Source organism: Perna viridis, chromosome 10, assembly GCF_037379345.1.
Source record: "Perna viridis isolate PV_CMFRI_1.1 ecotype Kerala chromosome 10, ASM3737934v1, whole genome shotgun sequence".
Taxonomy (NCBI): Eukaryota; Metazoa; Mollusca; class Bivalvia; order Mytilida; family Mytilidae; genus Perna; species Perna viridis.
In genome coordinates this window covers 22,234,443-22,339,049 of record NC_142454.1, presented here as the reverse complement: position 1 = coordinate 22,339,049, position 104,607 = coordinate 22,234,443, and the positions used below count along the sequence as shown (strand labels likewise).

The following is a 104,607-nucleotide window of genomic DNA, read 5'->3' as shown; positions in this document are numbered from 1 at the left end:
TGAAAAAAATAATGCATCTTGTTCAAGCATTAACAATAATGCCACAAACTATTTCGCATTCCGTCGTCACCATATTGGCATCTTGTAAATATAACTTGTCTTAATCATATCAGTACCAAGTCAAAATGAGATTTAAACAAGAGTAAATAATTTAAATAAGGATCAGTTTTATAAAAAAAAGTCAGACAGGAGGTGATTCATGCATGTCAAAACCCCACCAATTTCACTTTTATTTCTTATTCAGAATTAGTTACAGACCACATAACCAGCCTTTGTTTTTCATTTGGATATTTTTCTATTGAGATAAAATTTATATAGATTGTACTTGTAATTAATACTTTGAAAGAGTTATCTTTCTTGTTTTCTTCAGCTGTTTTTAGTATGAAATGACTGCGTGCTTTTCTCAAAAGTACAGATTCGAATACAGAAAAAGTTTATTGTAACATGAATAAAATACAATCGGAAGACCGGAAAACATTGTTTATTTGGTGAGTTTTGTAGACCATGAATCACTTCTACCATGAACATTGTCTGAATTTTATATGGACTGGTACTTAAAAGTGTTTGTGATTTGATGTCATTAATGTTTGTACAAAGGAGATTTATGCAGTGTTAAATGAATAGTTTTATGGTATGCAAGTCTTTAACTTTGTACCTTGTTTGTGATATTGTTTTCAAAATAATTTGTAATATCATTTCTTGTTTGATGTTAGATTTAGTTTTTACGTGTATTATAGCATTGTGTTAATGTAAATTTATCACCATGCATTTGTTAGTATGTATTCAATCCGAAGTTGAAATCAAATAATTTGTCGTCAACGCAATACATAGATAAGTAGAATACATTATTTGTATGGACAATTTTACAATTCACCTGCAAATGAACCAACTGCGACATTTAAATGTGTTAAAAAGCTCATGACAAAGATTGGTTGGTGATCGCGTGAATTTATTTTTTATTTAAGCAAAATCGAAAAACAAAAAACAATACCAAAAAAAAAAAAAAAACAATACAAAAGCTTAACAAAGGAATGGTATTCATTTTTTTTTCGTTTTCAGTCCTTTTTTTTTTTATATTAGAGTGAAATCCATTATAAGAATATATATAAGCCCAGCGAAGACAATATGTCCTTCTTAAATGTCACTTGTGTGTTTTTATCAAAACCTTGCTGCAATGTAAATATGCTTTCTAGTTAAGTTAATGTTCCTAAATCATTCAAGGTACATCAATTCTATCCCTAGTAGTAGTCGTATATTTTTTCTTGTTGTATGTGTATAATACTGAGTCCAGAGACGTTCCGAATAGCGTATATTTTAGCAGTGCTTTGCAATTGCTATTTTTTTCACAAAAATTTCCATCAATGACTAAACTTAAACGGTAATTGCGTTAATATATAAAACCTATTTTCTTGAAAAATAGATTTATTTTTGCCAATTTTGCAAGCAAAACAAAAGCCAAGAAAATAAATTGCCGTGAATAAGTTTTTATTTTAGAAAAGAATACATTTAAGAGACAGTGTTTGACTCGAATAAGATAACCGCTTAATTTGATTGACAGCTTATATCGCGACAATCTGCAAAATAGAAAGATTGGTTTTCAATATCCTCTACTTAATTATGTTGTCCCAATTGTCCCTTGCATCACGTTCTGCAACGAAACAAAACTCGACCATTAAGATAAGCAGAGGTCGTATAAGGGAGTGTAAAATTAATGTGAACTGAAATTATACAAGAGGCACAAAAAAAAAGTTTTCTATAGTACAGAAAATTTCAAAGTAATTTGACGCGTCTTCAGGATTGAATCGTTTAAATGGTATATTTACATTTGTTTATTTCTTTTGATAAGATTAAATTTAAATACTTTATATAAAGTAAACAACAAGTCAAGAAAACTAGTCAAATTCTTGTCAGACCATATCATACAACTAGACTGTTCAAAATGGTAAAAATATCATTTGGAAAGGACGGTACGTAGAATTAAATGCTATTCTATTAGCATGCCCTCTTGCAACATAGTCTTTATGTTTTTTATTGTAAACCAAGATACTACCATTGAACCTGCCTGAGCAGAACTGATTAAAGCTGTACACCTTTATTGGCTGTAGATTAAAAATGACAGAGAAAACTGTATCAGCATCATTATTCGTAATTGTTCATTCTTGTTTCCAGTTTTATTTAGAACTGGGTTATAGAGGTGTTTCCAAGTAGCATAAACTATTGTTCTTATTGTACGTCGTCGACCTCCTGGCATTTTGTATACTACCATTTTATTTTATTTTTAAAGTACACGTCTCATGTTTCAATGATTGTGGGATTTTCACACATAAAATATGCGCATTATATTGTGCAGTGAATCGACTATGAATAATTTTGTGTGATTTGTATCGAATCAAGCAATCATACACCACTCATTATAGACAGATTGTGCCTTATTCAATTATTTAAACTATAAGCCAACTAATAAATTCTTCATGCAAGGTTGGTTGTTTGTTATACTTTTTTATTCTCACAACAGTACAATTGTTGCCCAAAAAAGTCATTTTAGGTGGTATAAATGTTTCATTCTGTAATTAAAAAGAACGAAGTATCACTTATTTTGACAGCAAACAATAAAAAATATCCAAAACTATTCAAGAAATTCCAAAAAGCATATATATATATATATATATATAGGTCTGAAAAATTCCTAACGATGTTAGAACTGTCAAATTTGCGATGCACATTTTCGGTCGTTCCCTCCGCGGGATTCGAACACGTACTGCTGTGACATCACCGCCTGCACTAAATCCAGCGCCCTAGACCACTCGGCCAGCTAGGCTATATATAAATATAGCTTTCGCTGGCCAGTTCATTCCTCTTCGTAGGATTAATCTAGGGCTGTAACTTAGTACACGATGTATGGTAGTACGGGACAGTTCATTTTGATGTTATTATGTAGGATAGAGGATCAAATTAATGATGCATGTCACAACAAATCAATATTATACAAACGTCTCAGAATGTTACCACTCTATTCGCTAAACTGCTCCATTGGATCAAATTGATACAGGAAAGATATGTAAACGTATAGAAAGGTCTGAAAAATTGCCAAAGATGTTAGAACTGGCAAATTTGCGATGCAAATGTTTGGTCGTTCCCTCCGCGGGACTCGAACTCGTACCGCTGTGACATCTATGGCAACACCGCCTGCACTAAGTCCAGCACACTAGACCACTCGGCCAGCTAGGCTATATATAAATATAGCTTTCGCTGGCCTGGTCATTCCTCTTCGTAGGATTAATGCAGGCGTTGTTGCCATAGATGTCACAGCGGTACGAGTTCGAGTCTCGCGGATGGAACGACCAAAAATTTGCATTGCAAATTTGACAGTTCTAATATCGTTTGGAATATAAATTTTGTATACAAACCGTAAAAATACATCACACGTACTAATCAGCAGCATACAACAAAACTAACAATCAAATCTATGAATAGGAGTAAAACCTTCCCTTGAAACAAAGTTCAATGATTTTTTTTAAAGATATATGACATCGTTAGTATGCTAAATAGATGCTTATCTTGTCGGTACACCTGATCCTTGTCATTCTGTCGTTTCAAGCTATTTGCTATACATGTAGTAAAAATTGCTTTTCTTGAACAATTTTCTTTTAAAACTCTATGGTGTCTGACAATATTAGCCAGTTATTATATATGTACTTGGTTCATCTCCATCACTTGAGTATTCCAACAGCCTCTCTCATCAGACAACAATTAAGTGTTAAGTTATGTCTGATAAGACATCTTTTATCATTAGTTCTAATTTCCATGACTAGTTTATTTGGTAATACTTAGTCGTAAGCTTTTTTGTCTTGCAGAGTATTTGCTTCACTGGAAATCTTAACCGAATGCCGTGCTGGCATTTAACACGAGCTGAAAAATAGACTAAAATTAAGAACTATGATCACATTAAACATTAATTGTACATTTATAAGAAATAGCGTGAATGACACATATATTACATCTCCCTTTTATAATGTTTTCATGACTTTTTATGAGCAACTCGGCGGGTGTTTCTAGAAAAGCAGAGAACGCTTACCCTACCGGTGCACCTGGTCCATGCTCCCAGGTTTTAGTGGAGTCCGAGTTGCTCATTTGCTTTTGTTGCTTTGTATATATGACTTTAGTTACTTCATGTTCTTTGTTGTGTATGTCTGTTTTCCATGTCGGGTCTTTGTCTCTGGATTACATTCTTTTATTACCGCTATAACCTTGGTTCCCTTGATTACTCTTACAATCATGACTTTTAATAGCAAAACTACACTTTACACAATATCAAGCACATTAACTTTTACGTTAAAGTTTTTTTACCAACAGAAATGCATTTTACCTGCCTTCATATCAAAACACTTTTTTTCGAGAATCGGTTTTCATCCGTTGAGACGATACTCTGGTTATTATGATATAAAAAAGGTAATTGTGATACCAAAATTTAATCAACTATAACATGTGTATATATATTGAATCGGATCATGTGTGTTAATGGTTTAATCACATGGTCTAGAGTATAAGATATCCATCTGATTCACACTTATACACTAAGGAACTGGAAGTTAAAATTTGTAACTACATTTAATCATTGCATCACATAGCTACATGCAAATCACTTTTTTAATGCTTTTAGTGACGCCAACTCCTCAAGGCTTCGGATCAGGTGTGCCAATCTTCCACTCTGGACATTTCTTTTATCGATATTTGAGGACAGAATCAGCGATTTGATTAATCATGTTGTGTCGTGTCTTGACAATTATCCTTCAAGCCGTATTGAGATGTATTTGATGCAAATATGTCTACAAGAATATACAGAGCGTGAGAAAGAAAAGTTGAAAACAAGTTTCTGGTCAACCAACGTTTGTTTCAAAATGTAAAGACAACCATGGTGAATTTGGGCGAAAGTCGGTCGGCATAGAGAATGTTAAATGTGTTTTCATTACATAGATGACAATCATTTGCCTTTTTTTTTTTAGAGAAAAAGCATCAACATTTACATAATATAATGAAAAGCTCATATGTTATAACAAAATTTTGCAAGTAATAAATTCAAGCCAAATAGACAAAAATGTTTAACAAAGAGTTTGACATGGTAAAACATAACATTATTACTATAAAATAGATGTTTAATCGATTTTACCTCCAAAGGGTGCATTTGACTAATTTGTTCAATTAAAAAATCAACGGTTTTAGAAATAAAATAGAGATGAGGGTTGTATATAATCATAAAGCTTGAAAAGAATAAATCGTTGCAATTTGTTTTAGTGAACTGATAAATTCTAGGCAATAGGTAAATGGAAAATTAAAAAAAAATGAAATCATTATAACAAATGACAATATCAAGGGACAATTGGAAAGTCTGAAACCACCACAATGTTGCATACTTCGTTAAATCGGGAATGGTGGGTTAAACTAGGTATTCCTTTATTTTATCAAAATAATATAAAAATGATCGCATAAAAAATTTATTATTAGATCAATGCTAGATCTGAAATTACTACTTAAATAAAAAAAAACCTTTGAAATTGTGCAATAATTTCGTTTTTTTATGCTATTTTTATTCATATTATTAGGTGCCTATTGGTTTGTCAGGTTATTAAGTACAACATGCATTGGCTCTATGACGTCACTCACATCAATTTTGCCAAACAATACTATTTAAATAATTGGTACTGTACATGTATTACAATGAAAGCCACAGATACATGTAGAACCCCTACTATATAATAAAATGAGGATATATATGTTCATAACTTCAAAAATCATGTTGAGACGAACAAAATCAGAAATGAATCATTTGAAAGCTTAGGAGTTATAGTTTATGTAAGAACCCAATCTGCTTCTAAAGCATATATATTACATTTGCTTATATACCTAGTTTTTGTAATGAAAACGGGGTTTTAGGATTACAAGTTGTATATCAGTTTTAGGAGCTTTAAAAAAAAACTACTAGTCCAATTTTTGATACTTCAAATGGACTAACAATAAAGACTTTTTTGAATTATTTTCCACATATCAGATTTAAAACATTCTTAGCATTTACATAGTAATGGCTGACGTTGTTTTCTTCTGGACTCTGGATACATAGTTGTCTTAAAACAAAGTTTGTAAAAGAATGATGTTATCTACCGTGTACAATAATGCAGGTGATTTAAATTGTGTTATACAATATATTTTTTGAAATGTTTAGGTAATGTATAAATACCAGGAACTTCTTTAATTGAAAATAATGCATGAAAAAAATATGTATGTCAAATATGGAAATGGCCGCTGAAGATTGCAAAGTGAAGTAATATTATTAACAGATTTTCAGGAGCAAATCGCCCATAGCATGGTTTTACCACATATTATACCAGTACGTTTTATATAAAGACAATTTTCAATTAAGTATAGAGAATGTAGCTTGGATATATTTCTCTTTAAGTATATATGTCACACCTTATTTAGTCGAGACGTCTGAATTATTGTTTTAAACCGGAAATCGAGTTGTCGCGACTAGGAAACTGAACAAACAAGATTCAATTATTCTGTTTCCATTTATTTGCATCAAACTGTTCCATTTATTTTCCATAAAACAGCGACAGAAACTCAATTAAGAACTTTTTTCAACTATTTTTTGTTGATGTTATGCTCAGAGCAAAAATACACGTCTTTGATTTGATAATTTATTAAATACTGCTGTCAGACAGCTACTGTTAAACAAATCTATATCGCTGTTTATGAATTTGTTTTAATTCATTGCAGTTGACAAATAATGATGGCTAAGAGTCACATGACAAAGTCCTACAGATCCTGTAGAATGTTAGCTACTATCAGTGTCAGGTTTCTTAAGTGACAGGTATTTTAAAATATAAAATATCGGGATTAAGATGTTTTGTTCAGGCTACAAAATTGAAGGTTAAACATGTCAAATAAAAGTGTTTTAGCATTGGCTGAGCGTCTCGATATTATGTATTTTGTTAACTTAAGAAAAATGTGTAAAATATTTTACCCTTCAGAACAATTCAGAACAAGAAAATATTCTACAAAGAAAAAAAAAATATTGAAGAGTCTATGTTGTTTTTATACTTTGATATAATCCCAACGACTACGTCTTTAATTCTTTTATACTTTGCTTGTCTTGATCTTAAAGAACGTCAATATTTCACTGAGGCAGACTTGAGTTTCATCAAGTCCTAATGAACAAAGAAAAAGAGCAATAATTATTATCCAGGAATCAAATTAAGTTGGCATCAAACTGACACCGGTTAATGACCAGTCTGTTTTATATTGGAACCAGGTTGATTGGTTGAATTCGATGTTATAAAATATGGAAAATAAAATTAAACAATACTCAAAGAATGTGCTATTTATTCAAATCAGTTTTTACTTTGAGCAACTTACTTTGTTGTGTGTATTTATTTGAAACGTATCCAAATCATATTAACCAAGAAGCTTTTTTTGCGAATGATGTCACAATTTGTACATGTGAAAATTTTCACAATAATGAGTACCGGTTTTTTTCAGTATACTTCAGTATTGCATGAATAAGCTTTTTCAAATTATATAAAGTCGAATTCTAAAATGATGCTGAAAGTATTTAACCTCATTTGTACAAAACAGTTAAATAACAATTTGTTACGACTTTGGTTGTCATGGAGTTTAACACTTAGTATGATTGTGTCGAGTTCATGAGTTCGATTCCAGACCGACTTCCAACGCTTCACAGCTTATTCGCTTAGCTTGGCGCTTTTAGGAGATAGAGTGATTGTTGGTTGGCATAAAGTCAAAATGATATGTCCAAGGTGGGTAACATGCCTACCTTCGGGCAAGCTCCATGCAGCGACAAAAGTTCGTTTCCTGTCATACTAACCGCTGTAGACAAGCCTTCCGAAATTCTATGACGTAACTCAAATCATAACGTCGGGAAAAATTGAATGATTGATGAGGTTTTTGTATTTTTTGAGATTTCTGCTGCTGCATGCAAAGCGAGTTATGAACGGCAGACGCTGTTCGGAGTTTGATCTGCGGGCTGACTCTTGTAAGATCTACTACATTAATGATCCGATTAAGTGCGTTGGACTAGTACAAAACAGGGTTTGTTCGATTGTCAAATCGTATCGTTTCGAAATGCATAAAACATTTGTCGTATTAAGTTAACCCACAATAAATCAATCAATAAAATAACCAATCAATCATCAATCTATGATAAATGTGATGTCCTAAATGCCCAAAATAAAGCCTATGATGCATTTCCAAATATGCATGACTTCTTTTCTTTCAATAACAATAATGAACACAATCATTACCGTAATATGTGATATATGCTCATCAAGTAAAGATCAAGCTCCATTGCTGTTTTATAATTACTTCATTTCATAATGTTGACTTCTCTTATAACAAACTGTTTTTGTAAGTTAAGTCATTAATATGATACGTTCGTATGGTTACCCTTTACAAGATGTCTGTATTTCCTTTAAAATCCTGAAATATTGATCTAATAAGGAAACCTTAAGTAATCAAGTTAAGTTTTAAGGGGCAAAGACAAAAATGAACTTGTTTCATCCGAAGAAGGCATTTTATATCAAACAAGCATAAATAGAAAATTACATTGTAGAAATAAAAAAAATCTTTATATTAATTGCGAGCTGTTTTAAAAGCATCATCAAATATCAAAGCAAGTAACTTTCAAAATGAGTCAGTAATGTCCTCTGTTTCCTAGGTAACAGTGATACATTTTATAAACAAACGCAATATGAATCATGGGTTACATATTTTCTCTATAGAAGAGCTTACACTAATGATATCGTTTGTGTAAACTAAAGTAATTCTCTAAGCAAATGTTTCCTACATGCATTTAATAATGTTACATGCAAAATTTTCCTTCACAAAAAATGACGACCTGAATGAAAAAAAAAAGAATTTCTTTTCATTTGAGGAATAGAAATTATATATTAACTGATGAAGGGCGTGGCTAAAATTGAAAAAAAATAATATTCATTTTAAGATTGAATTTATATACCAATTCATAAAAGACGTGGCTAAAAATAACAGAGTTGATCTATTGAATGTATCGAATGTTAACAACTGAAATGAAGTTTAATAACTGCAATGTGTGAATTCGTGGTGAAACTAATATGTCGAAATGTTATAGTGTGACTATTGTACACTAAAGCTGATGCTTACAAACCTGATCGGTTAATTTTGCCTCTTTCTTACGGGGAATTTTCTTAAGACAGGAGTGTCTTTTCAGATGATATAACTAGATTTTCCTTTAATCTTCTGAGAGTATCTCTATCATTCTAAATACAATTACAAGAGTTCTATTTGTCGGAGGAAGTTTGAAATTACCCATTTCATTTATAAAATAAACGTGTCGTTTTAAAGTACGCGATGATACAAATTCAATACAAGAACATTAAGCGGTAAAATAAATTCGTTCAAATTATATTCTGATAGGGTTAAAAATGGGGAAAGAGTTCTAAAATATTGTAAATTAAGATTTCGAAATTTATCACTTGTACGTGAATACAAGTACTGTTAATTCAAAAATTCTTATATACATTAAGTAGCACCCCAGCTAAGAATCATGCAAAATGTGATACACGGTTGGAAAGCCTACATATTTTTATTTTTGATATCTTGCTTAAAATGCTTTAGTAAACAGAAATTAAAATTTGGTTTCAAATTCAAAAGTAAGGGAGATGACTCTGTAAATGATACAAAGTACAATAGAAACTGTTGGATTTTCAATGTTGATTATTTTTCTAAGAGCAGGCAGATTTGAATGAATAGTTACACATTTAATAATATATACCCATAAAACAACTTAATTACAGAAATAAAAATATGTAGCCTTTTTTTTTCGGTGCATCACATTTTTTGATGTTTTGCATGATTCTTTCAAAGACAGCTACTTAACTACTAGTACTGCAAATTGGTAATTTTAGATGAAATTGCTTCCTTAACATTATACACAGATATAGGGAAATAACCCTGTACACTTCAGCAACAAGAAAACCGAAAGTGAGATCGAGACAAGGGATACAGAGGGAAGAAATGAACTGTTAACATCTATAGCGCAAAAACTGCACACGTTTTAATTATGCAATTTAAGGAGGTAGACCTAGAGAGTAAGGGACACAACTCTTAGAAATCATTGTAACGTTTGTATTTCAGGTTTTTACATCAATCTCATGTAGCAATCAAAGTAACTTGGACTGATTTCATTCTGTTTCAATTGAAAGCTTGATAGGCTTTGGTGAAATTAATATGTTACAAACGTATCACTGATTTCTAGAGTTATGTCCCTTACCCTAGGTCTACTTCCTTAAGTTTTGCTGCATTAGTTGCTTAATCGAACGGCAAAGAAAACATCAGAGACACTGCTGCAACAGGCGACAAAAGAATAGTATTCACAGGTAAATAGAAAATAACCTCGTATACTTCAGCAACATTAAGTAAAATGAAAGCGAAAACGAAACAAGATATACAGAGGCCAGAAGTCCTTAAGATGGGACATACGCAAAAATTTATATCTATTTATATACACTATTTTGATATTGTTGTTTAATTCCAGAGCTTTCCGACTTGACTACCTTACAAATTGAAAACAATAATATCAGAGACTGATCTTTAACATGAATATCACATAAAATATAAAAATCTTCCCCCGGAAAAAAATACATCGACTTAGAGCATAAATTAATCATTGCCCTATAGACTCTTTATATATAAATACAATTATTTAAAATTATTGCGAATTATCATAAAAAAAAACCAAAATCGTTGTATTCAAAATAACAGACATGGACTTCATTCTGTTCAGGGGTCAAAGCCATTAGTTTCTATTCATCCATTCATGAAAAAAAAAAAACGTTAATAATTTAATGGGTTCCATTCGTTAGATCCTCTCATGCGTTCCTGATTTAAACAAGGTTCAACTGCAGCATTTATAGGACTAAAAAAGTAAATATGTTTTTGTCATTATAACATTAACCTCCCATTTTTTTTCTTATTGGAACATAAAAAATCACTAGATGCAAAAATGTCATCTGACACAAAGCATTATGTACATAATTTAATCATCAATTGATTGAATGGCAAAATATCTGAGATAAATTCTATTACTTTAATCTTAACGGATTATTATGAATTAATCCAATCTTTGTCAAATTGTATTATCTAAGCTTAAACCTTCAACATATATATATATATGAATCTTTCTTTGATTCATGATAAATTTGGTCGAAAATCTGTATGAGATACATATGTTCTATTAACATTGATATATAATAAGAATTATGAGTATACACTTCTTTACATCAATGGATGTTTTATGTCATAACTGGAAGTCGCATAAAGAAGCCCAGATATTGCTCAACCGTAGTTTCCTGAAAAGTAGAAATGAGTAAATTACTTCTCGTACTATGAGTCGAAGTGTTTCATCCTCTGTTAAACAACAACTTAGTCTTTATCTATTCATACAGACATGGTCACATCGGATATTGATATGAAATGCAAAAATACCAATCATATAACCAGTAAATCGTGAAAGTTTTTGGGGCAGTTTCATTTTTGCTATTTTTGCGCAATAATACCGATAACGGGAAAATAAAACTCGTAAATTTTTTTTCGAAAACAATCATACTATAATATGGGGAAAGATCGTGAATTTAAACTGCGCTAAAGTAGATTGTTCACAGAAACCGGGAAAAAAATGAGACGACACGTATATTAGCCGGGTTAAAGTATTGCAAATTTCGATATGCTCTACACGTGTTCCAATAAGTAACCTTTAATCAGCAGCATTGAAATCAAATGCATATGAAGATCTCAATCCCCTTCAAAACAACACCGTTTAAAAGAAGTAATTCAGACCGAAATTATCGAAATAGGAAGCCTAATCACTGAGACGTTTAACCATGTTCAAAACAAGATATGAGACCGCGGTGTTATAGGTATTCTGAAATTTGAAATACTGCAAAGTTCGATAAAAAGGATGAATAAAATCTGTTATAATTCGGGGTCAGACAATATCTTTGAGAACATTAGGTCTACTAGCAGTGGCATCGACCTAGTGGTAATAAAATATAAAACAAAAATATCAATTACATAAATTGCAAATTTTGATATGCGCTAAACGGAATAAAATAACCTTTCATGAATAAAACAGATACTCTAGAGCAACTCTGGCTTTTAAAGTGAAGTGTAGCGAAATGTTTTACTTTCTTTTACCATTTGATATGAATTATTAGCGTGTGTTCTAACTGTTCTAACTTCTACTTATATATCCTTAAAACACAACATTAATATGCAGAATCTATGAAAAATAGAAACGGAAGTTATTTATTCCTACTAGATAGGGAAATGAACTGATTTTCGTCAAACTCAAATTAGGCGTTACAATGTAAAATGTAACTGACGGTTATTCGAAAGTGAACATAAGTTTCATTTTTTGTACAAGTTGCACAGCCAGTTCGTGCCTTTTGTCGAAACATTAAGTGAGCAATTCCTGAATGTTAAATGATATGTTTTGTTCCATCAGGTATAAGCTGTAATACAAGTATTTATACTGTTGACTATACACTGACGCAAGCAAACCATGGAATATCTGGAACCAAAACATCTCCTTAGATTTTTCACTTACATAGATGCTTTTTAGATAAACGAATACCTGCCTTATTCTATTAAATATTCAGAGGATTGAGTGGGTGTTTCAGTTTAATAAATCCTGCTTCTTAACGCTGTCATTCTACTTGTGTAAGAGATAAGTCAAATTTCTATTTTTGACCGAAAATCATTTAAAGGTCGTGTTAATTATATTTATGTTATTATAACCGATTAATGTGTCAACGAAAAATACTAAGTGTCATAACTTCAAAAAGATGAAATCTCTAAGCCTGTTATTGTTCAAAAGATGCAAAGTTGATATTGTCAAAATGATGAGAAACAGATGCGCATTATTAAATCAGATTGCAGCTCCGTTCCTTTTTTGACACAAGGAAAAACAGCTTTGTTAATACATTATCAACACTTTTTTTCAGTTAGTATCAAATTTATGTAAGCTTCTATTATCGTTGATGTAGACCATTGAGTTTTCGACATTGATGTTTACATCGCTACAAAGATGCAGTATTCTGACAAGAAACATGCTGGAGAAAGTTGTAGTTCATGAAGTTCAAAGGAAATCTTATTGCGTGATTGCCTTCGTTAAATCATCGCCATACCGGTATCAATTTTGCAACATGCTTTTTTTTGACGAACGATTAGACATACATCAAAAATTGAATTTATAAATATAATGTACAGTTACATTACGTTCCGTGCTCGTTTTGCATAAAACAACACTAAAGTGCAGTTATAAAGTAGTCTAGATAAAGTTTGAAATATATTAACTATTATGATTTAAGTGATAAATGAAAGGATAAAAACATCAGCTTCTTTATACAAGCAGATTTAAATATAAATACAAAGTAAATAAAGCTGAATTATCTTCCTAATCAATTCAACGATTACGCCATTTCTAAAAGGGTTATAAACAATTAACCAGGTATTTTTTACCATTATATATAAGAGTTAGGTACATGTACATGTACCAGACTAACCTCTGAAAATATTACTTTCTTATAATTTTCCATTAAAGAACAGTATTGCTGAGATAGTTTTCTCAAAACACCAAATTGAAATCTGGAACAATCTTACTAATAATTACCATTATTCGTACATTTTATTCCCATCCTGAGTTGTTACTGATAAATTCAGAGAACAAGTACATAGTTCACATAGTTCTTAAGCTCTATTATCCTTAATATAATGTCTTAATATCAATTCTCTGTAATTATCAAACAATGACAGTACTGGCTGGCTACACTACATCTCTAAATGTCTCAAAACATTTTGTAGATAGTTATGCCATAGTGTCATACAACTATCTGGCAAAAAAAAAAAAAAAAAAAAATCAGGATTGATGTTGCCAATGTAATGGCCACGTCTTTATTTCAGGTTGTGCATCCAATAAAAAGAGCTAAAAATGTCATTTTTATTAGTGCAGCAAATACCATTTTATTTAATATTTACCGTTGAATGCTTTTTTTCCTTAAAAAATTCATATTTTCAGGTTAAATTTAGTGAAGTCTAAGGTTGCTAATTTGCTTGTATTACTTTGTATGTATGATTTTAGTTACTTTGTGTTCTTTGTTGTGTATGTCTGTTTTCCATGTTTAGTCTTTGTCCCTGGATTACATTCTTTTGATTGCCGCTATAACCTTGGTTTCCTTGGTTACATGTTGGTTACCGCTATAACCTTGGTTCCCTTGGTTACAGTTTGGTTACCGCTATAACCTTGGTTCCCTTGGTTACTCTTTGATTACCGCTATAACCTTGGTTCCCTTGGTTACTCTTTGATTACCGCTATAACCTTGGTTCCCTTGGTTACATTTTTGATATTGGACATAGACCTTTGATATTTGCTATGTCGGAAGATAACATGAACGCAATTTTTCAAATAATATATTAGATGACCTCCGATCTTGACCTTTGACCTCAAGGTCAAATACTTGATTTCACACAGCCATTTTCAAGTCCAGTCCAGAACTTTTTTACCTTTTGATCTAGGCTTTTGAAATTTTGCATGTGGGTAGAATATATGAAAGTGATGTGTAGCATACCATATATGGAGATATTTGACATTGGCCGTTGACCTCAAGGTCAAATAATAAATTTTATAAAGTAAATTTTTATGTCCAGGTTAAAACTTATAAGGCTTTTCACATTGGGATTTTAAAAGAATCAATCAGTAAGTCATACTTTAATGTAATGTCACCGATTTTTTTTAATGCAAATTAGGGTAACAATGAATTATGATTGCAAAAAGACAATACAAGTTAAATAATCCAATCAATTATGTACAGAGTTGCGTGCATTAAAAAAAAGAAAAGAAAAGAAATTATGTCAATTCAATATCAATAAAAGAAAAGCATGAATTTGATTCGAAAATCAATTTATTGTTTTATCTGATTTTATAGTTGAGAACTGCGTGTTGTTTGGGTATAAATCGCAAAAGTTTTGACCAATGAATATAACCGACATTGCAATCAAAAATCGACTTTTTACTTAATTGAGTGCAGATATACCTCAACTCAAACCAATCAGTATGTTTTTCTTTATTAATACAAAATACACCAAGCCGAAGAACAAATCAAAATTTCAATATTCTAGAAAAAAAACTTTGTCATTTCGCATTACGATTCGACAAAAAGATCTTTTCAGCATCATATGGTTATCTTGCTCTATTATCTTGTATTAAGTGACATTAAATAATTTCCTAAATGTATTAACCAATACGTAACAACGAGTTTATTTGTAATATGACAGCAATTTTCAATTGGTCTCACGAGAATCCTGAATATCAGAATGGTTATCGTCAAATACATCTCATTGGAAAAGGTTCAACTTGATTTGTGAATGAAAGCCATGGATAAAAAGTGAATTAGGTAAAATATTTGTTTTAATTATTCAAATGTCTTTGTGCACGTAAGGTTCAAATAATAATACAATTTTTTCTTAGCATTCCTTGGTATTTCGTTTCCTGTTTTTCACAGGGTAGAATTAGAGATCCGTTGACATATATAAATCACTGTGTGAAAATCACCATCACGTACTTTAAGATTTCAAATAATCTTTAATTTTTTTTTTCAAATCAATGAAAGTTAAGAAAATACCGGATTGTTGAAGACGGTGTTGAGAATTTTAGTCCTGGTTAAGGTTGGTTTGTTTTATTGGCTTTGTTTTTTTTCATTATAGAACATTTACAATGCCCTATGGTGTATTGCCTTTCTTACATTTGGTACTTGCGTGTTGCCATTAGTGTCCATATATTATTTTTTATGTATTTTCAAAGTGTTGTCTGCTAATTTTGTGTTTTTATGTGATAAGGATGTACAGCGCTTTTGAACTTTTTGTTTTTATATAATGAAAGCGCACTTTAACTTTAAATTTTCATTTTATTTATCTTGGAATATCTCAAAAAGTTTAAGAAGGGGTATTATTGTTATTAAATACTCTACTTCTGCAAAAGTGAATGGTTGTTTCGCTCACGGTAATTTATTCGGTTGCAAAGAACATGAGTATCTTAGATATCAATTTGTTATGTCTTTTAAAGTCATGTTTGGAATATCTCATTGTGAACACTTTTTTTTATTATTGCATTTTCCGTTGATAAATTGGCAATTAAGAGACTGGATTTTCTCATTGAACATTTGATGTCTTAATGCTCATCTAATGGAATATCCATGTATTCTTTGAATGTTGATCTAAATTGTTGGCCTTCATATGTCCCTTTGATTTATCAAACGATCCTTTAAAAGTTTGAAGTGTAGACATTCACAATCTAATTAATCATTAAAATCGATCTTTGGATTACGAAAATGTTGAGCAAGCTTTTACAACAGATCTATCACAATGCTACGCCAATATTGTCTCGTTTAAAATCTGAAGTATGGATGTTTCATACAATGCAACCACTTTAAACATTATATTAGTTGACATATAAAAAAACTGGTCTTATATCTTAGGTCATTGATTGATTGATTTTTATGGTTTGCGGTCAGGTTTTCCATATTATAGCCTGAAAACCCCAGCATGCAACGCCAGGTGTACCCCATTCGACCACTTAGGACACACAACCCAGTTGATCTATGGACATAGCGCCGTAGCCCCCCGGCTAGGGTTCTGAGCACTCTTTAGTCGCCTTTCACGACAAGCTTAGGGCTGCTGCAGGCCTATTCTTTTGACACCCAGACCTGCACAGGGCTTTTAGGTCTTGTTGATAAATTTGTTTATAAATGATACAGTTTGCAAGTGATCATAATGCTTCCTTTGATGATATCATTGTTACGTACCGTCAATTGTTCAAACCTGGAAAAAATCAACCTTAAGAGGTCAACAAAAAAAAAAAAAATTAAGAGGGATCTTAATCTTAAGGGCCTGGAGCCAAGATGTGTGATCTCAGGACAAAGAACCCAAGGTAAAATATCAGAAACGAACACATAAAACAAAAATATTTTTTATCATAAAACATAGACTACTGTTTTGTTTCTTCAATGAATAGAAATAGTTCCTAGAAAAGGGCAAAATAACAATGTATTAATGTTTAACACGTTCTTTTAGAATCCGTTGTATAGACACTATTCATAATTTGCTGGCTAAATTTAAAAAAAAAATATATTTTTGCGTGGAAAATATTAAAACAATATAGTATTTGTGAGTTGTGTTGCTCATTCTTGATTTTATATATTGTAAGACTGTCCAACATCTTTTTTTATGATGCATTCATGAGGGAGAGAAAAAAGGCTGGGCAGTAAATTGGATTTATTACACTTTCTTGGTTGAAACCTGTTTTATACAATTTTTTGTCCGAATCGAGTTGCTCATTTACTTTTGTTTTTTTGTATGTATTATTTGAGTTAATTCATATTATTTGTTGTGTTTGTCTGTTTTCCATGTCTGGTATTTGTCCCTGGATTGCATGCTGTTGATTTCCGCTAGAATCGTTGTTCCCCTGATTACTCATTTACTCATTATATTGTTACAATAGAAGCATCCTTTGATATTTCTTTGACACCAGGCAAAACTAACGTTGGAGCCCATTGTTAAAGAATAGTAAAACAACAGTCACTCTTTTGATTTTCTGAAAGCTCATAAGGGACAAACATAATATACGGAATTGAAAAAAAATCATTTAAATACATACAAACACTCCTAGACAATTAAATTTTACTAGAATATGAAGTCATGATTTAATCTATTTAAATTTTTTTTTTTCGATTTTTTATTGACAGATGCTTCAAAATATCTCATTTAGTTTGCTCAGCACGAAATTTTGAACAATAACGTCATCTCAATCTATTCATTTTATGCAATCAACTTCAAGAGAATAAATATTAGAAATGAAAATTGCAGCACGGAAACTTCTAATAAATCGATAGCGGTGGGTATATTCCATGTGCAGCATTGTTATTAAATATTTATTTATCTGAAATTGAATTTAAAGTTGATTTATGAGATATTTAAGGCTGAAAGTACGGAATGAATTGAATTGAGTAATCTTTGAAGGCTTCACACACAAAACTTCCGTTGTCTAAACGACATTTAAAACAGATGTTCGTGTTCTATAGCATTGAAGAACATGAATATTGTGTGTTATAGTCCATAATTTTGTTAGTTGTTACCAATAGAACGAGTTTCGTAGAAGAAAAGACAAATATATTTCAAATACACTAAGGATAGCGCTTAGAAATGAGCAAACTTTTATTATTGCAGTACAGTAAAAGTTATATTCAATTTCAGACTTGAAAGACTTCTAATGCCTTGTCTAAGAAGAAAGCATTGAAAGGAAATTATATACATGAAGCCTTATATTGGAAGTCAAAACGACGGAGCGTACTTACTAAAGCAGCATTACAAATGCCTTCAGTAAATAAGCTATTTTCAGCGTGTCATAGTTTTCCTTTCTTCTTTCGTCTACCCCGGACTTGACCTTTTTTTAGCAACTCGGCGGGTGTTTCTAGAAAAGCAGAGGACGCTAACCCAACCGGTGCACCTGGTCCATGCTCCCAGTTTTAGTGGAGTCCGAGTTGCTCATTTGCTTTTGTTACTCTGTGTCCAAGATTTTAGTAACTTTATGTTCTTCGTTGTATATGTCTGTTTTCCATGTCTGGTCTTTGTCCCTGCATTACAGTCTTTTGATTACCGCTATAACCTTGGTTCCCTTGATTACTTTTTCAATAATAACAGACAAACAATTAAATACAAAATGTCATTTAGAATGGTTTTTAAGTAAATCTTGAAAGAAAATACAGTCAATGAAAGTTGCAGAAATATATAAGCTTTTCGATATTATTGTTTTGTTTTTATCATTTACGAACACATATGACTTAAATGTAAAATCGCAATAATTGAACCTCACACTATGAAACTTTTCATGTGGGTCTTTTCCGAAATCTCAGAAATATGAATCGCATTACTGACTGTAATGGAAATATTGCAAACTCTATTGCATGCATTTCTTAATTTACTTTAGTTAATATATACAAGTATGCTAGTTTCGCGGATAAAATATAGACGAGATATAACGCAATTTGTGTATTGTAAAAGACAATAAGTTGCTTTTTTTACTTGTTCTATATTTCATTAATCTCTTGAAAGACCTATACACACCTGATTGTATCTAGTCATCAAGGGGCAAAGGGGAAATAAAGCTGAATATAAAAGTCGACACGTAATTACAGCCTAGAAGGTCTCTCATACCGTCACAATTGCGACAAATTAAATAATCGATCGGGGTTGATGTATTCTCCACCTTTTATATAACCCCTGGGTGATATTATTTCAAAATTGATCACATTTTGTTCTGTTTATCACGGAGAGTAAAGTTTAGTTGGTTTGTTTTCAGGTTAATGACATTTCTAGCAGTACAGAACAATATTTATAAGACGATTATTTGAATAATAAATTAGAAATTTCGATCGCTGAATACTAAGGTAATACATCATCTAATTAACTCATATTTGATGAAGGATTTAAGACATGCGACGGACAAATAGGTCTATAATCCGGAATGATATTTGTCTATTTGCAAAGGCATCTTTGCAGAAAGAATAATATCTATAATAAAATAGTGTTTTACATTTCCATTGCAAAGGTTGTATAAAAAATATTTCATTTTTCTTTGTATGTTTTACTACAGGTTTTTCACAAAAATGAAACAAAAATGTTAAGATACCCAAAATACTATAGCTTTGACTTGTATATATAATTTTGTTTAAAAAAAATAAAAAAAACAAACAATATTAATGCTAATAATAACAACAAAATAGTTAATTATGATAATAATAATAAAAAATATCATAATAACAATAGCAATAAATATAATAATAAAAAATACACAGAATAAAACCAAACAATACGAATGTTGAATTCCGAAGAAAATGCACCGATATGAGTATAACATTTTGTCTGTGAAGCTCGGAACAGCTTGTGATGTTCGAAATTCACTCCGGACGCTGAAGCCAGCCCTTTCATAAAAAGCAAGAATCTTGCGAAGTTGGAAAAAGGGAGTGATTTTACACCACGCTATCCAATTGTCAAACGACGTATGAAATGAATAACGCCCGATAACTTCAAAAGGCCTGTCAGCATCGGTTAGTAAGAGAGGAAACGAACATCTGTCGAAGCGTGGAGCTTGTTAGTCTGTCTCTAGTACAAACCATCTTTTAGAAATATTTTTTGAAAATATCATAATAATATGCAAGTCTCGCGTAGTTGCTAGTAGCATTGTTCTTTGTTCCCTTCTTTTTCAGATATTTATATCTTAGTTGGTATCTGTTTATTATGTAATGGAACTGAGAAATCTGTGTAAATTTTTAATAAGATGGAACACTATTCAGCTATACTCTAACTGGTTTATGTAGCAAGTATAAGATAAAAATAAAGTGCTCTGTTGTAATGACACCATTCTTATTAAGTTATGGAGATAAACATAAAACTATTTCAAAACAAAACACTCCATCGCTGTCAATGCACGATAAACTCTTCCTGAAATTCATTTCATCTGTTTGCATCTATAGCATAACCACTTCCCGGCGGAGATTGTAATTAGAATGGCGTAACTTTGTTTTCTTCGTGAAGTTTGACGTATCGATTGCGACTTCATTAAACGTTTGCTGCTCGATTTGTTAATTCCTTGGAATAACATCCCATAATTACCAGGATTAAGGATATTACTAGCAGTAATATTCTGTTAAGGAACCATCTGATGACAGCTCAATTCATGCAAAGACTTTTTCGATAATTTGCACTTAATACAGATGCAGCGTATGGTGACAAGATTATATTTTGAAAGAAAACATTTATAACAGGATAAAACAGAATCACGATCACTGAATGCAAATTAAGCATATAGCAATATAAAGTTGGAACATGGTCGCATGTTAACGCCATTGTAGTATTTCAGAATTGAAAACAAGCATAGGCCTCTATATTTGGTTTAGATAATAAATAATTCCCGTTTCCTCAAAATAGTCTTATTTCATTTTATGCTTTGAATACATCAATATCATACTTATTACAATTAATTTCGTGGATTTCAAAAGTGTTTTCCTCTTCGTTTGTGGTCGTTATTAACTGTCCGACAACATATGTATAAAACACTTTTTAAAGTGTTAGTTATCATAATTTGGACATTGACAATTTTGTAAAGTAAAACTGTGTACGCGACTACAGCATCTGATATATAATATAAGATACATATCTGATATTTAATATAACATACATATAAAAATGTATGCAAAATGCTCCCCCAACATCTTTGCGAGTGTGTCCTTCTCTCTGTGTTTTAGGCTCGACAACACACTTTAACAGAATGATTGTCATTTTATTGTGTAAGTTATCTAGGACTTCTAGAAATCAACCCTTATTTTTAGTATCGAACAACCAACTTCTGATTTATAGACCTATTTGTATAAATTATCTTGAAATGGAGAATGAAGATTTTTTACAAACTATCTAATGGTGGTATTGGTTTTGATTTAGCGAGTTATCAAGGTATGGATAATTGCAAAAGGTCTTGAAGCATGTTTTTGTTGTGCCAATGTAAATTAGTTTTAGACATGATGTAATTTCTCTAATTCGTTTCTTGGTTACATGTTTGTATCATCATTGTTGATAAAATCAAACCTTAATATTGTCTGACAAAGAACATGCACAAAATGGAACATTTTTATTTAAAAACGAACATTGACCTCAGAACACAAAGACGAACTAGTCGATGAACAGATCAAATTTAGCATTTTAAGTAACTCTGAATTTCCTTTCTTACATATTTACCTGATGTTATTCCTGTTTTTATTGGTGTTCATATTGCAGTTGCCTCAGTTTTCTATGTGGTGCCTTATTTTCCTTATCTACCATTTTTATGCCATGCAATTATTATATTCTCTTCACTTTGCATTTGGATTTTCTTATTTCCTGTTTGTTTTGTCTTAGCCATGATATCTATGATTTATCTATTTCGATGCTTCAGTATTTTGTTTTTTTTTAATATTTACCAAAGCATTAAAAGAGTCCTTACAAACAGACGTACATTATTGTGTGTGCAAAATGCACAACTTATCAACTTTCAAGAATTGTCAACCATTTATGTATAGCTCATCAAAAGTTACAGTGATAAAGCTTGCTCTACAAATAGCGTGAATAAATTGTGGATAATTAAGACTAGCAAAAAATCTAAAGTGTCTCTCGTTTTAAATGTGTTTTTACCTCTTTGATAGTATACAAACTTAAAGCGTGTATACTAAAAGATTTGTGGTGGTCATCATGCGGCGGATGTTACTAGAAAAGCAGAGGACGCTTACCTTACCGGTCCACCTGGTCCATGTTCCAAGTTTCTAATGTAGTCAGAGTTACTTTGTATGTATTATGTTTTTGTCATTACTGACAGATTATAAAAACTGAGTTGAAATGCAAAAAAAAATAAAAAAATAAAAATATATATATATATATACTATATTACAAAAAAAATTTTGAACGTTTAAATCTATCTTTGTTGCTAGAATCTATGTAGCACTGTAAAAATAAAGAAAAACACTTATGAATAAATAAATAAAAAATTAAAATGAATTAACTTAGTGAAAAAAAATCAAGTGGCTTTGATTTGTAAATATACATTGGAAACTGTCAGTAATCGTTTGCTTTGCAAGTAATTGAAGACAAGTTGAAAATCTTCGGTCTTTAAAACTTTTTCGTTTTTTTTTAAAGTTTATATCGGTTGTTGTTTTCTTGTGTTTACCTAAAATACTTGACCCCATTCAAAGTAACGAAATCAATGCAAATTACGGTGTATGTTTGATTAAATGTTTTTTTTTAATAGAGTTTAAATGGAATTAGTGCAAGAAAGCTGAAAATCAATCTGTCTGCTGAAAATCAGTGTTGCTTGTCATGAAATATAAAACCCTCACGCATCGCTCTCCAGTACCAAAAGAAAACTGTATTGAATTGCCTTAAACTATGACATATTCATCAAATCAAACAAAATTATCCTTAGAAATCCTATAGGCTAAATTGATGGTCGGATCTCGTGATCCATTGGTTTAGTGAAATGGGTATAGAAGTAATTTGCCGAGACCATTTACCTCATTCAATGTAGTAATCGATTACGCACTGAAAGAGTGCGAAAAGAGTTTCCGAGATAGGGTCCACAAAATTAAAGCCATAACCTGCAGAGATATTTGCTTTCAATATTTTACAAGCTCGAATTAGAAGATTAAAAATTGCGAATTATATCTTTGTACGCCCTTGCACAACGTGTTGGCGTTATGTGGTAATTACCTTAAAAATTAATATATTCAAATGTTGATAGAATACAACTATTATCTAAGTCAATTTGTTCTTCAAAAATGAAAGTTGAACCAATTGTGATTAATTTTGATTCCAATTGTAAGAATTATGATAGTAGTACCTGAATTAGTTTAGTTGTGTATGCAATTAAAGGGACGGGCTAATACTCTAGAGATGCATTATGGGTAGATAAGTCACATGTCGTAAGTTAGGTGTCTTTCTATGTTCTAGTAGACCTTTGCGACCTTTTAGTCTGGTATATTGGCAATCTGCATCATGAAATCGATTGTTTACTGTGTCATAGTTTTCATTCTGTCTATCTATAACCCAAATTTTTATGAGGATGCTTACCCTGCCGGTACACCTGGTCCATGCTCCCATATTTAAAATAAGAGTTCTAGTTGCTCATTTACTTTTGTTTCCTTGTACATGTTATTTTGGTTATTTCATATTATTTGTTGTGTATATACATTCTATCCCTGTCTTGCATTCATTTGCTTTCCGTTAGAATATTTGTTCCCTTGATTTTTTTCTGTGCAATATTTTCAGCTAAATTTTTTGCTCAATCGAACCCCTGTTGCCAATTTATTTTGTGTAACGGGATAGTCTGATATTTTTGAGGTTCGTGATATTAGTTTATTTTAAATATCAAATTGTGGAATTTCGTAAATTGTCATTGTACGGTTTAAATGTGTTGTGTTTCATCATATTCGTTCTTTTTTTCTGTTCAAACTGACAGCCCTGTATAAAGCCATAGACCATCTGTTGAAATGTCTGCAACCGAGTCATTACATCTGCAGCCATTTAAAAAAGGCGTTTGACAGATTGATTGAAAATAACACAAAAAACATAATCTGCATTTAAAAATCCATAATCAACAGATCTTTTAAAACAAAACGTAATCTGCATAAAAGTCAAACCATCTGTGGCATAACAATAAGCATCAAGACTAGCCACATGTTGTATTGTTTTATCACAAACAGTCAGTGATGTACAACTAGTTTAATCAAATATTGTATTACTTTCAAGTTGTGGATTCTGTATCGAGTACCGTATTGTATAATGTTTTCTCGATCAAGCATGTTTATTTTTGTTTGAAAAGTTTAACTGTATATCATTATAGTGTCCGAATAAAATGAATTTCTAAAGATGCTTACATTTTACAGTATATTAAAAATATTGTTTAAATGTAACGAATCTTGTTAATAATGCCAAAGACTGCTGTTATACAATTGACACAACATTAATATATAGACAAATATAACAAGCTGTGTGATAAAGTATTATGAAAATTATACAAAAGTATTAATTTTTTTTTAGAGAGAGAGAGAGAGAGAGAGAGAGAGAGAGAGAGAGAGAGAGCTGTCTATTGGTAAGGATAAACATGGCTTAAAATAAATTTATATTGTTTTCCTAGCCTTGTTACTCCTACCTTTTTTGTTTTAGCTGATTTTACTTCCACGTAGTTAAGTATTATACTTGAACTTTATAAAATCGTTTTATTTAAGTTAAACAAATAATAATGATAACTCTTAAAATCATTAAAATTATTCTCCAAAAAGTCACACACACACACACACACACACTAATAATTCCCGCTTCAGACAGTATGCACTGATTATTTTTAAAAAGAATAACAGATAAACATGGCCATTTTTGTTAATTATAAAATGCTCATTTTGCTTTGAAATCAACCCACGTAAAACCTAGCAGGGAAAAATTAAATGCAGAACTGATATTCGAACACAACATGTTACATCGCACCTTATTATATTAATTTCCGTCTGCAATTCATCTACGACTTCAAGTGTTTTTGATAAACTAATTTGTTTAAATGACTAATCTGATTTTTCTTTTTAACTTTTTGCAAGTCCCATGTGTTGTATTTAATATAATGGATACCATTGTACTGTGTAAAGTACAGTGCGTAGAAACAAAAGCTCTAAAACTAGATTTGCTGATTCATATATGCAAACAAATTGCTGAACCAAGTTGAAGCCAAAAACTTGAGAAAGCATTTAAATAGACAGTAAGTGGTTAACGGACCAAAATCAGTATAACTATTGAAGATCAAATACACATTTGATTCAACAACATCATATATACAATAACATGTCGTGTAGTTTCAAACTGACAAATTAAAAGACAAATTGTTTGTCATGTATAAAAACAATAACAACAAAAAGAAAAACGATAAAAAAACGAAAACAAAAACAAAAACAAAACCAAAACAAGGGAAAAACACACACACACACACAAACCCAAAAAGCAAGAAAACATGAGGACATCTAGGAGTAGTATTTATATGGGCATCAATTATCTGTTCAAACAATGTTATGAAAATTTTAAACTACATTTAGGACTTATTATTCAATGCAACATTTTTCAAAGTTAAACTTACAGCAACACAGTAAAATATGAATTTTTAGTTTTGTCATATTTTTGTTGAGAATTGTTATCCTAACATTGGTGATTTAAGGAGGTAGAACTAGGGTAAGGATACAACACTTACAAATCATTGGAACGTTTGTATTCACAATTTTACATCTAACTCATATAAGTATTAAAGTAACTTGGACTGATTTCATTCTGTTTCAAAGTAAAGCTTAAAAGGCTTTGGTGAAATTGAATATGATACAAACATATCATATATCAAGAAAGAGTTATGTCCCTTATCTTAAGTCTTAAAGTGTTACAGTATTTATACACTGTACTACCATAAGAAAAATGTGCTAAAAGGGATTTTGTCAAAACATCACTTAGGAGGTAATTTTATTTTATATAAAATTTCTGCAACACATTTTTTTCTAACAATTTCGACATCATTGCTTGTTTGAACTGTTTTAAAAATTCTACTATTTTATCTTATTCCGTTGAAGTGATTCATCAGAAATAATACAGAAAGTGTACCAACTACAAATAAAGTAGATTAATTCTTAAAAGAAGCATCTGCTTCATCTGAATCATTTTAAATAGATTAGTAGTAGTTGTTAATGCAAATCATGGATCAATCATTTCATTGAATTGATGGATGCACTGTTTTCCGTTAAATGAATGTAAAGAAACGCAAAACCATGAATCACTGAAAAACCTCAGGCATATTACAACCAATTTAACATGATAGCTTCAAACATCGACATGCCTGAAGAATAAGATACACTAATGAAACACAAGCATGTGGCATCGCACAAAGTATATGTATCATGTTCGAACTATCACGTATGTAGATAAGGGATAATTTATTAAATTTTCTTTTTTTAAGTCCAATGCAGCATGAATTAAGTGGGCGTCATCCTTGTTTTTTTTAATTATACAGATAAAACACATCGGGCGCATGAGTTATTTTTATCGCATGTTACTGATTTGTTTGTAAGCATTATATCATAGAAAATTGTAGACGTGATAAACATTTCCATTGCGAAAAAAAATTACTATATAAAAATAATATGTTTGCAATAGTCTTTTGCAAGGGTTAATAATTAATAAGAAATGCTCTACAAGAATTTCATAGGATTTTGTCTTGCTTTTTATGAAAAATTAAAGAAAAACTGATACAATTGCATGGCATCGAATGTTATAATACGAAGGCATGTCTTAGTGTTTTTTCACACATTTATAAAACTCAATATGGACATTTTTCGTTCCAGTAGTTCCAAATTTCCTCATTCCTAATGTATGATTTCCCTTCATATCGCGAATAACGGTTACGGAACATCTTTTCGTCAACTATTTTTCCCTCATGAGTATCGTTTTCCTTTTGATAAAACATGTACATTGTAATACATGTTATCAAATTTATGTGTTACTTCAGAGTAATCCATCTAAAGTCTGTTAAATTGTAATATTTACATGTATGATTGTATTTAATTTATGTATATGCACGACCTTCGTATGCACATGTTGAGATACAATGCATTTATTAACACATTTATATAATATTGAACAGATTCAATTTTCAAACTAGCGTTCATACGTGATTTTTTTCACATTTTGGGACTATCGGCATTCGTTATTTTGTGCTTACATTTGCAAGCATAAATATATAAAAACATAAATGCATATATAACACAATTGTTTTCGAATGAGAAATTTGTATTTTCGATAAGTAAGCATTTTATTAATATTTTAGAAAAAATATCAAAAAAAAAAAAAATAATAATAAAAAAATAAAAAAAATAAATAAAAAAAAGACTATTGCATTGACAGTTCGTTTGCTAAAGAGTGTTATAGATGCAGAAAAGACAGCTGAAAGTTACACTAGAATTATTGGAGAAAAGTGAGTTATATCTCTTGCATGATGAAATTGTAATGTATTCATATACATGTATACCCGAATGACTGACACTAAACAGAGAAATTGATGTCATTTCTGCATTTCATATATCATTTTGAAAACGATTAGTTTTGTATTTGTTCCTACCTGATGCATCTACTGCCTGATTCTCAAATAGAACAGTACTTAATTAATGGAATTTTTTATTGAAACATTTAAATTATGAGGATGTTTTTTTAACTGTTTTGGAAATAAAATCATTAAAAATATCTAAAGTTGATCAAATGCTTATCGCATTACTGCAATAGTAATATGATTTAATGGGTGAATAGTACTTTATCTGAAATATCTTGACATGACATATGAAATAAATAGAATTGAAACCATCTTTCTCCTCATTTGTCATCAATAAATGATATCTTACACCAGTTTAATGCATCTTGATGATTTTATTCAATTGAAGTGCAAAGGGCGTTTTTGTATTTCACACCATTTATTTAATTTCTCAATGTATAATATGCAAGGCTTTTGAGATGATGACGATCATAACTGCAGTAGAACATAATTGGTTATGAGTTTTCAGTATTTTATGCACTATCAGTAGACATAAACTTAATTGCTTTAGTATAAAGCAGACAGATGTAAAGATATAGGAGTCACCCGGGAGAACTGCTTTTTCCCTAAGTATTATCTAAAATATACAGAAGCATGGGAAGTCAAATGCACTGCACACAAACTAACTAGCATTATTTGTGAAAAATAGACAGGATGCTATTCATGCATGTAACAACCACACTGAATTTAATTCTTTATCTATTTCAAAACAGTTACTGACCCATACCAGTTTTAGTTTTTCATTGGGTTGTTGCAATGCCGAGATAAGAAATCTACAGATAGTGTATGAATAATGAAATTGACACTTTGCAACAGTAATCGTTCTTTATTTACGTTGATTTGGTAGATTTCAATCGGAGATGCATGAATGGTCTCCTAAAAATGAATATCTGAATACAGAAGGGACTAGCAGTGATTTAACAAATAACATATGTAGACCAGAAACATGTTTGTTTGTTGGGTTTTCTACACCACAAATGTCCTCTACCATTTGCAGTGTCGGATAATGACATGGACTGGTACTGTCGTCGAAGAAGACTTATCATATCAATATTGCAACTTTGAGTATGCTGTTCACGTTATCAATGGACAGCCTTTCATCATTAGTAGCATTATACCAAAATACAGACACTAAGGCACGATTAAAAGATGGACAAACTTTTGTTATATGGGGATGGGGGGACGTATACCGTTTCAAATACATAACTTCATAGAAACAATAGATAATTTTAAGATAAAAAAATTATGTAAACGCCTTACAAAACTGCACATATATTTTTTTTCAAACGGTTAATTCAATATATGATGATTAAATAACGACTTTTTTCTGACTAGTATGTACAGAAAAGCTTAAATGCAAGGCAATATCCGGTTTCATTTTTTAGAAGACGCAGTTAAGTTGAATGCATTAACATCCGTTCCATTTAACAAACAACCTATAACAAAAAATATAAAATGTGGTACAAAATAATTGTATTTTGTAGTTCTCTTAAAATCAGCTCAGCATGTAGTAGAAAATACCAAAATAAGAAGCAATATTGACCACTATCGAAGTTAGCTGATATCTTTCATTCCAAAATGTATATTCTTCGTCATGGAGACCATAATTGATGCTAATGATACTAGGTATAACCGTGGTGAATACTAAATTGTACTTCAATTTAGCTCTTAATGGGCTTGTAATAATTACCTTTTAATGCCTATGTGTTTATAGACTGAATGTGACGGTGTCTTAATTTTGTTTGTTTCTTATTGTCGAGGCTTTTATCAACCTAGCATAAAGGGATCCTTATTCATCTGGTATTTTAGCGGTAAATGACTCACTTTGCAACATAATTGCTTTTATTGAATATGTAGACAATTATTATAATGCAAAAGCAGAAAAAAATAACTTTTGTTTGAACCAAGAGGTCATAAATGCAAATATTGATTCATGTTTGTTTGTTGGGGTTTAACGTCCGAGCAGCAATATTTCAGCTATATTCAGACGAAAATATTAATATGAAATGGGTTAGAAAAGAAAAAAAAAGTATTTTCGTATTCAGCTGGTAAGGAGTATCACGTGACTGGCAATTTATTTTAATATATTTTGATTTAATCTAAATTTTTTAAGCATATGCTCACCTAAGAATTATGCAAAGTTGAAGATATTTATTATAAGTTTATAAATAAAATCACAGATTTCGAGCTAAATATGTTTTGTCTTTTTTTAAGGGTTCTTAAAGATGTAAAAATTAAATAAATGAGCAAGCCAACTACGAATGATCTTTTACAACAGAAAATCGCCATACAAACGGATTAATTTTCCCGTTACTAAGTTATCCAAAATAAGAAAGTGATCAGTACTTTGAAACATTATGCACAAAATATAAAAAGTAAATATACTTGTGATCTATGGACCAATAAATCATTCCTGCACAATTCTTGCATATGCAGCTTCTCAAAATATGATACACTATTTTCCCAGAAGGTAAATCTGAAAATAATATCGATATCTTACGACCAATAAAGTGTCTCTGTATGATTTTTAGGTGAACGGCTATTCAAAATATTTAATGCATTATGTTACTCCTATTCCCTAAAAGGTAAATCTAGATTAAAACTTCGGAAATCAATATTATACTAAATTTCTTAATATGACATAGCTTACTCTATCGCAATAAAATTCCCATCACGCAAAGCATCAGACGTCATATTTATTTTTAATCTCCTTGGCAAATATTAAAATCTCATTGAAAACAAACAGAAACTTTCATTGATAAAATGATATTTGTCAAAAGAGTTTGTCTGGGAGCTGCAATCGATGGAAATCAAATACTTGATATTTTTTTGAAAATCAAGCTTCAGGAAAAATCCCTGGTTTTGCATATCTCCATCTTACCGCAAAATCATTGCAATGTGTATAAAAAGACAAAAAGAAAGGCATTGAACCTGGAGAACATTGTGATAGGATCTACCGAACATAAAAAATAAAAAAATAATAAAACAAAAATAATAAAATGAAATAAAAAAAAAGAAATCAAGCAACAATAAAACGAAAACAAAAACAAAAATCATGACACTAATTTTTTGCAGTTTTGTTCACATTTTATTCTATTACCCGAGTATCTAAAACTAAAGTCAAATCATTGAATCGATTGTTTATAGGTCTATTAAAAACCGCATACAAGTGTAGATGAAATTTATGCAATTATAGAATCAAGTCTGAAATAAAATAAACAATTTCGAAGGAACACATTTAAAATCAAGCTTTTCTTAAACAAATAACAATAATGCAAAACAAATATACAACTGTTTCACAACAAAGATAATTTTCTCAGCGCAGATCATTCCAATTTCATTTTGGTTGCTATAGAAATATAGCAATAGCTTTGCATGTCACATTGCGTTAAATACACAAACCAAAACCAAATATATGAAGAGAAAGTCATCATAAATATACATACAACCGACAGTTGTAGATGTATACTATTAAGTGTTATTTTTCTAAACGGTGAATATAGATCGAGCTTTAAGTTCAGGTATGGATACCATTTCAGCCTATTTACTCTATAGACAGATAATCATAATGAACATTGCGCTTCATTAATATCATATCCATTGATCAGTTCATGGGAAATTGTTATCGGATAAGATAAACGATGTTTGTATTGAAATGAAGCAACATTTGGACAGAATATGAAATGTTTACTTCCTATGGATTTCCGTTAAGGCTACATAATTTATGATTAGGATAAGCAGGCCGGTTGTATTAGTCTATTCGTTAACTGGTTTGTTCTTATCAAAAAGGGTTCAGTACACGGATTTTTTTTTTTATAAAAATCTGGATGTCTGCATGAATACATGTAAACAAAGTGGAACAATGGACAACCGGGGTCAAAATCAAGGTTAAGGAAAAAATACGAAGAAAACTACACCAAACAACAGTTAGGAAAAATGTAAGTGATATGGTAGCCATTATTATGGCCACAGCTGGAAATTATACCGTGTGATACGGTTCAGTAGGCAACTATTGCTTTTTTCAACTTCCCATCGAATTGAATTTCTTTTTTCATGTCCAGTGATAAAAAGCATAATAATAGTAATGAGGGAAGTAAAATAATACTTACAAAGTTACAAAGGTAAATGAGCAACTCGGACACCACCAAAACTGGGACCATGGACCAGGTGCACCGGAAGTGTAAGCGTCCTCCACTTTTCTAGAAACACCCGTCGAAATGTGTGGGTACCCTACCTGCTTCGACACCATTAACTTTCTTGTCGCATTTATTCAATGACATTGTAAATATGAAACAAAGTTTATTAGCCCGGGTAAATATTCTTATTTTTGAAAATAACAGCAGAACAAATTAAAAATAAACACTTTCCGGTAATTATACATACATTTGCGATCACTTCTAACCTCTCTTCGATCCTGTCAGGATTCGCTGTCATAGAACAGTTCTAAACTGTCAGAAACTGTTCTGAACCGCGACACACGTTGTCAGGGTCTGTCAGGACCTTGGACAAGTTTTGTCGTGTGTCCTGACACCCTCCTTTTGTAGGTTGAACAGATACGTGGATTAGAAGAGTTCCTGACAAATTCTGACAGTCATCAGCTCGAGAATACTTCTCTGGCTGAATTACACTCAATAAAAGTACGTAACCGAAAAAGGTGATGCACCCGAATCCCTATTCGCACGACGGGAAGGAAGCCTTGCTATGTTTAAACTGGATTTTGTTTTCAATTCTTTACCCGACTTTTATGTATGGCATTCAGTACCAACAAAATTATTGCCTGCCGTACTTGTTACGCCCCTGGTTTTAAAAAAATTAGCCTGAATTCTTTTTGGTTGCATATATAAGCACCAGAGTACCTATATAGTTTATACAGAAATTTTAGACCTTTACGGAACTTTGAAGTGTTCATACAATTTGAAAGAATATGACATTTTGAAGAATTTTGACTTAAATATGTTAGTTGCAGTCACCCACATGGTAGTTACATCATAAAAATTGCAATTAAGTCAATAATTTTAGACTCATAGAAATCAAAAGTGATCGCACTCATACATTTTGCAAGAATATATGACATTTTAAAAGAATTTTGACTCAAGCAAATGTATCACAGCCACCCATATAATAGTTATATTAAAAAAAAAATATTCATGAATTTTAGACCTTTAAGCAAATTAAAAGTGTACGCACTTTTACATTTTGCCAAAATATGACTTTTATGACTAAAAACAAAACATGTCGTATCCACCACATGATTGTTATATTGAAATCTTTAGCATTTTAGTCATTAATTTTAGACCCTCATGGGAATTTAAAGTGTGCGCACTCATACATTGTGCAAAAATATGACATTTTTAAAGAATTTTGACCCAAAATAATATGTCGCAGCCACCACATGATAGTTATATTGAAAAATGTAGCATTTAGTCGTTAATTTTAGACCCCATTTAAATAAAAATGGTTCATACTCATACATTTTGCAAGAATATGACATTTTTAAATAATTTTTCAAAATAGTATATCGCAGTCACCAAATGATAGTTATATCGAAAATTTTAGCATCTTAGTAATTAAATTTAGACCCTCATGGAAATCAAAAGTGCTCGCACCCATACATTTTGCAAGAATATTTTTTTAAAGAATTTAGGCTCAAAATAATGTGTCAAAGCCACAACATAATAGTCATATTGAAAAAAATAGTATTTTAGTCATTAATTTTAGACCCTCATGGAAATTAAAAGTAGTCGCACTTAAATATTTGGCTAGAATATGACATTTTTGAAGGATTTTGACAGAAATATGTATGTCAGAGTCACCCACATGAAAAAAAAATAATCATTTTACTCAATAGTTTTAGAACCTTATTAAAATAAAAATGTTTGCACTCATACATTTTGCAAAAGTTTTACTGAAGCAAAGGTGTCACAGTCACTTATATGAAACTAACATTTTTAATTTCTACATTTTCTACATAAAATATCATGTATAGAAAGTGGAAGTGTTCACACTCATATTCGTGGCTAAAAGTGGCATTTTGAAGAATTTTGACCGAAAAATTTAGGTATAAGTAACCCATTTAATGCTAAAATTGTCAATTTTAACATTTTTTAGAATGATTTCTGACCCTTATCATGATATTTTTTGAACGATGATAGATCGGACTGTGATCGACGGACATTGGAACATGAACAACGATCGATTGATTTTGTGATGATGATCACGACGAGCTCTATATATATAACTGGAAATTCAATGTAAATTTTGAAATCAAGATTTGTTTTCTAATCGGGTTGGCTAATTTACATTAGTCACACAGTTTCATTTATTAATCGCGGACTTTCTGTTCGAAATTACGTCACGCAGAATAGAAAGATTTAGTATCAGGAACTGTCCAGGGGTATGACAGTATAGAACAGCTTTTCGTATTTTCTTTGTCACGACCCAGGACAGTTTCTGTCAGGATCTGTCAGGGAATAGGCAAAATGTGTCCTGATCCAGGACAGCTTCTGTTAGGATTCCTGTTCTATATGCTGCCTTAGAACAGAAATCCTGACAGATTCTGACATTATTTAAGAGAGGTTAGAAGTGATTGCAACTGTATTTAAATACTTACAGTGTTAATTGATTGAACATATATGTCTCATCATGACTTTTTTACATTTTAAAATGATAAAACAATTAACGAGAATTGATATGGTGAATACGTCAAAATAACACCACCCATCGGGATGAAAAGAGTAAGACTGTGTATGACCTTTAATAATGATACTTTGGAATACTAGAGAGTAATGTTTTACTTTCATTGCTCACTGTGTATTGCCTAATTACTATATAAACCTTAACTATTATAGTATAGTGATGTTGACCACTGGATTACATATTGTGGACATGAAGTACTTCATTGAAAGTTTGATATGGTCAACATTTTCACACACCAATAAAATATAAAAAAAATGTAACATTTAAACCTTAAGTAAAGCTCTGAACGTATGAATTAACTTTCACACAATCTAGTTATGAACTGTTGAGACTATTGATAAAACAATATCAAAATAGAAATTAAAGCATTCCTTTTTAAATCATATTTTCAATTGAACAAATGAATTGATTTTACAATCACAAAATGCAATAGACATATTGAAAGATATATAGAATCACTCGAGGATTATCTACATCATTGTAATTCCTAGTAGTTGATATCGTCCAGTACAACCGTACTTTATATATTCTTTTGTCAAAACTACTCGGCGAATACACAAACATAAAGTGCAGTAAGCATTTATTAAGCATTCAACTGCAGGAGTAATGAGAAAGTCGAATTACGTTGTGGAAAACATAATTGTTTTCAAGTCATTTTTTCAACATTGATGTATGTAATAGTCCATTGTCAATATCCTTCCGCGCAAGATAAGTGATAGTATTGACTGCGTATGTGTCTATAAGTATTTGATAAATGGTATTTAAAGGAACACTCTAAGATTGTATAATACGATATATCAACTGTCTTGTTCGTTTATTTTTCTAATTTCTTTCCTGCTCAGTTGACCGTCGTCTGGTTTTGATGGCTGCCATCACGGAATCGATATCCTTCTAGGATACTATGTAATTATCTGACCGGAAATGGGATTGCTATACATTTAAAAGTACACTGTTTGTTATCTGTTTTTAGCTTGATTACAAGACAAAATTCTCTTGGAGTGTTCTATTTAATTTTAGGTAAAATAATTCAAATTGAAATGAAGTATGTTTGTTTAAAACTTTACATTAGCAATAATATAAATCTATTAGAAATTGGTTAATTTAAATATGAAATACAAAGGTTCGCTTTCTGATAGAATTTCAAAACTAAATGAAATGAACCAATTTAACCTAAATTAGAATGAGAAAAAGAAAAGATGAAAGAAACAAATTCCAAATTTAAACAAACTATATAAAATCTTATAAATGAACGGCTTTAAGAAAAAAGATTCAAGAAATTGTCTTTATACATTTCGTTTTTTGTTTGAAAGATGTTCGTTTCTTTGCGAGATCTTTATTTTGAAAGGCTAGAAGTTCTATACCCTTGGGATTAGATAAAGTAACAAGAAAATTGAGCTCAATTGAAATTTTTTATTGATCCAAAGTTTCGTATTTTCATCAATTACTAACATGAATGCTACGATCTTATCACGTGATTAATGTTTATTGTCGAAGATTGTCAAGAAACGTCGGTTCATCTTACACGACTCGGATTAAAATTGAATTCTCGTTTGGGGAAATGAGATTGCGAATAACAATGAAAAGATTTCAAAAGTAAATAAAAAGTATAGCTCTGAAATGTTAACCAATATATATCTTTCCAAAATAATAATGATTATATCTTGAACGATTTTTCCTGGCGTTGTGTGTTGTATAAGACATCTGATAAGACAAAATGAAAAAGACGCTCGGAAGACAAACATAAAACTTCATAACTCACTGAAAAGAAAGAGTAATTAAGGAAAGCAAGATTCTAGCGGAAATCAGAAGAATGTAATAGACAAAAAAGACCAGATATGAAAAGCAAAAAAGAACATAAAATAACCAAAATAATACATGCAAAGTAACAAAAGTGAATGAGCAACTTGGACTCCACGTAAAAATGGGACGATGAACCATGTGCACCGGTAGCGTAAGCAACCTTTATTTTTCTAGGAACACCCGGCTAGTTGCTCATGAACAAGTCGTTTGGGGTAGACGAAAGAGGAAAGGAAAAATAAGACTCGTTGAACAAATCTGTTTTCATGGTGCAAATTGATACATCGTAATGATCCACGACCATAAAACTACTGTAGTGAAGACTTCAATCTTGTACCAAGCTTACTCTGTTACAGAAGCCTAATTATAAGAAGTCTAACGCGATACATTAAGTCTGCGTAGTCAAGGCAAGCTCTGGTACAACGTGTTAGTTTTGATATGAAAACTCCATAAATGCGTGACATTAGTGAGATTCTCGCAAATTGCCATCTTATTTTACGTTGCTTGTACTTAAACTCATTATAATATTAACTAAATTTTCGCTAAAAATCCAATTATAACATACATGACAAATTTATAAAATCAATCTAAGCGGAGAATTAGTCCATAGTTCAATCAAACATATACTATAAGCCACGTTCTAAATGGTTAAATGATAAAGAATCTTCAATGCTTATTTCCTCTATATTAAAACAGCTTTACTTGATGCATTATGCATGGAAGATGTTTCCATCATAACAACACCATATGTAACGATACGCATGTAAATAAATATTCGAGAACAATTATATTTTCCGCCTTATCAAAGGGATTAAACATACTGTCTTGTGGCTTTATCCCTTGTACTACACATAATAGAACCTTTTGGTGCTTTATTTTGCTTTCGGCTTCGATACATGTGTTTGTTTTGGATTTGGGTTCTTCTTTAAAAAAACATTTGGAATTTAGATTTTCCTTTAAATTTTATTTTTCGTGTTGCAGATAAAAAGTTACCCCTTGGAACTTCAAATAAAAAAATCCAATAATAAAATGATGGTAACGTCAGCAAATTTAACTTCTTTTCTCAATTTGTGTAAGAACTGATTGTTGGAATATTCACATCGTGTTTCTACTCGGAACATAATTTTTTTCCATTTCTTAATAACGCTTACCCTATCGGTGCACCTGGTCCAAGCTCCCAGTTTTTAGTGGAGTCCGAGTTGCTCATTTGCTTTTGTTACTTTGTATGTATGATTTTAGTTACTTTATGGTCTTTGTTGTGTATGTCTGTTTTCCATGTCTTTTCCCTGGATTGCATTCTTTTGATTACCGCTATAACCTTGGTTCCCTTGATTACTCTTAAAGAAATGAGACAGTTATATTCCGGCTATTGAGAGGACTTATTAAGCTTTTTTATATCCTATTGAAGAACAAAAATAATTTAAATGTCAACGATTACAAAATGACAGTAAAGGGATTTTCCTTGCAAATGTTGACTTTGATGTATATCAAAATATTGAATATAATAGTTTATACAAAGTACTGTCATTTTAGTGCAGCTCTGTCTAAAATCAGGCACACTTTAATGATCACTGATTCATGCATTTCTCAATCCCACACAGTTTTATCGGAAATTCTTCTGTAGGCCTCATTGAAACTATTCTGAAATACAAGCGCACATGAAGGTAGCCCTATGGAGATATTTGTTATTTATTAATATTATTTTTTATTATTGATTATGTCCTACTACAGATAAAGTACGGGAAAAAGTCCATCTATAATTTTTACAAAACAACCAGTCAAATAATATTTCAAGATATTTAGTAGATCTCATTTTTTTAAAATCCTTCTGTAGGATCCATAATAAAAAGATTCAAAATTAAAAGTACCAATAAAAGTTGTCGACTAGAGATGTTACCGGTTACAATTTGGTTATGTTCTACTGCAGAAGAAGTATGGAAAAATTCTCCCGCCAGAATTTCAACATTATAACCAGTCCAAAAACAATAGCTCACAATTTGTAGCAGATCGATCCAAGGACAGGAACATTAGAAAATTTGGTCTTAAGACCTAACAAGTGTTTTTAAACTGTGTAATTGATCACGTGGGATATAACCCTTGCCTGGGTTTTAGGCAGAACCATATATAATGAAAAATACGACAAAGCAAAGGAACAAACAAAACGTGTCAGTTAATTCCACAGTAAATACGTTTTGTTAAAAAAGCTCGTTATCAACCTGTTTTTGCATATAACATTAGTCCAGAAGTTACTTTGTCAAGTGTTTTGATAGCGTTCTTATAAAACTTATTAAAATGAAACCAATCATATTTTAAATTTTGACAATGTTCTAGAAGTAAAATAATGCAATGAAATGTTAGAAAGATTTGTAATTGGTTGAATTTCATATCGCTGTGACAAAAAATTATTGGTGGTATATAAGAAATAAAAGGCGTTTGCAAACCAACAAATCACAGTATTTCATTTTAAGCGCATGATCCGACCAGACTCTGCAACGCAAGCATTTTGCAAAACCAGAATAATACTCTGGAACACTTTTCATCTAAACTATTGATTTTAAATTAGTTCTGATACATGTATGCAAAGCTTTTTTTATCTTCTTTGCCAATAATTGCCATTCCAAACAATTGAGAACTTAAAAAGGCATATGACATTATTTAAGGTTACCTTTGTATAACATATCCTATAAAGTGCTGCGGGGGCGAAACATAACTTTAAGACTATTCTTTGAGAATTAAATAGCACACTAGATAAGAATCATGCAAACTGTAATTTATTGTTGGAAAGCATATATATTGTTATTTTGGATTTTTTGTTAAAAATGTTATGGTAAACAGAAATTATCATGTGGCTTTTCATGTAATCCTTGTTCTAAGGAGATAAACGTTATATAGTATAAAAGGTAGAACTCATATAGACCTATAAAGCAACTTACTTGCAAAAATCACATATTACAGAATTTGCATGACACTTACTAAGGCTTCTACTTAACATCCGATGACTAAGGGAAATAACAAGAATTTCTACTCTCTAACTAATATATTATTTCAATAATACACGATGAATATGTCATAGATAATGGCAATCAATCGTTGCATTATACATCTAACACGACAAAACTATAAATACACTTGAATATAAGTGACAACATTAAAATGATAATAACGAAATTCGATTTCAGATAGAGTTAAAACGTACAAACAACAATACAAGTCTACAAGTTTTTAAACTCATCAATTCGATAGACTGAGTCATCAATATCGCTGAAACAATGTTTTAATACCAACGTCAAGTGTAATTATATATTTTCTTCTTATGCTAAAGAAAGAGAAAAATAGATATCAGCTATTGAATATGCCGACAATTTAAAGTTTCTACTCAAAGAGAATTTCTATTATAGATCTATTGACGTCAAAAACCAACTCTCCTCAGCACCACAACTCAGATGACAACGGGACCACTACAAACAAGGTATTACGCAAATCATGCAATACAATATTTCATTAGCAGATAATGCAACAAAATGACTGATTCGTGTCTCAATTATAATCCTCTGAGGATATCTATTTCAGTCTATATTAGAAGGAAAAATGAGTTTTATTGGGAATAACTACCATCGCAGCAATCAACTACTGTCAAAGTTTTTAAACATTGATTAAATTGGGTTTCGTCCTAATTGCTTAATCCCAGGTTACTTAATGTATTTAAAAATATATTTTACGATTGGTCTTTCATTCTAATTCCTCAAATAAAGTTGATTATTATAATTTGAGCATTTAACAAGCCGACTTTATACCGGACTAATGTTATATCGACCAAGGATCGACCGTGTAACACGCCAGACTAAATTATTATCATCAAGCTTGTTTCACTGATTTCAGCGTGATAAAAACTTTGCAATTAAGAAATGAACATCCACGCGGCAAGGAATAAAAACAGTTAAAGTTGTGAATGACGAAATGTGATTGGTAATTACAACAAAGATGGAAGTCAAAGTATGTGTGTTAATCATAACTTTATGTCATTTTGTAACGACTGATAGTCAACAATTTAGATTAAATATAGGTAAGTAATATTTTTTATCTACGTTCAAGCGTTTGTTTCGTTTTATTCAATCTTTAACAATATTCAGCCTTATACGTTTTTGAAAATCTTAATAAATGACGGATTGTGTTGTTAATGTTGTTAAACACATTTTTAATGTTCGTTTTCTATCATAATATCATTGATATAAAATAACCTACAACTGTCCATACATTTCAAAAATACAGTAGTACACAAATATTTTTGTCGTATGCGAGTGTCACGTTCTTCAAAGTATTTCAAAATTACCGTACCATTGATTTCTCAAACATAAAAAAAAACGTTTTATTGAAAAATATCTTGAACGACTTGTTGATTTTCAAATAAGTTTACATTCTGATAGTAGAAATATGTATTTAGGAATATTTTAGAAGTTTTATTTACAAAGCGCAAGATTATCTCTAGTAAGAGCATAATCATAAAGAAATCCCCGGGGTGCTAATCTCTATATCATAATATTTTATTTGTCTGTTTTGAAAAGGAACGTGAAAATATGTGGTTTTCACATAAATATACAACAACAACTCATGAGTTCATCATATAATATTCGATTAAGAAAGGTATCTACCAAACATATATAAAGTATATCAGTACCAGATTGTCAGTCTGATTATTGTGTTTTGGCGATCCAATGGAAGAACTTTCAATGTATATGTTTAGATTTCGTGCTGTGTTTGTTTTTATTTGATAGGAAGTTTATATCAGTTTTAAAGGGAGATTATCAGGCATCAGTGTCATAAACATGTAATATTGTCTGGAATGATAATTTTAATCTTTATATGCATGTACAATGCAATACGGATTTGCACTTAATAACAGATGGCAATGAAAGGGATGTTTCTTTCTTTATTTTATTTTGTTTATATGGATTTTAAAAACTACTTCAAAAAGGAAATGATCTGGCTCATTGATCTTAACTCTTATTCATATTTTATCAGTGAGAATTTCTAAGTTTATTTATCAATGCTGTGAAGGCATGACATTGTAAAATTCCAAACGTCTTTCTGGTTAAATTACGTTGCAATGGAATTAAATGAGATTTAATTGATTTCCTAAACAAGGAAGGGAATCCAAAACTTAAAAAAAAATATCAAGTACAAGGGCTGGAATTATTTTGCAAAAATAAATTGTTATTCCAAAGTCAAACCAAAAATGTTTTTTCCGCGGCCTTAGTAAGAGAAAAAAGTTTTTTTTATAGTCCATTTGTTTTATATTTGTTTCATATTTGTTTCCAAGTAATGACTGTAATACATGTTAGTAATTTCATTGATATAAATATGAATTTAGTCAAAGAGTAATCAAGGGGGCCAAGGTTATACCGGTAATCAAAAGAATGCAATCCAGCGACAAAGACCAGACATGGAAAATAGACATACACAACGAAGAACATGAAGTAACTAAAATCAAACATACAAATTAACAAAAGCAAATTAGCAAATCAGACTCCACTAAAACATGGGAGCATGGACCAGGTGCTCCGGTAGGGTAAGCGTCCTTGAAAAGAACACAATATCTAATCAAATGGCTATACCATAATAGTTTATCATCAAACATACACATATTCATATTGATGTATATCTTGTTATACCTGTATTCATGCAACATAACATTTATTAATTTTGACTAGAATATATTTATTACACAAAAACTTTATCATATATCGGTCAGAGTGGCACTCAACATCAACTTATTATCAATAAGTTACATGTATGATATAACTTGTCAAAATATCAATATTCGAGTATATAATATGGATGCGTCTGGAGCCATTCTGGCAAATTAATTTTAGAGTAAAGATAAACTAATTGTATACGCTACGTCTGAAAATCGAGACGACGGACTGAAAATTCCTAAATAAGCCAATGGTTAGCATGCGTGGATGCATATGTTATAAGAATGTTTGTACATGTGTTGAAGTAAAACGCTTCAATTACAACATGTTTCATTATGATTTATGAGCACAGATATTTCAACAGAGCTTTTCTATACCATCTCAAGACATGTTCTTTCATACGATTTAATCTTTGTTTAAGTAATGCTTTTAAACACTGTCAGATGCACTATTAACTACGTTGGCACATTTTCTGTACAATCAACCAGTTTGAGTCTGAAATGTTACAGTGGGGTGGTTGCCTCTCTTCTCTGTCTTCCTTCTTGTGGTATGTCTTTGTCAGTTGGAAAATTTGTGAACGTTGCTCGTTTGTTCATAGAATTGTCTTCTTTCATATTTTTCATTTACATGATCAGTGCCTTATATATTTTCGATTGACTTTCCTTTCATACCGGATGTATCCCTCAACTTCTCTGTTTTGCCGGTAACATGTAGAAAAGAAAGATGGCACTTTTTGCTATACTGCTGACGATATTACACCCTAAAATCTTCATGTAAGTTAGCAGTAATTTCAATAGTGACCTTTTGTTGTATTTAGATAATACAAAAGTTATCTGTCATCATCAGAAACAAGTCTTGCCTAAAAAATTCAATGTTTGCATCACCTTTCATGTATGTTATCTTCATAGTTATCGTTAATGGTGTATATGCTTCAGATTTCGTGTGGTTTGTGTGTACTTCTGTTCTTCTTTCTAAACATGGTTGCTTTTAAATGGATTTCAATGCTTGATACTGTTTACTTTTTTCAGTGTAAGATTTTGTAAGAATAAGGTAAAAGTGCAAAAAATAGAAACATGCATTTCAATATCTCACCGATCCGACAATATAATTTCTCTCAAGTATGCTTCCTTATTTGCAAAGGCAGTTTTTCGATATCTGTATCACTGGATTTGCTGATTATCAGATGTTTCAATAGAATGTTAGAAAATCAGGTTTTTGAGAGAGTTATTTGACCTTGAAATTTTCATTTTAGTGCATTTTAATGTAATAATTACTCAATATACCAAAGTGATATGTAAAATTTGTACTTTTACCCTGATTCTGATGGTGCAAATAGTCAAATTTAACATTCACAATTTAGGGTTATTTCATACAATGTTTTACTCGCTGTTTTAATTCTCACAGGGACTGACACTAAAAAAACAAACACCCAGTGTAATTGCGCAGTCTTGTCTTTCAAGAATACCATGACATTTATATTTAACATGCTAATGAAATGTAAAGATAAACACAAGTAAGGTCAATGTGTCTTTGAACAATAAACAATGTACATCCAAGCTATTTTGAAAATATAGAATGCACATGAGTGTGTATATTCAAACGTTTCATGTTTTAAAGATTCGGGCACTAGCTTGAGTACGGAAATGTATAACTGTCACATTTTCATTAAAAGATGCACTTATTCCGGTCAAATTGTATGTACTGCTTAATAATGTTCAACGAATTAGCTGCGATTATTGAGAATATTTATGTAATTGGCTTTGAAAAAATCGTATCATGCTTTGAATTCAATTTTGGGCCAACCATATAAATTTGATAGTAAAGAATCTTTTAGGAAAATGTGCATATCTCTACTATTATTTGTATTAAATGTCCTATCAACCCTCGACCTTTATCAACCCACTAACAGGTGGACCTCGATGTTGAAATTGAAGTCTCAGATTGATACAACATGTGACGCAGATTGACATGATATGTTTAATTTTACCTATTGTTTCACTTTACTTCAAACGTGGGTAGGGGTGCCATTAAAAGGGGTATCTAAAGGTGTGATATTAGTTACGCGAAATAAGACTAGAATTGTTGTATAGGGTATGCAAAAATAGTTTAAATATAAAGGCTTTTAACAATCACTTTAATGCTAATATAAAACGTATATTTTTATCTAAATATATGATATATGTAAAAATTTAATCGTTTTATCTAATAGCCTACTGCCACTACTCGGTATAATTATTTATTTAAGACATCTATTCCCCTTTTGTTTTGTAGTTTGTCATGCTTAGTCTACATTATTTGGACTTGTGCCCTTTTTCTGTGTGTTGATAGATGTGTCTCCGAATGACCAATTTGTTTTAACATTGATACGACAAAATCCAGATAAAATACTTAAACTGTTAGACAGTAGCGACAAGTGGAAACGATTCTAGTACTAATGTATTCTCAGAAGAATGTCAAAAGATAGGACGTAAAGTTAATTTGTCCCATGGTACAAATATTATATTGATTTCCATTTGTTGACATCATTCATGAACATCATATGTACAAAAGTCAGACACGGGTCATATGGCCGACGTTTGATTACTGATCTGTTTGTCATTCATTAATCTCTCAAAGAAGATTTTTATTCTAAAAATGCTTGATTTGTAAAATTAAATGTTTTAGAGTCAAACATATATACTTAATGAAATTATGATTCCAGGTTTGATAAAGAAACACATGTTGTTCATTTAGTTGAATATTATTCTACAATTGATCGATTGACTGAAGTGTCTTCTCGATTTAAGTATTTTGGAAAATGTTTGCTGTAAAGGTGGATGCTCTGTGTTGCCAAATACTGTAAACTGGGAAATTTTCGTACAGTTTAAATTCGCGATCTTTCTCAAATTTATAGTATAATTTTCTGCGAAAAAATATCAACAAAAGTTTTATTTTCGGGTTACAAGCGCAAATAAAGCTACAGCGAAAATAGCACAGTTTACAGTTCAATATATCCTTCAAGACACACTAGCAGAAATGTTATGAAACGGGCATTCATTACAGGAATCTTAACTCTGAATCCATCGAAATACCATACAGCAGGTACTTTGTACGAGGTGCTTATTGTAGCGTATTTTTGAGGTCTGTATAGAAACGATAGAGTAAATTCCGCAAAACATTTACTCTGAGCTTAGGTACTTATAGGCTAACTTAGGATCTAAAGAAAAAAGGAAAAGAAAAAAGATGTTGACTATTGTAATCATTGTAGATCCTTAGTTGGCATACTGGTTTGCCTTGCAATCGTAAAAAAAATACATCCGCCAAAACAACCCTATATATAATATTGTTTTAAAAAAAAGAGTACGACTTTAAATTATGATTTATGAAATCTTATATTTTTGCCGAAGTCCTTTTTTCAATTTACGATTAATGAATAAAATCGACGATGTGTAAGTTGTGAAAGGTTATATTAGCGTTACAAATGTGGCATAAAGAGCGGTCACTGGAAAAGAACATTACCGAACAACGCAAAAAAATAACAAATATACAAAAAAACAAATAACAATAGTGAAATCTTTGTGTTACTTTATTTAAAGATGAATTTAACACCTAGACATTTATTTGTATTACATTGTAACTTGTCCTGGTGAAACAAAAATCAAAATAAATATTAATCCTGTGCATTTGACTTTTGAATGAACATATTCAGTATAAAGTAAAAGGTCCCAATGGTCTGTCGCAACAAAATGTTGTAATTGCAAACACACATATTAACAAAATCCCTTGATGTTTGCAACAATTTGATACTAAAACAACTATTATAGACTATATCGTGAAAATCCCATTATACTGGACACAATGGTCATTTACAACATCGATATTTACTTGTAAGATGTCCCTATGTGAGGTCTTTTGTAGGGATCAATTGATTATGATAAATTTGCTTTATATTGAAATTTTGAAACAATAATAAATAATAACTTAGAGAAGACTAAAGGAAAACAGAATAGCTGTTTTTTAGCTAAAAAAGGAAAAGAAAGAAAAAAAAACAACCCCAAGGAAAGAATTACGTTCAGAGAAAAATTTGGATGCAATTAGGAATTAAACTCATCATTATCAGGGGAACGAGGAAATGCGTCATAAAAGATCTCTTACCAAATTCTATTTTAGATATCAGTCCTTGGTTGAAAAGTACTCAGTTTCGTCAAAAACAATGATTAATGATTGTTTTCGTAAAATGTTCTTTGTGCTGATGTGACTGCTGATTTACGGATAATGACCACTGGTATAGTTACGCCGCAATGGAAGAGGAAGGTTTAACGCGCTGTAAAACCTAGATTTAACCCACCATTTCGTTTTAAGTGCCTGTACTAAGTCAAGAACATTGTGGAACCAGCTGCTCCGGTGGTGTAATATCTATTTTGCAAAATTTATTTTGGACCTGACTTCATTATAAATCGGATTAGTGTTCGGTAATTTTGTTGTTACCTTTATTTATACTATTGTAGCCTAGTTTGAAGCACAGAGGCAATATGTGCCATACAATTTATAATTGCCTAATAAATGTAAGCACTAGTGAAAGTCGATACTTAAAGACCTATGGAGATATCCCACGCACTTTGATTATGCATTATACTTCGCAATCAAATTTGATAAAATGATTGATATACTGAATGTCCTCCAGTATTATACAGTTACAAAACATAAAAAAGACAAAATGATAATCACCTGTATTCAAATTATGCAATATCTATTTACCTAACTTCATAATCACCAAACCTATAATTTTATATTTGAAAGAAATTTTTTGACCAAACATATGATATTTGAAAAGCATATGAAAAATCTTATGGAAATACGACGCCGTGTAAGGTAGCATTGAAACTTTAATTGATCAGCTACCATTTCCGATAATTGAGCTGCTTTGTTTCATTAGGAAATTATCCACAAGAGATGATATCAAACATTGACTAATTAAACGTCAAGATAATTTCAAATCCCAAGATTCTGCTAGCTGATTAGAATATTTCATTTATTAAATGCATGTAGAAGCAAATACCGTTGGTCTTATTTCTTTAATCTTTAAATTTAGTGTTTAAATTTACAATACACAAAAGATTTATTTCAAAGACACAATAACGAATAAGATTAAAGAGTAATCAAGGGAACCAAGGTTATAGCGGTAATCAAAAGAATGCAATCCAGGGACAAAGACCAGACATGGAAAACAGACATACATAACAAAGAACATAAAGTAACTAAAACTATACATACAAAGTAACAAAAGCAAATGAGCAACTCGGACTCCACTAAAGACTGGGAGCATGGACCAGGCGCACCGGTAGGGTGAGCGTCCTCTTCTTTTCTAGAAAAACCTGCTCATAAAAAGTCAAGTCCGGAGTAGACAAACGAGGAAAGGTAAAATATGACCAGTTGAATAAATCAGTTTTCATGGTGCAGATGGATACACCACAACGATCCACGAGTTCATGATGACGACTATAAAACTTCTGTAGTGATGAATTCAATCTTGTAGCAAAATAACCCTGTTCCATAAGCCTATTTAATAGAGTTCTAGCGCGATACAAAACGTCTGCGTAGTTTCGGCAAGCTCTGGCATAACGTATAAAATCTGTCGTTTACGCGTAGCAATTAACCAAACATATATTAAAATATTGCAGGATTCGTTTGCTGTACACGTGTTTCACGGAGACACCTTTCATCAGTAGTGTTAGAACAAAATAGATTCGAAAGTCGAAATCTCAAAATTTTAGATGTACACATGTACAAGGAATACTAGTACTGAAATAGACATCGACTGTCAACCTCGTGTAATGGTTATCTTAAACAGGATTTATTATTTTCATTAGAAAGATTTGTACAGTGATCAAACACATTTCTTGGAAGTAATAGATCATATCTTATTACCGAAAACAGCGGTAATAAACATAAAACGTCATTTGTTATCGTTGATATCTTTAGATTTGACCTAGCTGATGTATGGTGCACAGGAACTTGTTTTAATTGAATACACGACGTAGGCATTTTATTCGTTAAAGTGTTTTAAAGATGAACGAATCAGTGGCGAATCAAGGATAATAGGTTTGGATGTGTAAGGAGGAGCGGGTCCTCGCAATAAGAATAAAAGGTAATGTGATGAGTACTACTCATCTCCAAAATGTCTTAAACTTAATGTACAAAATGTGTGATAAGTTGGTTTTTTTCGCATTTGAAAGACGGTCAATCTTGAAAAACCCCAAAACTAGCCTTTACCTTTAAATTGTATACTGTATTTCTAAACCCCTGATTTTGAATATACAATATGAAATTATGACACGTAAAAAATATATAATGTAATATTGTTTGATATAAGTTGCAATATTTCATGTTTCCAAACCCTGTTACATATAAAAAATGCACGTCTTATCAATACTTAATATGAAAATAATTCCGGCTGATAATTCTTACCTTGCTGTTTGAATTATTCACGTGTAACTGAAAGTTGGGTGTCTACCATTGAATAATACGTACACAATTATGCAATATCACATTTATAGAATAAGTTTGACTTTTATGTAAATAATAAGATAGAAATAGAACAGGTGTTAGTTGCAGCTGTTAGTACAATTAGTAACATTTAAAAAAAAGCCGAAACAAGGCTAACATCGTAAATTCAGTTTACTATATACGTGTTTAAAAACAAAATGGAGGTAGTACTGAAGTCAAAACAGAAATATTACAGTAAATCCGATATGGCAAACTTGAAATGTTCTTTCAAAGCGCCCAAAACCTACGTTTTTCTGTGAATCGGCGATTTCACAGTCAGTTTCAAAAAATAGTGTCTTTTTGAAAATTGCCCATATTTTAGTAACGGATAGAGCCTGACATATAAAAAATACCTAGCAGTATGGACAATTAAAAAAACGAAGATTGATCGATAAATTTCATGACTGTAAACCATATGACATGAACATTATTTGTACTTGTTAATATTTAAGATTGAAAAGTAAAAATATTCGTGTTGTTTTGTTTTCAAAGAAGGTCTTTCTAGAAACAAAACTTCAACGTCAAGAAGTGACATCGAATCAATAACAACGGTTTTTTATTTATAACTTCAATTAATTTCACATAAAATGAGACGCCACGGCAGACAGGAAGCTATATTTTTGTCAGTATTTGATTTCACTTAGAGTAATTAAGTTTAGTCCAGTCATACAACTTTCGTTATCAAAATTTTTTTCTCTCCAGTCATTTGCTCATTATTTTGTCTGTGGAATATTGTATATCTGTCGCGCTCAGATCCTTTTTTCAATTAAATAATACTTGATACTGGACAACAAAGCAAAAAAAAAATCCACTTATAAGATCGAAAGTTTTGCTCTATACTTTTTTTGTAAAATTTGTAATTACGAAAACACTTATTATTTTACGTGTTATGTTCTGTAAGGATATATGTTTTAAAATATATATAACTATACATATAATATACAATGTCCTAACTCTTCGAAAAAGAAAATGAATATTCTTTCCGTAAAATCTAAACAACACCTTCTAGGTTTCATGACCAAGGGCCAAGTATCCCCTGGTGTCAGTTTCAGAAAAAGTCGTACGTGTAAAATGGATCGTAAGTTACAATGCTATTTTCTGTTATGACGTCATTACATACGATCAACTTTACACGTACGACTTTTCGTTAAATCGACGCCAGGATTCTGGTGTATCAAATGCGTCAAAACTATGCATTTTGTATATGAAAAAAAAAAACATTAGCCAAAGACCTCTTCATGATGATATATTTGATTATAAATCTGAGATGCCAAACATTAGTAGAATCAGATTATGGTCTTGCAACATAGAGATACTATTGGGAAGACATATTTCTATCCCAATCAATAATAGAAATTGCATTTCATGCGACTAAGATTGAATTGAGTTATATGAACATTCTTTTTCGAATGCGACAATTACATTTAAAAAACATTTACAAAGTTGTTTAAAATTGATAAATTGATATTGTTTTCACTTACATATGTATAAGTAATTTTTTATAGTAAAAAATGTAAAGGTATAGAATCTTTTTTCTCTAATTTTGCTTCAATTTACATATCGCTTGACCGGTGTGGACAAAAAATGTTCTCATCACTAGTGACTTTTTTGTTCTCAGAGTTCGATTGGCTTAGACATCGATTGTTCTGGACTCCATCTTGAATCGCCTCGATTGCCATTGTAGTTATATTTCAGTTAAATGAGATAAGTTTGGTGTTTTCTTACCTTAAATAAGAATTATGAAGGGACTCGGGTAGATTTAAAGTGATAAAACCTTTGAAATCGTCTGGTTTCTTTTGTTTGGAATGTTTGCGTTTGTGTGACGTCAACTTATTTCCTACGAATCGGAATCATAACCTTTCGCGCGCTTATTATTTTAGGTTATTTTGACGTTTTTAGGAGAATTAGAGAAACAGAATCTACACTCAAAGCTTGTTGATTATGAATTTCTCACATCTCGTGAAATAAACTTTATAGTTTGAATAGCTCAGCAAGCCTCGCGATCAAAACTATAAAATTTATTTCACTGATGTGAGAAATACCATAACCAACTCGTTGTCGTTGTAGTTTATCATAAACTGTTTTGCTATTGCATTCTCTTATTCAACTTTATGCTTGTTATAACATGTGTCATTAAGAGTATTAATTGTGTTTGTGTACGAGTTCGAGTCCCGCGGAGGAACGACCAAAAGTTTGCATCGCAAATTTGACAGTTCTAACATCGTTGGGAAATTTTCAGACCTTTCTATACGTTTACATATCTTCCCTGTATCAATTTGATCCGATGGAGCAGTGTAGTGAATAGAGTCGTCACATTCTGAGACGTTTGTAAAATATTGATTTGTTGTGACATGCATCATTAATTTGATCCTCTATCCTACATAATAATAACATCTAAATGAACTGTCCCGTACTACCATACATCGTGTACTAAGTTACAGCCCTAGATTAATCCTACGAGGAGGAATGACCCGGCCAGCGAAAGCTATATTTTTATATAGCCTAGCTGGCCGAGTGGTCTAGGGCGCTGGACTTTGTGCAGGCGGTGTTGCCATAGATGTCACAGGGGTACGAGTTTGAGTCCCCCGGAGCAAACGACCAAAAATTTTATCGCAAATTTGACAGTTCTAACATCGTTGGGAATTTTTCAGACCTTTCTATATATATATATATATATATATATATTCTCTATTTGTGTATTGTCTATAATACTGTGTTGTGTTTTTCGTTTGTACAAAATGTAAACAAATCCGTGATTGCTCCTTCGATTGTCCGTGTAAGCATCTATAACTATATATATTTAAAAAAAGTTTTTTTCGGCTATAGTTATAGTTCAATTATATATTTGGTGACTCAACCGCCGTCCAATTAATTTTAAACCGCTAGAATGTTTAAAATGTTTAGGTGACACCATTATATTGCTTTCAAAGACCGGTCCAAAACAAAATTATGCTATCATTTTATTTTTCAAAAGGAAATTTGTTACAATCTCATGCAAAGGAGACTAAAAATATCAATTCAAATTTAGGAAAAAAACCGCAATTTCCTTGTACTTTAACCAATCTAGCTAGTTAAAATGAGTGAAATATTAAAGGATTTGCTTCTCTCACGGTTATAATTAACCTTTACTTTTGTGATTCTTTAAAAATTAAGTGTTAGTCATGAAAAGCGCAATGCTTTAATAATTAACAGATAATTATGGAAAACCCAATCAACAATATATGAAGAACCCCAAAATAAATAGAACAAGCTTTAATTAAACACAATTCATATGCATTAATGCATTTAGTAGGAGTGTGCAGAGGCATAAATGAATGTTATACTCTCTATAACGCTTTATATTCAAGTACCATTCTGTTTAAGGATCAGGCATATAGTTTTTACCTCAAATATATACAATACATTGAGGAAAAATTCGAAAAGCTATTCAAAATAATCTTGACTTTTGGCTGCTTACAATTTTTCCACCATTTTTTCGGCTCCTGCGTATGGAGTGTTCATATCACAACTCATACGTTATGCTAGAGCTTGCCGAAACTACACAGACTTTTTGTATCGCGCTAGAACTCTAACAAATAGATTTCTGGAACAGGGTTATGTTGCTACAAGATTGAAGTCATCACGACAGAAGTTTTATGGTCGTCATCATGAACTCGTGGATCGTTATGGTGTATCCATCTGCACCATGAAAACTGATTTATTCAACGGGTCATAGTTTTCCTTTCCTCGTTTGTCTACCCCAGACTTGACTTTTTTTGAGCAACTTGGCGGGTGTTTCTAGAAAAGCAGAGGACGCTTACCCTACCGGTGCACCTGGTCCATGCTCCCAGTTTTAGTGGAGTCCGAGTTGCTCATGTACTTTTGTTACTTTGTATGTATGATCTTAGTTACTTTATGTTCTTTGTTGTGTATGTCTGTTTTCCATGTCTGGTCTTTGACCCTGGATTACATTCTTTTGATTACCGCTATAACCTTGGTTCCCTTGATTACTCTTAATATTGCATTTCAACGTAACTTAACGAATGAATATTTTACCCTACCGGTGCATCTGGTCCATGCTCTCAGTTTTTAGTGGAGTCTTAGTTGCTCCTTTACTTTTGTTACTTTGTATTTATTATTTTTGTTACTTTATATTCTTTGTTGTGTTTGTCTGTTTTCGCTAGAATCTTGGTTTTCTTGATTACTCTGTAGAGGCAAACTTTACACACACCTGTTTTTACTATTTCTGGACGTTATGGAGTGAAAATACTTGGATAATGCAATAAAACATCTGCCTTTCTTCTTTAATGCGCCAGACCTTATATACATTTTACTTGATTCTTAACAAGAAAAGTACTTAAAACTTGCATTCGTAACCCTAATTTAAGTTTTATAAGTATACATGTTTCCGAACAGAGGAATTTCAGTATGTATGTCAACCATATATTTTTTAAAGATATTTCTTTGTATAAAAAGTACACAATGATTGCAAAAATGTCCTTATTGTATAAAAAAAAACAGCGAACTCATTTTCAGAGCAGAATTTCCAACCTCATCTAGGTTGTGTTACATATATCATTTTTTTTTTGCTAAGATTAATACATGTATGTATTTGCTTTTGTTTTTTATTGTTGCACCATTTTATGCGTATCTACCTAGATTAAATATGTTTTCTTCATTTTTTTAATGAAATAAATTTGTAATGATTAATTGGGTCTGTACATTTAATAACATTTTGACAAACGTGATGGGTTTGACTTTTCGATAGTACACTCCCCTTTCAGTGGGAGTTTAAAATGTTTTACAATTGTACAGTTTGCATTTATTAGTATAGCGAGGATACTATCAAAATTGCTTTTAAAACTGGAGTTTGTTTCATCTTAATGAATAGCATCAAGAATGAAGAAAATTTGGCTTGATATTAAAGCGTTTAATTATATTTTCCGGAAAATTTGCACCACCTCTTCGCAGTATAGAAACAGCTTAAATGTTGCCTATCTTTAAGAAATGTTGCACTTTATCATGATGAACAAATTACTTATTCATGAGTAAGTATGGACTGTATTTTGGTAGGTCCCGGATTTGAATCAAGGCGGTGTCATATGAAAGATATTTGTTGTCTCTGCTTTGTCATCAAGCGTGTAATATATGGAAAAGAATGACGATTTGTTGTCTCCGAACGTTACAGTATAGCAATGGACTTAATGTCGTGAGCTAGTTCAAAGCTCAAACCCTTTCGACCTGAAATGAATTAAATATCCGACAAAAGACAAAAGCTACAATCAATAAATCGATTAATCCATCTGTACTTTTAAATTACTAGATTTTCTGATTTGTTCACGGTTAATTGTTTTTATGAAATGAGACCGTGGATTCAAAAAGTACTTAAAGTGCAAATATTTGTTTTCATTTTTTGATTGCTTTATTGAGTAATTTAGTACTAGAAATGTTCTACTTTGTAACCTTTATGATATAATACTCCCTTTTGTTCATCACAATGTGTTTTTGGTCAATAGAACAAATCATATATTTTTGTAATTGGAATAAAATACTAATTGTCAGTTCCGTGAACTGAAAATAATTATGCGCTCATCACATGTATGTAACTCATCATCATCTCTTAGTTATATGTAAATAAAAGTCGTTGCACGAATCATGCAAATTCTGTAATATGTTAAGAATGTAGACCTAGGGTAAGGGACATAACTCTTTAAATAAGTGATATGTTTATATCATAATAAATTTCACCTTTTTCAGCCTTTTAAGCTTTCCTTTTGAAACAGAATGAAATCAGTTCAAGTTACTTTGATGCTTACATGAGATTGTTGTAAAATGGTTAAAACAAACGTTCCAATGATTTGTTAGAGTCGTGTCCCATACCCTAGGTCTACCTCCTCGAATATACAACCAAAATTACAAAGAAGGACATGCATATATCTGGAATATATTAAAAATGGTGTTATAAATATTTAATAATTCTGAATAACACCTTTGATGAAATTCTAGCTCAGTAAAAATTTAAAACTTAAAAGCATACTTTGCAACAAAGAGAACACAGATTGTTTGTGTATTTGTAAATGAAGTAATTGGAGTCCAAGTTTAAGCTTGGTAGAGCATGAGTATACAGCCACGACGATTTAATGTCTATGCATTTGCATTTTAACGATCCGATTTCATTTAGAAATAAGACACCGAATTGTATTATTCATAACTTACAAATTGTTACTTTTATTATTACATGTTCCATTATTTTGCGTTTTATTCAATTAAAGAACAAAAAAAAAAAAACAAAAAACAAAATTTAAAATCAAGTATATCTAAAATGCTGTTGATTTTGTCATGAAAATTAGCCACGTTAGAATTTCATATAATCGCTTAAGCTTTGTTTCTATTGAATCGTTTTAAATGTCAAAAACAAAAGTTTTAGCGCAAATTTTCTTATTTGATATTAGCATCTGCAAATATCAAATCAGCCGAAAACTTTTGAATTACCTTTTTATAAAATGAAATCTTCTGGGAGTAATTTGTGGGAGCTTCTATATTGGAATGCATTCCATTTTAATTCTAATACTGCTGTTAACAATTTCAACAGAAATTCTTGAATGATTGCTTTTGTCTTTTTTTTTTTAATTTTTAATATTTTCAGTCATTATTCAATCGATCATGTTACTATCAGTAATGACTCTAAATGCCTCTGTTGCACGGTGAATATGTTAATAACCTTGAATACCTTGAATATACCTTTAATGTATTTGGTTGTATCGTTTTAAGTCAATGTAACTTGCAGGTCTTCTCAGTTTCAGTGTACTTGTTGTGTTGTATTTGAACTATATGATATGTAGTCTTTCAAGACTTACTGAATATGTAGGTAAATTATTCATGAAGTATTCTAATGAAAATGCCATATCATAATTGCTTGAAATTTATTGTTCGAATTCAAGTGAAGTCTTGTGTATTTTTTAAAAGTACACCTTTATAATGCCACATGTATAAACACCTTACTATTTAGTGATGAATGATTTAAACACCGGAATTATTTTCAATTGCTACTAAAGCATATTCTCCGACTGGACAAAGCTAAAAAAATCAAGATGTTAATGAAAAATCGTGAAAAATTTTCGACTAACATCAGTGAAAACTTTGGGTTTCATTTCACTCTTCTGCTTGAACGTAACTCTTTGGTTAAGTTATGCTCTTATTGTATCTGATTTAGTCAACGTACAAATCATTAGAATAAGAGAGTTTGTTAAACCCATTTTTAATTACGATTCGATGATTGATTACGCCGAAAATATTGTATAAATGATATAAAATTGAACTTTAATCATGACGTCACAATATATTTTATTTTATGATCGACTTACCGCTTACATTATTTTTTGTGAAATCAACCCAGGAATAGCATTATACATAACATTTGCAATTATTCTTAGTGTGGAAGGAACATCGGTTAGCTAGATCCTTAAATCTCAGTTTGCGCTTTATAGATGACGTCTTATCGTTAAAGAACCCTAGTTTCATAAATCACATCTACCCCATAGAACTTAGGTAAATGATACAACAAACACCGTAAAGTCAGCCTCATATCATGACTTACACTAAGAGATCGGTGGTAAAGGAAAACTATTGACCAAACTATACGACCAACGTGATGACTTCATTCAGAATTGTCAACTTTCCTTTCATCTGTGGAAACATCACTTCAGCACCTGCGTATGGTGTTTTCATATTACAACACATACGTTATACCAGAGCTTGCCGTAATTACCTTTAGTATCGCACTAGACTTCTTACAATTAAGCATCTGGAACAGGGTTATGCTGCTACAAGATTGAAGTCATCACCACAGAAGTTTTATGGTCGTCATCGCGAACTCGTGGACTGTTACTTTGTATCCATCTGTACCACGAACACTGAATGTCATAGTTTTCCTTTCCTATTTCGTCTACCCTGGACTTGCCTTTTTCCGACGCAGTCAGTATAGGTCGCTTTTTACCCTTTGACCTTAAAGACGCCCTTCCATGGAAACGCAAGTCACCTGATCGCAATTCTGTTTCCCGATTGGCGTTCGAAAAAAATGTATCGAAAATTGAAATTGCGTGCCATGTGTTATTTCCTTAATGAAATTGCGTCGGCTATCTTTTTTTTAAGATAGTATTTGTTTAAAACAGTGGAAGCTTACCGTACCGATGCACCTTGTTCATGCTTCCAATTTTAGCGGAGTCCGAGTTGATTATACTTTTGCTACTTTGTATGCATTATTTTGATTATTTTATATTATTTCTGTGTGTGCCTGTTTCTCATGTCTTGTCGTCGTCCCTTGATTATCTAGAACCTAGAATCTTGGTTCCCTTGATTACTCTTGAACATATAATGCCGACAATAAAGGAATAAAGCAGAAGGTGCCGTTTTACGGCAATATGTCTTGCTATAATTGCTGTGTTTGTTCATGATATGTACATGGAATTTACACTGTTTTGTAAAAAAACTGTCTTTGTCGAGGTCGTTAAAAGTGAAGAACATATTAAAAAAAAACATCAAAAAAGCCATATGCTAATTGGATCGGAATTATACTGACATAATGCCCGGATATGATATTATTGACTGCGTTAGAACGAAAATGGTTGTACATTATTAATGTACAGGTTTTGTTAATGTATCGTAAAACATTAAATTGGTTTACGATCCAGTATACTGTTTCGCTCGATTTAGGCTAGAAACCACTAATTCCACTTCTCATAGGCTTCTATGCTAATTTCACAATATTCAATGGCTTCTCTGGACTTTACCTTAACTTTAACTTACATATCAGCATGATTCTACATATGTCAGCTCACAATCCTCAGAATGGCATGTGGGGTTAGCAGACTTGCAGTGCAGTACTGGTCACTGGAAGTGAAGGGTCTATAAATAGAATGGGAAATCCCAGTGTTTTCACAAGATAGGGGTATATTTAGAAATCATTATGGAGATTAGGCTTTACATCACAAGAAGCAAAATGCACCTATAAAATGTACAGAAATGTTTTTCCTTTCAGAAACTGTATATTTTTTTTTACATAAGATGAGAACTTTTTTCACAGGACTATGAGGAACAGGGGTAATTTCTGCGTAGGACTATTTTTGCGTACGTTCCAAATGCTCATTGGTTGAATTGGTGGTCTGTAACCTTTACATATCTACATATATCGTATTTCATGGAATAAATTGCTGTTGGGTCTGTAGTATATGTGTTTTTGTTTAGTATCTACTCGATTTATTACATTTATGTAAAACAAATACAATCTTATGCTACATATATTGATATCTGGTAACCAATAAAAGAAAACAGCAATGTCTCTTCTAACATTTTCACCAGAACTGTCTAGCATGTTCTAGGATCTGCATTTAAAGAAGAATTGATATATTTTAACTCGTGGAAGGAAGAATGTTTCTAACTGACTATGAGTTTAAACACACTGGTTACAACTATTTGAAACGAAACGCGTCTTTTGCTTAGAAGCTTTCAATTGGTTCAGATTTGTTTCCTATTTGAGTAAGGTTCAGCGATGGACGACTTTGCAACGTTATGAGTCAATTTAGAAAAGAGCTCAGTCATAAGACACATATATAGATTGTGATGAATAAAGATATCACAAAAGTCCAATGAGATTTGATAACTACTCTTCTATAGATGTAGTCGGAATCAATGTCCTGAACAAATAACTATCACTGGTCCTATAATGTTGTTCACGTTGATTAACAGATAAAACAGCTTGATGTCACAAAGTATGTTTCCTAACAATTATTACCATATCGTTAGCTCATCAATATCGTTCAGTCTCTCATAAACCGCTACAACAAAGTTATCAAAGTTGTTTAGATACAAGCGATGAGTTTCATCGTTGACGTATGAGAAACAACGCATTGAAATGATAAACGTGAATAGCTATATTCTTTATACAAAATGTAAAGATACTTTTTTCAGATTTGATTTTAAAATTCGCGCTGTAAGGTTTTTTTTTTTTTCTTTTTCTTTTTTTTTGTATGTACTTATTTATTTTTTTCGTATAGTGTCGTTGTGGTGTTTCCGGCTTCGTATTGTTATTATTGTATTATCATCAATACTTAATAAAAAAATGTCTTTTATAATTGTATATAATTATTCATTTGCATTAGCGATATTACTGGATGATTGTGAACCCTCGAATGCGGAAGATCTCGCTGTTTTCTGTGAGCAAGTCATTCTGCAGTCTTTCCAAGTCATTCTCATACATGTAGTATAAAAGAGGGGCAGTTGCTTTATTCGGAGTCAGAATAATATATAAAAGCAGAAGGATATGGTTTCCCAAGGGTTGTTGATTCTATGAGCCAGCACATTAAAATGCCGGCTCATCTTGTCAGACTAGTTCAAAACAGTCTGTCATAGGAAGTTGAAGGCTACAATCAATTTATTGATAAAGAGTGTGCATATCTTATGTATTTCTCTTACTTTTCATACATATTTCTTCATTCCTTTTGTTTGAAGTTTTTGAATGGTGACTAGAATTAGAACGATTTCCTCATGATTTGTTCCCTATATATTAGTTGAAAGTATATTTCTGCAATGTAATAATTAATGCTTGTATATTTGCTAAAAGGGATAAAAATCGAAACATATATCAGAAAGGAATCATTAAGAAAATTGTTTTGTAGTCCATTTTATTAAATGCTTTATTGTTAAATATATAACTATTTTAATAGAAAAAAAACTACTCACTACTAACGTATGATTAATGAGTTTTGAGGACTTTTAGGCTTAATTTGTCATAAAGTTATTTGTGTGTGTTCCTAGCAGGAATGAATAAATTTATAAACAACACGAATTAATAATACATTTTAATTCCTCTCTTCTTTCTGAAAAGTCAATGGTATTACTTTTGTTTGTTCTTTTTTCTTCAGTCTTATTAGATTAATTTCACACATGGTCTGATCCAAAAGAAGGAATCGTTTAACCAGATCCTTTGACCTCTGTTTCCCCCATGTATATGACATTTTGTCTTCGAGCAATCCTAGATTTGGGATTAGGGGATATCATTCATCGCATCTTCCACAAAGAACATGAAGTCGGCCTCATATCGACTTAAACTAAAAGAAAAGGAAGACTTTTGACCGAACTATACTACACACGTGGTGATTTCTCTTTCCGTAAAGTCAACTTTTCTGCAGCAATATTCCGTTAGCACATGCGTATGGAGTTTTGATATCCTGAAACATACTATAATCACTAATCTAAAAGAGTAAGGCAGAAGTTATTAATGTTTTAATTAAGTGCGTGGAGCAGTTTCTTTTGTTTTTTGTTTTTTTTTGTTTTTTTTTGTGTTTTGTTTTTGTTTTTTGTTTTGCAAAGAAACATGATTGTGTGTGCCTATTTTTCCTGTCTAGTCTTTATCCTTGGAATATATTCTTTTGATTTCCCCTCCAATCTTAATTTCTCTTTGAAAAAACAGTTTTGAAATATCATATACTAGTTACCGGATATTTTTAAGGAAATAATATATCAAAGTATGGAGAGATTGCCAAAATTGAAATCGTGTACTATATTTTCCGTATATCTATACCTTAATTACCCACAGATTACTTTTTTTTTCAAATTCCACTAGATTATGCAAAAACAAAACATACTATACTTTTTGACACCACATCGACAGAATTTCGTTGCGGAAAAAACTTCTGCCTTATTCTTTTAGATTAGTGATTATAGAAAGTTTCAGGACTTTTTTAAAATGACACTTTCAGAGCATTTCAGTTACCACAGTAAATATAAAACCTTTTTACGTTATAATATAACTAAACTTTAAGATGCAAGTGATGAAATCCATCAATAGGACATTCACAGACCTAAATAGGGTTAAATCAGATTATTTTGCAGAAAACGATTGACAGTTATTGAAGGCGTGATTTCCGATGGCGTTTCTATCACCAAACATCAGTCTCATTGCTGATACAATTTACGTTGATGTAATTAGATTTTACTGCCTTTCTTATGATGCTGTAAAATCGGGTTTTTATTTCTAATGAAAATCAATGTCGTTGCATGCATAGACACTTCAACGGCTGGTACTTTATGGTGAATTTACACATTGATAATTTGTTGTAAAACTGTCGAATTAGTTTTTTCGTCCCATTGTTAAAATAAAACTTTCCCAAGGTGTTTCCTAAAATGAAAAGAAGATTGATTAATGTTCATGAATAATCTGATATAAAATAGCTAACTTTTCTAATGAATAGCAATTACAAAGTCTGTTAATTTCTGTGTTTGATATTTTTGTCTAATTGATAACTTTGCATATTTTCAAAGAAATGTACATAAAAAAGAAAGAAAAACAGACAAATACCAACAAGTATAGGATTTGTGACTCTCGTTCTAGTTTCATTTTCCTTTACTGAATTTTCGATGTAAAATGCATTGAAATCCGACGACCGATCTGCATTTTATTATTTACTTCCAGGTGCTCAAAACGCTGGAATACAATGCAAAATCTTCTCTTTTATGCTTTGCATAAGATTTTTATGATTTTTTTTAAACTGGATATTGTGTAATTTTTAATCAGTATTTTTATACAAAAAAATTTTAAATTTTGATACTGAACTAAACGCTCTGTTCATGGCCAATCTCCATGCATTTGAATGGTAGACTAAGACCAGATCTCGTGAAACAACGGAGTCACGTGACAAGACCTACATACCCTACAGGTGTGAACTATTCAAATGTTTGTTTTAGGTTTAAAGTCTTCTTTAAACATTACATTTGTGTAACTGCATATGACACTACTTGGGCATGTTTTATATATTTCACCATTAGTGTCCTTTACAAACAAAAGTGTTGAAGCAGACGATATCAGAAATACGGTTGATAAGAAATATTTCATAAATCAGATATTATATCAGATAAGGAAATTCAGCGTCTAATGCTGTAAAGTAATTGAACATTTCAAGGAAATATCTGTCAACATGTTTCAACTACAATGGGATTAATAAGTTTCTTTTCAATTAAAGCTCACAATTCCACTCTAAATTGACATTTGAAAAGGTTTAGTAATGATTAGTGTTTTGTATAATATTCATCTGGTTATACATTCAAATAGCAGTTAATTGAAATGGCGGGAAATGTTATATGAATATTTAGAAAATATGTTTTCTTTAGCTTGGCCAAATACAGAGTGATTGTGTATATTGCTTTCACTTTGTCAACAACATTAATGACATACATGGAACAAGAAGAAGCCTGTAAAATCTCAAAAATTTACAAAATTGCTTCATGCTGTGTATGAGAAGTTATTCGTATTAGCTCCTGCATGCAATTATTTTCAACATAATTATATTTCTTTTTCAAACGTTCTTTACAAATCATCATAATATTCAGTTGTTTTTTTTTTAGTTTTTGCAACAAATATTATCATAGAATAAAATATATTAAAAGTTAAAGATGTGACTAAAGTAAGCTTGCAAACTAGATAGTTCAATGATATGTTGCTATAGGGTGTGTAAGTCTCGTCATGTGACCCCGTGATTTCACGAGAATGGGCCCTAGTCTACAATTCAAAAGCATGGAGGTAAGTCATTTAGAGAGCGTTGAGTTCAGTTTTAAGGGCAAAACATCTTTTTGTGTAAAAATATCGATAAAAATGACAAATATTTATCTCTACATGATAAAGGTATTTAGAAAAAAAAACATAAAATAGAAGATTTTGCATTGTTATACAGCGTTTCGAGTACCCGGAAGTAAACAATTAAATGCAGACAGGTTTTCGGTTTTCAATACGTTTTACGTCGAAAATTCTGGTAAACAAAAGAAAACCAGAACGAGACTTACATACCCTATTTATAACTTGACGTAAGAAAGAAGAATAAAGATGTGTACAAATGTCCTGTTTCGTTCAAAGCTATAAAACGTGTGTCATACTGTATATATATATAACGAGCATTTATTAATAACGTTGAACTTGTAATATGGAGTTGGATTTGACCTTATCCACATTTTCTTTATTTCAGGCGTCGTTCCATCTTGGAAGAGGACGTTCAACAATGTTTTGCAGTATTATCCAATCACAGTTCCCCATACCAAAACATACCTTTCCGTCCGGAATTACAAATCACAGTACGATAAAATGATAAAAAGTAAGTATTAATCTTGCTTTAAAGATCAATTTACATTCTACTCATTATTAATCTGTACGAATGGCCAGAATTTGGGCTAATAAGCTCTGATCTAACTCGTATGGCTTGAGTTATTAATTGCACACGTGCGTTTACTCGTCTGTATGGTTTGGAATACGTAAAGTATCAATGCAATGAGAACATTCATGTATTTGTACTTTCATTCATGTACATTCTTAAGGAGATATACATAGGGTAAGGGACACAACTCTTACAAATCATCGGAACGTTTGTATTCAGCATTTTTTATCAATCTAATGTAAGCATCAAAGTAACTTGGACTGATTTCATTCTGTTGTAAATGAAAGCTTAATAGACTTTGGTGAAATTGACTGTGATACAAACATATCACTGATTTCAAGAGTCATGGCCCTTACCCTAGGTCTTGCTCCTTAAATAAATGTCAAAACAACTTCAGTGATTTCAAAGTAATTATGTGTTAACAAGTAGTTCGAAATTTGTCCTTAAAAAACCAAAAACGCGATTATTACCAACTAATAGGTTATCCATTTAGTTCAATACAAAACTATAAAGCGTATATTGACTTTCAGATAAATTGATATTTCAGCATTGTAATGATTATGTAATATAATAGCACTATTAGTCATCTATAAAATTACGAACACTTAGTTACTTAGTTTTATTCTTAAAAAAAAAGCCCACTTTCATGTCCAATATTTGTGTCTTTTTTCATTTATAGAATGTCAAAAGATATAAACGTTAAGAATAGGACGTACAGATTTTCGGAATCAAACATGTTCATCAATGATTGGAACTAGAGAGTCAATAATTATAAAATTAAAAGGAAATGACAATTTCTAAAAACGTCCTTTAATTAACATCCGTAAAAATTATTCAAAAATATCATTCAATTTACAATATCATTCATTGCAACAAATGCTAAAAGATAAAACTATTTGCAAAATAGTATAAAGTGGAGTATGTTGTTGAGTTGGAAGGCCAGGAGCATATACGTCACGTGTATGGAAATTAGGCTATGAATAATGCCTAAAATATCAAATTTGTTCTAATAACATAAAAACTGTTCATAACATAGTAAAATATATAAAGGAATAATAATATTTTGAGGCATTAGTTAATTATAATGACGCCATACTGGTGCCACAATTACACGTCGTTAAACAAACTGCTGAGAAATGTAAATTTGTTGGTTTTTTGGACATATGTACATCTAGAAAACTATGTCCACCTCACGAAAATAATATGTTTTCACATATGATAAACCATATAATGAATGTATAAATTCACTAAATAGTTTTTTATTGGGTGTGGACACCATTTTCTTGCCAAAAAATGCCCGGTAGGTGACCAAAAGGTATAAAATTTGACAGAATATCTGAATTTAAGTAATTACATGCAATTGTGCTGTTCTTTTAGTCTGTGTTCTGTCGTTCAACTCTTTTTGACAATTTTCAGTATGTTAGGCCATGGACAGCCTTTATCCCCTGACCCCCTTTATTAGTGTACTTTCCGTCAATAAGATGAGGTCATATTACTAGTGATTTGTTATTCCATTCAACTTTCCGTATCAACAATTTATTCAACGGCTACGTTTGTTTGTTTGTTTGTTGGGGTTTAACGTCCGAGCAGCAATATTTCAGCTATATTCAGACGATGAACATGAAATAGATGACAACATGAACACGGTGCACCACTATGGTTTGCGCTCACTTTGTAAAACATCTGCTCCCCTCCATACAGGGGCAGCAATAAATGAAACGCCAAAAGTCATTCTGATTAAAAAAACAAGAGATGCATATTGTGTAAACTAAAAAAAAAAACAAAACAAAACAAGAGATGCATGAACTAAAAAAAAAAAAAAAAACAAGAGATGCACATTGTGTGAACTTTTCATCGTATTAGAACCAGTCATTAAAGGACAGTCGCAGATTAGTCACAGTACTCGTAATTGATGTCATAAAGCATTTTTAGGACGCGTTAATAAGTTGGGACCGTCACGCGACTTTTATCCCTGTATGATACATTTGATAATTGAATAAAACTTTAAAAAATATTGTGGGCATGAAGCATAAGACAATCGCAGAACATCTTTTACATGTATAAACAAAAATCGACACAAATAAAAGTCGGGCCTTAAAATGGTCATTAATACGGGGACCAACTCTCCCTCCCCCCGTATAAAATGGATACATGAACAGGAAGAAACAGGGCCAAATTTCTTGTGGACAAAATAAAAATACCCAGCGTCGCATTCAGAGCAAACGATAGATTTCCTGACAACCGGAATAGGTTTAAGAAATGCCGCAAAATATTGTCACGGAATTGACTTCAAAGTGAAAGTAGCTTTTATATGAAATTAAAATTAAAATATACAGTTCATACACAAAGAAAAAATCAATAGGGATTATATTTAAAGTTTCCAGATCCGGTAAGCTGAATATTTTTTTGTTTTAACCGGAGACCAGTTTACCTATCCTTTCTTGTCCTTATCGGTTTTCGTCTCTTTTTTCAATAACTTGCCAAACATAAGAAAATTGTATCAATGCAATGCTCGGTTTGTCGTGCCGAACTCATATTGTGCCTTTATATCTATCTAACCAAATTGTCTAAATAGTTTATTTACTTTTGTTCCTTTGTATAACTTTGGTTATCTGTTATATATGTGTGCTTTCTCTGTACTGTATTTGTTCCCCTAATTTCCGCTAGAATCTTGGTTCCCTTGATTACTCTTCCATTGAAATATATTCTGTTCGCAAGACACCTTATTTACGCATACCCAACAGGAATTTAAATACTTCGTGATTTGTATTTGGATTATATACTGAAATAAAGTAACTCATATTATTGGGATGGAGATTGATTTGCGTTATGATAAAATTAACGATTCATTGCAATATAGTGATGTGATGTTTTAATCATTTGTTACGATCTAGTGGTCCAGAAATATTCTGTATAGATTTTATCTATTTGATAATCAGAATTATGAAATACAAACAACATTAATGTCACACAACCATTTACATCAATTATTTAATGGAATTAAACGATTGTTTATAATCATATAAAATAAAATTCTTCATTATGAATGAAAAATCACTCCCATAAGATGGACTAGTTGCTGTTCAAAAGCTTACAGAAGTTAAACGGATTGTGTCTGTAGCACGTTAAACGTCTTAACTTTCGTCATCATGTTGGCAGATCTACGGCCGCCAACATGAACCAATGCACTTTTCTCGTACCTAACAGATTAAGATATTATAAACTTGATCGAATCCATGAAAATTCAATGATGAATATATTTGAATATTTTTAAGGAGGTAGACCTAGGGTAACGGAAACAATTCCTAAAATCAGTGATATGTTTGCATCATATTCCTTTTAAAATAAGCCTATCAATCTTGTATTTGAAATAGAATGAAATCAATCCAAGTTACTTTGATTCTTTTATGAAATCGATGTACAATGCTTTACACAAACGTTCCAATGATTTGAAATGGTTATGTCCCTTACCCTAGGTCAACCTCCCAAAGACCTAAGCTGTAGAGATATCTCTTCCTATTACTGTATTTGCACTTTCTTTATATTGTTTATAATCTATTAATATTGTAATATTTCAGCCATGGACATGTTACTGAATAATAACATACATTTGATTGTTGGACCATATGAAGATTATGTTGCACTTGTCTCAGAAAAATTAGAAATTCCATATTTGGCGACATCTGAAGATGAGCATGATAGGCGTCTGAAATCAACATTCCAGGTTTTGCCGGTGTTAGATGGTTTTAGTTCATCAATGCTAGATTTGATTGGGCATTATAAATGGGATAAAGTTAGCCTGTTCTTTGATGACGATCGAGGTAAGGCCAACAGAAAATATGTCTGTTGAAGGTTACTCTACATACGAAGTGAAAGTAACCTTTACATGAAATTAAAATTGAAAAATATAGTTTATAAACATAGAAAAAATCAACAGAAATTATTTAAAGGTTCCAGATTCGGTAAGCTGGATATTTTTGTTTTGTTTTAAACGGACAAATGTTTTTTTTATTGTCGCTAAACTATCTTTTGTCAGTTGAGCACTGTTTAAGTAAACTAAGACATCCTCCCACAAGTGTCTGTAAAAAAAATAAATCATTTTATCTATCTACCTACCTTATTTTATTATATCCAATATAATCTTAAACGAACATGTTTTTTGTTCTTGGTCTAAGAATAAATGAATACCTACAAACAAAACCTTGCTTTATTTTCCTGTTACTGGTACAGATCTTAAGGAGGTAGACCTAGGGTAAGGGACACAACTCTTAAAAATCATTGGAACGTTTGTATTCAGCATTTTACACCAATCTCATGTAAGCATCAAATTAACTTCACTCTGTTTCAAATGAAAGCTTGAAAGGCTTTGGTGAAATTGATTATGATACAAACATATCACTGATTTCAAAAGTAATATCCCTTACCTTAGGTCTACCTCCTTAAATGGTTTTAACTTCCTATATATTCACATTCCCAACTGTTTCCCATTCTCCATCAAATGCCCATTACATTTTTATTTTTTTAATTTTATTTTAAGCATTATTCTAATACTTTTACATTTAACAAATAATGTTTAATCAGATTTACAAAAAATTTGAATTTGAATTCTCCAAATCTAAAATTGCTACCACCCCTCTCCATCGCCCCCTACATAATCCTAACTCAACATCTCCGCTACCCATATCCCAGGTTATTGAAATTATACCCATACGAGTACTGATTCCACTTGTTTTTTTTTCACCACAGTTTCAGCGCTTGAAAATATAGTTACATTTTATTGAAGCTACAGTGTTTATAGGAACAGTTCTATGTTACAATTTCTTGTAATAAAATACAGTAAATAAAATATATTAAAACGAACTGCAGATGTAAAATTGAGTTTAACTGACTCGTTCGGACATAATATTCAAGTCTTAATCTAGTTTAACAATTATTTTAAAAGAGGCACTCCATCAATAACATGGTAAAACTACGTTAACCTTAAATGCAGGAAAATATCTATCAAATGGAAATTATGACATTATTACATAATTCCATTTCATTTCTTTACATAGATTAAGTTCATTTATTCCTTCTTTAATTATCTGGAAATTCATATAACTGCTGTAGATTTCAAAATGATGATATTGATTTTATGATTTAAGTAGCAGTCTTAGTAAGAATCATGCAAAATTGGAAAAATGTGATACACCCCAAAAAAGGCTACATATTTTTATTTTTGTAATTATGTTGTTTGATGGGTCTATATTATGAAATGTGTAATTATTCATTCAAATCTACCTGCTCTTAGGAGATAATAAACATTGAAAATCCAATAGATTCTATTGTATTTGAGTGTCATTTACAGAGTTATCTCCCTTACTTTTGAATTCTACAGTGCATTTTTGATCTCCTATAAGCACGGGTTATATGAATAACCAAATGTTAATTTCTGTTTACTAAAGCAATTTAAACAAAATATCAAAAATAAAAATATGTAGGCTTTCCAACCATTTATCACATTTTGCATGATTCTTAGCTGGAGTGCTACCTAAAAAAACAAGCGATAATTGGAATATATGAAGATCAAAAGTTTCCTTGTTCGTTATGAATACGAGACATTTGCAAAACTTTTTATTCAGCTACACGTTGTGTATAATTTAAACACAGCAATTTAATGAAGCGACTTATTGTATTTGATCTTTAATGTCGTGATCCTGACACACTCACATGGAAACCACAAACATTGTTTCTCAATGGGTAAAACATTTTTAAAACACTCTGTGCGTATTTCAAGAAAAACAAAACATAGTTACAATTGACCTTGCAGTAATTCCAGGTTTTGTTGAATAAAGTTTTTTTATTTATTTGAGTCCATTTGTGTACAGGTTAAAGTATTTTTCTTCTTTTGTTTTGTTTCTTCGGCTATTTAGTGTCGTATTTCGCTCATTGACACATAAGTGTCCATTTACTCGAGTATGCTTAGTTTTACTGTTCGTATGTGGCAGCATAAAACAAATAAGTTCAACCGCAGCCTTTTGTGAAGCAGAATATCGTTAACTACGCTTTTTCAGGAATAGCCATGTTAGAAAAGATACTGACTAACCACGACTTGATGGTGAAGTCTTGGAGAATAGACCCTGAAGGATCTGTTGAACAAATCAGAGACCATCTTGTGCATATGAGGATCGCCTTTGTACAGAAAAGCATCATATTCTGTAACAGAGCCAACACTTTTAATATATTAGATGAGGTAAATTTATATGATTATCATCCTAGAAACTGCAATATCTGTGACCGTGCTGTCCGTCCATCCATCTGCAGTTTATATTCCAATTTCTTACGAAATGTGGTGAAACTAGCGCTCATTATTTATAAAATGATGCCATTGTGCGCCTTTTATTATGCATTTCCATCTGATCAAGTTTAAGACATCCGGTTGCAGAACGTTAACTTTTTGACTTTGTCATTCGTCAACCAAGGTGGGACCTTCATCTATACATTACTTCTCTGAAACCGCTTAGTAACATTCAACGAAACATTCTTTATATTCTTTATATGATGCTATTGCGCTCACTTTTTTCATTTCCATCTGGTTTGCTTTTGGAGTTTCCTTTATGGCAATAATAATCACATTTTTGCAACTTATAGGTTCTTAATTCATGTAATTGTTCAAGTTTATGTTACATGGTAAAGTTATACGTTTAAAAATGTTTTACGAAATAAATGTATCCGGATTCCAATGTTCGTTTCTAGTGAAATAAGCAAAGTTTTGAAAATATACTGTACGTCTCTATATTGAATAAGTTGACAAGATTTAGTACAATTTTGCTTTTAAGATTAAAGGTGCTAACAAAAGATACAATTCACTGCGATCAATATATCTAAGTGTTTTGTCAGTAATACAACAAATCTTCATCAGATATGTCATTCTAAGCACAAGAACAAATTGTTTTATTTCTAATTAATCACACGGAAGACTATAGATTGCCTAATTAACATAGTAACAAGGGCAGCCTTAGCATTTAAATGTATTTTATTGCGCCTTAGACAAATCCATAATGTACAATCTATTTCACAAATTAAGTTTGAGCCTCTGAATTTACAAAGTTGAGTACTGTAATTGGAAGAAATGGGTTTTGGGCTTTTATTTGCCACATGGTTCTTTCCCTGCTTACTCTACTGGTTCAGTTATATTTAATACTCAGGCAGAGTTTCTGTTTAATGTCAACCAAGTACGCTTTACTAATCTCTAAACACAGATAGATTTGTATCAAGCCTATTTTTCAAAACATATGGATAGCACTCCTACGCCAAGATATATAGAGTCATCCAATCATTGTTATATTAGCGTCAGTAATGAACCGATCCTTTGAGAACATCGTTTTTTAATATTTAAATAGATTACGTTCACATGCATGTGACTAAGGCGTCATATATTTTATATAAATAAATGAATAACAGTTGGATTTTCACTTTCCTAGTTTTTTTAACAAAATATTAGCGATGAACTAGTTGCTTTTCTATACCATGTATACATTCAATTCTAAGGTGGTTTGTAATGTTTTGAAATATTACATCTAATTGCAATAATTATAATCATATAAGATCCAACATATCATAACGCAACATAAACGTCCCTCAGCATGACTATATATTTTCTAGCTGTCTCTAGTTTGATACAAGATTGCCCTACCCAAATCGATATAACCAGATCTAATTGACGACATCTTTAACCATTCTTCAGATTTCTCCGCTGTGCAATTTATTTACACCTATAAAGCATTCAATTAACAACGAAGATAAATGAAGTTAATTTCATTTGGCATTAACGTTCAGCTTGACGATGATTTCATTTGAAGAATGGCAATAGAAAACTTTGTTCTCTCGACTGCCATGGTAGAGAGATATGTCGCTATTTATTGTATCAAAAGACTGCTGTAGTCAATCAGTGGCGGATCCAAAGATGTTTTAAAGGATAGGAATAAGGATAGAAAGATCCAGATCCGAAGATTATTTGTAAACATGGAGTATTCAAAACGAAAACTATCGAAATAGAAAGCAAAATCCATCAGAGAGAGATTCTAACGTGTTATACATCAAGCCTTAGTGTTTTATGTTTTTTGAAATTTGCAATATTGTAAAATTTTGATAAATATAATAAATAAATCTAATATATTTCGGGGACAGAAAAGTCTGACTACTGAGTTGATGAATACCCTCAGGGGCCTTTGGTCCAAAATCAGTGGCATCGACCCAGTGGTTATTAAATAAAAAAAAATACCACTCATGTATACAATATATCGCAAAATTCGCAACATGCATATTTAAAAAAAATGCACAATTCAAATTGTAAAGACCGAAACATTCACCAAAACTCTTTTGTTCAGTCAATGCAGATGTCTTCAGGAAAATAACTTAAAATGCATTTACTGTTATATTGCTTAGTGCAGGAAAACAGATATTTTATATACTTGTAATTCATTTATAAAGCAGTAAAATTGATTTGTTCATGTACATTGCAGCTTTGAATAGATGTCAGATGTTACAGTGGTAGCGATAAAATATTGACCTCTAACCTTTTAAAGATATATTCAGAAATGACAACATGCAGTTCATAGAACTGACATCATGTTTAAGGATGTGCATGAATAATTTAAAGTACGAGGTAACATCTGGTAGTCATGAATATGATACCATAAATTGACACCATGTTACAGTACTTAAAATATTTCAAAGTATTGACACTTTGTAACAGCACAAACAAAATACTGTAACACTGACAACATGTCACGGTACTAATGATGTTATACATGATAGACAAAATATAACACCTTGAACAGCATGGTACAGTACAGATAACACCTTAAATCACTTGGAGACGGTTTCAATAATGACAAAAAATAGAGCACTTACAACACATTACAGAACTGACACCAAATTGCAGTACTGGCTATTTTCTATGATGCAGACATGTTGCATTTCTGACAAGTACCAGTACTGACACCATATTACAGTACTGGCAATTTTCTACAATGCAGACATGTTACATTTCTGACAAGTACTGACAGTACTGACAATTTTCTACAAATTGAATGCAGACATGTTACATTTCTGACAAGTACCAGTACTGACACCATGTAACAGTATTGACAATGAGCTACAGATTTCAACATTTCTGACAACGTATAACTGTTTTGTCACTGTACTGACATGTTACAGTACATACACCATGTTACAATACTACATATGTACAACAGTTACCCTATAGTACTGTTAACATGATACAGTATTGATAACATACTACAGTGCTGACAATTAAAATACTGACAACATGTAAACAGCACTGACAACATATTCTAATGACAATGTTGTAGAACTGACATGATATTATTGAACTGACCTCTGAATATAATACTGCCATATTTGAATACTAATATGTTTAGAACTCACGTTGTTTTTTTTCATATAAAGTACTGAACAACAAAACATGTTATAAAACTGACTTCATATTATTATACTGCCCACGTGACATAGTATACTAGTATATAATAATTCCATTTTTAAGTACTAACAAATGTACAGTATTACACTGACAACATGCAATAATACTGATCACATGCTACATGTACATGTATTTTACTGACAACAAATGTTATCTCACTATGAACATGCTATGTAACTAACAATATCTAAGTTTTGTCACACTACTCAACTCATTTTTTTTTAAATTTTAGGCACGGAATTTAGCTATGATGTCTGTGCCGTATGAATGGTTTTTCTATGATCCGGTATGTATTGTTTAATACAAATATATGGGAACCGCTTTTACTTCTTTCGGAAATGGTGAAAATCGTTAATCTTAAATGTAGAATCGTACAAGTTAAGGGAGAGAATGATTTGACAAGTTTGTTTATGTCCATGTTCTCAGTTTACAGGAAACAGTCAATCTCTTACATGTTCACTGGTACCAGTATTTTGTTTGCACAGTCACGCAGTTTGAGACTATAAGGAAATATTATTTTATCAAAATTACATGACGAGTTTGAATTCCTTTGAAATTAAAACTATTGCTTTGCATTGTAAAGCATTGAAAACGTATCAAATCCAAAACTAAACACTATTTGCTATTCGTTAAAAAAATATTTTGTCATACATGTAGTAAAGTAAATGGCATTTACTATTTACTTTACAAACATATGAAAACTTAGAACCTTGACAGATAGCATTTATTATTGAAAGTTAATTCTCAAAATAGATCGGATTTCTAAGTCTCTAAAACGCAAAGCCTATAAAAAATGTACTTGTAGATAAAAATTATGCAGCTTGAACATTAACCGGATTCGCTTATTCATTCATAAAAATATGAACCATTAAGCAGAATTCTTTATGTAGTAATTACACACACAAATCGTGATTCGTAGACGTAATAGCAGAAAAACGCCATGAATTTTCAATTTTATTTTCAGGGTTTTCAACTTGTTGACGTATTTAACAATTTTGAAGACATTACATTTAACTATACTGTATTCAGCCTGTTAGAATTCAACAGCAAACTTCGTGGAACAACTGACCCAGAGGAGAAACTTAATGTAGCGTTAGCTAGCGATGTCTTGAAAATAATCAACCAAACTGTACCGAAATTAGAAAATTACACGGATGCAGGAATAAGGAAAGATTTTATTACGAACATAAAGCAGGTTCGTTTAAGACAATTGTTGTAATGGCTGCACTAGTCGAATCTTAATGGGCTGAAGTGACGTAGTAGTCAATTTCACTAGGGTGATTGCACTCGTTATGATTTGTTTATGCAAATGCTCGGTCTTGGATATAAATTTTTAAACTAATACAACTAGTTGCACATGGTAATATTAAAAAAATAGCTTGCTTACCTCATGCACACATACATGTATGGACTCAAGCGGATCAAAGCCACCCTTTCGAAGGCCATTCAGCTCCCGTTTTTAAAAAATTCGGACCAGCCACTGAGGAGCCTAGAACTACATTGAACCATAGCATGGGATTCACACACTAACATGTAATTGACTCAATGATTTTACATGTACATGTAGACCTCGGGAATCAAGTATAATATTTCCACTATAACACCCGGTCTAAAATAACTTTAATATATGTAGATACAGTAACATGCAAACAGATGAGATGAGTTCTCACCTCTCACATACTGTCCTAGAACTGTCAGAGTCAGAAGAATAGTTCTATGACACATTTAGAACAGTTCGCGGACAGTTCTAGAGCCAGCTCTTCGTACAATTCTAGCAGAACCGGCTCTACTTGTAGAACTGTCAGAAGAACTGGCTGTAGTAACAGAACTGTCAGAACAACTGGCTGTAGTAACAGAACTGTCAGAACAACTAGCTGTAGTAGCAGAACTGTCAGAACAACTGGATGTAGTAACAGAACTGTCAGAACAACTGGCTGTAGTAACAGAACTGTCAGAACAACTGGCTCTAGAACTGTTCTATGACACCTTTAGAACTGTTCTAGAGCCCGCTATTCTGACAGTTCCATTGACCCCATCTGTATGTTTTAAATATCTTGATACACTGCTTATGCCATTTTAGTTAACGCTTCCAAAGATTAATCAAATGCGTGTATTTACTTTAAATACAATGTACCAATATATTCACAAAACAGGTAATAATTTGGATTAACATTTCAGGAAACATTTGAAGGAAACACTGGACACATAGACTTTGATGAACGTGGTCGACGATTCAACTATACGATCCTGCTGACAGAAGTGTCGGTCATCAAAAACAGACTCAAAGAGGTAATTTGATTCTTGTAATTGAGGCAAATATGCAATAGCTTACCCTACCTGGTCCATGCTCCCAGTTTTTAGTGGAGCTCGAGTTGCTCATTTGCTTTTGTTACTTTGTATGTATGATTTTAGTTCCTTCATAATCTTTGTTGTGTATGTCTGTTTTCCATGTCTGGTCTTTGTCCATGGATTACATTCTTTTGATTACCGCTATAACCTTGGTTCCCTTGATTACTCTTCCAAGAGCAAAAGTTATCTCCTGGCTTACCCTTTACTAATATTTAAGATTGAGTTAAACCAAACTATGCTTGTACTATTGCTATAACACCACATTTACACGGGATGCTTCTAATTCTGTTATTTTTGCACATTTCGATTTGAATGCTTAAGCATGCTTTGAATTGTTCGTGTAGAAATTCTTTTTGTTCTATGAATGTTTTGATCTTCATAAAACGGTTAGTGGTATTGATCAACGCATAATCATATTTTTACTTACAAAACCTCTGTACACATTGCCATTACACGACGTAATTGTAATTCATCTACAAATGTATACTTTTATGACCTTGTCTTAATCGACACAACATACTAAGTGAATCGTGCATGTCATTGTTTTTTGCTATGATCTATTACCCTCTCTATTTGGGGTCGGAACGCAAAAAAAACCGTATCGAATTTAGATTGTGCGTATTCAATCTACTGCTCAGAGGATATATTAGCTATTAGTAGTTCAAAGCTTTACACCTCTGCCACACTCAGTGTTTAATCAACCCTTTATTCAAATTGATACAGTACACCTGAAATTTGTAATGAGTAGTGCGCATTCCCTGTGATTTTTTTTTAACATCCTATAAGCAAGCGGAGTGATAATTTGTTAATCGGGAACAGGGCCGGTTCCAGACACTTTGAAAAGGCAGGGTGCCAGCCGAGGTTCCTCAGAAAAAGGGATGCTAGGACTTAATTTACCTTTTTTTGTCATTTTTACGCGTTAAAATGACAAATTTTCCAATAAAAAGGAATTGCCAACCAACGCCCTCCCCTTCTGGATCCGCCACTTGGGAAGCAGTTACAGGTTTGCATGCAGTTACCATATATTTCCATCCTTTCTGTCTAATACTTCCATTTTATTCCCGTAGATACAACGTACAAATCAAACATGTACATAACTTTAATGATATACGTAACTATTTATAACTTACAGTAGCGGGTCCAGGTGAGGGGTGCAGAAGGTTGGCACCCCTCCTGTTAATTGGAAAGTTTGCCATTTTCATGTGTAAAATTGACAAAGAGTAACCAAGGGAACCAAGATTCTAGCGGAAATCAAAAGAATATAATCTATGGACAAAGGCGAGACATGGGAAACAGACAAACGCAACAAAGAATATAATGCAACTAAAATAATACAAACAAAGCAACAAAAGTAAATGAGCAACTTGGACTCCACTAAAAACTGGGAGAATGGACCAAGTAGACCGGTAGGGTAAGCGTCCTCTGCTTTTCTAGAATCATCGGCTGAGTTGCTCATAAAATGTGAAGTCCGGGGTAGAAAAAAGGCAAATAATGTTCTAGCACCCATTTTTTCTGAGGAACCTCTGCTGGCATTCTTAAGTGACTGGATCAGCGTCTGACTTAGCTTAGAATCCTCATAATCTAACAGACTTATTAAATAACATGTGGTAATAAAATTTAATATGATGTTACATTCCCTATTTTCCCGTTTCCCCTTAAGCATTGAACACCTGTTTAATTATATATGATGCTCTTTCTGTAGCATTCATAATTTATTTTAAGTACACATTTAGGTATAAGTAAGGGCATTGCACATGTATATATATTTTTTATTTACAATGTATCTGCCTATAAATACCCCTAGAAAATGTATGCATACACGCTATGGAAAGCACGTGATCAACATGTTATCAAGGTCATACATGTACGACAAAGGTCATTTTAATGCAGGTTTTAAAGTTCTATGATTAGAGGGGCGCATGTCACCGATTTCCAGTGCGATTCTCAGGCTTCTGCGGGTCTAATTTGATGTGTTACCAATATCAATCACAGTTTTCTCTATTTCCAATTTTTCGTCCCATGCCTTGTCAATTTCAGGTTGGCCCATTCATATACCCCGCCTTAATATTGATTATGCACACATGGTCAGGCTTAGCTTTATTGTGTGCCAACCAACGCTGAGCATGAAATCATAGGAAGAGGAATCGGTCAAAATAGGCCTTACACAGTGTTAATTTTCAGAAAGTTTTTGTTTTGATATCTTCAAACTTTTGACGCAACGGAAGCTACATAACTATATTTTTAATTTCCACCTATAGTTTTGTTTGATATGGGGGGGGGGGGGGTGCCTGACTTCAATAGGTTTACGATACATTGGAAATGCATGGAACTTTTGAATGTTTAATTATGATTATTTTAGGACGTAGGGTTGATAAGCTATCCTATAGTTTCGATTCAGAAATATGTACTCTATCTATGCGCTCTCTGACTGCATTAAGGCAGTCAGAGAGCACATAGTTATTCATAGTTCTACGTTTAAACGCATTTCTATTATATCGAGAAATCAGTCTTAGTGTGTACAATATGTATACATTCTAAAATTGAAGGTTTTCAGAAGATATGGCTCCATTGATAGAAAGGTAAATTGTCTAGTACATAAGTACATATGCACGGTGTGTAATGTGTGTATCTATATAACCCATTTGTTACATGTACGAGTGTGCATAGCTACATGTATATAATAGTCAAAGCGTGCAAAAAGATCAAGTTAATAATGAGTGACATTTCCCTCCCTTATGTTTCATAATTAAACTTTTAGACCATCTGTCCAATTGTTCCTGCCATGCATGCGTTTAATCAATATGAAATTTTAGATCTTAGTTAGAGTACATGCATGCACGTAAATGTTGTATAAGAGAAACTGTTAAGAAAGATGGAAAGTCAACGAAATTACAGTTTGAAACCTATGTGAGTCATTTTTGATCGATACGTATTTTGAATTATTTATAAATATGTATTTTGGTATATAGTGTTGGCCTAAATTTCATTTGGTTTTTATTTTGGTTATTTCAGAATGTCCCTGCAGTCTACTGTCATTGTAATGTTCAGCTTGAAGTAATTAGTTCTCAAAAGTCTTTTGTTTGTTCTGTCACAACCAGTGCTATAGGTTGTAACCAGACACGCGTTGACTTGTTTTAGCACGCTCTGTCGACTTTTTTCTTGTTTTCACGTTTTGAATATTACTCACATCTATGACAGGGACCTTAATTCTAATTCTAATTATGGGTTCGAAACTTTGCTACAATGAAAGTGATATGTTTAAACCATTTTCTTCAAAAGGATGTACATGGGTGGTATCACCTACAATGTATACATATAGCAAATGTAGACGCAGAAGTCAAGGTATTGGTGGATATGCGCAATGCCATGTGCAGAGGATACATGTATATTTGCTATTGTCAAATCTGTTTTTTTACCACTGCCATATTCAGTACTTTCTCGGTATCTTTTGCAAATTATCATTGTACATAGTAAACAACTTCGCTGATTTACTATCAGTATAATTATACGTAGTGCTAGTTCCATTCGAATGTAAACTAGCGAAGTGATACGTAGTAAATCTAGAAGCGGTCATAGGTCTGCGGATGGGATTCGGGAAGGTTTATGAAAAGAATTTGTCCTACCTTTTCGTAAACGGACACATTTGTAAAAATGGAAATGTAACTGTCCATTGATATAATAACATAAGTATTTTAACCCTCACGTAGTCGCTTTGTTTTGCATTTTATCTTACATTTTATTTGGAATTTTCTTTTACTTCTAATTTCCAGATTACTTCATCGTTTAAATTCCGTTTTTAACGATAAAACCTGCTCTTTCCCTGTAGCACCTGTGATGTAGATTTTTTTACAGGTAATATAGGGAGAAATTGCGTGAAAAAAAATTTCTGCCATTTTTTCATACATGTAGTGCATTTCAACCTTTATAAACACTTTTATTGCTATTTCGGGGGGGGGTCTTGAGAAAAAATTCTTAAATAATGCAATAAAATCTCTGTGTCTCTTTTTTTATGTATTACACCTTGTACACATTTTGCCCGATTCTTAGACAGAGAAGTACTTAAGTTATTAAACTATGATATTAAACACTCCTTTATCACACAATTTATCTGTGTGTTTTATTTAGCATGAAAGTGCATTAATAACAAATGCAACGAGATACAGCATTAGTGCCATTTATTTATTTTTATTTATAAACGGAAGAAAAATAACTGTGAAATGTTGAATTGAACCGTAAAATCAAACAGATTCACGAATTACAAATCTTTGTTGTCCAAGCACATGGACTTAAAACGAATACTCAACTTTCTTTTTTGTATCTGCAAACTTAATTTGAAAAAAATGTTATATATTTTACAGCCACTTTTTGGTAACATAGATGACACGATAGAACCACATGAAAGGGAGAGAAACCTTGTTCCTGAACAGGTGCAGGTAAACAGTAACTTGTATACGTGTACAATATACATGTACATGTATCTATTATATTAGACATTGACCCTTGACATTTAGGTAGCATCTGTCTCGTGTGACCAGTTACATACTACGCTACGATTCCCATTTGTTGCGCAGAATTTCTCACGATTTTCTGCATGGTTTCAAATTGGATTCGGGGAAATGGAATTCGAAACGGTACCGTGTTCGGTTTGACGCTATACAGATACGATTGGTCAAGAAACGATGACATACGTTTTTATGGTATAATCTTGATCGAGTCAGAGAATTAGATTTGACACGATCATCAATGTACCGGTTCACTCGTATTCTAGATGATTGATTACACTAATTCTGCTACGTCTATTTATGCTGCGATCAGACACAATGGTGTGCAAACTCCTGCTATCTATCCTGCTCGTAATTAATTCATGTCAGTTTGTAAGAAAGGTCCATGAAAGAGCCAGGTAGAACATCGTAACATATCGTTGAACATATTAAGTGTGTTATGATCCGCTCTGTTACGATGCAATACGAGCCGATACGATTGTAACGATTGAAAAGTAATCGCCTTGATCATGAAAAAATAAAACATTTTGGAAGTGAAAAAAGTTTTATTTCCACAATGCGCACCAAAACTAATTTTAAGATCGCATATGATTTGACAAGATTACAAGGATGAGTGTATGTTGAAGATCGCTAATTTCAACAATTTCAATCGTAGTTTGAACTGTACAACATTTAGTAGGAAACTACTAGCATAATAGCGGAGACAACAAGAAAACTTTTGATTTGCATATTTTAATATTTTATGCTACTTAATGTATATAATCAATTATCCACTTTCCATAGAACACGTCAATACAAATCATTTAAGACGGTATAACTACATTGTCAATTTTAATCAGAATTAATGGTATAGTCTGTGATTTACCGTACTGAACTGTTTTATTGACACAACGGAAATTGCTGTGTCTTGGGTAAAAAATTGAGTATATATTAGTTTACGTAATATACAACTACGCATCACTTCCATAAAATAATAAGATCGGTAGTTTTAAGCAAAGAAGGACGGGCAAAATACATGTTGAAGATCTTGTACATGGAAGCTGATTGTTTTATGTAAAAATAAAATCAACAATGTTACATAAACTATTTAAGATAATTTACATGTAATATATAGCGGGAATAGGTATGGTGTATATGTAAGAGACTACAACCCCACCGGAATGAAAATATCAGCCCAAGGCCACCCACTGGTCTTAACGACGAGGTAATCTCATTCCACAGCGCAGGCTGTAGCTGGCCCAAAATCATTATTATGCACAGGTATAGCGAAAGAGTTGCCCGTATACACTCAAGTTACATAAAAAAATAAACTAAAGGTGAAAACATACAGAGGCCAGAAATTACTGACTTGGGACAGGACATTGGACTATATCTATATCTAATATAATTATATCGAACGAGCTCAAATAGCTTTTTTTTTTCAAATAGACGCTTTCCTGTTAACAGTGGTCGATTAGTATGCGTGACGTACATTTCTGTATACTCCCGCTAGATTCATATAAGTGTTGGGGTAGAATTTATCAAGATTCTCATCGAATTCTATGCAATTAACACAAACAGGTCTATACATTGTATCTGTCATTTGGTTCATGCATTTCATGATAATCCGATGCTTACTATGTTTTAGGTTGGAAGATGGATATCGCACACAGATGGATTATTTGAAAGTAGATTAGATATGGCTACAAATATCCTCCGTGGAAACCGAACAAACCCGTTCCCATTACGTGGAAGGACTGCTAGAGTTGTTATGATTCAGGTATACTTAACCTTTTAACCAACATGTATGATGGTTCAGATACAAAATTTGTAAAAAATCCGCTTTCAACTATATGTTCATGTACTGTGAGACGATTGCAAATAAAATAGATATATTTTCGGTGAAAATATTACATGTAACAACACGAACCAATAATGAATTGAACCGATTTCGTAAAAATGCATCCCGCCTACATGTAGGTGCTAGTTTTGAAGGCTGTGTTCTAAATTAGAAAAAAGGTCACCCATTAGAGATTACAACCTCATGTTTTCTAAAACAAATGAGTGTTGGTTTGTTAATTACTGAAGTTCTACGAATACAATACATAGGAAAGCACTAGAAACATCGAGTTAAAGGGCAATAACTCTTCGATAGGCCATAATTTAGTTTATTTTATTCTTTTTCAAAATCTGAGTTTTCCTATTTTGGTACGTATACAGAAAGATCCCTGTTTTTCTCTTAGACAATTATGATTTTAATATTACAAGTACGTTTGAAAATACTATATTATTCCATTTTTCATTAGGAGAGACCATTCACTATGTTCAAAAGAGACTATGAAAAATACAGTGGTAATGACCGGTTTGAGGGATATTCCGTGGACCTGATTCACGAAGTTGCCAAAATGCTGGATTTTAATTTTGAAATTTATCTTGTTCATGACGGAAATTTTGGAACGAAGATGCAAAATGGCCAATGGAATGGGATGATAGGAGAACTTCTAAAAGGAGTATGTATGCACGGAATTCGTTACCTTATAAACAATGCAAGAGTGCTAATGAAGTAGTAAAATGAATAATTTACATGAATTTCAAATCTGATCAGTTCGCAAAACCTTTACTTGCTTTTTTTTTCTTTTTAGAAATTAAAGACAGGAAAGACGAAAAAGCATTACATGTAACTGTATTTTCCAAGTCGAATATATTGCATGAGAATGTTGGTTATACTCTTTTTTAAAGTGACCTACATGTATTATTCATTATTTTTTTAGAATGCAACGATGTCTGTGGCTCCACTGAGTATCAACTCATTACGTGAAGAGGTTGTCGATTTTACTAAACCATTCATGACACGGTATATTAGTGTTCTCATGAAAGTCCCGAAATCTGAACGATCGTATTTTGAATTTCTGAATCCCTTACATCATATTGTGTGGTTTTGTACTTTTGGTGCATTTGTTGTTGTTAGTCTAGTTTTGTACATGTTAGAAAAAATAGGAGCGTCCCACAGCAAAGACCTTCCTGGTATATCATTCCGAGAGAGTTTTTGGTTCGTGTTTGGATCATTACTTCAGGGTAGCACGGAAGCTTCACCAGCGACATTACCAGGACGTATACTAACAAGCGCATGGTGGTTCTTTGCTTTAATACTCATATCATCATATACAGCTAATTTAGCGGCATTCTTGACTGTCAAAAAGATAAATGCTCCGATAAAATCAGTTACAGATTTAGCATCACAGACACAAATAAGATATGGCACGGTTGTGAATAGTGGTATAATGCAATTTTTTCAAAACACTGATATCGAACATTTTTCTAAAATGTGGGCTCAAATGAGCGAAATAGAGCCACACGAATCTATGGTTCCTAATACATCTGTTGGATTCAACAAAGTTAAAAAAGGAAACTATGCTTTCTTTTGGGACACAACAGTAAACAAATATATGACAATAAAAGATTGTGAGTTCATGGAGATAGGACCGCATTTTGACCCAAAAGGCTTTGGTATCGGGGTTCCTCCCGGAGCTACATATAGGGAAAAATTATCAATGGCTATATTACAACTCGGAGATCGTGGGCTGCTACATCAGTTAGAAAACAAGTAAGTATATCTGTAATTTGAAATTAAAGCATTACACTATTAATCTGGTAGGATCTATTTCTTGTACATATACATCTTGTATCGTGTATTAGAAGTCTTTATGCATATCGGACAGGAGCTAATTCATAAATGTCAAAATCCACTAAATTCACGTTTGAATTTCTATTCAGAAATAGTCACTGGTTACATAACTAGTCTTATTTGGTTTGGTATTTGGTTATTGCATTTTTTTAGATAGAAACAACTATATCAATTGCAGGAGTTATCGTTCCTGGAATGGTTGGTTTAATATGTTTGAGATGAATGTATGATTTTCTAATAGATATAGATATATATACTGAAACGACTTTGGTTACGTAGAAGTACAGCATACAACTGTATGTAGACCTAAAAAACACATTTCAAAAAATTTGTTCTGTTGTTTTTTTTTTGACACCAGATCACCTTTATTTTTGTTGTTTTTTAGAATAGTGCTTGATTCGTATGAAATGATCTTCGTCGGCAGGTTTCTTGTCTGTATCTTTATGCTCTTAACTGATATCATAATCAACCGGGATAGTATTCCAACACTCCAGTAGAAATATAGGGATGGGAAATGTGATTATTTCTTAAAATATGTTCTTAACCCCGTAGACATGGGTAATGAGACCCATGCCACCATATAATACAAGAAACCGACACTGGTTTGTCTTTAAAAAATTTTCTTTCAGATTTATTTTATACTTGACATATTTTTGTCAAGGTTCTTTACGTTATAAAGTCTCAGATGTACTGTAATGTAGGTTTCTAGTGATGAAGATATTCGCACACTCATTTTAATAAAAGGTTTTAATATTGTGTCTGTGTGCGTGTGCATGCAGTACTACAAAATGTACCTCTTGTAAAGAAATAATTTCTTTAAGGGAAATGAAATTTAAATCCAACAATCCAAATTTTTGTTTTAATCTTTTTGTAGCTATATTGATTTAATTATACAGTTTAATGAAAGTTTTATGTGTTGATAATTTTGTGCCCTAGGTTTGTATTGCAATATATCAGAAACAATGTACTGTAATGGAAGCTGGAAGTTAAGCCCATTATAAGACGTGTTGCTTATACAAAATCAGGACCAATGCGGTAGTTGTCAACTTTCCCCTTTTTGGTTGATATTGCCAATTTATATACGGACTTAAGCTTTTTGATTTTTATTTTGACTATTGCTTGGAAATTCTGAAAATTTGTTATGACATGCATTACCCTTCATCATTCACTCTGCCATTTCTCTTCGGATTAATAAGGAAATATTAATATTGAATAACGTTTTCATGAATTTCAATTTTAGATGGTGGCCCAGGAGAACATGTCCAGATGTAACGAAGCCTTCAGCGGAGGAAACATCAGAATTGCAGATTGAGAACATCGCAGGGGTATTTTTTATACTGATGGGTGGAATTCTATGTGCAGCTATCGCATGTGCGTTTGAGTATGTGTCAAAAAGTTTGTCAAATAAAGATGGTCAGAAAAGAAAGGTACGTTTTATAATACTTTGAAATGAGATGTAGATTGTTAGAAATAATCGGAAACCTTAAAGTTCTTGAAAGATAAAATGTTATTTCGGAATCAATAGTGCTTGTTCAGTTTGAACCCCAATTATAGAGTTATTTTTCAAATTAAAAAAAAATAATAAATAACGTGGAACATTTCATCTCCTGGATCTTACTTAATTACTCGCTGTTATATAAATAGCTATAGACTAAGAATTATATATAGATACATTTATGGCCTTTGGTTACCAACTTTTCATGGCATTATAGACATAAGCACAAAAAGTATCAAAAGATAAAATATCATATTGGCTGACTCCTACTTTACCCAAAACCTCGACTCAAACAACTAATTGGATATATCTGCTTATTCTTTGGTAATGAGAGATATTCCCAAAAGCTGACGTTAATAAATTGCGTTCTGAATAAATAATCACTTTCCTAAAAAAAAGGATAAACAGAAATGGACGCGTTATGACTGATAATACAAAAGTTCACGACCTCTTATAGAATGCAAGTTTTTCTCTAAATAGAAAATAAAAGCTTATCCTTAATGTATACAACAACGACCATTCAATAGATGGTAAAAACAAGTAATATAAAATAATTTGTAGAAAAAATGACCTTTCAGTATTTGTAAGCTACAAAAGAGACAACCTAATTCGAAATAACGGCTAACAAAAACGTTATTGAGTTCTATAGAATTAATTAACAAAGACAATCAGACTGTTCATTACTTGTGTGTCATTTCTAATGGCATCAAATGTGAATGTCCGCAATAAATAGTAATTCGCTTTCATTAGCAAGATCCTCAAAGCGGTATAGATATTGTTCTTTAAATGTTTAACATAGCATAGTTGTGCTAATACATTTTATACGCTTGCATTGCTCACAAGTCACTTTCTATCAGTTGGGTATTCGTTTAATCTCCGTGGTCTTTTAATACCGACATTGCAGCTTGTGTCGTGTAAAGATAGGATCATTCTCTCGTTTTTTCTCTTGAGAAGTATATATCATTATGTCTTAAAGAGCATCGTATAAGTAAATAAATACTGTTAACAATTTTATGTCACATGCACTTATTATTCAAGGCAACACTTGAAATTACCGGAAAGAAATACTTGCGAAAACAAGTTGAATAATAATATGCAGTGTACATAGTGGTCTGCTTTAGTTCATGTTAATCTTTATATATTACTTGAAGATGTGGAAGTTATATATCGTAAAATACATATCGATTCGAGTAATTTAATTTCAACATCATAACAAAGCTGTACCGATCGCCCGTCTATAATTTCGCCATTTCACATCGTTCCATCACGTGATTCCGCAAAATTTCTCGCCTTCCTAGAAGTAGATAAAACGACCAAATCATGGAGAATTTTAGCAAACAAACAAACGTATATAAAAAAAGGAAAAACAAATAAAAACAAATAAATAAATAAATGTATATCAATTACCTAGTTTTTATCAACAATGTACATGCATGATTTAAGGAAAAAAATATTTTGTTTCGTTATTTTTTTTCAGGAAAATAACAGCACACCGAATCACCTGAATCACAAGGAAAGAGAAAGCTTTCTGTAACATTGCCATAGGAGTAACCATATCATTATTATGAGATTAAGATAGAGTGATTTAGTGTATTATTCTTTTTTACATCTTCGTGATATTTCTGTCTGGTAGCCTAAGGTGTTTGTAGATTGTATAATAATGAGCGTGAACGATTTGTTAATCAGTTTTGCTATCTTGACCTTTTTTTTTAAAATTTGTTTTATTCTAAAACTGCACAATAAACGTATATGAAAGAAAATGAAATAAAACAAATTAAATAAATTATTACAGTTGTCTCTGATAAATTAAGAAATTTCCATTCGAATGCATTGTTACTTTCGTAAAAGGAGAATTCTTTTTTCAGTTATGCTTAAAGAGTATGATTTGATAAATTTAAGCGGAAAAAGCTTGTCGTTAAAAACATCAGAATATACTCCTGTCTTTGTTTAAAATATAATATATAGAATATTAGCGAAGGCATTTATTGCTATATCAGAACACATTTTTTACAACTCAAAATTTGTTTTTTTTACCAATTCATATTTTAATTCATGTGTTTGTACAATGTATGTGTTTATAAATAAATCAATATTTGTTCTCCCCACAAAGCGGTAGTAAATAGTGATCAGGCTATTCGTTCGTTTGTCCGTTCCCAGTTAAATTTAATGAGACTTTTAAAAGTTCTTTATCACATGATGCTATTGTGCATCTTCTTTCCTTCAATCTGAATGACATGGGTTTTTTTTTTATGTTGCCTCTTGCTTGGAAGAGGACCGGAAGGAATGACCGAGTGAGCTTTGCTCACCTTTTTCTAGCTTTAGTTGCGTTAGAAAGTAACACTAGAATAACTCAGGATAAATATCATACACGTATTCCTTTGTATGTGACAATTTTCATTGTTATATCTATACAATTATATTTTATTTTATATTCAAATTGTTTTGCATCAGATTTACAACCACAGCCTGTATCGGAAAGAGGTTATACATGTAAGTCATTTAGATATTCACTGTTGCTGTAAAGAAGTACATGTATGCTAGCGTTTACTGTTTTGGAAAGAGTGAAATGGTGACGAAAACTTTTCAAGAGTCTATTCTTATCATATCTTTCATTGAATATTTTAATCTTTAATGTTATACACATGTATGTATTATTCCGGGATAAGGTCCGAAAATAGTTTCATGGAAGAAGTATTATGTTAAGATTAGATAAAGGTTACTACATGTATATGCAAATCAATTTGTTGTACAGTAAAGCATTTCTAGACAAAACATCTTTAGAAGGTAGGAAAGCATGTGAGCGGGTTGCACACGCGCAGTTGTTGAGGAAACCAGACCAAAAGGACTTCAGAGATGCCTGCTTACTTAATGGTATTCGCTGGTCATGTTCAGCCATTTTTGTCACAGTGACACCACTTTTTTTTCAAAATTTCATTACACACATTACAATGTTATTTGGGAAGTTTTTATTAAACCCTTGTATATTGTTAGCGTTTTTAATAGACAAAAGACAAAACCTACGATAAATCTAGAGAAATCCCTTACCCGCAAAAATTTCAAATTCTTATATCTTAAAAAAAAACGACCACACTGATCTATATATTGAAATAGCGTGACAGATCGTAAAATATTTCATGACCTTTTGAAATCCTTGCTGTGTTTAAACAGAGCAGCGAACATCACCAAGACAAGTACAAAGCAGCCAGATTACTCAAGGCTCGTTAAAGACAGGTTAAACAACCAAATAAAAAAAAATAAACCCTATTATAAATGTATTAGTTTAACTCAAATATAATTTGTTCAGAATATAGTCTTGCCTTGTTCAAACTCATAAATTTTCTTTTTAGTATGTTCTTCTTAAAGTTCATTCTCTAATCATTCATTGCTTTTTTAGTCTATGTAAATATACTTTGTGATTCAGATAATCAGCATTATTGTTAGAACTTTGGATCATTGCACTCGCCAAGATCGTACATTTGTTGTAAATTGTTGTAATTTGTCACCCAACTGCTCCCAATCAAACTATTCTATGGGTAACACGTCTAAGAAAAATGAAAGTGATTACAGCATTTGAAGCTTACAGAATCCGTTTGGGTACATTCAATGACTTTTTTGTGAAATTTAAATGCGAGGATTTTATCCTACAATAAATATCAGCTAAAAAATGCCATTGGAGACTGTTGCGATTCTCTTAAATACGTTGATGACCTTTATTTGTCATTTTATGCAAATGTAAAACAATAAACGGCGATCAAGAAACACTCTTATAGAACTATTAAAATGAAGTTCAAAATAGTACATGTAAAATGCAACTCGAACTAGTTAAATGCAATAAAAAATCTTAAATACGAGTCCATATAAAATTCAGATATTACCTATGGTAGATATGATTTATAGTGTGGAAAAACCAACCGAACAAATAATGTATTTTCGCTCCACACAAGTCAAGTTACGATGGTCCCTTCTGATATGTACTTTGTTTTAAAATCAACCAAATCAAAGCAAATCAATGAGGATAACTCTCATATAGTGCCACCAACTTCATACACAATCTATAAAAGTTTGAGCTCAAAATTGCAACAAGCAAAGGAAAAAATTAAACTTTTTATATAGTATGTAACTGTTTTTTAATAAGAAAAAGTAAATTCTGTCGTTTTTTGACATGCATATATCACCTTCTGTTTGATTGGTACAAAGACTGATACATAATTTAAGCAGATAGATGCCAGTCTCTGATTCGTGTTTCTTTAAATCTTCGAGTTGAAAATTGGGGAAACAGAATTTATTAATGGTTTCTTGTGAATATTGCAGAGTTTACCAGATCTCTTGGAAAAAAACGACACAATATTGACGAAAGTTACATTGTGTTCGTGTTTCTCATAATGTTCTTGCATTTACTGAAGGGGATTTACTCCAATCCTTTGATTTATCCAGAATGGTCATCAGACATATCCTAATTAGCTGGAAGAGACGTGTTTTATCCTTTGAATAGACATTTCTATGCATTAAAATTGGGCTCACTGGTAATATAGTTTAACTTACTATGTATAATATCATCACAGTATTCATAAGGTGGTCGTATTAATTCAAATGTGTAAAACACGTATATGATAAATCATGTTTGACTGGAAACACTTCATGGTGGAATAATTCACATATATAGGTCAAATAGTCGTATTATTTTATGAATTTCGTACAGAAGCTCTCAGTATTTTAAATCTTTCTGTTGTAATTAAATGCACATTGTTCGATTGAATGTAAATGAAAGTAGAGTATATTTGTATGCTGTGTGAAACCGTTTGTTCATTCTATTTCCTTTCTATGTGCCTTCAATATTACATTATAAAAACACTTATGACATTGTATTGTTAAACGGTTATTAAAAATTTGTTTTTCTTTACTGCTGTATACAATGGTTGCCTTTTTCATCAAATAAATAGACAAGTAGTATGTTATGGTTTTCATTTGACATTATTGAAATAGCCTAAAGTATGTTTGAATTTGCATTAGTCGTGGGTAAATTGAGATTCGGCATTTGATTAGATTTAAAATAATGTGTACGTTACAATTACTCTATGTGTCCATCGGAAATGCTTGTACCGAGTCATGACATGGCAAAATTTATGATTTACATTAGACTCCGAATCAAGGTCAAATAACTACGAATCAAAGTCATAATGACACCTTAGAAAACTAGATAAAACTCAGTATTACAGTAAGTTGGCACATATTAATTCTTTGCTGATGGGCGTTTACTATTAACAAATACATGATATAAATAATAAAAAAAATATGAATCAAATTAAACGCCAAAAAAAAACCAAAAAAACAAAAACAAAAACAAAAAAACACAAATGAGCACAAATCAAGTGTATGCTACATTTTAAATTGTTGGTGTACAAGATGGTATGAGATTTCTTGTCCAGTAATTTTCGGCACGTACTTTATCAAAAATATCGATGACAGCTAGACCGATTTTTCAAAAGTCTTTTCCACGACGTCACAAACAAAACTTTCTTGACATATTAAGTTAAGATGGACCCATCCTTTAAGAAGCCCCAATTTCATTTTTTTATTTTGATATATATTGTACACCTTTTGACCATTATTCTAAAAGTGAAAAGAAAACAGGTAGTCAATTTTTCTCATAAATTGGGACCAAAAAATGAGGATGTTTCCCCTTTAAATGAATTCCTATTTCCTTTAGACTGTAGTAAATATGCAGAATATATGCAATTTCTCAAACTCCTTCATTGTTGTTATTTGTTTAGTATACTCAGCTTTTTAAGGTAAATAATAATATATCCTACAACTTGAATTTAGTAAAATTTGAATTTTTTCCCGTTATTGAGGGTAGTTATGTTGTTGCCTAAAATGCCAAGAAAAATTATTACATTATTAATTATAATAAAATTCACCGAATTTATTTTTTCTTCTAAACTTATATGTTTTACAGATACAAAATCTAAACTTTATGAAGAGATAAAAATATAAGGTCACCGGGCCATTTACAGAGATATATAGAAACATTTCAGACCTTTCTCCTCGTTCTCTAAATTTGATCTAAAATCAAAATGTTTTTTTATTAATTGCGTTTTGATACTAAGTAGCTTTCCAACAATAGTTGACCCAAACATGAATAGCACTTGAAATATAATCATATTTGTGATATTTTGTAATTTTCTTGTAATGGATTTACATTTTCAATTCTTTTTCTTGTATTTTAGAACCCTTATTTTGAAAAATTGAAGTGGGAAATCCTGCCTCCCACTAAATACACAGACACTCAAAAACAAATACAAACAACAGAAGCACATATTAACAATACTTCATACTCAATCTGTTAAACACTTACAAACATTTTCACAAAATTTAAAACAATGGTTGCAAATATTTCAATGGCATTGGCATTGAGTTAATATAATCCTTCTAACATAAGTGCCTTTTAAGAACTTTAGGCGACAAATATCCACGCTTTGTTAGCAAATTCTACAAATAAAAAGCTAAGAACATTATACATATACACGGAATATTTTGAGAATCAAAGGAAGCATTAAATGAAATCACTACATTTGTTATTGAATTTGTTGTTAATCTTAGTCTTTCATGGAGTTTTGGGCGACGCCTGGAAAAAGAGTAACTTTTCATTTTTTAAAGATGTAATCTACGCACAATCGTTCAATCTTATAAAGTTGTTTCTATTAAAACGATTTGGAATGAAAATATTAACCTCAGACTGAACGTCCCTTCATGTAATGATTCTGATCATTGCCTTTGTTCAACTTTAAAGATCTCTATCATGTTGAACTTTATGCTTTACCCATGAAATACCGAATCTAAATAATGACTTTCAAGAGAATATGATCAAAAGGCTTTACAAATTGAAAAAAAAAAAGATTAGTTTGTAAATAACCAACTTCTCAATTCGCAACTTAAGCCACGAGAGATTAAGGATTAATACTTCATTAAATTACAAAATTACATTGATGTATAAAAATAGACAAGAGTTCAATCGACCTCTGATTTGTAACGTAAATATTTGAAAAAGAAAAAAAACTCAATAATAAATATAAGATAATTTGATTATCATATGAAATAAGTAAGTTATTGAAACTACGTATGCATGTAAACATTAAACTTAATATTTATTTGTGACTACTTCTGATTACAGGTTTTGCATTTGAGAGACACCACTAAACATCGCAATAGATATTTTTAAAGCTTTTAAATGTTGGTATGCTTATAATGATGAAACCTACGAAAGTCTATTGAGTCAAGGTGGATGATGACACTAAAATTCGAGTAATTACCCTTGAAAGTAATATCTTGCAGTTGTTTACCAACACCTTAAAAATCGCAAAAGACAGAACTTTTTAAATGACTTAGCCTACAATATTCCTACAAGCTTGAGATTGTAAGATGGGCCTTGAAAGAAAATAAAGGCGTCAACGCAGATTGAAGGCAATATCGTGTAGATCATAAAAAGTATTAGAGCAAGCAAATGTGCAAAAACTGGGAAGTTGATTCAACATGACCACAGGGGACTTTACAAATACAAGGTAACGATTGATCAATTATCCGTTGAGTGAAGCACTGTTCATTCTGGCTTGTAATATTGGCCCTAGTCGTGTACCAAAAAGTAGATTTTTGCATTTTATCACATGTCCCTGAATCATATTTCTAAAATGTAAGTGGAGTTAGAACTCCTGGTAATCTGCAGAAATCCGCATAATAAAAGGAATGAAACCTCAGTATTTTTACATGAATAAGTGAACCATTTTTTGTTAAAGAAAGAAGTTCGAAATGGTTAATAATAAATGATATATCATAATTACATGTATCTGTTTATAAAAGGAACAAGTACGAATTGATAAAAAATCGAGCCTTTTTCGCTTAAAAACACACTTTGTACAAAATATCAAATGCAAAATATATAAAATGAATGAATGGAAACTGTTATTCATTGTATTTGCTTAGTCAGATATAAATACGATGTGAGAGAATTTTTTCCTTTGCATTGATATGCTTAGCTCGTATATGTCAAATCGTATGCATGCTGATAGAAAAACTAATTACTATTTTGCAGCTGTTTAAGTCCTTGTTGTTCTGTGTTAGAAGCGGAAAGTTGTCTCTACTAAAATCCAATTAGTTCCAAAACCAACCCAAAAGGAATTGTGAATCTGCGAATGACGGTTAATTTGCAAATCAAAACGAATTCCCTAATGTGTAGTGAAAAAGCAATGAAGTTAAATTTGTTTCCTTCTCTTCAGACACAATAATGAGAAAGAAAATTGGAAGGCAGATCTGCTAAAGGACCGCTACTAACATGTATCAATTCTGATTTCTCAAGTCGATGGTTAATTTTATATTAGGTCTAGATCTAAGGCAGCTTTTAAAAAATGCTTTCATAGGCATAATACGTAATTTTCAGTGCATTGCTATCATTTTTGTGCGTCAATTTAATCTGAGTTATAATGGTCAAGGACTTTCACATATGTTTGTTACAGTGTCATACAGTCGTTTACATTTATATTCGTTCTATATATTCATAATAGAAAACCAACAATAAAATACACAAAAGAAAACAATTTACAAATACACACATTGAATATCAAAGTGAAACAAAGTATTACTGCCCCTTGACGATTCTTTAATTAAAGAAAACATTTACCATGAATTTGCAAGTGTTTGGTAAACAACAACTTCAAAATAATAATAAAAACTAGTTTCAAAACTGATATAAGCCTCTTAAAGAGGTTGAATGAACACTGTCGTTTTTGTTTTCAGAACAAGGTTCATAGAAATATTTGCGCTGCTCAATTGTACCGTTATCTAAATATAAAACAGCTTTACAGTTGAGACTTTATTCCGACGTGTTTAATTTCGTTAACTTGATTATAATAATTCGTTTCTTACGTCCATTATCCATTTTTGTTCCAAATTCTAGTTGTAAATAAAACACATAATATAATTTTTAAACCGAAAATTGTCGTCTTTTAACAATGTAACAATTAACAGGCTAAAGAGAACAGATGCAGATACAATTGAAATTGAGATGTTACATCAAGGAATGTACTTCATGTTGTATTTTGCGAGACATATAACGCGTAAGGTTGGGGTACCTGATTGTTTTATTGCACAGACAAAGTAGGCAGATAGTCTGTCGTATTAACCGTATGTGTCGTGTGCAGTTAAATTGCATGATTCGTTGGATTGATAGTGGACAATCATAAACTTCACTTTTATCGATTTTAAGAAGGAAATCAATTGCATTTTGAATTAATGGTTAAAAAAGAAATCAAGAAAACCAAGATTCTAGCGGAAATGAAAAGTATGTAATCCAGGGACAAAAACCTGACATGGAAACAGTCAGACGCAAGTAAGACCATGAAATAACCTAAATAATACGTACAAAGCAACAACAGGAAATAAAACGACTGGGACTCAACTAAAACTGGGCGCATGGACCAGGAGCATGCAAAATAAAACAAAAAGAAATGAAGACAAGCAAAAGCTTAGAGTCGATGAACAATTTCATTGTTCCTTACCAAAAGCGAAAGAAGGGTCAGATTGCAGAGGATTGCCTGTTTTTTATGTTCATCAAGTGTGGAAGGGATTTAGCCAGGGAAGCCATTGGATGATGCAGGAAGAAACAAGATGGATAAAGACTTTTAAAGGATATATCTGGGCTAGCATTAGTACTATGAGAGTACTGTCGCGCCAGATTAACATTTCCAACTACTCTGTGTTTATTCAAACGCATTCTCCGGATCTAAGACAGAATAATTAGATAATCATTCCGGACCGGTCGAGGGCTTTATGTGTAGTCGCGATAGACCTTTATAGTAACTTGCGCATAACTTTATTGTAAAAAAAACAAAACATAAAAAAAAAAAAAAAATTCAACAGTTCTTCAAACAGTCTGCATCTCGATGAGCAAAGGGAGATAATACATATTGAAAATTGAATAAAATTCCAAACACTATTTTACTATGTGTCATTCATATAAGAGAGGAAGAACATGTATAAAACAGTTAGCATGTATTTTAGTACTTCTTTAATCGAATTTCTAAAACTAATCTGAACAGATATATTGTGTATGAGTTGTGCAAACCAAACGCTAGTGTCTTTATTATTGACAAAGATCACTTGTTTTTGTTTTATTAGTGTGCAGTTCTTACCGAATAGCGAGTATTTTGTCTTTTCTGAAAAGTGGTTTTGGTCGGTAAAGACATTGTTCTACATGAACTTAATTTAGATATCAACAATGCTATTTGATACATACATGTCTGTAGGTTTTGTATTTAAAAAAATCACTTATCGTTTAATTTTAGTCCTATTCCTTTGTCGTTTTTTTCTTTTTAAGTTAAAATGTTTTTTGTTCTTGTTTTGTATAATGTGATACTCTTGCATATACCCTGCGATAATCTTTTTTTAAATACATTTGAAAAAAATCGACAGTTACAGTGTCTATGCATTGCAATGAAAAATATAATAACTACACTTGGTAAACTGAACACCATATCTTACTAAACAATTTTTAGTCCAAGGGGGTTCAATTTACCAAAGTTTCACTGTACTTACCACTGCCACCAAATATGATAGGGATCATCCATATTCGACTAATTAGATGTAGAGGTACTACCAACAGAAATGAGCAGAGGAACGATTATTCAATAAGGTGTTCACAAATTCAACACGATTAAACTCAAATATTGAATATTTATATAAGGGAGCAACACTACAGATCAAGAAGTGTGTCAACACTTTCTAGTAAAGACACGTGGATTTACAGCACACGGGTGCAATATTCCCTATTTGATATAAATGAACTACTGGATATAAGTAAAATACCTTCTAAACTTTCTATAGTGATACAACATGTACAAAACATGTCCGAACTGTTATTATTTTGTCGACTTAACATACCTGTTTATGCTTGAGTAATCGCGTAGTAATAGAAAATGATTATTAATGTAATAATGATGATCTATCGTGGTGTAACGTCCTTGTAAATTGAAGAGATATTTCTGTTTAATCCGTTAGAATCATATTAGGCATGGAATTGATATTACTGTTACTTGATAACTCTTACTATTGCTATTGATGTCTCTGGCTTTCAAAGTAAATATGTTTATTTTTTCCTAGAAGTATTACTCTTGTACCCTTTTTGGTCGAAATTGTATTGGTTAACATTGAAATTTCTACTGCACATTAGCGATGAACGTTTTCAAAGTGAAAATAATGGTGTGTAATATTTATGAGACACGAGATAACATTCCCATATGGCACCATTATTTAATTTCTAAGATAAGTTTTGTGCACGAATTTCCCATTATGTGGTAATCTTTCTTTTATTCATTGTAACCGCCCAGGTGGTCTCATGAATTAGCGCTCCCTTTGATTGCGGGAAGTCATGGGTTTGATCTGTGGCCGAGTCACTCGTAAAACAGTAAAATAGGCAGTCACTGCTTCTCTGCCAATCATGGAGTATTTGTGGGGTTAGAGTAGCGACTGGTATGCTCGGAGTCAAAAGAGTGTGTCTAGTGGGATGACATGCGTACCGGCGACCTGTTGCCTTTGTGATCTTGCGCGATAAGTTCCGACTTACCGTGTCGAACCAATATAGAGCATGGTTTGTTCAGTTGGTCAATCCTGCTCGTCCTGAAATGCGTTGAATATCTTCCATGGAACTTTTAACCATACTCAATGCATCAATTAATTCTTCTGAAATATGCAGTATGCATCCTGGAATGAGTAGTATGAAGTCTGAAATATGTAGTACGATACAGATACCTCTCGTTTTTCATAGATTTATAGTGTTATAAAGATTTTACTGTATGATTAATGTTATTACTGGTACTTTTTCAATTCAATGTTTACTTCTTAGTCTTTGTGTTCACCAGTTTTTCTTATGTTGCTGTTTTTTATATCATAACTCATACCTTTATTTATCCCTTTGCTGTTGTTTTATTGAAAATGCAGATTAGTAACGCAAATTTAGATTGCATACTTGTTTACCTGTGCTTTTATTTTTAAAGCACCTAACTTGTTCTCAATGTTTTACAAACAGAATTCCGACCAGTAGGCAGATTTTCAAATTAATTACATATGTATTTATGTAAAAGTCAGGTAGGTATTTTTATCACTTATTAACCACACCTTTATCGTTTTTTTTTGCCATGGTTCTGAATGCCTTAAATTAAATTAACTCGGATTGCCGATAAACATAATAACGTTCTTTTAAGGTTTGAAAATTCCTCACAGTATATAACATCGTATTCCAAAACTAAAATTTACTGTTTCGACTTACAAAACTGTTGTTAGCCTTTATATAAATGTGGAACTTTTTATTGATATAACATATTTAGCATACATAGAAAAATTAGAGCGGTGAAGAAAGACAACTGTTGTTATGTTTATAGCAACTATAAATATTATTTCAAGTCAATACTACAACTTACATGTGTTAAGTTAATTAAATTTCATTCAACTGATAGTGCGTAGAAGAGAAGATGTGATACTATTTTTAATTTTCATCTTTAAAAATAATTAATATTTCGTCAGAATTCTTGATCTGTATCGACAAGTGTACAAGGATTGTTTGAGATATACTTGTTTTTAGAGTTATTATCTTTCTATAAACCTACATGGTTCTTAAGTTGAATTTTACTGTGTAAAAACTTCCTTGTTCGCTTAAATAATAGATTTAGTTCAAGGATATAGTGTCTAAATAAATGGTTGATGTGACGGGGTTCCTTTTGTATAAAAAGAATAATGAATATGATTTCCTTGTCTACAACAAAATATGGTCAAATACTATTCTTGATTTAAAAGCATTTAAATTAATTCATAAATGTATCATAAATCACAACTAGCTCGAGTCTTAATTCCGTTTCATGTGTATATTATTAAATTCTGCACTAGGTCTGCACTTTATTCATGTATTCGTAATGTAAACTGTTCGATACGTATCTATGTATAAAGCCTTATAATTAAAGAGATAAAATAAAATAAAATCATCAAAATTTCTATATGTAAAACTAAGCCAATGTCTATCATATTTCTTTTTTTTTTAAATAATAAGAAAAATAAAAATTGATTTGCTAGGGAAAACAAGAGGTCCAGGATTTAGATGATATTTGAGAATAACATTATCCAACGATATGGACTAGACAAGTTAAATAGAAACAAAAATCGCTGAACATTAAAATACCTGAAATAACAACACCGAGGGGCAGACAGAAACAAAAGTAAATGAGCAAACTCTACTGTACAGAAACTATGATCAGTGAGCAGTTGCTTCCGTAAGGTAAGTGTCTTCTGTTTATATAGAACAACCCGCCGAAATGCTTATAAGTCCGGGTTAGACAAAAGAAGAGCAATATGTCACGGTGAACAATTCGGTTCTCAGGAATGTACAATGGAATTTAAATAGTACTTTATCTTATGTTATTACTTCCCTCTTCCATGTAATGAAATGCGAGATTTAAAACCTTTTAAAAATAGAAATATTTTAAGCTGTGTAGAATTTGGTAATTGTTATTTTTGTTATTGAGGTACGCAGTCCGACCAGAACTTTCGAAATTAGATGACTTTTGGAGTGCATGCATGTCTAAATAAAATAATACTTTTACATTCATTTCAGTGCTCAAAGTTTCAGAGAACAGTATAAAAGGAATAAGAGACTTTTACTGTCATGTATTGTCGTAGTAAAACAGACATTGTTCGATAAATTTTTATATGCAGTGAAAATAATTAAGAACAAAACAAAACACACACAAAAAAATAAAAAATAAAAAATCTCCATTAAGAATTCTAGGTTGCTAATTTACTGGTTTTATCCGAAGTTCGCTATAATATTTTTTTATTCGGATATGTAATATGATACCATGTGACAGGACACTAGCTTTTTTCATCCAACGTGTATCTCTCAGATAATAAGAGAAATGCAGGTCATCTTTAAGGAACTTGAACTAGAAAATAAAGTGTTTTCATATACTCTCAGTGATGTCAGATTCTTCATTGATTTATTGGTCTAATAAACTAAATAAAGTGTAATATGGATTCTTATTAATGCTAAATATTTAACAGGAACACGTACCAGTTTACGGTTTTGATCTATAGAATTGAATGCATTACCTACTAGAATAAAGTTTCATGAGCAAATAACAATGATGAAACTATATCAAAGCAGTACTTAGTACAACAAAAGTTAGTCAAAATTAAAAAGTAATATAAAAGTTCATTTACAATTTAAATGCGAAAAAATGAGAAATGAGAGAAATTCGTAAATTACGTTACTTTCTTTCTCAATTTAGTCGGGTCTATGAAACATTAGACAAAAATGATATCATGTCTTATGAACATATCACTTCCTTGTACTGTTGATTGTTCGATACGTTAAATACTTTTTAATTCATTGAAAGATACATACTGTTTTCGTTTCATTTCATTCCTTTGTGATTATATACGTACAGAAGAGTCAACATTGAATATGCCGCATCAATATCAATAACCTAATTTAAACTTTTTAGTTAACAAATGTTTTTTCGAAGTATGAGGCACCAGTACTGAAGTGTGTACCTATATGTATAAAATATCTGACGAGGAAGCGATGGTCCTGATTAAGATCCTCTTTTCATCCATACAATGCTGTTCAAAGTCATCAATTTTACGCAACAAGTCTTTGAAAAAGAATTGAATTGCCAGATTCCGTTTAACATTTCAAACCGACAAAATCTATAACTAATGAGATATTCTGCCATAAAAGAAAGTCTAGTTTGTTGCAAGTACACAGAAATGGATTACCTCTTAGTAAAACATTTACTTTTGCAGCTTTACGTAAAAATTTGCTTTGCTTGAAATTATTGTCTGAATCTTTATGTGCCTTAAATCCACAGTCTAGGCACCATAATCTGTGAATGTCTTGGTTAGGTTTTCTAAATGGATATGTGAGAGATTAAGTATTTTTAATGAGTTGTAAAGAGGAACAAAAAAAATCTGACGTGAGCTTCTCTAAGCCGTTGCCGTTTAGATTGACATGCTGTACCTTGATAAGTTTTGAAAAAGAAATATTCAATACGCTCAAGGTTTTTAAAAGCCTTACCAAGAAAACTGTTCTAGCTTATAAAACGTTCCAGACTTGGTAATATTTGCAGAAATTTGTGTCCATCTGACAGAAAATTCCATCCTGATGTACCTAGGAATGTAGGGTTCGATAATCCATGAAGGAGTATATCACACAAACAAAACGTAATATAAGACAAATCTAATATCTTCAAATTCCCCGTCTCCCTAAAATTAGTAGAAGAAAAATGATAATTTTGATGTAAATACGTCATATACATTTCCTAAAGTATTCCAGGGACAACATTGAAACTTATACTAGCTTAATATTTATCATGAACACTCATATGTTTGTCTGTGGCCATAATTTAATCGCGACAATCTTATTATTTTTAAGTTTCGAAATGGCGACATCAGATAAAATCATATGAAGTTGTCAGTAGCGATCGGGTTGTCAGAACGGTAAAAATCTTCCAAAGATTGTGCTCGACTCCCAAAAGTTTGAAAAGTCTCTGCATCTGTTCTTGTTATCACATTTTTACTTAACAAAAGACATTAAAGTTATACATTTGCCAAAGAACGTAAATATTTCCCCCTAAAACGACCTACGGTCACTTCTGACTACAAGTAAAGTTAGTTTTCTGTTTTGGAAACATTTCATCTAAAATGTCATCAATGACATCCGCATTAAATTATGAAATTAATAATAAATTATCCAAATTAATTCAGGTACAAAGAGCCCCGTGCTCTATCTAACCTTCGGATTTGCCTGCTATTACACTGAACGTTGAGTTTTGTAAAAAGTGGAAGCAGCCCAAAATATTCAATTTAAGGCTGTCAACCGATGGTAAAATACTGTATAGATTTTCAAACCTGAATTCATTCTACACATCAAATTAAAGCTTTCTAACGTTTTGCATTTCTTGAAAAATAAAAAAAAACTGTGCTTATAACGAAGCTTAAGTAATTAAGATTCGTATTAAACAAACTCTACTGTACCACAATTTATGTGTTCACTTAAGTAGAATACAATACACATTAATGTAAACTACATGTACGCTGTTAACAATCAACATTTTACAATGATTCAGCGCAGACATACACGGTTTACCACAATCTATAATATTAGTGTTGTTTCCCAAGTTAAATTCCGAAATATACCAATAACAGAGATGAATACTTCCGACGAACACGATCGTTCGTGCAACCATATTGCGATGACGACTATAAACTTCTTATACAACTGCATAAGAAGTCTTTTTATCAGTGTGATTAATCTTCAAGACTACAAATTGCACCCACAAAAAAAAAAACAATTTAATGTCAGATGTATTTTCTGACTCGTCTTGATATTTGTATATGCGACTATAAAAGAGAAAGTTCACAATTTGTAGGACAAAATCATCACGTTTGTCATATATTTTAAGTTCAACTAACAAACGTCATACAGCAAAAACAAACCAAACACAAAACAGTAAACAATAAAGAGAAATTAACTATACAAGTTCAATAACATGAGACAAAATAGAAATAAAACAATATAAAAACACAAGGAAGAATTGTTAAATGCTATTATTACATGTCAAAGGATTGAAATCGGCCAGAAGGAAAAGTCAAATAAGGTTGTTATTATACATGTTCTGTCAAAACATAATTACGATATTTATGATAAAAAACGATAACATAGAAGTGCATATAGGCAGAACAAAAATTAAAGTTGGTCGAATTTTATAATAGTTTTGTTACATTACAGGCAGTCTTTATAAATATTAGATAGGAGGTGATTCATAGATGTCAAGAACCCAGCAGTTTATTTCATGTTCAGAAATGTTCTCATAACCAGCTATAGCTTTTTTCATTTGATGCTTGTGATTTTGTGATAAAAACATATATATACTGTACATGAAATTTGCACTCTGGAATCATATATTTTTGAAGAATTTGGACAAAAAAATGTGTTTCATTTTCCTCATGACCTAAATGGTTTCATTTTGTACATTAAATCCTACAATTCAATAAGCTTATGAATAGTGTTTGCAGTCATTCATGTGATATGCGTATGCCACAGTCAACCACTTGAAACTTATATATATATATATATATATATCAAGAAGGGTCTGAAAAATTCCAAAGGATGTTAGAACTGTCAAATTTGCGAAGCAAATATTTTGGTCGCTCCCTCCGCGGGACTCGAACTCGTATCGCTGTGACATCTATGGCAACACCGCCTGCACTAAGTCCAGCGCCCTAGACCACTCGGCCAGATAGGCTATATAATAAATATAGCTTTCGGTGGCCGGGTCATTCCTCCTCGTAGGATTAATCAAGGGTTGTAACTTAGTACACGATGTATGGTAGTACGGGACAGTTCATCTATGTGTTATTATATAGGATAGAGGATCAAATTAATGATGCATGTCACAACAAATCAATATTATACAACGTCTCAGAATGTGACGACTCTATTCGCTACACTGTTTCATCGGATCAAATTGAAACAAGGAAGATAAAGTTAACTCATAGAAGTGTCTGAAAAATTCCCAACGACGTTAGAACTGTCAAATTTGCGCGAAGCAAATTTTTTGGTCGTTCCTTCCGCGGGACTCGAACTCGTATCGCTGTGACATCTATGGCAACACCGCATGCACAAAGTCCAGCGCCCTAGACCACTCGGCCAGCTAGGCCATAAAAATATAGCTTTCGTTGGCCGGGTCATTCCTCCTTGTAGGATTAATCTAGGGCTGTAACTTAGTACACGATGTATGGTAGTACCGGACAGTTCATTTAAGTGTTATTATGTAGGATAGAGGATCAAATTAATGATGCATGTCACAACAAATCAATATTATACAAAAGTCTCAGAATGTGACGACTCTATTCACTACACTGTTCCATCGGATCAAATTGATACAGGGAAAATATGGAAATGAATCGAAAGGTCTGAAAAATTCCCAACGATGTTAGAACTCAAATTTGCGATGCATTTTGTGATCGTTGCATCGCAAGTTTGACAGTTGTAACATCGTTGGGAATTTTTCAGGCCTTTATATATGTAAAGGTATTCATACAATTTGGAAAAGTATGTCATGTTTTAAAAGTATTTTGCAGTAACCATTACGATTTTGACATTGAAATGTTTTAATATATCAATCCTTATTTCAAACCCTCGTAGTATTTTTTAAGTGTTAATAATTATACATTGTGTATTTTTAAGTTTAAAAAATTTGTCTGAAACATGTGTTTCTGTCACATTTATAGTACAGGGTAGGTGTAGTTTGTACGTTGGCGAAGATTCTCTTAACTTTATATCAGGTTTTTTTTTATAGTAAATAATAAAAGAAATATAAATATAAATAGCGCATGAGTGAACGTGGTACACAAAGTTCACTCAATATCATTAAATAGACATGTTTTGCAACATTTATAAATGCAATAACTACGCATACTTTAGCTGTGTTAAATTGTTATACTGTGGATGTACGTAAATTCGTGGATAACGATTTTCGTGGAATCGGGAGGAAACGTAAACTGATTCTTGAATTTGTGGCTTTAAAGATTACAGTATACAGATCAATGGAAATCGTCTTTACGATTTGGAACCAAACTCATTGTTCGGCCTACCTACGAAAACCACAAAAATTGGTACAGTAGTACTTTCACAGTATTACATTGCTAATGTATAAAAAGAAAATATTTACATAATGGGGATGACTGCGACAAATGTATTTCAGTCAAATTCATAACAAATGAAATATATAGATATTATAATTTTTAGTTACGAAATGGACTAAACGTATGCATAAATGTTAAATTGTCCATATTTATATATTCTTCTTTCATCTATCCCTGACGTGTTAATTTATGAGGACCTTAGGTGGCTGTTCTTGATAAACAAAGGGCGCTCACAGTTTGTGTGGAATAGGGCTTGCTTATTACTTCTCTTTTTGTGTGTTTTATTTTGGTCGTTTTATGTTCAGGGATTTGTGCGTCTATTTAAATTGTTTAGTCGTTATCCTTGAATTATATTTTTTTATATACGATCCTTTGAATTTCTTAGAAATTTTTCAAATATCAATACTCTTTTTTATTATTTAACGCAAATGACAATGATGTTCAAGAAACGGAGAAAATAACTTTACAATTTTACATGTAGAAATCGAAATGTTTTCATTTTATTTAACTACAAATTATTGTACATAGCCACATATAAAAAAAATGTAATATACGTAAAAATATTACATACTTGAAAAGGAATTAAGATCTGAATTAGTTATAATTATGAACAAAAAAGTCTATATTTATGGTTTACATATTTATAACACAAATCACGATTTATTTACATGACCGTATTTTGTGACAAACAAGGATATTATCCTTTTTTTGTTATACAAGGGAATCCATTCACATGGACCAGCCACGCTTACCCTCTATCCTTGGACTGAATCTTCTATTCAGACGTACAAGGAAGTTTTTACACTTTTTTACACGTAAATTTCAATTAAATAACCATATAGATTTAAACTATGATAATAACTCTAATGGATTTATATCTCAAGCAATGTATATATACTAGACGATACAGATCCAGAGTTATGCCAATTAAATAAACATTAATAAACATTAAAAAAAATCTAACAACTATCATTTTGCGTGAAAAGTATTAACATCTGCCTGACTCTCACATAAATACATGCTTTAGTTATTTTTTTCATTAAAACCTGTCTATTGATCAATATTTTGTTTGTGTAGCACCCGGAAAAACTAGGCGATTTAGAAATAAATGAATAAAATGGACAAGAATGAAGTCTAAAATTTGAGTTACTAATCTGCACTCTAAATAAAACGACAGAAAAGGACAGATCAAGTTTTGAGATAAAAAACAAGACCACAAAAAGAGTAATACATTACAATGCATAATAAAAATACAAAAACTTTTTTCATAAGTTATTTAAATTACAACATGTTGATTTTCAAGGCAACCACTTACAGGATCTTATCTCTGTGTTTCTTGCTTCTCTTCGTGACTAATTGAAAAAATAATTTATCTATCAAATAGCAAACGAAATAATCTTCCCCTGGAATCCTTTTGCTTTTTAGAATCTGTTGATTTAAGACACCTCTCAATTTAAAGTACTTGTATATACATATAAAAGCTTGAATCATTTCATAAAGTAAAGCCCCAAGGTGAAGGTTTATCTGAACACAAATCCGTTAATCTGTACATCGTATTTTTGAAACATGTACTAAATTTTGTATTTCGTTCCTTCTTTGGCAGAATCTTTCAGAATTTCATGCTTCGGCGATCGAGTCTGTTCAACAGAATATGGTCTATATATACTGATAGTAATAGACTTTCTACTGTAAATTGA

General features: G+C 31.6%; 1 protein-coding gene and 1 long non-coding RNA gene across 4 annotated transcripts; one reads left to right on the top strand and one right to left on the bottom strand.

Moving 5' to 3' along the window:
* The first annotated feature begins 39,508 nt into the window (after window positions 1–39,508).
* LOC148604984 (glutamate receptor 1-like) lies at window positions 39,509–86,600 on the top strand. Of its 3 annotated transcripts, XM_088550813.1 has the most exons (15): window positions 39,509–39,749; window positions 40,160–40,343; window positions 62,490–62,615; window positions 66,254–66,496; window positions 68,729–68,907; window positions 72,392–72,445; window positions 73,124–73,354; window positions 74,338–74,448; window positions 77,055–77,087; window positions 78,867–78,941; window positions 80,638–80,769; window positions 81,296–81,499; window positions 81,761–82,593; window positions 83,915–84,101; window positions 85,647–86,600. In XM_088550813.1, the coding sequence occupies exons 2-15, from the start codon at window positions 40,262–40,264 to the stop codon at window positions 85,701–85,703; spliced, it is 2,547 nt and encodes an 848-aa protein (XP_088406939.1). In that variant the 5' UTR covers window positions 39,509–39,749; window positions 40,160–40,261; the 3' UTR covers window positions 85,704–86,600. The 3 variants fall into 3 exon arrangements, with proteins under 3 accessions (XP_088406939.1, XP_088406940.1, XP_088406941.1); XM_088550815.1 differs by lacking the exons at window positions 39,509–39,749; window positions 40,160–40,343 and adding an exon at window positions 47,640–48,100; XM_088550814.1 differs by lacking the exons at window positions 39,509–39,749; window positions 77,055–77,087 and having other exon boundaries at window positions 39,866–40,343.
* Window positions 86,601–89,403: 2,803 nt separating this feature from the next.
* Window positions 89,404–98,704, bottom strand: LOC148604983 (uncharacterized). The gene is made up of 5 exons (XR_015915951.1): window positions 98,607–98,704; window positions 98,061–98,145; window positions 95,781–95,917; window positions 94,754–94,810; window positions 89,404–90,658 (listed from the first exon to the last, which is right to left on the bottom strand). It is a non-coding gene; the product is annotated as an uncharacterized LOC148604983 (long non-coding RNA).
* Between the last annotated feature and the right edge of the window lie 5,903 nt (window positions 98,705–104,607).

Excerpts from the sequence above, each read along its gene's own strand:
- LOC148604984 (XM_088550813.1), top strand. The coding sequence starts at position 40,262 with ATGGAAGTCAAAGTATGTGTGTTAATCATAACTTTATGTCATTTTGTA. Across the intron at positions 40,344-62,489 it reads ACAATTTAGATTAAATATAG|GCGTCGTTCCATCTTGGAAG; the intron begins GTAAGTAATATT and ends TCTTTATTTCAG. Across the intron at positions 74,449-77,054 it reads TCAAAAACAGACTCAAAGAG|GTTTTCAGAAGATATGGCTC; the intron begins GTAATTTGATTC and ends CTAAAATTGAAG.